The sequence below is a fragment of the Onychostruthus taczanowskii genome, unplaced genomic scaffold, assembly GCF_017590055.1.
Source record: "Onychostruthus taczanowskii isolate IOZ18803 unplaced genomic scaffold, ASM1759005v1 scaffold54, whole genome shotgun sequence".
In the NCBI taxonomy this organism is placed as follows: Eukaryota; Metazoa; Chordata; class Aves; order Passeriformes; family Passeridae; genus Onychostruthus; species Onychostruthus taczanowskii.
Window position 1 is genome coordinate 1,133,049 of NW_024503013.1, and position 144,179 is coordinate 1,277,227.

Genomic DNA, 144,179 nt, shown 5'->3' on the forward strand with positions numbered 1-144,179 from the left:
AATGGTTTAGCTGTTGGAGCTGAGACCAATGAGATAAATGCAAGACCTGACACTGTTTAACATTTTCATCAATGAACTAGGATTAAATATAAAATAACTGCAGAAAAGTTTTGTAGAGCTGATGATGCAAAAAAGAGCGGAGAGAAAAATAGTACCAGAGACAGAACACTATTAAGTGCTGGCTGGTGTTGAGGAGATCATTTCATTGAAATAAGTGAAAATTCATATTCCCGGGGAAAAGAAATGCAATATTTATGCATCAAGGGATTTTATCAACAGTAAAATAAGGACTATATTGACCAGTGAGCACACACTGCAGAACTGTCAGGAAAGACTAGAAAAAGATGACAAAAGATTATTTTTCAGTGAGAGAATGGAGTTTAATTCGTTTTCAAAGATAATCAATTATGTCATTCAAATGCTGGAATGTTTTATGGGAGAAAACACGGTGCCCTATGTCTTGAATGGGGCTCTAATCTGGTGGGGAATAAAACCAAAAATCCAACAAGATGTCTGGAAGCAAAAAGGAATCTAAAATAGAAACTACAAACAAAATTCTAGCAGTGAGGGAGACTAAACTCCTGAGCAAAACACCAGAGCAAATGTTGGATTTTCAGCCTCTTGATGTTGTTGCATAATGACCTGATGACTTTTTGTGTCAGGGCTGAGATTTTGGATGTAAAGTAACCATCTGTAATGCATTTGGCTCAGGTTTGGTGATCTCCCCATGCCCTTTTTCATTTCTAAGCTCTACGAATATATATTAATATTACCTTTACATTTCCACAGCTGTTCCTTTTTTTGTTTCAGTTTCTAGCCAAATTGAGAAGGAATATAAAATATTTTGCCTAGCCTAATTAGAATCAGTCCATGTTTTATTCATACATATCCATTTCTGTTCCAACAGCTGGAGGAGGAGAGGAAGCTGAAGAAGGCCTTAGTCCCAGACTTATATTCCTGGGCTATATATGTTTTCATATTTTTTTCCAAATGCCAGTTAAGCACTGTGAAGTATAAAATGAGACCAGCAATGCAGAAGTATATTTTTTGTGTATTTACACAGCATTTTGCAAAATATGTTCTGCTAGTTTCTTCTTCTGTTGCCTGTGAGGCTTTTCAGCAGCATGTCATTATCCCAAACTGCATGATTTCTTGTAGGCATTTATTTTGTCTCTCTATATATTATAGGTCCAATAAAAATCGATTTAATAGGAAAAAAAATTTAAATTCTCAGATTTGTGAGCTATAGGCAATGCAGTTATTACAGGAAAGTTGGAACTCATTTACCTTTATCAGGGTCCAATTAAAAACACCATTTTAAAAGGCACTTGATAACTGCAGTGTTCAGCGAGGCTGCAGGAGATTTACAAGATGAGAAGGGGCAAAGAAAGTTCAGCTCGAAAGAGAAATATATTCCCAATGAACAATTAACCACCCTTAATCAGGATCTGCTGACAGAAAGAGGTACTGGACTGGGGAACAGCTTCCAAGCCTGGAAAAGAGAAGGCTCCAGGGAGACCTCATAGCACCTTCCAGTACCTAAAGGGGACTTATAGGATGGGGACAAACTTTTTTTAGCAGGGTGTCTAGTGATAGAACAAGGGAGGGGGGGTGGCTTTAACAGAAACAGGGCACTGTTCACTGTGAGGGTGGTGAGGCACTGGTAGCACAGGCTGTCCAGAGAGGCTGTGGGAGTATCTCAGGAGCAGAGCTGTGCAGATCTTGTTGGAGGCATTTGATGATGTCGGGGAAAATGTAAAGGTGTTTGCTGCTTGCCAGGAGCAACCTCATGGAAAGTCAGCATTTGAGAACCTGGTGAATGCATTTACACAGGTATCACTCATAGATAACTGCAAAACAAATGAAAATTAAACTCACCCTGAGGTAATAAATTTACCTTTCTCAAAATTAATAGCCAAGAAGACCATAAATATTTATGAGAAAGGAGGAAGAAAATAGAAAAAAAGTCAGGTATAAGTCATAATTTGTTCCTTTGTGTGTTGAATATACACTACAACTGACTGTGGAAATTTAGTCTTTTCTATCATTATATCTCACTTTTCAGTTTCAGATTCTTATTCCCATGTCTCTCCAGAACAGAAAGACCAAGAAATGAGACATTACAAAGTCTACATTTTAAAGTGTTTCAGCATTTGGCCAGTACATCAGGGTCTGGAGTGTCCTGCAATGTGAGAAAGGAGAAATTCTTTAAATTAAAATGTTTTGAAGCCTGTATCATATAAAGTTGGTAGCTACTTATTCGTCTACCCATAGCTAGAAACAGATATCTTCTTCTATTGCCTCCATCCAGTGCAATAAAACAAGAATGAAAATTCTGAGACTCATAGCTGGGTTATAAAAAGCAAGAGCCATTGGAATGGGATGTCTGAGACAAGCAAGGAGGTGATGGCTCCTTGAGATGCTCTGGCAGAAAGATTGGTTTCCTAATGCATGTATGTGTGCCTGCCATGCTCTTTTGGCAAGCAAGAAAGAGGAAATGACAGGACAAGAGCTGCAGGTGTTTGTCCAATAGAGCTGAGGGCTGTGCATGGAGCCTTTTTTGTTGCATGGCACTGGTTTTGCTGCACAAGTTGAGGTGCTCTTAGAAATCTCAACTCAGCTAATCCCAGAGCTCCTCACATGGCTGCAGGAGCAGGGATTAATCATGAATTAAGCAAAGGAAGAGTGAAGCTACACTTGTAGATGATATAGACAAAGAGACATAGAGGTTTGAGATGCACACTGTTCTTTGCTAGTTATAAATCTTTCAGACTCCTAATGGCAGAGTGACCCCATATCAGTAACAGAGTTTAGGAAAAAATTAGGAGAGTCTTACCAAAAGTTTCTATGATGTTGTAATTTTCTATTAAAAGAACCAAACCAAACCAAACAAACAAACCAAAATAACAACAACAAAGAACCAAACCAAACCAAACCTAACCAACAAAAATAAACCAAAAACCAAAACCCAAACCAATAAATCCTAAACACTAAAGAGGAAGATAAAAATAAATGCTAGGGGGAGGTGTTTAATAATGCAGAGAAATAACATTTGCTCATGACATGGATCGATCAAAAAGAAAATCCTGTTTTGTGCCAAACTTTGATGGAGGTAATTGAACATGAGATGACAATACCCTATAACTTATTATAAGCTATTCTATAGGGGAGCATGTGTTGCATGGGTAAGGCAGCAGCTAATAAATACCTGTAACTTTCAGCAAACATTGCCCAAAGTGAGCCACCCATATCCATGATCTGTGCAGAGCACTGAACATCTGCCATAACTCCCTGATGGATGGTGCCTTCCTAAGTATGAATTATATAAGCCATGATTCTCCAGAGTAGCTATCAGGCATGGGAATCTCACCTGCATGCCTGACTTGAGATATTGCAAAAAAATAACTTGTATTGCAGACAGTTCTGGGTAAATGTCCCTCCAGTTCTGATCTTTTGATAGGAATGCATTGTATTATTGCTCTTGAAGTTTCATTCTTCAGCAGCAAAGAAGAAAGAAAACAGAAAAACAGGCACATTTGCTTTTTCTCACCTGCTTAACTACCATGGTGAGCTAAACCCTTGCCGATGCTGATACAAATCTGAATGGTTTCCTCAAAGCTCAGCACACTGGAGATTATTTTACAGAGATGCTCCCAAGGAAATTCACAGTGAGCTAGAGCTGTCTCTAAGTGAGAACACTGCAGACTTCATGGCAGGTACATTCTTGAGGGAAATAGATTTATTTGCTATGTTTGCTTGTCGAGCCCAGCACCTTGTCTTCAGCGCTAGTAAGAACTTTCTCTTTGATTTCAGAATACTGTGATGGCTTTATGCATTTCTTTCTTTTGATTCATACTTTTTTTATTGATCACTACTGCTCTTGCCATATCACTTGAGCTAACTCTAAAATAACATGGAAAGGGAGAGATAAACCATACAGTCCCAACAAAAAAATTTTAAACCCCCCCAATTTCTCTCACAAATACAGAGATGTGAGAGTAAGGGCTGAAAAATGGCAGTCAACAACCACTGCAAAGCCAGAAGTTACACAGTTTGAAGTCTCCAGGCAAGCCAGAGACTTGTTTGCTGCCACAGGGTAGCTGACCTCACTGCAGGACAAACCGTACATTTCTTCCCCTAAGCCCCAAAAGAAACAAACCGCACTGGGAAAATAACGTTGTTGCAGCAAATTTTGCTGGCATTGCAGTGTCTGTAAGGGATCATTTGTCATCTAATTGAACAACATGACTGTTGCAGAAGAGTTGTGATGCCAGCCTGGCCTCTGGCAGTCACAAGATCCATAGCCCTGTTCTATATAAAAAGAGAGCATTATAATATAGGACATTGAAAAGGGTCACTCTGCTCCATTTTAATTAAGAAATGTAGCACTTTTGATTTAACAAAGGAAAAAAGCTCTGTTACAAAATGTTTGACAAGCTTCTTTCGAACTATAGCTTTCCCTCCAGAAGAAGATGCCAACATTTACAGGACAAAACCATAGAAGCTGATAACAACTGGCACTGCATGTGACAGTGCCAGGCAAGGCATCTTACTGAAATAAAATGTAACATGGCAGAAATGTGATTGCAAAGAGGAAAGATGATCAGCTGAGCTGGCTGAATCTGATAGAAACTGTTTGCTGCACAGAGGGGGAAGGAAATATCTGGAAGAACAAAGCTTGACTGGTGCAGATTTTTGTGAACAAAGCACACTTTCAGTGTGTAGTCTGAGGCTGTGGAAAATAGGCAGGACTGATATTGAGTCCCAAAGTAGCTTATAAAGGCCTGAGGAAAGAGCTGAGGCCACTGCTTGTTCCTGGTGATTTTCTCAACAGCAGATCAGGTCTTTAGCTACAATCTCCCCATGCACATGGACTGTGTCCAGAAAGGTGCCCCAGCTTCCAGCATGGATCTTCATCTCAGCTTTTTTTCAGCTGCATTTCTGCTCAGACATGGTCCACACCAGGGCTGCTCCCATCCCACCACCCCAGCACAAACGGTGTGCTTTCCAGAGGAGAGCCAAGTCCCACCCTGGCCAGGTCTTTGAACTGAGTGATTGGAGACTGGAGGGCACCTCCAGATATTTGAGATACAGCCTGAGTGCCCTCGTGAACAACCTTTGGAGGCTTACCTGAGGCTCTGGCTGCACTCACAACACCATGGCTATTTTAAGGAGATTTTATCAAGGGCAGACCTGAGAGGCTTCTTTCATGGAGTTGAGTTCTTGGGTAATTCCACTGGACACAGGCACATTTGTTTATTAGAATCATTGCCAAGTGAATCCTTGAACTTCCCCATATTTTCACCTTTTAAAATCAGCTGTGACACCTGGGTTCAATAAAACAAGCAGGAATTTGAGATTCACAATAAATATAATTCATATACGCATTGATGATATACAGGTGTTTTGAATGAACAAGGCAGAGCATAAACAACAGCTCACAGCATGATGATGAGTAGCATGGCTTTGTCTAAAACTGAGAGCCAGGGACAGAGATAAGCCTTGCATTCTGAGCCAGGAAAGATCACTGGATGCAAGGCATAGCAGTGACTTCCACGAAAATAGCTTAGGTAGGAAGAGAATGGGTAATTTTAATAAACATGTGTATGAAATGTATTTCTTTTTCTATATAAAAAGATCCTTTCAAGCAAGCTGACATGAGTTCAGCAATTAAGATAGAAATATAGAAATTTAAATGGCTGAGAATTCACTAAAAAATAGAAAAGTAAGGAATCCCCCAGTGACAGATAGGATGAAACATCAGGTTGGGAAGACACAAAATTATCCATGGACTGATCAGACTCAGGAGAGGGAGCACTCAGATGCAATAACCCTGCAGAGGTAGCATATGCACCATGGGTTCTAACAGAAACTGGAAATAACAAAGAGTTGCCAAGGAGATGAATGTGATCCAACTATCCATGCAAATAGTCTCAGCAAAGTTTTGGAGATTAAAGTAGTACCTGTGTTGTAAAAGTGTGTCCTCTTTGAAGGGTAGCTTGTAAGGCTGACGAGGTGAGAGTTAAGTTCCCATTGACAGACTTATTCCTGTATATAATTGGGTCATATTTAGTAATAATAACTTTGCTGAGCCTTAGGCTGACACCCTCTGGAGCCTACCCAGCAGTAGGAACAAATGGATTCTCTATCTTGTGGGCAAGAATTGCTCCAATAATTTATTCACTTTGAATCCATTAACAGTAACAATGTCATAGGCTTTGGAGGAGATGGTGTAGCACAAATTATGCTGAAAGACTAACAAATCCTCACAATGATTTTATTAACCTTGGAGAAGTATGAAAAAAGAGAATTGAGCTTGGTTTCCCAGGACTTTGGTCTCTCAGGGCTGGCAACTGAAACTAGCAAAAAAAAAAGTTGTGTTCTACAAAGAGATTATATTAGGTATGAAGATGGTCCAAAAAAATCAACAAACTCTGAAACTTCCAATGGCATTTATATGTCAACATTTAGAGGGCTGGATACATTAAAGATTATTTGAATTTTGGAAAGTTGCTGAAAACTAAAATATAGAACAATCAATTCTCCCTAAGTATCTAAGATACAAATGGGAATGCTCCCAAAACAAAATTTAGTTTCTGAGTGCATATGTAAGAACAAAACTGAAAGGACCTCACTGGCTTCAGCAGTTTGAGCTCACTCATTCAAAGTCAAATAAATCCATCAGGTCAAGAGAAACAGCGTACAGAGATGTCCAGAGACATCACGAAAAACACCTCACAAAATGCCACATCCACAAATTCTAAGAAGCAATTGAGCTGTTTAAGACTCACTAAAGAAACTCTTACCTACGTAAAAGGAGTGCTGGGGGGCACATGTACCTTTTACCTGCAAGATGACAGAAAGCCCAAAGCTCAGCAGTACGAGGCAATGCTGCTGAGCCCCAGAGAAACCAGTTTTCTCAGGAAATATGAGGGGGTGCTGTCGGGAATGCCAAAGCTGGTAGCAGGAAGGAAGTGAGGTTGCCACAGCTCCATGTCCAGCACACACTGAGGCTGGGCACATATTCCTGATAAGCACATGACCCTGTGTATACACACCCCAGGCAGGGTTTGAGCCAGGTAAGGAAAGAGGCCAATAAGAAGTGGATCTGTGAGGTGGGATAATGATTTTTCTCATGCCAATATTCTCCCTTACACAACTGGCTCAGGTGTGGAAACTGCCCTCCAGGGGAGGTACTGGGACATTGTCATGGATGGGAGCAGAGGCTTCAGAAGAAGTTTACTAAAGAAGTCCTACCATTGAGTCACAAGGTACAGAAAGGACCCCTTTGCTTTCTAAACTCCTCAGAGATAGGAGCCCAGGCACAGCTGGATTTAGTCCTAGTTTAGTGAGAAGGCAAGAGAGACTGCACTGGTCAGGCACAGGGCATGGACAGACTGACACCTGTATTGATCATTCCCTGCTCTCATGGGATTGACTGGACCCTTTTATCTCTACATTCACAGAATCATAAAATTCTATTTTTCCCAGTACACTTTGATTCATCACTTCTCCCACTTTTGGTTGCTACTACAAATTTCCATTACAAGTCCTGTACATGCCCAAAATGCACTTCCCATATGTCCTACAGGGTGTTCCCTTGCCCCTCTAAGCAGTAACACTCTCAGTTTATAGTTATCCTGAGAGATGCTCCCCAGTCAACCCTCTTTGATGATTTTCCCACCTGGACCATGGGCTGATTGCTGTGCTGTGAAAACCCTAGAAGAAGCCAGGTTAAGGCTCCATTTCTCTGATGAGGATATTCTGGTTCCCCCATTTCTTTGCATCGACAGATATTGGTCTTTAGCCACACCAGTGGCCCATCTTCCCTTTCTTTGCCGTGCTACAAGACAGGCTCCTAATCATTTGGTGCAACCTGTGAAACTTGCTCCTCTGAAATTAACCCTTATTCTGTAAGAACAGAAAACCAGGTGAATTTATTTGAAGTGGGGCTCATCCACTCACAGTGAGTCTCTTTTTGAGCCTCTGTGCTCCTTTATGTCTGTGGAGATGAGTGCTTTGCCACATAATCTTGCAGATTGTTTTTGGGTAATTTGAGAGGCACCTCCTTTTGCATGCAGAGAAACTTTTGCTGAACTCAAACTGAATAGAAAACTGAAGAGAACTGAAGAGAAACTCAAAACTGAAGAGAAATTTGCTGAAACTCTACTTAGATGTTGCTTTTCACACCCCACCTACTGCCTGCTTGGACTGAATCTATGGAACTATAAATTGAGATAAATTCTTAATTGTTAATAAAAGCATTTTAGGAAAAAATAAATTAAACCACGAGTAAAAAAAAATACTGCTATCAGATGCTACTCATCCAAACATTCTAGAACCTGGAGATGAAACCACTGAGCTGCTAATACTGAGTACAAACTAATATTTAGACCAGTCTCAGTATGTATGTCCAGGCATGTAGTCAGCTCACAGACCTACATTACACTAATAAGAACTATGTGGGAGTCTGGAGGATAACTCAGCTAACCGTGGGCAAGATTCAGACTTGTCATGTCATGTTCAGACGGTCCAGGATGACCAGAACATCTGTAGATAACACACAAAACCATGGAGACTTCTCCTCCCTTCCTGAAACCCCATCAAGACATTGCAGTCATTTCTCCCATGGACAGCATGTGAAAAATGAACTTCAGCTGGTGTTAGCTGTATTGCTTGTTTTCTACCAGAGAACACTTTGTCACTGGAGAAATCTCTAAGCAGCAGAAATACTGAGTAATCCATACAGACCCAAATAAATTAAAGCAGAAGAATGGGAGGTCTGACAAGGCTCATAATACATTCCAGCAATTATAGAATGGTAGTGAGTGATGTATACAGCTTCTCTAGTCCTTCATCAGGAAAGATTTTAATGCAGAATTAATAAAATAATCACTTTTCTACTATGTCTCTCTTGGCTTTTACTCTCCCTGAGATGAACTGAGTGGAATCTCTTAGGTTGTCCATCAACTAATCTCATTCCTCACTTCTAGTCAAGAGTTTTCCAAGTTACCACTTTCCTTCTCTGTCAACATGTTGAGACAGCACTCCATCCTTACAGATAAGGTCAAGTCCACAGCAAATGTATACAGGCTTGCCCAATTTTAAAATGTCTGGATTTTTCTTTGTGGTTTTCTAAATAGGAACTGGAATTTCAGTGGGAACACCTGCATCTCTTTTTACATTTATAAATTAACTTATTTACTACAGCACCTCTGTTTACTACAGCACCTCTAAAAAGATGCAGAAGCCTAAATTTAACTCTGTCCTCAGAGAAAACCCTTGAAAAGAGGGTGAAAACCCTTGGAGAGAGGGTGAGATTTTTCAGGACTGCCTACGTGACTTTAAAATGAGATTTGTTATCAATGAAAAATCAGCTCTAGATCTTGCATCTGAGTCTCATGTCAGTCACCATTCCTTGGACAACTTCAAAGATAAATTCTGCATTAGGACAGCTGTTTCTTCTAGTGATGCAGTAGTGGAGACAGGCAGGATAACACTGAGTTTGCACGGTAATTTGTAGTTTTATTGATACAGAAGATTAAAGTTTTACAGAACATCAGGCAAACCCATCCTCTTATTTGCCCAATACTTGAGGATGAACAGTTACAGACAAGAAAATTATCCAGTTACCTGCAGTGCAGCTAATGATTAAATTAGATTAAAACTGTTAACAATATTATATTGTAAAATATAAGTTTATATACAGTATATAAATACAAAGGCTTTCTGCTCCTTGTCAGGAACATAAGCTAATCATACATTTTGCAGTTTAATTTAGCTTGTGCTAAAGTACATTTCCATCTTAAATATATACCTTAATGTAAACCATACCTATGAAATCTCTCTGTTTCATTCCCCGCCTCTTAACTTGCAACTAATATTACAGCACTTTAAAAGCTGAATGAACACTCTTATTCAGAAGAGGTTTCTGTCAGAATTTCCTTTCTCTTAAATCTTTGGCAATGCTTTACAGGACACTCTCATTAGTCAGACTTAGTTTTTTACCACATGACATTTTAATCTTATCCAAAGCAGGACACTCTGATTCCTGACTCCTTCTGTCTGAAAGAGCAGGCCATGCAAATGTATGAGTGTTAAAATTATAAAAATCCTACACTGTAGGAGAAAATTGACACTGTGCAAAATACATTAATAAACATTTTAAAGATTCAAAAGATAGAACATTGTTAGGCTTGGCTACACTGGCCAACTGCATAAAACCACTACTTCATACCTGGTCAGTCGTAGCCATTCACTGCTCTGGAAACCTGTGCCTGGACAGGCTGCACTGCAGTCAGAGCAGGAAGATGTGCACGCCTTTGTATTTGGGCCAGCCTTTCCAAGGTCTGATGGCTAAGATCAGAACCCTCAAACCTATCAAGCTTCTGAACAAGTTAGCTGACTTTCACAAGGATATGTTTCATTCACTGGGTACCTCTGTAGGCTGTAGGTATCCAGCTCAGCAAATATTCATTGACAGAACCATGGCAGTATTCACTTGCACCTGACAAAATCACCATCAAACTCTGAACCGGACCAGTCCTTCTGCACCCTGGTAGAAGCACCTTCTCAGAGCTGCTCACCAGGACACAACTGAAGCAGAACAGATATGAAAGGACTTCAAAGCCCTTTATTCTCCCAATAGACAAGTAGAAAGATGAAAAACCAAGAGGAAAAGTAACTTGCATTTAAATCCTCTCAGTCCTACTGAAGATGTTTCTTGCACAAATATTTCATGTCAAGTAAAACATGCTGCACAGAAATACATTCTATATGTGTGCAGTGTTTGGGTCAGGTAAGTAACAGATTCACTATGAAACAGATGGAAACACTGAGATCTAATGTCTTTTAAAACAGCTTAAAGACTAAAAAACGTTCAAGATGAAAAGCTGAAGTTACCTTTTTCTTCTCTGCTAACTACCCATGTTTGCTCCACTGTGGCACTTCCATAAGAAAGGCTGATCTGTGGTATCACACAGGCAGACTCATCCCTTCCAAGTGCCTGCCAAGTATTTAACTTTGTCCATGCTAAAATCAGAATTAGAGCATTACTCAGAACTATTGCTTGAACAAATACATGCAGCTTAAACTACATGCTGTAACAAAACCCTATCAGAAATGCCCTCATCCACATGGAGATAAAAGTGCTCATTACAATCACCAGATGGTAGATGAGTGGAAATATTCTTAAGAGAAAATATAAATATAGATATATTTAGCAGTATATTACTCTAGCACTGTAATGCCAAATGGTAGATTACCAAATGGTAAATTTCTGAGGAATACACTGAAGGCAGGCAAAATATTACATATATTTCCATCTTAATTTGTACGACTACAGTGGAGAGGTTTTGGCATAACATATTTCTTGGGGGAATGTTATGATTAAAAATACTCCTTAGAAAAATTTGTTTCTTCATAACAGGAATGAGTATGATAAATAGTTATGTTATTGCACAAACTATAGGGCTTTTAGAAAACAAAACCAAAAATAGTGCTTCAACATTTGGAGTGCAAGTCATCTATGAAGTGTGAGACAGAAAGTCAAATATGAACCCTGAAAATCAGGATTGTACACAGGGACTCAGTATGCAGGCTTATTAAACAAAACAAATTTCTACCCAGATACCAACTTATGAACTTACTGGTTTTTTCTTCCAAAAAAGACAAAAGAAGCAAAAACATGTAAAGAGCATGTTAGGTACTACTTAAGGCAGAACATAAGAATGCAAAAATAATTATTATATATTCCAATAGAAATACAGATATGTAGTCTACAGACTTCAAGCCACAGGCAATAAAAAATACAGCATTTCATACTTTTGTATAGTTGAAATCAAGGATAAAGAAATTGTGTAAAAAAAATGGATCAGGGTAACAGTTACCAAAATGTACAAAAATAAACTGCTTATCATGTGTGATGTTGAATGTTTTTGCATGAAAGTAATATTGCTTTGATAAACAAAACAAAATCTTGTAACTTTTCATTCAAAGTCCAGAATAGATATATAATTACTTTCTAAAAAAATAATGTATTTTCACATGTATATCCTACATCTTACAAACTGTACCTCTTTACACAGTACCAGTAGTTGAAAGCAGGTCCTGAGTTAAGAATTTCTTGTTAAGGAACAAAGTACTTCACAGTGCCTGGTTAATTACTTTAACCCAACCACCAAGTCTGTAGCATTTATATCTGCAGGAAAGCTCCCTGTTGCATTAGCAAGAACTGTGGATGCAGGATAAATGATTTCTTCAACCGTCACATATGTCCCTGTTAAAAATCCAACAAATCCAACAACAGTTATAAAAACATCTTTAAATATTGTCCATAAACTCAGGTTTTCCTTGTAGAATGTGAGGATTTCAACCAGAGGTGGCAGAATCAGTCCCAGAGTGCTGCTGCTGACGGCTCCGACGAAAGAAATCACCAGGTCAAGGCGAGGGATCAGAACTGCTACAGCACCTAAAGCACAACAGGAGAAATGGAGGCTTCAGATTCACTGTCCTCATAAGAAACAACCCTGCAGCAAACACATACCCGAGTGGTTCAGGCTTTTTACACAGCTCCATCATTCAGTATTTTTCCAGCTCCATGTGGTGTGCACTATACAGATGAGTGCACATATTTGTCAGTAACCCACATCTTCATGCTCATCTCAGAGACACAGTTTCAATTCTGAATTTCTGCATGAGCTGGCAGAGCATCAAGTTAAAGTGTTCTTGTACTTACAGGGTAAAGAGATTTGGCCTGCAAATCATAGAGAAATGAACGATATAAAATGGCAAGGAAATGTTTTACTTTTTTTGGTTATTGATAGATTTTTAGGATGAAAGAATAAAAGCTGAGGAAGAGTAGAAGGGGTTGTTGCATGCTGCTCAGGAGACAGTGGGCAAAAATATATTACTGTCTATTGATTTATATAACTAATAATCTAAAAATCACATAAAATTATTCAAAATTAACAACGCTTGTTGATGACTTGGCAGTCACACAGTCATTTAGGTGATATTTACCTACAAACTTGAACAATCTTGGTTTGTACAACTGCACTCAGTCTGTAAACTGTCCAGTTAACTAAATGAGAACTCGGCCCTGCCAAGAGGAGTCTGAACACAAGGCCCACTCAGCCTTTTAAGCTTGGCCAGTGTCACCTCCTTAAACTACAACAGTTACAGAAACAGAATCCGTCATGTTGGACCAGAAACACTCCTGGTTTTAACTGCTTTGGCTGGCAAGGTCCCCTAGTATTAACTCAGTGTCATGTTTTCAGTCCTGGATTAGAAAACAGCTTTCAAAAGCCTCTGTATGAGCCCTGTATGTGGTAGAAATGTCTTTATTCCCTTCCATGAATATACTGCCTTTTAACTATCAGGCATTAGTGTAAACATCCACAGCATCAGCCTGTTTGCACCTTTCCACCACACCTCATCAAGATGAAGAAGCAATCATAAATAAAGGGGAAGGGGAAAAGAGCTGTAAATGCCACCAGCACACACAAAAATACCATGTAATATGTTTTGGCTTTTCCGTAACTCCCTTCTTCACTCTGATGCCAAAATAAAAGCATGTTGGTTTTAGAGCAATTTCACTGACCATATGTTATTCAGTGTTTATGGTAATGAACAAATGGAACAAGCAGGAAGGAAATCTCCACAAAATATGTGAGGATGAAAACCAAAAGGTATGTATTAGCTTTATAATGCATAACCATGAAGTTGTGCTTTCTATTTGCAGAGTGCCTTTGCTGTGGGCTGAATGGCACCAGCTGCATGAAATTCTGACACACTGTGATTATGAAAGGCAGCATACTCAAATGATGTTCCTGTTCATGTTCTCCATTGAGAATAACTTTGGGAAAACTGCACTGGAAAATACACTCAAAATTCACTTACAGAACACAACAGTTGTCCACTGCTACCTGGCAACTGTTTGCTACACATCTTAATGAAACCTGTTAACTATAGAGTTCTCACATAAAAAGCTAAGACTAAAAGGAATAAACCTGCAGAGGGAGAGTGGATTCACTGGCTCATCCTATTTGAAAGGAACATATCATGCACAGATCTGCCAGAAAAAAAAATCAATTAACTTGCTCCTGCTTGAGATGACTATAGTTTATTAACGCTTTCGGATTCTACAGAGATATGAGAGGCACTGTTTAGCCAAAGAAAAACTGGGCAGAGACAGAAGTGGAAACCTTAGAAACACCCTGGCACACACGAAAAGGTAAGACAGGTTTTTTTCATCCCACTGTTAGGATGGACCTACTCAATGCCAAACAATTTCTTCTGTTACATGATGTGACATTTGAAGACTGGAAATGTCACATGTTTATGCATTATCCAGGACAAAGCTGAATGAAGTGCGAAAGGAATTATGCCAAAGTTAGTGAAAGTCACCAAATACCCACCACTGTAACTTTTGCAGACAGAAACGTTCAAGCCACAAGAGTAGGCACCACAAATGTACAAACAAAGATGAGCACTCAGACCAGATTGCTAAGGGTGATACTTAAACAGCCATACAGAGTCCAAAAGTAATTGAAAAGTGCAGCTGAAGTGTACTGCAGTGTCTGGTAAAACTCTCAGCTAATGACTATGTTGAATGTGTTGTTCTAAAGTAGAAGAGAGGGCTGCACACTTATTATCTTGCCAATTCAATAGATGTAGTGGGTGTATTCATTAAATATAGATTTTCAACTTCTGTAATAGACCTCTTTCAGTTCCACATGTGGCCAGAGTTTAGAAGGCACTCATTAATTTATAGTTCATCGTTTTGATTCCAACACTCTGCTTTATTAAAATAATGAGTCTATGTTTCATGTCTTTTAATTGGAAAAAAATCCAACTGTAGTTTGTAATTGCTTCAAGTTACAGAAAAACAAAATGCAGTGTGTTGATTTGAATCTCATCAAACGTTTGTCTGACTCATACAAATTTGTATGAATCTGGATATTGCTGTGGGAGGAGGTTTGGAAAAGTGTTTGAAGGTTTTAATTAGTGTCTTATTTATTCCCTAACAAGCCAAGAGAAATACAATGCATGTTTATTACCTACCAAAGAATGTATTCAAGACTTAAGAAAGGGCTGCTTTTTCCAGAAGCAAACAAGGGGCATTCCTACAGGTAGGAAGCCCGATTTTCCCAGCCATTTGTAGGTTTCAAAAATACAATGTAAAGAAGAAATTCTGACCCTTAATCAGCATTCATTATATCTTCTGGTTTGGAAGCTCAGCTGAAGATATAAGTTTTGTATTAGTAGTAAGACTTTTTTTTTGGTCAACAGTTAAATTGTCTTTAGGCTTGAATAAAAGAGTGGGGGCCATATGAACAAAGCATTCTGCAGAGATAACAAGAGGTATAATCATATTGCTTCTACCTTAAACTCTGCAACCTAATCTCAAAAACTACAACTCATGGTTTCTCCAGCCTCTGTCAGCTATGTAGTTCCACATTTGGGTCAGCTGAGACTTTTTGAGGGGAGGAATGCTATAATACAATGTTTAGATTTTCTTAAGGGACATAACACCCCAGTGGAAAGATACTCCTAATTTTATTCTCTTTATTTTGTAGTGCTGCTTCTTTTACAACTTTTTCTCTTTGTTACAGAATCAGCATATTACTCTCTAGACTTGCTTGTTGGGAGGCAATTCCAGTGAGATTGCTGGGGAGAAACAAAGTTTTGCCATCTCCACTCAACCAAAATGCATTATACATGCTGATGAAGGTATAATGAAGTAAAATAGGTGATTGCCATATCCCAATACTTCCTTCCTTCAGTAATCAAATATTGAGCTACCTTATTTTTATCAGAAAGTAATGCATATGCCATGCTAAATCCTTGAGCAGGATGGACACAGCTGTAATCAGGATCTAAGTAAAGATTGAACACAACTTTGGACCTATCCATAGATACTTCAAAAGCAAAGCATATTTATGACTTCATCAAGACACTTTAATCACAGAGCTCACTTAAAAAAACCTTTATTCCCATATTTCTAGAAGGAACTAATTAAATTATAAGCATATTTAGGAAGCCAGAAACCAATTCTGAAATTTAAAATGCTAATAATAATTTCTGCTATATTTTCCTTTCGTTCAATAATAAAGCTGTTTAATATTTCCTTATTAAAATAAATTATTTTTCTGATAGTACCACATTTTAGATTTTATTTAGGTATTCAAACATAATTCTGACCAAAAAAAACCCAAACAGGTCAGTGGTATTCAAATGTTGCATCTGAAAAAAAGAAGTAGTACATACACTACCAGATCAGTAGCATGGACCAAACAAATTGTCCTAACAGCAGGTTTTATAAATAGGCATAGTCAAAAAGATTGTGTGCTTCTCAAGTACAAAAAATGTTGGATATTACCAGGGAGTGGTAACTTCACATAGCTGAAAAGCAAAATAATTCTCTTAAGTGACATACAACCAGTTCTCTTCAAAGGCAGTGACAGTGCTGAGGAGGCCCCTGTCCTGCAGGAAGCCAGCATACACCAAACTTTCTATTTGTACCACTTTTCCAGGACCAGAGAGCAGGCTATAACATTGATGTGTTAAAGATGGGTGTCTGACATCCATATGACCTTGCAAAAACAAAACAAAATTGTATTCTTAGCACACAGATGTCTATGATATGGCAAGGAAGGAGTCCCTTCTGGGAGTTAAAATTGCCAAGAATTCTGCCTGTAGGTAAAATAGCAATTCAAAATATCAGCCTGAATACTCTTTCCTAATCTAATATCCCAGGCTGCCCTCTCTGTCCATCCTTCTTTACCGCAGCAGTGCTCAGCCACTCAATCTGGCATCCTTTTCTTCCCTTCCCCCTACTGCAGTGTTTCCTGGATCCCCTTCCTTAATGCAGCACCTGCATATTTTCTTCCAACTCCCTCCTCCTTTTCTGCAACACTTCCCTCCACATTGCCCAAGTTTTTTGTCTTTTATCTCCTGTGAGAATGGAAAAACATTTCTCTGATATGGACTGCCCCAGAAGGCTCAGCCAGTTTGGATGTAAGGAGCAGACACGTGCAGGCTGGACAACTGTCAAGTCAAGATAAAATCATCTTCTCAAGTCCTACATCACAATTAAAACTATTCACCTTTTAAAAATAATTGTCAAAGTCTAACAAAATCTAATGTTTCCATGAGAACTTGCTCATATAAATTAATAAAAAAGAATGCCTTCCACAGTGGAAACCAAACTGTTTTGATACATACGTACAAAGGAATATGAGACCAAGTAGAAACTGTTACCTATCTGCAGATACACCAATGCAAATAATAACTTAAGAACATTTGTGAATAATTTACGTGTTGATACATGCAGCTTAAAAAAAGGTTTTTAGTTAAAGATTCTGGTATAATTTTACTTTATATTTTGCTAAAAAATTAAAATTAACAAACAGTTTTAGGTGGTGTTTGTCTCAGCTGTTGAGACATTAAGACTACAAGATACATACAGAAGATAATTTTTAAAAAATCTATGTAGATTGGCTTCACAAAAAAATAATTTTCTTCATCCAATTTTCTAAAAAGCACACTTTTAAATTTGCTCAATCTCAAAACCAAAACTAAATGGGGAAAGGAACAAAGCAGAAGACACATTGCAGTTATCCTACCAGGTGACAAATTCTACTTGCACATTGGAGAGAAAGAGGGACAGCTTGCACACAGGACAACCACACACATCATTAGTTTGGCTTTGTTCCCTTTGGAATGAAAAACTCCTTCATCACTATCTTCCTGTAACACACAGTATGAGAGACAGAAACATAAAGTACTTCACATCACTTGCCCTCACACTACACCACCACATTTTTGATTGCTTTGTCCTGTGCTAGTAGGAAAGACCAGACTCACACAGGAGAAGATGGTTTCAATATCCTCCCTTCACAAGGAGAGGTGACACAGGACACTGCCCTGACACACAGCAGGTAATGGGCAGATCCATCCCTTCCCCAGACCCCCAACTTTTCTCAAACATGTAAATAAATTCAGTTTCTACAGCACTTTGCATCCAAGATTTCAAAACTGTTATCAGAAGGGTTTTTATTATTTTTATTCCTTAAGCAGAAAGATACATGAAGAATGACACCCAACCAAAAACCAATTTAATAGCAGCATTGAGTCCACTCTTCTTACCAGGTTAATTAAAATACGTACAGCCAGGGCAAAGGACTGGCACTTAGCACTGGTATGAGACACCTGTTTCAAGGCAGCATTCCCCCCTTGCTCCACTAATAAAATCACTCCCCTTAAGCTGTCTGTGTTCTATACAACCCCAAAATTCAGGCAGTGAAGTTAGCTCAGATTTCACCTTCCACAACCTGCACCCATTTTCAGCAAAATCCACTGTCACAACAATCCAGTGCAGGAGGAGGCTGTGTGAGCAGGTGTGGCTTTACAGGGACAAGGATGAAGCAGCAGTGACACAGCTACGATGCAATTCTTCCCCTACTCTCCTCCTTGGGACCACCCAGACTGACTTCTCTCTCTGAGCCAAATGTCCAAGTGGTAGTTAATGACAGCTTAGCCTCCTCATCCTGTTCTGGCTGTCCCCATCAGATCTTCAGAATTAATGCGTTTTTACTAAGAACCCCCTCGGATGGCGACACACCAAGAAAACCAGGCTGTGAGAGGCCAAGGAATGTCCTCACGCTGCAGTTTGTCCTGAGCTGCAGTACCAAGTGATCTTCATAAAACCAGCAAGCAGACATGCTTGGCACAGCACACACCAGATTAGGTGCAAATGTATTTGACCATTTAGTTAACTACAATCCATGTGGTCAGAAATGGCACCTGTTTCAGGCTGTCAGATCTGAAGCATTTTATTTATTAATTTGTCTCTGCAGTAAATTTATCCGAGCTTTGCTGCTAATACTTTATCATAAAAAAATCTTTTTAGACACTCCCCAGTGAAATAATGCAGCCAGCTGTCAACATGCATTTCTGGATTCAAGGAATGAATGCAAAGCATACACCAAAACTCAGTAATACTGAACTCCAAATGGATGATCCTAGACCGTAAGAGTACTGACACTTCCCACTGGCAGTCTCCTTCTGATTCTACAGGCTCGCCAGAAATGAGTCCACAATTGAACTTTTGTCTTCTTTGTCTCACTCTCTCAAAATAATTTGTGGCTCTGAGACAGCTGAAAGGTTTTGAACCACGCAAGCAAAAATTAATGTTTGCTTATCCAAGGACAAGACTGTTTTTGCTACAGAGAGTAGAGGTGAAGAAAAGAGTCAGCAGGAGTGGTTAAGCCTTGAAGAGCCAGCCATGCTGCTTCCAATGATGCTGAAGAGTGGTATTTTCCAATATTCACCATCACCACTCATACTCCCCAATCTTTCTCTTGGCTGCACTGTATATATCAAGCTATCCCACAGGAAAGTAAGCAGGGATACATGGCTGCTACTTTGTTGTTTCATAACAAAAATAATAATAAATTCAAATAATTTTGTATTAAATTTTTTATATTAAAAAGTTTGTCTTGCCATTATCCTTGAAAATAAAATTTTCATTATATACCTTTTGATTACTACATAAAGCAAGAAATAATGTGGTGAAGATTAAATTGAATATACTTAGCTTTAATCTCAAGCTAATATATTTTGCTCCATAAATACATAAATATGAAGGAGAAACATTGCAAAGACACCTTTAGGAATAGTAAAATTTACTTATCTTTATCCTTCAGGCTTCTTTTCCTGTTTCATAATAAAATTTTACATTTCTTTAATAAAGATAATTGAAGAAACAGATGATTAAGATGACAAGAAGCATCTGTTATTTTGGAATCCTTTTATAGTAACAGAATGAATCAGGGTGCCATAAATTGTAACAATCATGCCAGGTAAATTATCTTCTCTAATCACTATCTCAGGACTAAACAATATATTAAGCAACAGAATAAGTTAGCCCTCCCTCCTCTCACCAAGTATTAAAAAAACAACATAACAAGGAGATAATGCTCTAAATAGCCTTTAAGAAACTTCTGAGTCTCTAACCTATGTTTTTGGGGAGCAGGGGTTGTTTATATGTGCTACAGCTTCCACCAGCAGGAACACATTAATTTGCAGAATTTCCAAACAAGGAAGTGCACCAGACCAGTCTGCTTAATCTGAGAATTCATGACAGAGCTCGGTACTAAGAAAAACCACAAAGAGGAGATTTAAGTGAGGACATACTGTAAAAGAGGCATTTAGAAACATCACATGGAGAAGTCTGGATGGTCTCAGGAAATTCTACTAAACAGACACATTTAAGGGATGCTACAGGCAGTAAGAAAAGCTTTTACAACCACACTGACAACAAAAGGCTGTAAGGAAGAAAGTGATGCTCCTGGATGGAGTGTGGGATTTAGTGACAGCACACCCAGCAAAGGCTCAGGTATCCAGTGCTGCCTTGGCCTCAGTCAGCCCCCCAGCCCTGGTGTCAGTGAAAGCCCTCAATAAGAAGAATTTCCATTAGGAGATGAAGATTAAATCAGGGATTATTTAGACAACTCAAACCATAAGGATATATAGAACATGAAGGGTTGCATTCAAGAGTGCTGAAGAGAACTGGCCAATGTCCTTCTAACACTACTCTGTATTGTCTTTTACAAGTCATGGAACTTGGGGGAAATCCCTGGTGACAAGGGAAATTAAATGTTGTCATGAAAGGCCAAAAGAATAATAGAGGAAAATACAGGCAAGTCATATTTACTTTGGTTCTTGGAAAAATCATGGAGCAAAGTCATCGTGGAGCATATTTCAGGGCACATGAGGGAGAAAAGGGTATCTGGGAACAGAAAATTAATGGATTTATCTGGGAGAAGTCATGTCTGACCATCCTGATATCCTTCTTTGATACAATGTCTGGATTTATGGATGAGAGGAGAGCAGTAGATGTCATTTACCTCAGTTTTAGGAAGGTCTTTGACACTGTCTGCCACAATATTCTCGTGTCTGAATGGAGGGAAAACCTCAATGGACCAAACAATAGTTGTTAATGGCTTGTGCTCTACCTGGAGGCTTGTGTCTGAATGGAGGGAAAACAGATAAGTAAAAAACCTCAATGGACCAAACAATAGTTGTTAATGGCTTGTGCTCTACCTGGAGGCTGGTAAAAATCCTACAGCTAGTAGGGAAAGTAAAAGCTTCCTGTAACTGATAAAAACACTAAATGATCACTTAAGATTACATGAATTATGTTCTCTAAACCTAGAAAATTACAATGCCACCGCAACACTAATATCTAAATATGTCACTATCACAAAGTACCAGGGTTGAAAGTGAGCTGACATCACATTTAAGTAAACATTAATTTACATCATTAATTTTTAATCCTGATTCAAAACTGGATTAAACTTGATATTTTAACAGTGATATTTCACAGTACTTTTATGAAAATGGCTTAAAATATATTAATTCCTGCTTATTGATAACTTTGGATTACACATCACATTATTTAAATAACAGCAGTGCCAAGTACCTTACAAGACAAATGCTTTATTCCACAGAGAAATTTTAGACATTTTCAAATGGGAGCCGCACTCTGATTTCACACAATGTTAAAAGTTTTTCATAAAAGGCAAATACATGGATTCTCATGCTGTTTTTAAATATCTGAATTGGCCTACTTATTTTGAGCTGTGAAAAGCAGAGTTTTTGGGTATGATTAGCAGCTATAGCATACGGCATGTACTCTATTATTACTGACATAGTAATAAATAACTTGCGAGCTTGCTGCAACGCATCCAAAGTAAATTAAAAAATAATGCCCTTAAAAAGATAATATCACTAACAACCACACTGCAGTGGGATGAACAATGCATTTCCAAAACAATACTTTGCAACAGCTGGTGTCACAGGCACGGGCTAGTTAAAGCCTGCTGTGCTGATTGATGATACAGAAGCAAGAAGCTGCCAAGAGCCTTGGCTTCTTGGGGAGGATCATGTGCAGTAGCTGGTTGAGGTTCAGCTCCCTGTGTTGACAGTACTGAATTATGGCCTGCAGTCCAAATCCATCAAAAAATGCAGTCATCTGCAGATGTTCTTAGTCTTAATTTGTTGGTATTTCACCTCACAAAATGAAGTTCAAAGAGAGCGGCTTGCTTCATCACATGGGTGAACTCACCTCCGGCTCAGCACAGGGAAATCCAGGCACAGCTCCTGTCCTCTCCCAGCATCCCATCGGCCAGGCTCGCTGCAGGCTGGGGCTCCCTGCAGGGATCACACTTTGCCACGTGTCTGAGAACACTCACTGCATGCTAGGCATGCCCATGGAAGGGGCACCCTCCTAGGCATTCTTTTGTAGTTTTTTGTGACCCAAGTAAATCATTACCCAACAAAAATGTGTGATTGCGTATCAGAAGCCTGTACCAACACCTATTATCCTTTATCTGTAATTTTCAAAGAGCTCACCATCATCTTTACACCTTGGAAATGAGAAATAATAACCTAGTGCTTACAGCAGTTACACAGGAATAGGGGAACTCAGGTTGGACATGCTCCTCAAAGGACTGAGGTTTAAGTCCCAAATACTGGGTTTTCACTTACAAAATGACCTTTCAATTATTTTTTTCTAAATAAGAAACTGGGCATGTGTTGTGTGAGCAGGAACTTTTTTTCTGGCTATCCTCAAATGCTTTGCATTGTGTTTTAGGGGTGTTTTTTTTTCCCATACCAACTCTATCTTTGGTAATGCTTTTAAGTGGCCAATGAAATGATTATATGTAAATATACTTTATAAAGCAGTATGAGCTCCTGCAGAATAAAAGGCAATACTAAATATCAAGCATAAGATATTACTTTGTAATAATGTAATTTTTTAACTAGCAGACATTATAGCCACCATATCAACTAATAAAGCAAACAAAAAAAAAAAATCTTCACAAAATGTAATACTGCCTCCATACTTTGATACAATTACTGGCCTTAATTAAAATTTATTGGAACATTCTTGTGGAAATTATTATGTATATTTGCTGTCTGTGATCCTCATATTACTAAACAATTATTTGCAATTAGTTGTAAACTAGTTTAAAAAAATTACTTGTAAACTAGCAAAGAAAAAAGGTAAATTCCAGTATGTTTGAAATTCATCAAGCCCCTAACTTTTTACTGTCAAAAAAAATTCCTGTAATGATTTAATTGTTAGCTCTGGACCACACTGTTATTTATAATGTAATATTCAAATATAGAGTAATTTTGCAAAACAAAATTCACCTTGAGGGGTAAGTATCGGAAAGATCTTACATTACTTTAGTGTTCCCAAAACCCTGATCTGAATGTTGGAGCAATATTTTACTCTGAACCTAAACAGACCTAAACCTAAACCACTTTATTCCTTGCCAATAGCTTTGCAAATATTGATTTAAGGATGTGATTATAACCATGGAGTTAGAATATTGATCTACCATTTTCACTGTAAGAATCAATTTAGAAAACAAGTGAAACACAAAATTGCCACAAGTTTTTTCAATTAGAAAAGATAATACTGCTGTTTATAAATCAGATGAGCAAGAATTTAATTAGTTTCCCTCTGGAAAAAAAAGTGATGAAAGAAACGAGAAAAGGGAACCATGAAAATACTCATAGGAGAACAGTATCATCAAATGCTATCAGAATGGACTAGGAGGATTTCCACCATAAATAAAAGGACAAAAAACTATAGTAGATCTGCATTTAAGTAAAAGGGGCTTATGATAAGGTAGATTAGTATTGACTGTTGGTTTCTGGGCATAAACAAAAACTAATGGTTGGATCATCTGGAATGTAAACATGAAGTCACAGAAAGAAACCCTATTTTATACGTTAGGCACAGCTGAACACCATGGAGAATCTGAAGAACTGTTAACATGGTCAGACAACACAGCAGGTCAAAATTTTGCTCCCAGTGTCACGAAAAAATATCCATACCTCAGTGGTAATGCTCCATGTTTGTTTTAATGCAAGTTTAGTGTTTTACCTCATGGATGGAAAGACTCAGTATGTTTACTGACTAATTATACTTAATTAGCAAAATAACTTTTAGCAGTTTAATTTTATAAAATGTTGTTATGTAATTTTCATACATTATATAATATTGATTACAGTTCATGATAAAAATAGTACTTCAGATACTGTATAAAAAACCAAAAGGTAAAGGAAGAAATTCTGTATTTAACAGCACCAAGTGCTGACAGATTAGGAAGAGGTCTATGAGATCCCTTCCCAAAGACCTTGAAGGATCTATTACAAATGAAATGAAGAACAGTTTTTGTGCTAAGGAACATTCTGATTCTATCCCTTGCTTTTGTTATCACAAGGTATTTCATACACTGTCAAGAAAAGGGATTCTTTTTGGATGACACAAATCACTCAATAATTACAGTGTAAAAAAGAAAGTCCTTCAACAAGAAGAAAGAGAAAATGACAAGGTTTTATCCATCCCTCCTTTTCACGGCATGAGTTTACAAGTATATCCATACAAGCAGGTCATACAGCCATTTCTAAGCATCCTCCTCTTTGGAGTGAGTTGCAGTATTTCAGTAAGCCACGGGAAGTAAAAATACATAAAAAACCAAATTAAAGCAATAATGCCAAAACCATAACACTACAAGGATTTAATTAATTTAAATATGCTATAAATTTTTCCTTATTTTTCTCTAACACTTTAAAGCTGCCTTTATTATGACACGCAATCTTTGAAGTCCTAGCTCTGCAGTCTGGTGCAGTCATTATAATCAATCCACAGAGGACTTAATTCTCATACAGCTCCATTGGTTTCTCAAGACTCAGAGTTTGCTGCTTATTACACATGATAAGGGTGGATGATACAAAACAAAGATTAAAAAATTGCTAATTTTGACCGAATGCAGTTCAGAAAGCACAACAAGCTGCTACCACTCAGAAACCTCTCTCCAATCCTTTAAAAACAAGGCAGAAATTTGAAAACCTTTGTGAGATCAGCTTATCAAGCCACAAATCATGAGTAACGCTCAGGCATCATTAATATTCTAGCTTTTATGCTTATTTGAAACACTAGCAAAGAAAATGCCTGGAGTGACTAATTCCAGCTATGAAGTAATTTTTTAAGAGACAATTGAATGCAAAGCAATGTTTCACCCTTATTGAAAAGAAAAAGAGGCACTAGGATGCAGGTATACAAACCAGCACAAAAGTTATACTTTGATAGCCCTGAGTATTTATTTCGATTTTCAATATGCAGTGAAAACCTCTCAAACATTTTCAAGGAATACTTTTGCTACATTGCAATTTTCAAAACGCTTACTTGCAACCTGCTTATCATTTGTGGTATTTTGAAAGAACTCTGTACATTTGGCTCTCTGCACAGCAATCTATCTATGCTTGAGGAAAAATGTATTTCCTCATCAATAAATTAGGAAAGTATTTTTAAAATAAGTTGCAAGCCAACTTTGCAGCAGTGTTCTGCTGGACGTCATTTTAAGAGACTTAGAATCAATTTTTTTTTTTCACTCACTGTACATTAAATATGGTATTTAGCTATTCAAATTTTAAATGCTCTCTCATGCTAACCTAGAAATGTAGATGGGTATGACCAGTTTTCTCACTTTTTACATGAGCTCATACCTTTTGTTGCTGACTGCACTTCCCCTACCTTTCCTGAAAAAGCAGAGGTTGCTCTTCAACAAGTGCTGCTACAGAAACGTAACCAGACTTCCTATCACTCTTAAATTTACAAAAAAATCCTACCTAAATGCCCTCTGTCAGTTGAGTGATCTCCAGAGTGCCATAAATATAGCACATAGTACGTGTCAGCTCTCCAGTGTATTCTCCACATGGACAGAGTCCTTAGCAGGGAATTCACTGGACCACAGTTTGTCACTAGAGCCAGTATCTTGCTGGTCTACTTAGAGGCATTAAAAATAATTACCACCAGAAAATCAAAACAAAATGTCTGCAATGTGTAAACATAAAACGTACCTGGAGATGTTTAGCTGAATTATTTCCTTCTTGCTCAGCAGTCAAATCTTTCTGTGTGCTGCATTTGTGGCTAAAACATGAAAGTCTGCACATCATTTCTTTAAACACTTCCCTGACCAGTTAGCTGAAATAGCCAGACCATTTTCCTCTACCAGCTTATTGTGAGCACAGCATATCCAAAGAGAAATTAAATCCCATAGGCCATGCCTGAGCCAGGGTTCTCTTTTTGTCTTGTTTCGTAGTTTGACTTAGGAAATCATACTCCAAGGGAGAAATGGCTTGTGTGTTTAAGTTGCAAAGACTGGTAACAATCTGACTGGTTACAACATCTCTTAGCATTTTGCTCCATATTTTATATACGCTCCCGAAGGGAACTTGACAATAACTTTCAGCTTCCTTTTCTCATAAGATTACCTAGCTCCCCAGTCACATTCACTGCCTTGCTCAGCAGAATGCTTGATAGGTCTTAATTATATAGTGTGTATCTGAAAATTACTTGGAATTGTATCTGAATTACTTTCAAAAGTATTCTAAGTAAGATTTTAAGTCTCCCCATTAAGTACTCAGACTTCACTGACAATTAGTCAGAGGAATATCATTGAGCAAATAGTGCTTAGCTGGTTTTGCTCAACGTTTTTGTATCTATTTTTCCTCAAAGCTGCACCACTCCCTAACTAAAATATTTACTGAGCTGGCTCCTCTGGAGAGGACAGTGTTCAGCATCTCCCAACTTACTAATTAGCCTGCTTATCTTTACTGGCAACATAAATATCCTGCCTGCAAAGAGCAAAATCAATAGAGGGATTAACTGACTATCCCACTCTTCTTTTAAGCCACAGTCACAGGGAAGACCACTTGACCAAACACTCACATCACTCTGGGCTAATTGATGCCACTGAAGATATAGACAGAACTTTTAAAAAAGGGAAAACAATTTGTGCTAATTGTCATACAACTGCTAATAAAATTATATATATATAAAATTATATGTAGTGCCTTTCCTTAACCCATACTTGTAAGAAATAAAGATCAATTCAGCAACACAACCACGGGACAGAGTAAAGGTTACAAGATACAACAGCCTGAGACAGAGTTCTAATGCCTAAAATTTCCAAGATTTTATTGAGTAAATTCTTCAGACTTCATTTTTTTGCTATGCAGAGAAATATAAAGAAATAAATATAAACTTCAGAAATGTATGTTTTCTTTCATGAGATGGCTCACATAAGTAGGCTTATTTCAATGCTGCAAACTCAGTGATGCAGAGATCATCCCCTGGGTAATGGACCCATTTGTTCTTCTGCTGTAAAATGGCTTCCACAAAAAGACAGGCACATTCTGTGAAAATCTGTTTTGAGTTACAGAATCACAAAATATGTCAAGTTGGAAAGGATCCATATGGATCATCGAGTCCCAGCTCCCTGCTCTTCACAGAAGCCATCTAATCTGGTTTTCAAATGTTAGGGAGACTTCATTTCCCTAGGCCATCAGACACTGTCTGTACAATACTTTCAGAAGTTTGTTTTCTCTTCGCTGACTCACCCCTGCCCTGCAAGTAGTTCAGCTTCATTTTTACGTTACGAAATCACCATTGATTAGAGTTTATCCTGAGCTGTGTAGGCTAGGATTAAGCTAGAAAAGCAAGAGATCAGGAAGAAGAAATGATTTTTAAGAATTTCTGAAGTGCAAGCTGCAACCTATCACTGAAAGGACAATGGAATACGAATACACTGAAAATTAGTAACAATGCAATCCCAAACCCAACCTACAGGAGGGTGTTGGGCATGATAAAAGCAATCACTTCAGATGGCTGCTCCACTAAGACACCACTAAAAGACCACTATGTAAATTATACTACAACTATGATAGCTTTATCTTTAGAAAAGAATTCTTTTATTCTTTTATTGATTTTACCTCTATTGTTGTGGTCATTCTATACTTAATTCGAATTTAGTTCAATTTACATCAAAACCTCTCCATCAGAAAACTACATTTTTTTCATCTTTAACTTCCATACCAAAATCAGTTTGGCACAACTTATTCCTGAACTATGTGCTCTGCTGAACACCACAAAAAAGGTTTTGTCTCAGAATAGCTTTAATCTTTCCTACAATGTTTAAGATTTTTTTTTAATTGATGATGACATTGACAAAGGGATTGAACACATGCTCAGGAAGCCTACAGATGACACCAAGCCGAGTGGTACAGCTGACACTCCTGAAGGATGGGATGCCATCCAGAGGGACCCGGAAAAGCTCAAAAAATGGGTCCACAGAAACCTCAGGAGGTCTTTTTAAGGGTGCTGCATTTGTGTTGGGGCAATCTCTGGTACCAACAGAGGCTGGGGGATGAAGAGATCAGAACAGCCCTGCCCAGGACTTGGGAATGCTGGTGGACGAGAGGCTGGACATGACCCAGCCATGGGCACTCACAGCACAAAAAGCCACACGTGTCCTGGGCTGCATCCAGAGCAGCGTGGGCAGCAGGGACAGGGAGAGGATTCTGCCCCTCTGCTCTGGAGAGACCCACCTGCAGTGCTGCATCAGCTCTGGAACCCCCTATGTAAGAAGGCTGTGGGCCTATTTGAACAAGCCCAAGGGTGGACCACAGAGATGATCACAAGGATGGAACACCTCTCCTATGAGGAAAAGCCTAGACACTGGTGGGAGAGTTGGGGTTGCTCAGCCTAGAGAAGAGAAGGCTCTGAGGAGACCTTCTAGCACCTTCCATGCCTAAAAGGGGCTTACAAAAGAGCTGGAGAGGGACTTTTCACAATGGCATGTAGTGAACAAGGACAAGAACGAGGAGTAATGGTTTTAAATGGAATGAGAGTGGGTTTATATTAGATACTAAGAATAAATTCTTTAATGTGAGGGTGGTGAGACACTGGCACAGGTTCCACGCCTGGAAGTGTTCAAGGCCAGGCCGGATGGGGCTCTGAGCAACCTGTTCTAATGGAAAGTGTCCCTGCCCATGGCAAGGGATTGGAACGAGATGGTCTTTCAGGTCCCTTCCAACCAAACCATTCAAGTGTGTGTACCCAGATGGAGGCCATCAGGAGCACTGCATCATGTAGTCCTACTGCAGTTTAAATGGCTTCCTGAGAGAAACATAGCTCACTTTTTGATCTCAACAGACACTTTTACTACTGGCAGGCTTGTCACTTTCAATTCAATGTACTGAGTGTCAAACAGTTACAAAGCTGCATCAAGATGAGTAGTTGAAAACAGCACATCAGCTGATTCGGTTGTTGCCATACTAACGCTCTTCTGAAAGCCCTGAATTAGCTACATTAAAAGAAATGGAGATGGAAAGAGGTGAAACAAAAGGAAAATTATTCTCAAGGAAGGAAAATGCCAGAGTGACGATAAATGTAATAAGGTAAGATACTGTGATGATAAATATTTGGACATCTAAAATATAGTTGTGGAAAGAGTTCATTGTGATAAATGCAAAAAAAAAAAAACATTTCAATTTTATTTCACACAGGTCTATTTCCTTACAGAAAATTTCTCATGTCTTCAGTGAACAAAAATCTCATTTCTGACTTCAGGCAGTTTTAGTATAAATAGGTATCAACAGAGAAACATGGAAATACTATGAGAAAGACATAATTTTATTTTTAATTCTACATACAATAAAATTGATGCAGAATTGTGCTTTTGCACAGGTTCCTTTATACCAGAAGTCTCTGCCATGCAGAATTTATAATCAAACAAAAAGCTACATATAAGAGGCAGTATTTGCACATCAGGACAAAAAATGGCTGCCTACTTCAACACAAACTGTTTTTATAGTATAAGTCTGACAAAATATAGTGTCAGAAATAAAAAGGCAGCCTACTCTACATTATTGTTCAACTGCCTATAAAATTGTACACTAAAAGTGAAGCCTTTTAGAAATGATATCGAAAATGATCCAAAATCATTTCACTTCTCCATTCAAGAAAACAAAATTCAATTTAAAGAAAGGCTTTTCCTGTATAATAATACAGTTTAAAATTGTATAAAATAGAAACTTCTGAAATCTAGTGGTGTTGCAGGAAACCCCTACATTTAGAAAATATCTACTTCAATAAGTACAGAGGAGCATCCTGCAATATTTGACAAGCTGCAATCAACTTTGCAGCAGTGCTTAGTTGAGGCTTGACTATGCAATGTGTGATGTAGCAGCTGCAGAATGCTCCCAGTCAAACATGCTCCAAATAAGCACGCTTAATAACAACAACCTAAGTGCTGACACAGTAACTCTTTGTAAAGAGAGTGGAATAGAACTTGGAAGTTCTGGTCATCTTTCAAGCTTTTAATATGTTAAAGACAGAAAAAAACGTAAAGCTCAATGAGCTTGTTTGATTTTCTTCAAAATCCAATTTAATATTTAGTTATCAGCTTGAGAATAATATTAAGGATGAGACACATCCTGCTTCTTCTGTTCCCTCATAGATCACACTGAATTTCAACTCAAGTTGAAATTTCAGCTATCTAGTCTGTACCTTAAAAGAAGTCTGCCTAAGCACAACTGCCAATATCCCTAACACTGTCACACATATCCAACAGAGAAATCTTTCTGAATATTAAGAGACACAATCTGTTTGTTTTCTCAACAGATTCATATTCAAAAGTCATAAAAGCTTTGTAGCTGTTTTTATCAAATACTTTCATCTATATCAAATAAACAAAAAAAATTCAAATAAACTTAGAGGCTGTGGCCCTTCATAATCATGTGTATTCATTACGTTCTCTTGATGCTCTGTAATTAACCAAATACTTTATGGTACTGGATATTAAATAGTCTAAACTTTACCTAGTTTCATGTTACCACATTATCCTGCAGATTGGAATACTTATGGTTGACCTTACTCAGTTTTGCTAACAACAAACCCCAAAGTGTGGGACAAAATCAACAGCATTATAGTATGACCTTAGAACATAGCAGTTTGCACTGATAATTGTTTTAATGGATCATTTAAATTAAAAAAAAAAAATAAATACTAGGAACTTTCAAAGAAATTGGATTAAAGCTACTTCACAGCTGGTTCAGATGTATACTCAACTGCAGAAAGACTGAAATCAGTGCAACAGAATTTTATCCAACTGATTTGCTGCGGCCAAATTTTCCAACACAGGTCTTCAAAAATAGTCAGCATCAAACCTCCTCAGTATTGTATCTGTGTGGTATTGTATTGTATCTGTTATGGCATCTAAATAATCTGACTGCTTTCCTCAGAGCCTGACCACCTGCAGTTGTGTAAGACAAACTAATGAGATAAACCTCGTTGGCATGCTGCACCAAAGTATCAGGCTGTGTAAATGTGAATCGCTATGTTTTCATACAGTCAAAGCTAAACACCCCTTAGGCACCTCATCAAGCCTTAAATTGCTTCCTATGCATAAACTGCAATTAAAGATGACTTACATGTATCAGCACAAGGATAATTCATGACAAGTGTCTGAATGACAGCATTTAACATAAGTGTCAGACACAGAGCAGCATGACTTGAAGAACAAAAGTAAATCATCCAAGATCTGCAATATCCAAGGACAGCAAGAGAAAAGCACTACAAAAAAACCTGTCTCATACACATCTAAACTTTCTCAATTGTATGTTTAATATTTGAAATTTTTATATTTGGCCTACTTATGGAGATCGAATTGGAAGCTATATTTTCCCAATTCTAGAATGTTGAATCTTTGGCTGAGTAGACAATTGCAGGAACTGGAATGCTTCATTCAGCAGTAATGAAGTCAAACCTTGAAATGCTGAGTAGAGATAGTGAACATTTAAACAACAGTTAATTAACATGCAGAGCAGACAGGTGATGAGAACATTATGAAAAGTAATTAGTCTGCACTAGGAGAAAAGAAAATGTAGAAATACAGTTAGATTTTCTGGAGGATGATGTTTCAAAAATTCAATGACTAAAATCCTGACAGACTCGGGCAGGAAATGAAAAATAAAGCTTGATAAGCCTATTTATTTTGGCTCATAAGCATTTGCTTAAAATGAAAGAATATTGCTTCTTACTCCAACAGACTTTTGTGATTTTGACTTGGGTTAAGGTATTAGTCCCATTCCATCCAAGGTATTTCAATAAATGTGCAATATTTTTATAGGAAGACAAACCTCCCTTCCTATGTTAGCTGCACCAGGGACAGATGAGAGCACTCCAAACAGCAGAAGTTCAAAATAAACCAAGGAATGCATTCTGTATCCTTATTGCATAGATGAATGTTTAAGGGCCTGGTCTTGAAATCATAATATGGACAAACTCATGCCTTAGTGGTCCATTTGTGAGAGTGGGAACTCTTACATTCAATCATTAACATAAGTGCTTGTTGCAGTCCTCAAGTGCTTTTCACAAATCTTTGACAACCAAGTGTATGTAGGCAATATACATATTTGTATATATAGAATATAATTTGCTCTTTTAATAACAGGAAGGATCAAGACTGTACAGACAATCTTGATTTCTTGATTTCATAATGTCAAAGCTTCATAGCAAAATTACAGAATACAAAATAACACAATTTGAGACCAGACTTGAATACAAAACTGCATGCTGCACATTGAATGTGCTTGACTGTTTTCAAATAATACCAAATTTTCCAGGTCAAAATCCATGCAATTTTTCAGCATTCACACTAACATACTGACAAAAATGTATTTAATCAGCAGGAAAAAAAGGCTGGAAGAAACACTAAGAAAAATCATGATTCCTAAGTTTTATTTGAGAGCAATTTGGTAAATGCTCATTTTCTAGCTGCAGGATTTGATTAAAATATAAAACACTGAAGTGTAGCATATTTATCACTTTCCTTCCCATTTGCTTCAATTAAAAAAAACTAAAATCCCATGCCCCATTTCCAACTTAAGGAAGCATCTATACTGACAGCTCCCATCACCACACTACTCACACTAGCTTTAAATACTTCCTTATCAACCTTAGAAAGTTTAGTCCTCCACAGGTATTTGCACTAAGTTCTGCCTTCCATGGGTACCTTGAAAAGCCAGTATAAGGGCAATCACAGCTTTCCTTCCCATCTGAGTACAAGAAGAATAAGTTTCCACCACATTTTCCAATGTAAATGAGAGCCTCTCAAATAACTCAATTTAAATCAATGAAGTGATAATTAATACACAAATTATACACACCTGTTCCCTCAGGATGCCATAGTTCTGGGGTCTTCTCTCAACAGGAATGTGATGGATAGAAAGCATACTAAATCTATTTATGTTTATCACTATGTTTTTTTACAAAAGCACCTCAAGAAATGTCTCTGCTTTCAGAAGCATTATAGTTAGTAAGGACTGGGGTAGATACATATCACCTGTTTCTCTCTCATCCTTTTATTTGCTTATTTCATCTACCAAGACACAGAACTTCACAAAATGAGTTTTTTAGCTCCCCTGTAATAGGATAAGGTAGGAAAATTATTTAGTTTCAATTATATTTTATTTCTTTTTGTGCAGGAAAGATCTGCCCATCTGTCCATGATTATTTCAATGTTCCAAAGTATCCTTTATCAGCTAAAGTAGATATGCTTAGAAATCATGATTGATTATGAGTAAGAAATCCCTGGGAAGATTTTCAGTTTCATTTATTTGCTTAAGAAGCTGAATTAAAACATGCAGCAATGATGCCATAGATCTCAGTACATCATATGTTTCTTGCAGAATAGTAATTCCTAACTTGAGAGCAATGAAAGATCTCACAAATATTCTGTCATAAATGTCTTTTCTAACTTGTGTATGGCGTAAGTGATGCCAATGAAGACTTTCACGTCATTAAAAAAAATCACAGTATGAGATAGTACAAAACCATTTGGAGAACAAGGGTTTGAAATGAACAGTTTCACAGAATTGCTGAAAATCTCTCCCCAGAGAACTTCTATTGATAATTCATTCTGCTCCTAAAACTCACACTACAGCTCTGCTTCAGCACACTATGGGACACCTCGCTTCTGTGGCTTCTCCTCTGTGTGTTCCTACAAATTGAGCAATCAGATGTAAATCATCACCATACTTAAATTTTTCCATTATGTTTGTTCACCTAACTACTAAACAATGTACTGTAAATTATTTTGGGTTAAAAAAATTTGTTGCTGCTATTTTCTGAGAGCAGGCTAATTTGCAAACCCAATAGTATTTTACAAATCTTTCATCTATTGTAAAAGTGATGTTTATCTAACTCATGTTTGCAAGGTGCTCTACAATCATGACGCATGTGAAGCTCCAGCATCAATTTTTCACACTGGAATTGCCTTTGGAAAATTGTAATTGTAATGTAATTTCATCACAGTATTGCAAAAGTGGAGAAAACTCAGTAATCTGTGACTGAGGCACTTCAACCCTCACCATTTTAACAAGACCAACTATCCTCTTGTTGTTTGTCATGGCCATCTGACAAAACGCAGTAACTGTTAAAAGAATTAAAATCCAGACACTTTACCAGAAAAGCGAAGAAAATAGCAGAATTGGCTCTTCATGTAATGAAAAGCAGACCACATTAAGATCTAGCTACACCACTAGAAAATTAAAGGAGTTTTCATATGCCTGAGAGTACACTCCTGTACCAAGTTTAAGTGGGCTGAATTTGGAAGACTGATTCACTCACAAGAAGCACCTCTACATACCATTTGCGTCATCATCAAGATATTTCATGAAATATGCTTATGTAAACAAAACAACCTTGAGAATGTTTTAGGTGTATTTTTAAAATGAAATGTTTGTGTACTTTTCTATTTGCAGTCATGTATTTCACTTTAGTAATTATTATCTTGTTTCTCCAACATTCTGCTGCAATGACTGCTTTGCCTGTGTGAGAGGTCACATCCCTCAAAGCAGAGTTGAGCTCCTCTATGATTTGAAATTGCATTTGTCCCCTCCAAAGGATGCTGATGGCAGAGATGCTCCTTATTTTAGCACAACAGGGAAGTATCTAATGTTGAACTGAATGAGTCTGCTCTTGTGATTTAAGCTACATAGGGTACATCTGTGTGACTCAGAAAAAATTAAGCTAAAATGTTGTGGAGTTCTAACATATACCAAAACAGCAGATTTTAAAAGTTTTTATGTATGCAATTTTGAATCTTTTCTGAGAGATAACAAGCAACTAATCAGGAAGCTGTAACATTTTCTGGTAGCAAAATATTCCTAGTTTCCTCTTGCAACAGCATCTCCACTGTCTACATAAATAGGAACGAATGGATTCAGCTCCAGAACTCATTTTTGCCTATGGAGGTCTCAAGGCAACAGGAACCAGCAGTTAAAGGAAAAATATGCTATGGAAAGGGAAAAGCATTATCCTCTTTAAGAGGCCGGGAGAAAGAGCAGCCTGGAGCAGACCAGTGCTATGGAGCTCCAGATCTAATGGCACAGGAATGTGTACCTACTCTTCACTAGCAGGAACCACTCAGAAACTACAAGCACTTGTAAAGCATGACAGACATGAGTCCAACACCTGCAAGCACTCTGTGAGAGCTAAATCCTTTTATTACCTCTGCTGTTCAGTGCATGTATTGATTTTGAAAACACTTCCAAATTACTGCAAAGCTGAAGGATCAAATCTGTCTTGTTAACTATGGCTGGATGCTTCAAATTTGCTGAATAACCTCAGAGTAGTAATGTTCCTCACTGACAGGTATCAGGAACTAAACTGTGAAAACAATATTCAAATATCTACTGGATGTCAGAAATGTCAATCACCAAGCAATCACCACTTTTCTTCAGTTACATTTGTTGTGTGGCTCAGCACTTCAGAAAATGAGATAATTGTCTAGATCTAGGCTATATTAATTGCAGGCTTTCATTCCTTAAAATGCTGTCATCTTACAAACCTGGCCAATAAATAAAGAGAATTTATAATTTAGCCACATTCTACCATATATACCTTACTATTTGACTGGCCATAAACTCCCCTTATGTTTTTATGAGGAGTTTTAAGGAACTGGCTATCTTGTGTCCTACACCTCGTTCACTAATAAAGATGTCTTAAGGGCTTCTATGTTGCTCTATCTAACAAATGTTCCACTGAGTTGTGACTCATAATCTCATATAGGAAATACTGGGATTTTAAAATGTACTGCTTTTTCAACTAAATCTCATATTTACTCTTCTGAACCCATCCTCTTCTTTATTTCAAAAGTCTCCAAGAGTTAGGCTGAATTTTCAAAGTATTGCATTAGCTTTAAGAACAAGGAGAACTGAGATCTAAAGAAAGTTTGCTCTTAAAATGCTTAAATGCATTTTAAAATTGTATTTTTAGACTCAAAGGATGTACACCTGCATAGCTCACAAACATACTGGTTGATGCATGTTTGACTAAGAGCCACAAAGAGGATGACTCAAGGATTGAGTATTATTGAGAGAGCTGAGAGACACTGCTCAGAGTGGAGATGTCTCAGGATGACCTTGTCATTGTGCACACTTACCTCATGGGAGCAAGCAAAGCATACAGAGCCAGAAGTGTCACAGTCAGAGGACAAGAGGCAGCAGGCACAACTGAAATACAAGAATCTCTTCCTGAACATGAGAAACAACATCTTCACTGTGACAGTGGTCAACACCAGAGTTAGTCACCCAAAGGGGCTGTGTAGTCTCCATCCTTGGAGGTACACAAAAACCCCTGAGCACGACAACAGGGCTCACAAGCTCCTCCGGGGTGCCCTCCTTCCTACCTCCACTGTCCTATGACTCTAGATTTGCTTTCATGTCTTCATGAAAAGACTGTTTTGGTTTTTATTTGTATAATGGAAGTGCTTATATACAGGTGTTATTTATCTAATTTTTTCCAGGTTTTGTTGTTGTTGTTATTGGAAGTAATGCCTGGAAAGTGAATAAAGTAACACACATACAGTATACGCAGATGTATGAACAACTCAAAAGTTCAGTATTTTTCAAAAGTAAAAGAAACCAGTATCAGCTTCAAATAAAAACATAAATCTGTTTTTAAGTGTTTTTATTTTAAGCTGATAAACGGTATAAATAAACAAAATTTGACCACATTAAGGACATAGAGTTGCATGGAAGATTAAAAGAACATGACTAATTTAAGTGGCAATACTGAGCATAAAGTAAGACAGAATAAAGATTGTCTTCATCAAGTCTAAACTGAGTAAGTACTTGCATGAAATTGGTAATAAAAAAGTTATCTTTTTGAGTGTGACATTATAGCTAATGAAGGTTTAAGGGACTGCATATTTTCACTAATCTGATTTTTAATATAAAATAAACAGAGTGATCCAATTTAATCCATTAATGTCATGGATTTTACACCACACAAGAAGAACTAGAAGACTTTCCAAGCTTGTATGATTGTAAATTATGTGCAATTCTCAAAGACAGGCACTGTGAATACCAGCATTTTTAACAACACAGAGGTCTGTATTTTATACTGTCCTAGATACCCTGTGTCTAATTATCTTGAAACTGAGACTCTTTGTAAATGATCAAAGAGTGTTTCTTTTCCTCTAGAGCCTGAACCTTCCAAGGTCATTAACTGCATTGTGAGAACACCACACAAAACCAAAGTATTTGCAATGAGTCACATATGTGCTAAATGGCACCGATTCTCCAGAACTCAGAAGTACCCAATGATTAGGACATCTCTTGAGAGCACTTGGACAAGCAAGTAGGCGGCAAGAACATAAGATGGTAACAAAAGAACATCTAATTATCCTAGTATGTGTATGCATCACAAGCTCAGTGGCCATCCTCTACAGAGAAGACAAGGCACCATGCAGACAGTGTAAGTACCATGTTTTACAGTTCCACAAGACAAAACATACACACTAGCATTGCTAATTCAGGGAGAAAAGATGCTGTCAAACACTAAAACTCTCTTATCCCTAACTTTTTCTAGCTTAGTTCTGAGACTACAGTACATGTTATCAATCTATTAAGTTCACGTACCCACTGAGCAACCTTCCATTTTGTACAGCAAATTCACATTGCATATAGCTTTTCTACCATAATTAACTTGGGCTATGAGTGTTAGTGTAATTGTAACTGGACTACTAACAACTGCATTGTACTTGAATTATTCTCACATAGTATTAGGTTTTATTAACAAAACTTTGCATCTGTGTAATGTGTTCTGTCTTAGCCCATAGCAAAATTCTGCATTAAAAAAAACCCCAAACAACAAACTTAGGAAAAAGTTGTAATTGAGATTTTAGCCAAACATATGTATTCTTATGTGCTCTCTTCTTGTATCACAATGAAGATGATGTTGATCATAAAACTTCAGTCTTAATACATTGTATGTTTCTTTAACAAAGTTACAATACTGCCAATTTCAGAAGAAACCATCAGATTATTTGATTTTCATCAACAGTATTTTGTCATTTGTACTAATCCACTTCCACACCTCCTCTCGTAGCTGTTAAACATTTTTCTTCCTGACAGACCATCCCACATACACTATGTCTCTTCTCCCTTCATAACCATGAATGTCTTTCACTTCTCAAAAACAAGGATTCATCATTTCCCATTCATTTTCAGGAAAGTGCTACAGATCCCAGATTTGTTCACGCATCTTATCCTTCAGGATCTACAAAAACCACACATTTGAAAGCTCAGTCCCAAACACTTAGTTCACAGGCTTGGGATCGGGTCAGTGGCTAGGAAAATTTTTCTTTTTTTTTTTTTTTTACTAAACATCTAATTAAAATTTTCAGTTATTTAACGGGTTTTTTTACTATATATTGATTGATAAGCATCAGCATTTATAGAACAGAAATATTCCTACAATTACAATTTTCAGCTTTCTCACACGAAGGTCACTGGAAGAAAATGGAAATTGAGAAATAATTGCAATTTGATCCATAAGACAGAATTACTACCTGATAATATAGCAGGGAGACTTAATTACTACCTGATTATATAGCAGGGAGACTTAATTGAGATGCTGCAGCATGTCTGCCACTCCCAGCAATGTGCAGTGTTAGCCTGGTCTTGACTAGGGTCTCTGCCTTCTTTCTGTGCTGTGAAGGCACTCTCTTTAACAGGACTCCGCATTTCATACTGCAATATACTTTTTACAAAAAAATTATCTCCTTATCATTAAAAAAAAAATTCTCCCATGTCCTGGATTGTAGAGTACCACACCACTTACAGACAAACTTCAGGAGAGAGCAAATCCACCCATGAAAAAGATGGAGATGCGAACAATACTGCGGAGGACCATAATGGCTGGGAGTCATTCCCTAGAAATACACGGAGTGCCTTTAGTACAACACTGCAGCAGTGCCTGATATTTCAAAATCCAGGTTGAAAATCACCACACATACCCCATGAAAATCCTGGAATGGATGGGACTTGATGACTCTGATAGCAGAAAGCCTCTGCTTTAAATGCTTTGGAAAAGACATCTAATCACATTCCCAACATGAACAATTGAAAAATCAATTCAAATGCCTGTTAAAGGGAAAAGCTTTGCTTGGTTTTGAATTCTCTGCTGCCTCTTGGAAGGATGAGAAGCTATTGCCTGTATCTGTAAAACAAGTTATAGGAAGAGATCACAGAAGTTTACTCACTATTCACACTGCTGTAAAATATTTGTTTCCTACTTATGGAAATGTCAGATCCTGACTGCTACACTTCTCAATGAGATATACAGTTGCAAAACTAAAGATCTGAATTTGTTTGTTCCCAAAAGCATAAGCGCAACATTGAAACATGTTGTGCAATTTGTCTCTTAATTTCCAAATAAACATAGGAGACAATGCAATTAAAATTTGGACTGTAGAAGCACACACAAAAATCAATTTTTGTTTAGAACAACAAAATATTTGAACCTGTAAAGAAAGAAGCTAAATCCATCTGAGATAGTAAGTGCATGCATTGACCAGCTTAGCACACAAACTGCTAACAGCTATATCAAGCTGCTCTAGTCTCTCCATCTGTGTGAATGCTGTTGATTGGAACTTCCTTGGGATCAGAAAGAAACATTTCCAGCACCATCAGCACACTCTCACTCCAGGAGGCAATGGGTCTCCAGGAAAAAATGACGGTATGATCTTTCTCCTACCATTCAGCTGTTTGGCCCTACTTTGTGCAACATTTCCCTTTGTGCAAAACATGCCTTTCCTGCATGAGCTCCAGGAACTCCCAGATCCCCAGTGGATTTTTTCAAGCTTTGACACCATCCCTCCTTACAGAGTTAGAGGACAGGCAGACACATCACGTACTCTGCAGCTCTCTGCAGTAGTGCTGAAGCCAACACCAGCACCCATCACTGGAGAGCAAATAATACCTCGCTCCTTTACGTCATAGTTTGCACCATTACAGTGCTACACTGATTAAAAAAGCTGTGATGAAAACCAAATTGCAAACTTCTGAAAAGACTATGGGATTATGAAATTAAGGGAACTACAATTATATACTCAATTACCCAATACTGTTATTTTAAAAAGCTGCCATTTAAGAAATTCAATTCTAAATCATGAGCTGTAGTAAATTACTTCATTGTACATACCAGATCAATTTAAGGTCAAACTAAATTACATTTTCAATAACTCACTGGTCTTTGAACAAGTCTCAAGATTCTAGTGCAGCTCTGGGGTTCAAAAAGTAACTAACTAGATAATGAAATCTTCAACCTCAAAAAGTTCACATTCACAGAAATAAAAGCTTAAACACTCTAAATTCCTTTGCTCCAAAATTTAAACACTACACCATGCTCAAAAGTACTCCAATGCAGGAGTAAATCAGCACAGAAAAACTTCTATCAAAATGGAGAAAAGCAAAAAAGAGTTAAGTTTTGTTTTATAAACCTACTGGTACTGAGGTAGGAAGAATTGTTCAGCTTAAAAAAGCTTAAAATTGTGTCCGGTTTTACAAATTCTTATGCTCTCAAAATGTGTTATTATTACCAATAATTCAGTTAATATTTCTGCAAGTGAAATCCTTATAAATATTAAAAGTCTCCTTCAAAATTACTTTCTCCTATGCTTTATTTTAACAGTATTTATGACAGAGTATTTTCAAAAACTCTGATTTTTTATATTAGGAAACTGAAATTTTACCTTAGGAAACTATTTCATTTCTGTGAAACTCCAATTTTCCATGGTTCTATGCACATGAAAGAATTTAAATATTTAATACGGCTGCACAGTGTAGGGATTCCAAACAAATTAACTTTGTGATGAGAAAATTGCAAAATATACTGGGAAATTAGTAATAAAAAGAGACTTTGAAAGAACATACAAGCACAATCTCTCTCAGGCCCTCTCAACACATACAAGTAGTCAGTTGAAATTTTAAATAGCCCAGGCAATACTGAAGATCACAGCATGAGTTCCAAACACAAGACAATGAAAGTATAAAAGCTTTTTTTTTAAAAAAAAGCAAGTGTTTTCATGCAGAAGAAGAACAGCAATAGATAATTATTATATTTTCATTTCCTGTGGTCCAGTGAATTGCATCAAAACCCAGGTAATATTTTCCTAATGTTCAGTATCCCTTGCAGGATTTATGCTTTCACAAACCAAGAAGAGTGAAGTGATTCTTGAAGCAGTTATTGACACCTTGTGCACTATCCAACTCTCCAAAACATGCATATCCCTCTTTGGTAATACCGTCACCCACTGGCTTCTATAAAGTCTCTTCAAGGTCCTCTAATTTTGTACTTACCTGAAGTGTATCAGTGAGAAACAAGGTATCATGACTTTCCTAACTGAGCTAAGGAATTGACACTAGCAAGGAATGTATGTTATGGACTCTGTCCATAAACAAAAGTATCAGGACTCTGTCACTTGCAGATTTTTTCAAGTCAATTTTAGAATTTCACTTTAACTTCATACATTACCTTTGCAGAAGCTCTGTCACCTGCCACTGGCTTGCAGCAGAGCTGCACTCTGAATTGTGAAGACTAAAGAAGCAGAACATAAACTTCTGAGCCAATTTTCCACAAAATATTTCCTGCATCATCTACATGCCCAATAACTAGGAATTTCTCAATGAACTGACTAAGCTACAAGCCCTGTAGTAAGTATAAGTAAGTATTAACTTATTTGAGCCAGTATTTTGCTATTTACAATTTTTCCTTTAACTTATCCAGTCCAGTACCCACTGCCCAATATCCATTCATGCTGTACCATTTTCAAGTACAAGAAAGTTGTGGAAGGACAGAGGTATGCCAAACAGCCTTCAGTTGAAAAAAAGAAAAGCTATGGGTCATTCCTTCAAGATGACAGTGACAAAACTGAAATTACATGGGGTTTTGTTCATGACTTCAAATATGTTTGATGTCTTTACTCCCTACTATCTAACTTCACATTTTTCTCTTACATACATAGATAATATTAGTACAGACACCATCCAAATTCTCCAGTGTCAGATAAAAATATTGTTAGAGGCATCTAGCAAGTGGTTTTCTTGAAATGTATTGATATAAATACAATAGATACTTCAAACAGGTCACAGGAAAGTGGTCTGCAGGTAGGAGAAATACATTTACTGGAAGAGAAATGCAGAAAGTGCCTCAGTGCTTTAGTGCCTGAAAAGCTGCTATGCAACTCATCACCACTCAGGGAAAAAGGCTAACTAGGATTTTAGCTATTATGAATGTTTTTTGATCCCAGCTATTATTTCAGTGATTTCTAGTCTTCTTCCATACATTATAGCCTATAGTATAAAGAATGCTCACCTACCCTCTACTGCTGTGTGAGACTCAATGAACCTGACTTTATACCAAGAGGTTACGGTCTGCCTCATAAATTTTCTGATGTTTTGTGGTCTGCATTAAGAAATACAAAAGCATATATCTGAATATACATAATAGTCCATTTTGTTGCAAAATGCATTTTGCAATGTTTTTTCTGTAATATTACTAGATAAAATTATTTTGATTCTCAGCTTGTGGGAAAACTTTATAGCTGTACATAAACCAGCAGGCAGCTTTATGGAAATGCTAAGCCTTTCCAAAACACAGAACAGCAAATATTAATGATATTCTACATCAAAACTCTTTCTCCAGTCTTCTCTAAAGCTTTAAAGGAGGTTCAGCACATCTAGTGTTTCCAAAATAACACACAGAAAACCAGCTTTAGATGAACTATTCTGAAAATAACCATACCAGTTTTTCTAGGATCTTCATTTGCAAAGTGTAGCTCTTCCAAGTGACAGAGCTGAATAAATAAGTTACAAAAAAGCTAGCCATAACTTCTCTTTGTTCCCTTTTATCTAAGAAAGAACCTTCAATAACAAGTAGAAATGAAACCTTGACTGCCTAAGGATGTAACTTGTTTCTATGTTCCATGTGCTGGCAAGTGACAGAGGCAATATTCAGCACTGAGAATTGATTTTGAACTTGCTCCATGAACTTGCTCTACGTTCATGGCTTTTAGATTTAAGTTGGAAAATCAAGAACCACAGGACCCAAGATCCTTTTGAGAAAACTTCTCATGTTTTTTATTATAAACAGTCCTTTGCTGCAAACTAGTTAAAGACTGATTATCCCTGGTGAATTTAAAATGTTACCCTGCACTTTGGTAACTGAATCAGTAATACTGTATTCTTGCCTTATATTTTGCTATCAAGCACTTTTTTTTGTATTTAATCATAGCCATTATTTCTATTGTGCTTATCCCCTGTAATTTCATGTTATATAGAATGACAGTTATTTGAGCTAAAACAATTGCTCACAACAATATGTGTGTTCATTTTTATTGTGATTATTGTCATTCCAGCTCCTTCATGGCAAGAGTAGAGCACTCTACATTATGCATATGCACCATTTAATAACTAAGCTGTTCTTTTCCATGGGGTTCAACCAACTACTGATGAAAAAACAAAACACAACAACTATGCATAGAATGAAAAAGTAAATGAAAATAATAAGTTATCTTCTTACTCCTCTGATAATTGCCAATAAAAATTTTAAGAGTAACAGGCGAAAATAGCTACTGTATGATTTATTTTTGCATTGAACTATCAGATTTTTTTTCTTTTGGAATGGCTTTTAAAGACATACATATTTACCAGCATGTGTTAATAAGAAACTGACTCCCCCAGAGCAGAATGGCTGCATGTGGGCTGAAGTCAAAGAACACTTCTTTTTCTCAATATACTTTCTCTTACCCCAGTACGTCCTTGTCAAAATAGAGTCCAGAACTGCACTGACACTTAAACCATAGAAAGCCAAGTTTTACATGGCAGCAAAACTATGCCTTTACCTTGTTTTCTGACAATTTCACTGTCCTTTTAGTTGCCAGTGGATACTGAGTTCATGGCTTCAGAAATCTCTGGTCAATGACACCAAGATACCTTTCCTAATTTTAATGCGTACTTCTGAGCCCAGCTCTATTGTAAGCACAATTTAAATTACTTTCCCCTTGATAGATAAGAGAAGAGAGACATAGCACCTTCCAGTACCTAAAAGGGACTTACAAGAAATCTGGACAGGGACTTTTCTGAAGTGTCTGGAGTGACAGAACAAGTGGTAATGGTTTTCAACTAAAACAAGCTAGATTTATACTAGATATTAGGAAGAAATTCTTCAAGAGCATAATGAAGCACTACAAGTTGCCCAGATAAGTTGTAAATGCCCCGTCTCTGGAAGTGCTCAAGGTCAGGCAGGACATGGCTTTCAGAAACCTGGTCTAGTGTAAGGTATCCCCTGCTCATTGCAGGGAGGTTGGAACTGAATGATCCTTAAGGTCCCTTCCAACCTAAACAGATGTGAAAGAGATTGTATGAATGTTAACATTCTTTTATACCGGGTATAAAAAGATTACCTTAAACATGAAGTAATGGAAAATACTTCCAATGCCTCCTAAAATCAGTCTTTCTAGTTTATGAAAGAGTATAATAACTGCAAGTTTATTATGGCCTGCTTGTATTAACAGGTGGAACAAAATATGCGTAGGAAAGGATCCTTAAAACTAGCAGACTAAAGAACGGCACCTAAAAGCTCCAGCTTGATAAATGCAACACAGAAAAAGGCAAATTTTAAATATACATATAAAAGAGGAAGGACAGTGACTTACTGGATTCATCTTTACAATCAAGATGGATATGCCCAACACTTCAGGTACTCTTCTCTGCTTTGAAGTAGACACCACCAGAGCTACATGGCACAGTAGTTCCTTTCAGCAATTAAAAAAAGATATAAAGTCGTTTCTAAAACAGTGACTCATGGAAATGTACCTGGGATAACCCAAAACATAAAGGATTCTGGTTACTTTTCTCCTACTGAATAAATGTTAACACCGCCAAATAATTAAGTTTCTTCTAATTCCACAACAGACTCTCATATCCTCGAAAGGCAGGTTAATTTATCACTACACCACAGTTTATTTGGCACAAAGATGAATAAGAATTATATCTTTGATATCCAGCTCAACAGAGCCACAAAAATGAATAATTTTAGTTTTCATTCATGATTTTCATGATACTTTAACCTTTCCTTAACCTCAGCTAGCTGCCTTGCAATTTCTTTCTAGCTCATTAAACATTATTTTGACTTGAATTTGTTAAAAATTAGGTAACTGAACAGACAGGACTTTAATTAACACAGTGAAGTCCAAAATTACTACCTCTTTTTTCTAAAAGTAATAAATTTAGAATCTGTGCTTCTGTAATCGAAAGTCATTCATGTCTCTGAGCTGCATCCTAATTCCACTGGACGCTTCCACAAAGTAAGTAACTTCTAGATGGCCACCTTGAAACAGGATCAAAATGTTAAATCACACTCCACATACACTCAGAATGTACATTTAACAGAACAGTAAATTATTCTAGCCTAGTCTATATGCTTAAGTACCAGGTCTTAAAATTAAACTCCTGCCATATTCTCAGTGGTGCACTTTGCAGCAAGCATTTGCAATAATTCTGCCTTCCAGAAAGAAATATAGTGTGTAGCTATGAAATAGGGATAATTAAAGTAAACATAAACCACATAATTGCATAAACCACATAAAAGCTTCCTTCACCATTAAGACTTTAGATCTGGAATACATCGTGTCAAGTTGCTTGTCACATGATAGTAATGGCTCATTTGATGCATTTATACTAATAATTCTCTGGCTTCTTGTCTGATATCACAGATGAATTATGTCCAACAATTAAAACACAAAATAAAGGGAAAGGCATAGAAATAAAAGTAGAAAAATAAATGCAGCAAGGTTACAAAATATAAAGTTTATGGTTACTGAATAAGTAGTGGATAAACACAGAACACGACAGTGAGAGGCTTTACAAAAAGAGAATAGAAGTTGAAATCTGAAAGGTGATGTACCAGTGAGAGGAATAAAAACGCAGTAAGAACAAAAATATGGCATCTGATCATATTCCAGCAAAGACAAAGCCACTTGTGGGGGGAAATGTTGATGGACTAACTGTATACACCTAAGTCCTTTGAAGATCTGACTTTGAACAAAGGAGTCTTCAGTAAGGAGGTTCACACCAGTTTAGCAGGACAGCAACATGATTCAAGGTATCTTTTACTGAAGGAAGAACTACAGCTGAGATAACCTTACCACAACACCACATATTAAATAAGAACATCATTCAACCTCAAAGAACAAGACATAGAATTTTTGACGTCAAAGCAACATCATTGTGACAACAGAAGAGTTTTATCAGTGAGCATTACTGCAAGTCAAAACACAGTATGTTCCATTGCTCGCTGAAGGAAAAAATACACAAAATAATTAAACAGAGAACAGGGGGATTGTGCTGATCAGTGAAGCCAATCTGCTCTTTTCTGACTGAATGCTAGAGCTAGCATAATGAAGAATATGGAATTATGTGCTGTGGTGGGATAAAAAAACCCAAAGACAAGAGAGAAGACATTCTATATTTGTAAGCAGTAAGATGTTAATTTGACTCACATATCATAAAAATATATTGTAAAGTATTCTTCTTTCTCCCCCCATGTCCTAAACTCTTTTTTGTTTGTGCCAGGACAAAGGTCTGGGGCCACACTGCAAGTCAGCTCTAAGAAAACTTCCAGGTTTAAAAAAAAATCTAGATAGAATAAGATTTGCAGGGTACAACAGGAAGGAAAAAACTACTGAATCTTTTGAACATGATGTTGAAAACAAAAGGATTAAAAAGTCAATGGGATGTCATTTGTGCTAGAGGCTCCTTAGACTTTCTGCAGCAGTAAATTAATATTGCTAATTATCACAACATCTACACTGAGGGACCTTATCAAGTGAAAATGTACAGATTAATATTCAACACTACTCAACTCAGATTAACCAACTAAGCAAAGCACGACATGCTACTACTTTTGGTTTGTCCATGAACCCAATATACTTTTCAATTCTGTGTTGGAAGGAAGACATACGCCAATGTCCTGGAAAAAAATGGTGAGATTTTTAAAATGCCAAGCACTGTTATCTATTTCCTCTTAACTGTGCGCTAAGAAACTGATGTTTTTCCACCTGCTGAATCCTTTACCTTCCCCCTTAGGAAACTCTGGATCTTAAAGGAAATTTCAAGTCTATGAAGCAATGAGTAGACATAAAATGCATAAGGGGTACTTACAAAAATAGCTGCTCCACTCAATAAACATGACAGAAAATCACTGGCTCATGTATGACATTTAAGAAGAAACCTGATAAATGACCTTCTCTTCTAAGTCAGTTCATGCATAGAAATATAATGGGCTAAAATAATGGAGAAACACAAATTCATGAATTATTGAAATATTACAAATAAAGTTCACTTTCTATGAGCTAGAGAATATTTTTATTTTGTTTTTGTTATTTGGGCAAAGAATTTTCACATCACCACTTCAGTGTATTTGTAAGCACACAGATGGAAAATAGAAAGTGGAACTAAAAAATAAAAGCAGGCTTGATTAGTTTTAAAATTATTGTTGGAACAGGAAAATGGGATTTAACTGCTGGCAACTGAGCATGATATTCAGCATCACTTCTCACTCCTCCTGAGAAGAATTCATCATACCAAATGCTGGATATATTTCCTACCTATATTCCTTCAAACATGCCAAAGAAGGGAATAAGCACTTCTGTGGTCCAGTTCAACTTGTCCAGAAGCAAGTATGTAAACCAGACCAGACAAAATTGGGCCATTCCAAGCACCTGCTTCTCTCTCTTGCTTCCAAGGAGTCTAGCCTGGATAACCACTGCAGCTGTAGAGCTGCACACAACAGACTTCTCCATGCTGAATTAGAAAAGTCTAAATGCATGGAGCATTTTGCAATTCATGCCAGGCGTGACCTCAAATCTCCAGAGCAGCGACTGACAGGTTGGTTTACACTGCAAATAGTATTAGGAATCTTCTACTTGCACTTCACCATAAGTGAATACAATTTACAAAGGAGTCTTCAAAAAGGCATCATAAATTGTTTTTAAAAATATTAGTAATTAAAAGCTAATGCAAATAATTTAAGAATTCAAATAATTATTGCTCCAGAATATGATCAACTGCTTCAGAATACATTAATGAGTTGCTAAACTATTTGTTCTTCCTTTGTTTTGTGAATTATGGAACAAATGTCACAGAACAAATAGCAAGGAAATTTCACGACAAGCCCTAAATTACATTTTAATTTTCTTATTATAAATCTTTCCAAATTTTCCATTTTTCACCTCAATCACATATCACAGAATCAGAGAGTCACAGAATGAGTAAGGTTGGAAAGGATCACAGTGGGTCATCTGGTCAAACCTCCCTGCTCAAACAGGGCCATCCCAGAGCGCATGGCACAGGATTGTGTCCAGTCAGTTCTTGAAAATATTGATTGCCCAATATTCAAGCTCATACTTTTCTTTATTTCCCATAAAATATTGTTGGAAAAGAACTGTGCTCCAAAATCTGAAGTACAAAATCAAAATTCATTCAGAATCCTAACTAATGCCTGAACAGAAGAAGTCCAACATACACCAAAGTAATTTAAAAAAAACCCAAACAGATAAAGCAGGACTTGTTTCAGCTTTTCAGGAATTTACTTTACAGCCTGAACTTTCTATATATGACTTTTAAAATATAAAATTTTGCAATGATGAATACTAACATTAGACCATCCTGCTAGTCCCTATGGCTTTATTTAGAAAATGTACTCACACATTAATGTCTGTACAACAATGAGCAGTTAAGAAACACTTCTGTGGTTCATTCAAATAAACCATAACATTTAACTGTTAATCATAAACCACATGTGTCTGGTATCCATATATTAAAGTTGGGTAAAGATTTTCGTGTTTGCACTTTTAAAAAACATGTATGTTACTATATGTCCATAAATTGATGCCTATACCAATGGCAACTCATAAGACAATTCGTAATGGCACATCAATAGAAAGGACTCATAATCAGGCTATATTAACCTTGAAATGAAGAGCTTTATTCTTCTTGCAAAGATACTCAAAAAGGTTGAAAAAATCTGATTTCATATATCTATTTCTCATGCCTAAGCATATGTCAAAAAACCATCCAATGATCATCTTTCAACTTAAAACCACAGTACAGGATCTTCTACTTTGAAGCAAGAATTATGCTCACAGCTCCCCATATCCAAAAAAAGCTTCAGATAAAACCCCCCAACAGTGGGGAAAAATTAACTGAATTAATCAAATATTTGATTTTATTCCTTTGACAATTCATAAACCATTATTCTGTGTTCAAGCCCACTTTGATGGACCTGTTAGTAGTCCAGATATAAATATTTCATATCTCATCTGGAATTTTCCTAAATCACTAATTTAATTATTGCACTTTTCTGTCATTAATATTACTCTCTGAAATTAACAAACTCTTACTAAAAAAAAATCTAATAACTGATACATAAGCCTCTTCTATATAAATTATTATTACTTTATCCTAAGAGTATGTATTATTAGATCTTAAAACTCCTTCATGTTACCTCTCCTGCAGATACTATAAGCAAGTATTTTATTGGCACAATGTCAATAAACAGCGTAAGACATGTGGCAAACATAATTTTATCTTGTGTCTAATTGTTAAGCATGAAGAACTGTTCTTTCCTAAAACCAGATACAGTTCAAATAGGGAAATATTTAGAAAATGTAACTGATAAGCTCAACAGAATAATGCATTTATTCTCCTCTTGGTAAAATTACACACTAAGCTCAGACTTAATGGCAAGCAGCTCAGTAACAGCTCTGTTCATGCTCAGCTGGATCAGCCCTTCAATTAAATTTCTTTCATTTCAAGGTAATAATCAAAACAGCTGACAATTCAAGTGATATCTCCACATCCTCATGCAAATGCAGTATTTCTTAATTTACCTTTCAACAGGAAAACCATGGCTACAGGAACACAGCCCTAAATTAAGCTATTAAAAGAATAATATTCTAAACTTCTTGTGTGGATGAAAGATACTATTAATGCTCAACTCCAGTTTTCTCCACTATATCTGCAGATATTCTTCAGCAGCTTTTACCAATTCACAGAAAAAAAAATTCTTTCACTACTATCTTTAATAAATCAAACACAACTTATTCTTTAAAAATGAAAGTAATGCTAGAATTGTTCCTTTCTATTTTACTCCCTTACTTCATGGATTTGCTGCCACCTTTTCAGATAAAATATTTTCTCAATACTACTTTTTTTTTTTTCCCATACTTCTTCCAACACATTCAGCAAGCAGATTTAATTTCAGTGTCCTTCAGTCTGAAGGCATGAGGAGGCCTTTGCTAGACAGTGAGATATTTACATTTTCATTCTAGTGGAAACATAGTCTTGCCCCATCCTAAATTTTTTACCTTATTTTTTTACCTTATTCAATTCTGATGCCTTACTGTAAGGCATCAGAATTGAATATGTCTGATGCCATTTCACGTCAACACTGACTAAAGCTTAGCAGATCATCACTCAATCTCCAAGTTCTCAGCATATTTTGAAGATTTTAATACAGGAAGAATTAATTGCCTATGCTGAACAAAACCTCTCCAAATTTTCCCCTCCAGAATCACCACGATCTTAGTGCCAAGTAAGCAAGAGAGAGTAAACACTCATGATGTAACAGCAGTTTGTTTAAGCAATGGGCATAACAGAACTGATTTGAGTAAAAAGGGTTTTTTCCCTTCTCTCTGAGACAAGCTGACTGACCTCTGGAAAGATAAATCTTAGTGCTTTCTACATAAAAATATTAAATGATTTAAACATTCATCCAGGATGGTCCAGTTCCTTCAGAAGCAAACTAAAAAAGCTTCACACTGTAACAGTTAATCCCAATGTGCTGGACATACGATCCTACCATGTAACAGGCTTGGCTAAGAGCTGAACCTTGGGCATGATGCCCAACCTTCACCCAAGCAGATGCCGCAAACACAGATCCTAACTATATCTGTTGACAGGTGTTTTAAATATGTAAAATCCGGGTAAATACTTTCAACTTTATAAAAATTTCACCCTGGCAAATATTTCAAAGCACTGAGGTTATCTGACATTCAAATACCATAAATACCAAGGCAGTACCCACGCAAAATTGCACCTGCATACCTCTTCTAGCATTTTCCAAATCCCATGGGGACTCTTGTCCTACTCCTTCCATTTTCCTGTGTTCCTAATTTCTAATTTAGCCCACCACAGTGATGCTTAATCCAATTTTCAATCCTATTTCTGCTGAGCTAGCTAGACATCCAGCTCCCACCTGCTTTCAGCATCCATCAAACCCAGGCTCCAGCTCTAGGCTGGACTTTTAGCACAAGCTTAGTTCACCCCTCCACTAAGCTCACCTAGTTTGTAAAACAATGGTTGATGTCAGGATTTATGAAGCATAGTGGGATCTTCCAACTTGCTACACCATCTATAGTGAAATCCAAGCAAAGATGAAGAGATGTTTGCAAACAAAATAGAGAAAAAAGCAGAGGAAGCAGAACATGGAAATCTAAAAATGCCTAAGATTATTGTGATCATTCTGCAATGCTAAGTGTCCAAAAGTGAGCAAGTAAGTAATGAAAAACCCTAAGCAAAACAGATGGCTTTTGGGTGTGTGTTAGATCTCAAAACAGTCAGTTGTTAAGTCGTTACTGAAAACAAACCTTATCAGACCAGAAAAAAATGACAAAAAAAAAGGCTTCTGGTCTGCTTCTTCCAAAAAATGTTTCTCATATACTCCAACAATAAAACAATGACACAATTTTTGAGTAATGCAAAAGCCCCAAGAATTAGTAATAAGTGATTTTTCATGTCTTCTCTTAAAAAGCTAATGTGCTACTAGCACCACTGAAGTTCCTCTTCTCAAAGAACGATTTTCAAGCAAGCAGATTCTTTTAATCAGTGTATGACCTCTGAATGGTCCAGACATTACAGCATACTCCGTCACTGATATCAAAACCATTTAATTTCTAAAATTCAATTTAAAAGGTTTTGGATTTTTACTTTCTATTAAAGAAACACTTTCTGAATCATTTTGGAGCCATGTTCTACAGTTAGACAAAGTGCAGCTAAGTGAAAAGTGATGCTATTTAAATTAATTCTGTTTAAAACCAGTGCTTCAATGAAAAATGAAGATGAATGTAAGCATGAGAGCTTACACGATTGTTGGTGAAAAAGTATTACAGCTACTGCATGCATACAAGTTGTAGAAACCACTTGAAAAAAAGCTGAAATTCCATTAGGTTAACAAAACACATCAGACAACAACATGGCAAATATCAAACTTTTAAGAGCAAACTTTTACTGTTACTTTTTTGTGCCTTGCAGCAAACAAGTTAATATCCTCAAATATCTCAGTAACACCCGTAACACTTCAGCAGTTCCATTTTAGAGATTCATATCACAGGTAAATTGTAATGGCATACACTAGGTACAATTTTACTATACATATTTTTTTCAAAAACATAAAGGCAGAGCATTTAACGCTACATCTTTATATATAGCTATATCTTTTGTATATATGTATCTTTACATATATATATAGCTAATTTCCTTTATTTTTCTGCCTTCTTTTCTTGGACATTGTTTCCCAGTTCTCCCTTTTCAGACTACCTAGAAACTACAAAGGTTAATGATAAAATTAAGGAAAGAACCTATGTCTGAATATTATGAAGTCATTTATAATTTTCCCAAGTCAATCAGGGAAATACGCCTTTAAGCCTGTTCACTGACTCTTCTCATCAGACACATACATGGAACTATCTTTCACCTGTAAAGCCTTGAAGCTTTTGGCTGTAAGCAACAGTTTGGATACACAATGTTTTTAGCTTTTCAAATCTATTGTGATATCATTACCAGGGCACGTGATAAAGGGGCATATAAAGGGCAACAGAGATTGAGCAGAAGTCAAGGGTGTCATGACAGCAAGGTGTAGTTAGGACTGGAGATCTAACTGATGACTTTTTAGTGTCCTGAAGAGACACTAAGAAGTGCTTTGAACCTAGAAGCATTTTGATCTAGATGTCTCTCAAGCATTACAAGAGCTACTCATATATCCTCAAACTTAAAATGTTAATGCCTTGATCACCCTGAAATAGAACATAGGCTATGTGATGCTTCAGGAGACATGTACTTCATCATTCAAGAAAAATCGGGGTTTTCTTTTTATTTTGTTAGTTTCACAAAGCAGATGCATTTTCAGAGCTGCAAGTTACTAGATTGATGGTATTTCCCTTTGCTTACTGTAGTAATTAAATTGCACTGACATTAAACTGTTTTTTTCAACAGGCTTGACCTTAAGAAGGTCTCAATGGATGTTAAAGTTTTCTTTTACAACAATCCTTAGGTGTCATCCAGTACATTAGCTACTGCATTCATCAAGGGAATGGAGACAATAGACTTAGTATCTTCTCTTTCATCAATCCTTTCCCCTAAAATACCAGGTTTAGTGCTTTATTTTTTTGCTTATTTATCAGCTTTGATCGTTTTTAAGATATTAACAGCATATTTCAATACAAATGGTCAAGTCAAGAAGCCAGCTTTGTACTAGAAACAATTATTTTAATAATGTCTTTGAGAAAAGGTTGCTATGTTATTGAACATTTTGGCTGGGAGCTGTAAAGGCAAAGCTGAACTTCCCCCACAGTTCATTATCTTCAGGAGTATTGATTCCGGGATGAGACCACGCTCACCATTCAATGTCAGCTCTGCTGACTCCTACTAGCACATCTCAAGCAGCTGTGAGAAAGCAGGGACACAGTAGGAGGGAAGATTAGGGGACAAGCAAGAAAAACAACAGGAGTAACAGGCAGTGAAGGTAGAGATGCAAAACTACTTTGGAGCATTATCCTAAAATAAGTGTCACTTCATGAACTCCGTGACCAGGCATCCAAGTTTGCCAATGCTACTTTACCCAGCACACCTTTAGGCTTAATCCTCAGATCAACAAAACAGAAATGATTTCTCCATGACAAGCATGTACTGAAGATCACATAGATAAATGCTGACAAATCTCAGCAATGTGTATCTCACTTAAAAAATTTTGAGAAAGGTTTATTTTCCAGTTGGCAGATTTAGGGTATTACCAGAAAAATATATTGTTGTCAAATAATTGGTCATACCTACTAAAACAAATGTGGTTAAAATACAAATACTACATTAGTTTCGTTTTTGTTCGTAAAAGTCAAAATGTAGTGAAGTATTGAAACAAAATGTCAGGTTTTCTAGCCTCCAGAAAAATAAACAACAAAACATGTATTTAAATAAGCAGGTCCCAAAAAAATGTAATAGCAAGTTTTTTAATGGATGTTCTGCACATACTTACAGGTTGAGCAGACTAATAGTGCTCTTGCCACAAGCTCACTGAGTAGCTTCCACTTCTGTCTCACTCTGGAGGTGACAACTGGAATGAGAATCTCTGCAGGGACGTAGAACTGAATCGAGTATGTCACAAAAATCCCAAAGGAGTACAAAATTTTTACAGACTGATACAACCTGTTGAAAACATTTACAGTCATGTAAGTATGTAAGTTGCAAATTCTTCATAAAACATTCACTTGATAATGGCCCTAAGGAGATACATATATATGTATATATGAATTTTTTTTTCCCCAGCAAACATAAATATATTTTAGCTGCCTAAGAAATTGCAGAAGATAAGCCAACTAGAGTAAATCTTCCAATAAAGGGCAGACATCTTTACCACTGTTACTTGTGGCTGAGTAAACAAATTACAAAGAGCTATCCATGCCTCCAACAGGTTAAAATTTAGATATATTTTTAATTTATGCTGCATAAACTACAAGCATTTGTCATTACTTGCAGCAAACTGACAGAAATTGAGTCTTTGTATGATTTTCTTTCTATGGACATTATAAAAATCTTGGTTCAATGGATGAGGGCTTGATTCAATTCTTCAGTCCTTAAAAACATGTTCAACTGAAGCAAAGCCAACATGCATAAGTAAGAAAATAAAAAACAGCAGTGAGAGTAGGGAAAGAACAAATAGGACCTTGATCTCTCTATCTCTCAAAGCCTGGTAGGGGTCACTTAAAGCATTCTCTCTTTGAGTACCACAGTCTGTATCTGCATTAGTAAATAAAATCCAGCCAGTACTGCTTTTGACCCTTTATCCTGTAGCCAAATGGCACGGCATGGCAAAACTTTTATCTGTACAGTTCAGCTCTTTTCCACCATACTTTCTATGATTCTAGGATATGAGGAAGAAAAGAAAAATAAGATTCAACTAAAAATACACTTTGACTAATAAGTCTGATATTATCTGTATCAAAGGTCTGGCCATCACTGTACACAACTCAGGGAATCACCAAAGGCACATTCAAATGGACAAAAAAGCTACTGCATCAATTAATATGCTGACATAATGGTGTAGCTAGTTTAGAAGCTGCTGCTTTTGTGGCACACGTCTCTTTGATTGCTGAGCAGCTTTCAGAAATTTAGAGGGAACAAGAGTTCTGCAGGACTGTCCTTATTCCAGAAGTTTAGATATATTTTAGCTGGTTAAATTTTAGCTGACCAGATACCCAGAATTCACCTCTATTCCTCAGGCTTCAGACTACCCCAAGCCTTTACAAAAGTAATTTCTAAAATATATTCAAAAACAGGATTAGTAAGCATCTCCACTACACTATTTTTCTACAGCTCTATGAAGATTAAAACTTTCCAAATTAAAAAAATAATTTTATATGACTGAGGTGATTTTACTAGTAATTTAATATTATATTCCAATCAGAAAAAGATGACTCCTTAGGCTACCTTTTAATAAAAATCTAAATAATTCATATGTGCTAAACCTCTTTTCAATTCATCATTTTAGATTTCATTATATCCATCGGAAGGGTAGAAATATTGGCAAGCAGTGCAACGAAACTTGCAGAACAGCACAGCCAGACCAAACAGAGCAATAATTATGTGAAGCCTTCACTTGAACTAGTCCCATGTGAAGTCTTGTTGAACTTCAATACACCAATGTTTGTATGGTCAGCAACCTTTGGGATTCACAGTAAGGGAACTGTTGCACACACTCACTTATGTCTTAACAAAGAACAGATGATGGAAAGAACCTTCATATTCAGCCTCAAGAAGACAAGCACCCAAACGAGAACTAAGAAGAAATTTTTGACAATGAGGATACTGAAGCTGCGGATGCCCCATCCCTGGAAGTGTTCATGGCCAGGCTGGATGGAGCTTGCAGCAACCTGGTCTTATGAAAGATTTCTCTGCTCATGGCACAGGGATCAGAACAGATGATCTTTAAAGGTCCTCTCCAACTGAAACCATTTTATGAATCTACGAGACCCAAACCAAGGGTACTAACAAGTACTAATGCAGAATTTTCTATAATTTACATCTGCAAATACTGAAATCTACTCTTTAAGTTAATTTTCAACATATTCTAAGTAATATATTATGCTGAGTGACAATTTGTACTTGCAAACACCATCTAAAATAGAACAGCACCAAGTCATTTATCTAAAAGCACCAATCTAGCAGGATTTTTTTAATACAAGTAGTCCTCTATTTAAATTAAACTTAAGAACTTAACTAGTCTAGGGCCTGTGTATGCCTTCCGGTCAATTCATCTGTGGTAACATCAAATAAAACTCAGAAAGTGGCAGAATTTTAATTTAATTTTCTTTATCAGAAAAAGCTTATTTTTAAACAAGGGTTGTTCAGCTGGAATTAAGCACATAAGCCAAGTCTCACTGCTTAGATACATTCCAGCTCTTTCGCCTGTCTGTCTTGTTATGAAAAAATTCCTCTGCTCCTTGCAATTTCTCTGATTCAGACTGGCAACTTACTGGCTTTTTATGTGACCACCAAATAGCAAAATACTGTCCTGCAGTTCACTGGAAATTTGTTTTGCTAGCCCAGTTAATTGCAACCATTTGTCCCTCAGTACTGCATCAGGTAGACCAACAGTCCTCCACAGCAGCAGCATCGTACATCACAATCCCTGAGCACACCACTGGCTGCTTCTCCTAATTTTGTTTGGTGCTCTGGGGTACTCTCCAGGGTAGGACAAAAACAGATGACTTTGTTAACTGTGGATATGTGCCCTGAGTAGCTTTGGAGTTATTACACTTATAATGCCAATTTCCAACCCTATAGAGCACCAGTTTCCATCTCTTTTATTATCTGTTTCCTTGCATTAGGCCTGCAAAGCCATCAGCACAAATATCATCATCATCACATCTGCACTATAGCCAAGAGCTATTTGAAAACTCCTATGTGAACAGCTCTGTTAGACAGCAGGGATGCAGAATAAAGTTCATTCTGCTGCTTGCATGAGCACAATAAAAAGTAACAGTGAGTAGCAACCTTAGCTTATTCCACATTCCTCTCACTCCCTGTTTTTCAAAAACACTTCTCTTAAGGCACAAATAAACCCAAAGCTACCATTTATAACAAGCTTTTCACTAATCTTATAAACAACAAGAACTGCCATGTTACATTAGAAATAGAAGCATTTTTTCTTTCAGCTGCATTACACAGAATAGATACAGTAAACATTTGCAGATTTCTGGTTTTTATTTTTTTTAAAGTCAGACAATCCCAGAATGGTTTGGGTTGAAAGGAACCTCAAAGATCATCCAGTTCATACTCTCCTGCCATGGGAAGTACCTTTCACTAGATCAGGTTACTCAGAACCCCATTCAGCTTGGTTTTTAACACTTCCAGGGACGGGGAGTCCACAACCTCTCTGGGCAACCTGTTCCAGCGCCTCACCACTCTCACACTATGGAATTTTTTTCTAATTTGTAACCGAAACCTGCCCTCCTTTAACTTACAGGCATTCCCTCTTGTCCTATCACTAAATGCCCTTGTAAAAAGTCCCTCTCCAGCTTTCTTGTAAGCCTCCTTTAGGTACTGGAAGGTGCTGTAAGGTCTTCCCAATGCCTTCGCTTCTCCAGGCTGAAAATCCCCTAGCTTTCTCAGCCTGACATAGGAGAGGTGCTCCAGCCCTCTGATCATCTCAGGTTGTCCTCTAGACATGTTCCAACAGGTCAAAATCTTTCTTGTGTTGGGGGTTCCAGAGCTGATGCAGCACTGCAGGTAGGGTGTCTCCAGAGCAGAACAGAGGGGCAAAATCCCCACCCTGGCCCTGCTGCCCACGCTGCTCTGGATGCAGCTCAGGACACGTGTGGATTTCTGGGCTGTGAGTGCTCATTGCCAGGTCATGATGAGCTTTTCATCCACCCACACTCCCAAGACTTTTTCCCCAGAGCTGCTCTCAATCCACTCTCTGCCCAACCTGTACCTGTGCTTGGGATTGCCCTCCCTTGCTAAACTTCTTGTGTGTGTGTATGTACATGAAAGGATATAAATATATATCATGAGCAATATCCCCAAATATCAGAATGGGAGGGAAGGCAGGCAGGCAGGCAGGCAGGAAGGAGGGGGCCCAAATCTCAGTTGTTACAATAGCAGTATAAAAACAAAGCAAGCAAACAACCAGTAAGAAATAGATGAAAGTTCTAGCAATGAAAAATCATTCATCCTTCAAGACACATTTTTTATACTCTCATGTATTAAACATTGGAATCAGTCTGGCAATTAAATAAAACTTCTTAAGAATATTAAAAATGCATAGTTCACATTGACTCTAAGGAATGAAAAGGAAGAAAAGAAAGTGAAAAAGTAACACTTAAAAACTGAGAACATTCTTTACATGTGTTCTCCTCTTTTTCAAATAAAAAGTCAGCATTCAGATCATCTAAGCAGGGGGTTTTTTTCCCAGTAATTTGAGATTTCACTACTTTAATAAGCTACTACAACAGACACTGAAGAAGTAGATGCAAGTATATAACCTGTAAAACATTACTTGATCAGAATGAAAACATTAAAATAGTTTTCAGTTTTAGCACTTTTGCACTGTTGATGTAGCTAATTTTAAGCCTATTAGACAAAAGTATTTAAAAACTAATTATATTGGAGAATAGTTAGAGTATAGATCTCCACAAACAGATACAAAACTATACAGCAGTTGAAATCATCTTCAGTGCATCTTCAGCATGGGCCATATGCAGCCCTCATAACATTAAAAAAACCAGCTAAATAAAAAACTGTAGTATCCTCGAGACACTGGCAAATGTAAGCTTCATTCTCCTGATAGGAGCTCATCATATACACTATCCATGGACTTGCACTTGAACTACAAGCCTATTCATCTTTGATGTCTTCTATTCCATTTGGCCACCTGCTAAACTCAGTGATTACACTAAAAAGGGGCTCTATATTACCAGGATATCCATGGTAAAAGTAGCTGGTTTCAGAACTGCAGGACAGTTTCTTGCAAACTGCATACTTCCTCCTTCAACAGTCCTGGAACTAGCTCCATCTAGAGATGGAATTATTTATAATATAACTGATCAGCATTTATAACAACATTGATCACCCTCCATATGCAAGTCCTTTTAATATGGAAGAAATGACTGGCTAAGACCACAGCTCTTTTGTGGATACATTAAAAGTCTGAGCATCCTGATGGCACTGAGGCATGGGACAACCTTTCCAACATTTCTGCCTTCTAGATTAATGCTTTTCCATCACAGAGGCACTTACCACTTATCCTGGGGCAGGTTTAAAGTTATGCTGCCTTTGACTTCATCCCCAAAGCGCATATAGCCTAGGGTGGCCAGTGAGATGTACAGTGCCATGACTACTGCCATCCCAACGTTCAGCGCCTGAGGGAAACGTGTGCTGTCCTTCATTCTGTTTTCCAATGGCAGTACCTGGAAATACAGGGAGACTCAATCACATTTACATTCTCAGAGTAAAACTACTTGTATCCCCTCTTCCAGTGCCAACTTCCAAAATTCAGATTATTTTATAAATAAGTAAGATCATTCTACAATAATGTTTTACTGCCTGGATGGTCACAATGTTCCCTGTACCCAACAGAAAAACTCAGTTATTGAAAAGCACATATTTTAGCTGGAAAAAAGCTTCAATGTGGAATCATAAAACAATATTTATAGGTCAGAAAAACTGCCAAGAGAAACTTATGGTGTCCAGATGAAAATACATAATAGGAGTAACATGAATTTTTTTTGGCAACAAAACTTTTCAGAATCCAAGGATATTTCTCCTGTTCCTCTCAGGTATGCCTGCACTGTCAGTCCCCATCACAGACAAACCTACTGACACACAAGCTCAGCTTCAGCACACAGCCTCAGTCCTCCCAGCAAGGAATCTGGAGTCCATGACTACCAGAACGCATGCTCTTCCTCATCTCTCTGACAGAAGCAGGACCAAGCAGACTAAGCCCTGCTTTCCCTAAACGTAGTGCTTTGAGCCCCACATAGTCAAGCCACCCCACTGGACCTGCCATTACTTCAAAGTGAAGACACAGGCATTCCAACCATTACTGCATGAAGTTTGCTGGGGATTGCCTTCTACTTCTACTCTACAGCATTCAGCAAAATACACTCAGTAAGCTCCAACTGAAGTTTTTAAACACCCAGACAAAATTGCCAGGCAAGGCAGTAAAACCAAGTGACAAGCTCACATATTGCTCTCCCCACCTTCAATTTCACCAGCAAAACAGATCCTTAAAACATCAGCTGAAGGTACAGCCGAAGGTACATGGATACTCCTAGACAAGCACACTTCCCCCACCTCTTTCAGGAGAACCACACAGTCATCTCAAATACTGAATATGGGATACAGTCCAAGATTAAGATACATAATACTGTAAGTCTGCATCTAAGTGAAACATCCAAGCTTCTAGTGATGCCTTAGGATTTTAGCTTTCCTATTTTTCATACATTTGTAATCCTGCAATTCTTTAGTGTATACTCTAAACTCCATATACAGTGTTAGCTACTGTTTTCCCATTTTGGTCAAACAAAACAATTCCTCTTTAGCCCTGGGAAGCAAGGACTTACCACCTCAGCCCCGAGAGATGTAAACAAAAGTGAGTTGGGGGGCAGCAAACTTGGAGTAAAATTACTTCATTACCTGAAGCTGTAATTGGAAGATTAATCCCCAATATGCAAATGGATCAAACTTATAAAAGTATGGAAACCCATGACACATCATCCATTTTTGGGTGTAGTTCCTTGGGGCTTCATCTGCCATAAATGTACCTGAAGGCCCTTTAATAAATATAACCACTTTTAATTCTCTTCATTTTGTCTGGCCTTTGTTTTTAGCTAGTCCCAAAAAGGCATCACTGTGATGAAATTAGCTAATGAAGATCTAGGCAATACAGACAGTGGAATAAAGTTCGCAGTTCAGCTTATCTTTCAGTAGACTTGCCGGTTATATTTGATGATGCACAGTTAATTAAAAAAGCTTGTCATCCCTGGTTAGCACTTATGTCATAGCTAATACAGACAAACAGTCTCAGTGCAATAGGGTTGCCCTGTAAAAGCTAGTGTTCATCATACAAAATTGCTTTTTAATTGACTGAATATTTACTATTTAAGCAATACGAGTTATGAAAAAATCAGATTTCATCCACTAATTAACTAACAAATTGATATCTCTGAATTGTTGGCATATTATTTTCTATGCAGCAATTGCTCCTTTCCTCCTAGTCACCCACTGACATTTACTTCCTGACTTGCAGTAGCATATCACCACTGCCAGTCTATACCACATGGCCCTATTTCTCCTATATTTCAAATCCCAAAAAGTAATTTTACACTTGGGAACCAAGAGGTCCCATGAAGGTGCACAATTAGAGGCAATTTTCATTCCTATTCAATTAAAATGCATTATACAAGTTAATTTCTTTATATATTTCAGAGCCTCTACTGCTGATGTTGTTTCTCCAGAAAAGAGCCTGAGTTTGGACTGTAACTTGACCTGGTGGGGAATGCAAAATTTAAACAAAGAAGAGTTTCAAAAATTAAATCCATTTTTAAATGAGTGTTGAGCAGCAGGAAGAATACAGAAAGAGACGTGGTCTGTAACAGACTCTGACCAGGATATCTGCTTTTTAAATCTTTTTATATTTTAAGAAAGTTCTTTTCACAGGCTGACAAGATTATCATAGAATTGTCTATCTGAAAATCATAAATGAAGTAAAGGACTAGTGGCACACACTGTGTTCAATGTTCTTGAGTCCAAAGGAAGCACTGAAATTTTCTTTTTAAATTTCTAACTATACAGAATTTTTTTTATCTTTAGCATTTAAGCCCAACCAGTTTAGCATTTAAACCCAGAACACCCATGTTTCTGAAGAAAACAAAAACTTTAAAAAATTTTAAAGCAATTTAAAACCATTATAGGACAATGCTCTTAAGCATACACACTCTGGCTTTTTAACTATCCACAAAACCAAGTTTACTCATTAAATGCAATGATGTCATTTCCTGTATATTTATGAGTAAATTAGAATAAAACATACCCATTTAAACTCATGTTCTCATATCATCATCCTCTCTTTAACGTTACAACTTTCATTTTTGCTGAGTTAAAGAAAATGTGACACTAAAAGAAATACAGGATAATAAGACTGGAGGTGAGAGACATATTAACATATGTAGACCTTGAAATTTTATTTAAAAATGCTAATTCCTCCCAGCTTATCCTTGAGTTAGTATCAGTGCCTCCAGGCTGAACAGATGAGAATGTTAATGCAGCCTTTTGTGCATCACTCAGTCCAGGTGAGAGTGTCCCTGCCCAGCTCAGCACCAGCCTTCCCAGGTTCAAGCACCCTCTCATTGTTGTCATTGCAGGAGACGGTTCCCTCAGTAAAACTGATCCCCAAAGAAATTATGCAAAGAACTTGAGCCAGGTTTTATAGAGTATTCAGTATCACCCACTCCAGACAAGCTACGAAGTTCTGTAACTCACAGGATTAGCATGACCGAGTAACAACCAATTACACGTATATTACCAAAATCACCCAGCTCCTTAAGCTGCTGAAACTCATCAGGATCCAAAAGATCAGTGGAGTGTTCACAAGGAGACAGAGGCTGCCAGGAGATAGGATGTGAGCCAGTGCTTGGTCTGACACTGAGTCACTGGTGGGCAGCTACTGGATAGATCTTCACTGTAAAATTTCTTTCCACTCCCTGCACAGCTCCTCTTGCAATGACTTCAGAAAACCTAACATTTCATCTGAATGCAAGAGACAAGGTTCTTTTCACAAATGCTTTTTAGTACTGGTTTTACTGCCTCCTTTCTGGAACCAGGAGGTGAGATGAGTCAAGATTCCGTTTCAAAGATACATTTTTTTTTACTTTTTTATTTAATGACTCTCTTTTGTGCTTCTGATTTCCATGCTGTGCTTCCTTCAAGCTCTTTCCCCTTCACTTCATGCTAGTCCCTGTCACAGCCCTAAACACCTATGCAATCAGATATTTTAGACTAAGCTTATTCTTTTCATAATTTCTCAATTTCCATGCTTTTTTTTTCTTCTCCTCACTGAGTAAACTATCATTTTTCTCTGGCAGCTGCTTCACAGAGTTTTTCCTGAGACATTTTTTGAGACATTTGCACACATCACTACTATTATACTCCTTGAAACTTAATACTAGGTTCTTTTAGTTACAATCAACCTTTGGTTTCTTAAAATTGCAAAACAAGCACAGTACATCTTGCTTTCATCCACCAAGTAAATTCAAAACTACCCATAATTAACTGGCAAAGAATCATAACTGAATGTTTGAAATAACCTGGCTAATCTGATATCATCCATTATACAAAGTGCTTTCCCCTTCATTTCAAGCTGCTTGAAGTAGGTATAAACATCCCCAGTAATACCATTGCCTCCTCATCCTTTGCCTTGAATATCCTGCTATATTCACAGTCTTCCTGCAAATAAGCTGCAGGGGACTGCCTAATTTTAATCAGAAATCTCTACTGTACTTTGCATATAACTGCACCCAAAAAAAACCCACAAGAGAATTCGACCTGCAGACAATCAGATAAACTTTTATTTCATTTTCATAGCCACTGAAAGCTAATCTTGAAATGGATAGCTTAAGAGCAGACATGCTTAATGTTGAGATACATACAGTCACCTTTCCATTTCTCAGGAAATCCCACTAAAATGGCCATCCTTTATCCCCTGCACTTCTAAAGTAAGTATACCAAGTAGACAGCTATATAGAAGTTTTGACTGGCTTAAGCTAGAGACAAGCTCAAGAATTTTGGAAAATTAAAACCAATATATTTATCAATTTACTCATGGGAAAAAAAATCTCTAAACATGCCCTAAAGCAGCAAAATAAAGCCCTGTTCAGTCAAAGCAAAAAAGATGACATCAAAGGTATTCAAGATATGCAAAACCTAAATTCTACTACCTAACCTCCAAAGACAAAATATTAAATCCTCAGCAGATAAATGCAGTGCAAGCCTGGCCCATTCCTTCTTGTCTGCAGAAGGTACCAATGAATTCATCTGCTCACTGAAAGGTGGATTTACAACCACACAGCCTATGAGGGAACTGTCTGCCGAAAAAGTACAGTTACCTCAAATAAAATAATAATAACAACATACGTCATTATTATATTAGCATGTTTGCTTGCCTGTCCTAGTGCATCTCCTCTTCCACTGCACAGAAAAAGGTCATGCAATATTTTGAGCAACAGGCTTCTATTCCATCACTTTTAGATACATTTTTGAAGCTCACTCTCTTTACTAAGCTACAGAACATCACTATTTAGAACACGTACAATAAACAATCCAATTTTCCTTAACAGATCCCTCATGACTGCAAACAAAAGGGCAGCTACTATTACCCAAAGAAAAATGCAAGCCAAATGGTGACTGTACATCAATTTTTATAGTGAAAGTTTTACATGAAATAAATAAATCCAGAAGACAAGTTCTCACTACAGAACACAGTACCTTCTGAAATCTGCTGAGCAATTCCAATCACTCCAAAAACCAATATCCTCAGACTCCAGTAAAGCCCCTTTCCACTTGTTTCACCAGGAAAAAGAATTACTCACCTACACAAAAAAAAACAAACCCAATCTACCACCCTGTTCTGACGGCCTTGATTTTACAATGCTTGAAGGAATTGTGTAAATCTTACCTAGCTTGCTGTCCAAACTTTGCACTCTCCAGGGGGTTTTTCTTTTATTATGTTCAAGAATTTATTTATCACTTTATTATTACATTTATTTAATCTTTAGCTTGCTCTGAAACTTAACAGAAGTTCTGCAAGTTTGTGTATTATCGCATCCTATGTGACTTTGTGAACCAAATCCAAGAAATTTCTCTCCAATGAAAACTGAAAATGATAAAGCAGCATTTTTGTTCAGTCATCAATATTTTAAAATATTTTTAAATATCTGTCCTGTCAAAATCACTGAAGTGTTATATTCTTTGCTGGTCTTTACAATAGTATGTAGTTTTATTGAGCAAAAGATAAATGCTAATAGAAAATTACATTTCTAATTTATCAGACAGTTCCAGCCCCCATGCAGCCTACAGACAACACAGTACTATGGTCCAATATGTTCCGTATAAGTTATGCTAGACTCCAAATTTCCACAAGGTAAGTGATAAAAGAAAAAACTACTTAGAAATGCAAGTGTTGCTGGTATATTTCGATCTACTGCAACAATACATAAAGATGTAGAATATGATTGTGTATTTCTGGACTCTTTCTGGCTCAGGAGATAAAAATAAAACTTCCCAAAGCTGCAACGGCACTTAAATTTTTATGCCAGCCAATGATCAAACTCACATCAAATTTAAGTCCCCTCAAAATAAGTTATAATGATTACTAAGTTCTCACCTATCCCTACCTGCTTTTTGGTAGGCAAGAGAGAAAAAATTTACAACCTTCAATCTGTTTCAATGCAAATGGTTTAAAATAAAATGTCTTCCCAAAAGGTCTTTTATCTTTTACCTGAAATGCTCCTCCACCCACATGTTGCTTTAGTTTCTAAGAGGACACAGAACAAAGTATACATATATTGCAAGGTCCTGCATGGGGCTGTACAAATTTCATTACTGCAGAAGTGAAAAAATAAATTACAATGATTTCCACTGAGGATTAATGAGTATGACAGGAAAAAAATGGGATTAAGGACCTACAAAATTTTACAACTCAATACAGAAATTTCTCTGCCCTGGGATAAGGAGCCTTGAAAATACAAACATATACGCTGCTGGATCAACAGTTAAAAAACAACAGGACGCCAACACAGGAAGTGTTTTGCATGTCACATCTTACATTTTACACATCCATCATTGAAAGAAATAACCATCCAATTCTGAAAAGAAACCCCAATCAATCCAAACAGAAGGAAGAGAAGACAGTGATGATTTCACTTTCCTTAGAACAGTTCCTTACAATTCAGCTTGCCCTGAGAGCAGCCACCTTCACAGCTGCACTACTCATCACCTTAGCCATGACACACCCACACAGCTCAAGCACAACACAAGGCAAAGAATACACAAAGACAAGCTGAAGAACACACACCACATCACTTCCTGCTCTAACCTTCTCACTCCAAATACCTTCACCATTACAACATTTTCCCTTCCCACCTCTCCCATTTCTTTTAGGATTCTTTCTTCTGCTTCTCCTGAGAAATCAGTATAATTTTTCAACCACAACGTTTATTAGGGAGCCATTACTGATGCCTGCAGAAGTGTTCAGTTGTACATTATTAGGGCTCTCAACTCTGGGAGAACATGTATTAATAAAAAATTTTAGGTTTAGGAAAGGTATTCCTCAGTGAACATTCAAGAACATTACTGGGTTAAAAATTCCTTTGACAAAATGATCAGTTTATTAATACTTAGTATTTTCAGCCATATAATAAAATAACCTTTTTTTCCAGCTGTTGTCTCCATCATCCTGTATTCAATAAATGTAAATTATTAATGGTTTACATCAGATTTAACTCAAAAATAAATATGTTGGCAAAATATTTAAGATGCAAACGAGACCTTAAACTTTATTCATTGTTACATATAGACACCAGCATGTGCACACACTGCAATGCTACTTTCATCAATGAAAAGCCTGCACAAAGCCTATTATAGATGGTAAAGTTAAGATGCTTCTGATTAAATCACAGACATTAAAGTCTAAAACCAAGGATGCAAGTATTTATTTTAGCTAGCTGGTCTCTCCAGGAAAAGTCATTAACATTTCTCCATCTTCAGTGTTATATTCAAAACCTTTCTCACATCATGAAGACTTACATTTTAAATACTACTTGGAGAATTCCATACACAGCAGGTAAGTGCTCACTCAGAACATAACAGAAAGAAAAGGAAAGGAAAATCCTATTCAACCATCACAACTAAGTTCAAAAAAGCTGCAGTTTAGAAGACTTACAGAATGATGGGCCAGGGAAACAAAAAATCTGGCTCCAAAAAAGCAAAATAAACTGGATAAGTAATTCCTACCTGAAATTATTTAACTATGCCTCTTAATTATACGTAACATCAGCATAAGTAGTGTGTGCATCACTCTGCCTCTACTGCATGTATAATTAAGGCAGGCAAGCCTTCCATCTAAGACAGTGTCAGATCTAAAAGGAAAATGAGCTTCTGTACCTCACTGACACTGTGTCTCAGACCCCAAAACCCACCTGCCATAAGCTGGCAAGGCAGAGCACGACAGCTTGGCACTCTGACACTTGCTCTTTGCCCCCTTCTTCAAAGTCACCAAGCACATAATGATTAAGAAAAGTTTCAGGGAAGTAAGCAGTAAACTTAAAATGCCTTTGTTCTGCGATTGTGTAAATGCATGTGTATCTTAGGTTTTCTAAAGAAAAAGAAACATTTGAATGTTGCAAGCATGTGTGTGGGATGCTGCCTGAAAGAATGTTATCCTAGGGGCCTTCTGTTTGTGTTATTAAGAATTGCCTTTAAAATAAGAAGTAATAAAAGTACAATATGTAAAAAAACAATGCTTCTCCAGGTTCTCCATATGTAAAAAAGCAAGTTTCTCCATTCTCAGGAAGTGCAGATTACTGGTAAGGAATATTTAACTTGGTAAAGAGATGATATCAAGTTGTCTGATACTTTATCAACATTCATCTGAACTGGGCAGATGTATATTTTTAACAGTTTCTGATACAACATCTTTCTATCTGCTGTATCTAACAACATTCTCTGTTTGTAACACATGTGCTTGTAATCATTTCCTGATTTTGCACAGTAGCTATAACACACTTCTTGCTGACAAAACATCTCAAGTCCACATTTATCATGTACATTTAGTAGTAGGTCATGTCCACAGTCATCAAATCTAGTGCAAATACATAAACATGCTTGTCCAAATACAAAAACATCCTCAGAGAACTCCCACCTTTCACATTTTGAGGATACAAGCCTTTGCATCATTTGCATCATCAAAAAGAACACCTCTGGAATTGATAAATCTTGATCCAAAGAGCTGATGCCACAAGTAGATTTAGATGATGTCAAACTACCTGTTAAATGTCTGCTTCTGAAAAATACAGTCTGGTCTTAAGGACAAGGGAAGCATGCCATTGGGTTTCTTTTTTTTTTTTTTTTTTTTTTTTTTTTTTTAAGGACAATACTAATCTGTCAAAAGAGTTTTTGACAATGAGAGGCTTTTATCTCAAAGCCACAGGCCTAACAAGCTCATCTGCATTACTTTCAAAATCCAAATAATGACATTTTTAAATGATAATCCACTTAGTTTTCTCTTTCTAAATCTTCTGGAATTGGTTAGCTGCTGCCTAATGTGATTCCAGAGCCTGTCTTCTGGTATACAAATACCACTCTATCTTCAGCTGCAAAGCTGTGATATCCAAGTTCAAAAGCAGTTTGAATAGACATCTTCAAGTAATAGGCCAAAATATAAGAAGTCTTATTTTCCAAACCTGAAATTAATGTTGGAAAGTAATGTTTTTCTCTTCACTAAACTAATCCATCTGCAGCACCCAACAGGAGGGAAAAAATCATACTCAACTGTAAAAACTGCAGTTAATTTAGCATATTTATATGTAATGGAGAAGGAAAATTATATTTCTTGTTTAAATATTATGATACTATTGCATCCTTCTTCCTCCTGAAGCTTATTATAAAATATCACTTTCACTTTTTTTTTTTTATATCTAGAACGAGAAACCCAAGCAGACTTTTGATGCAAAATATTCATTAAGTGTAACAGGTATTACATAAACACAACATTATGCAAAGCCATTACCTGCACATGGCAATGCTACAGACAGAGCCAAGCCTGAAGGCGTTGGTTTACACCCTTCTAAAAAGGGCATTCAAGACTCTTAATTTCATTTTGGACAAACTTAGTCTGAAGTTACTTTTAATTCAGTAACAAAATCTATTAATTTTAAAATCAGGTCTACTCACCTGTGGAATACGAGAGGCACTCTAACATGGTTCTTACAAAATACTGTTCCATGTTCTGTGAAAGACACCTTCACTCTACTACATCACCCACAGCTCCTGTTTTCAAGGAGTAGCATTGATACTCTCTTCTGTTCTGTGGCTTGAAGAACAACCCCGTGCTTTGCAGGCAGCATCATTTGTCACAGGGAACCCACAGCCAGAGAGAACCAAACCACAGAGGGAAAGCAGCAGCTGCCAAATCTCCCAGCCCCAGCACGGTCCTGTACTCAATAATGTTTACTGAGGGCTGAAGATACATTTTCTCCACTTCAAAATCAACATTCTGCCCCTTGAACCAAAAGCTTCACCTGAAGGCTTAAAACGGAGCATCTTATGTGGTTTGTTGCATCCACGTAAGAGCATTGCATTTCTGCTGCCACTGCTGCTCCACAGGCTGAACCGATGTCACCAGTCAGTAGGATTTTCATAAGGTCACCCTAATTTTTTTTAAAATCTAAACATAAAAGTGACGAAATCCCAAAGCAACTCTCAGCACTATGAATGGTAATGCCAAGACTGACAGTACTGAGCTCTCGGTTGCCGTTTGCTAGCTCGGGGTCACTAGGTGTCCCTGCTGCCACCTTCTCCTGTTCCCACACAGTAATGATCCCCACCCAGCTGTCAAGACAGCCACCATTTGCAGCAGCAACCTTACACCAATCTGGAGCAACCCCGTTTTTACAGACATCTCTAAGTGGCAGCAACTAAATGAACAGCACAAGCAACTGACTGCAGCACTTCTTAATCCTGTTACAAGCATCACTCAGAGTGTAGCATGAATTAACATTAATCAGCTCTTCAACAGCACTAACCTTATTCCTGCTACAGCAATTGTAGCAACAAAAAAAACAACTTGCCTAGACCTTAGCAAATTGCCAAAATTGCTCAAACCTGCCATAAAGTAAGAGTTTAGACGGATCTCACAGGCAGATATGAACAGCTCAATTCATCACATTAGCATCATCAATTCATCATATTAATTGCTTTTATTTTAATGAAATATATCTCACAATAGTTTTATAATACTGGCTGATGAAATGTTTAAACTAGCTCTTAATACCACCCAAGTGTTACTTCCTAGGCACTATATTGAGATCCTATATTTCAGTTACAAATAGCCCACGTTTAAGTTATTACAGACTCAAGTCAGTAAAATTGAGGTTCTTCAAGAATATTTATTTAGGGATTGACTATAGCCAAAGCAACAATATTCCAAAATCCATACTGCTAATTTTCTTACAACGCTATGACAGCTAATCAGTCCTAAACAATGCCAGATTTTAACTAAAACCCACGTTCATACACTCATCATCTGCAAGACAAATATGGTCTCTCAAGATCAAGAAGAAAATTCTAGTAGGAATCTGCTGAATCATTGCAGCTCTCTGAAACGTCTTCCACTTAGTGACCAGGTCCTCTGTTTTATTAGTGTCATTAATTTTTATTAGTTACTAATGAACTACAGTCATATTTTAAGTCATGACAAGTGCTAAACCAAAAGAAAAAAAAATTAAGAAATATGTATTTTGGAACAAGGGGATGAAAAAAAACCCAAACAAACACACTGAGAGCAGTTTTCCTCTCTTGTCAGATTCTGCTTAAGATGACTGCACCAGCCCAAAATCCCAAAATTTCATTGTTCTTTTTCATAACACCCAGTAATCTGTCAGCTCTCAAGATGAGAACTAGCATAACACATTCAGATTCAAGGAAAAGTTAAAATGAGACCTTACAACTGTTATGCAAACTTACTGTATAAAATTAAGCGATCAAAATCAACTTTTCTGAAAATTAAGACCTTAAGGCTTCTGTTTATAATGCCATGTTCAGACAGCCTCACAGTAATATGAGATATTTGCAAGACATTCCAGAACAAAACCTAAAATCAAGTCTCTAAAAACAAGACCAAGATTACGTAAATCCATTTTATGTGCCTGCAGTCAGACAAGAGTAGACTAAGGAGCCAATCTAATTAAATGGAGCTTTTTTCTTCCTTACCAGAACAACTCAACCACATGGATATAGGAAGGACAGTAAGACAGGGGGTAACAAAGTTACCACTTACTACACAACAGGTTTATGATGGTTACTTCCTGAGCTGTAATAACTAGTTATCAATTAAATCATTCACCAAGAATTACATGAAATTCTAATTATATAAAGAAGAAATGTCTTGTCTTGCTTTGCTTCACTTATCTTTTTTTTATTTCATGCTTCAACAACTTTGTTTAGTTCTGATTATTCAAATATATGAAAAAAATTTTTCTTCAGATCTTCTCTATAGTGAATGCAAATACAGCATAAGAACGCACAGCAAACATTCTTCATGCCCAAAATATCCCCAAGAGGCAGGGACATCTTAGTATCATTCTGCATATGATGAACAGACATTAAGCTATAGATTTTCACTTTCATTTCCGTTTGTGAAGGTAGCCATGTTATATTAATGGTTTTGTGTAATGTAAGCACACACACAAAGTACACAAATAAACATTTAATTAGTTTGTAAACACTAATAACAAGGTGAAAACTTAAGCATGCTTCCCATTTGCTTTGAAGAGGGAGTAAATTATGACCAAGTAAAAAATAGAGACAGCCTGTGCAGAAATACATGCAATACATACATAGCACTAATATCTTATAATATAAAGTAGCATTTTTACATTTTAAAAGTACAAATAGAATAAACCCTATATCATTAAGCTCTTTAACAAAAGAGAGAAAAAAAATTGGGTGTTCTTAAAGATATCCTTAGTAACAACCAGGAAGTCAAACAAGCAAATGCTCTGGGCAGTTCTTTAAGAGGTTTACACCAGAAGCCAATGCTGCCACTACTGATGTAAATTTAAGAGCTGTCTAATTTGGGATGTAATGTGCCAGAAAATAATTACCATAAACCAATTCCCTACCTATAATTCAATAAACTACTGTTACCGAGTGATAAGCCTTCACCACCTTCCCAAAGCTTACAGAGCTCTCACTTGGGATTCCCTGTGCGCTATGCAGTACGTGAGCAAACCTGATAAAACTGGGACATGCACCAGATCTACTGGGCATGACACACACAGCAAGTCTAGTCTGTCCCAGGCACACTATATAACCTAAAAGTAACAAGCTTAGTGTAGTCCAGTCTATTCTCTGAGCCTGGGGAGGTTTTTTTGCCCAAGACCTGCAGGCATCAAATAATCTCAGACAAACAGCTGATTTCCTATAATGAAACTTCCAGATGACAAAAGAAGTTCAGATAAACTCAGATATATGGTAGCTAAACCTCTGGATCAATCAGTTCATAAGTGAGAAACAGTGGAAAATAGTTTGAAAACATTCTTTTGTAACATAAATTAAAAGGTTTTCCTATTCAGCTCTTCTGCCACTGCTAACACAGCAGCAAGGTAAAATAATCTGGTTTAAGTCAGAGCTGACAAATCCAAAAAAGAAAACAGACTTGAAAATCTTCTGTGTTATATGAGTGACAGACAATCATTTCAGATTAACTGCATGCTGCTTTGGAGTTGGTTTAGTTTGGGTTTCTTTGGGGTTTTTTTGAGCGATGGTGTGGGGACAGAAGGAGGGGTTGGTTGACTGTTTTTGAATTTTAAGCATACACTTTAACCATATCACTTGCTTAAATATGTAAATATATAACAAAGTATATACAGTAATTTCCCCAACAATTTATGACCTAACCATTCCCAGAAGCCTCTTTAGCTACCTTTTAAAATATATCACGCGGAACAAAAGTGGTTAACTAATAAGAGGAAAGCCAATGTCTTTGCAAATCATTTGATGGGTGAAAGTATGGGTGTTAACATCTTTGAAATGGTCTTAATGCCTCTACTGACTGTGGGCAGCAGGTTCATTACAGAGCCCCGGCAGCTTGGCTCCTGAAACAACAAAGTGGGACTGCACAAGCCTGAACTTCTAAACTTTGGGGTAAAATGGTAGGTTCAAGGGGGTAATATGGGGTAGGCAGTTCAGGAAGGCTGTACCCTCCAAGTACCTCAGCAATGGGGAAAGGAAGAGGGCAACATGCAGCAGGGAGTTTGTGATAAAAGGAGGCTGCGGCCTCCAAAACCTCGAGAGAGAAAAGCCCGCAGGTGTGTGCGCCAGGGGACTCTCCCTTTATTTAAGTGAAGTTACAGGACTCTGTCTCGTTTTTGGAAACAAACCACGAGTGTTTGTGGATTTTCTTGTCAGTAACTATTTGGGACTAAAGACATTTTTGCAGTTTGGGACAGGGTTAAGCATCCATGCCATGGGGATGTTGTGTCCTCAACTTTCACCTTATTTGACCAGACAAACTAATCCTCTTCATACCAACACAGGAGATTAGTGCTTCAACAAAACCAACAAAATACCAACAGGAGTAAAACTGCCTGTATCCCCAGCACAAAACCAGTGATTTTGAAGAGTCAGTGAAAAGCACTTACCACACCAATTCCTTCAAAAGCAAATACTGCAGTCCCAAAAAACAGTGGGTATTTCTTCCAGCCAACCACAGGTGGCAGTTTCCGAGGATCCGCTAGATCCTGAAAAAAAAAAAGCAAAACATTGCATTAGCTCTTCCTACAATTTTGACTGATGCATTATGTTATTCGAAAGAAAACTCACTACATGTTGACAGTGGTGTATATGTTGCTATTTACAATTCCTAGTTTTCCTGCCAAACCTAGTCCTTTATACACATTTATAGCCACCTTCCCACACAGAAACTTGCAGATGTATTTATTCTAGGTTCTATCACTGTCATCACATTTAAAGTATCACACTGGTGTGTATCAGGGAGTATGAATTAAAACAGAAGGGAAAATGCACATCTCAAATTTTATCTTCCGCAAACTTCTTAGTGTACTGCTCTTTCTAACCTGCTTTCATACTGCACAGATATTCTTCATAACCAAAAGGGACACTAAAAAAAACATCTCTTTAATACAAGCCAAAGTTCTGCAGAACAGTTAATTACTATCTTAACCAGGTTTTTTTCATAATTTCTCCTGCTTCCTTGCCCAGTCTATACTCTTATTGCCTTTCTCCCCAAGCTCCACTTCCCATTCATCAAAATATATATTTTCATTATCTTAAATTAAGATGCCTCAAATATGAGATAAGGCTGCCTTTCAGAAATTGTCAGTCAGTATCTATCTATCAGAAACCAACTGCCACATTCAACAAACATTACTTGCCACACTGAAAAAAAAAACAGATAATAAACTTTTTTTATACTCACTCTAACAATATACTGGTAAATAATCACCAGGCTGACAGCCATGGACAGATTGGCAAGCAGTGAAAGCAAGGACAGGCTCTTAAGGTCACGAATGAAGACCAGGAGGACCAGGAATGGCAGGAAGCACAGCATGTATATTCGTAAATCAGTATTCCTTTTCTCAGAGGAGCTGCTAGTGACACTAACGTTCATGGGAGCAATTTTACTTTCCAAGAACCCTTCATGGACCTTTATTAAAACAAACAAACGAAACAAACATGTTAAACAGTGGTAGCAGTGAGGAAAGGGTCACATTGCTTTTTCCTACAGGGAAGTTTGTCTCTCTGCTCCACCTGGTGAGTGACAGGAATTTTGAGATCACGGTACTCAGTGCAGAGGGGAAGACAAGACACTTCCAACAAGTGTTTCATACTTAAGGCAAATGATGAGATGAGGGCTTGAAAGCACCATTACCTCACCACTGACTAAAGAGGAAATTCACACACGCAGTTTAGATCAGAGTCCTTTCAGAAAGGAAAGGACTCTGATCTTAGGAGTTTGAATTTTCCTAGGGAGAGTAAGTGGGTTAGATGATAAAATGCTATTGCACCTGAGTTCAGTGCCTAACAACCTTATGCCTTCACCATGCACATCAGAGCAGCATACATAAAAAATAATGTTAGCATATGAACATGCCTGTCTTCCATTTAATTCAAATGAATTTTTTTCACTCTTCACTTTTTTATTAATGAACATTAACTCAACTTTAAAAACCATGAGCTCAGAGAGAATTCTGAGTCCTCTATCTAATAAACTGATACAAATTAATGCCTATAAATTAAAAGTAGTACACAATGTGAAGGTGCATTAGGTTTTTTTGTACATAACATTACAACAGCTGCATGTAGTGCAAATCAGAAGACTGAGTTTGGAACTATTCATGACTATCACTGCTTCTTTTGGGAAAAAGTCAGTGTGGCTGCAATTGCCAAAAATTTGTTTTGTGGAAATTTACACAGCCATCTGTGCACACCACAATCAAAACACACAGAGCTGGTGGTTATTCTGCTTGCTGCAAAACAAGAACAGTTCAATTTGTTTTAGATCTCATCATGCTTAGGTTTCCCTTAGGTATCCTTTTCTTCTCTACCATTACATTCACCGTCTTACAAATTAGCCTATGACTGTATTTAATCTGCTCATCCTGCATAAAGCCTTTGGCTTGATGGCTACAAAAATATACCTAGACAGTGAAAAAAAATCTTATAGCACAGAGAGAAACAAAAATGCTAAACTGATGTATAACTGAAATAACTTGCTTGATTTTCATTGTTTCAAACAATCCACAAATTCAGAGAGGATTAACTTAAAACTATTCTGTATGTAACCAAAAGCACTGTACTTTTTTTTTTCTCCTGCAGTAAAAAAGGAAAAGCTGAACGATACAATTCTGCAAATGCACTTCTAAGAACCACAAAGTGATTTGAGCACATAAACCCTCTGGTACAATAAATATTTAGCCCAGCATGTCTTCAATTTTTACAAATATCTGTAGCCTGATGAGCTATTAGAAAAAATTAATAAAACATTTATTCCTCAAAAAACCCAAACCAAACAAAAAACTAGCAGGCAAGATACAGTTCAGGTTCTAAAATACATTTTTACAATACCACAGTATAAATCAGCTTCTACTCAAACAATTCCAAGCATTCAAACACTTCAGTCTTCTCTTAAAGACAGAGGCATTCCCTCAGTACACATAAACCCCATTAGAAAGTGCCTGAAGTCAGAAATATTTTTTTCTTATTACCACCACAAATTCCAACTAAACATTCAACTGGATTTTACTGGCTCGTACAGTTGGAAAATGCAGTATACAATACTCTATAAAATTATATTCAAATTTTGGCCTACTATGATAAGCCACCCTGATGATGTGTGTGATGAGATCACATCTCTACATTGTGTTAGGTAACTGTGGTCATACAAAATAGCCTTTGTGTAATTATCTGCCTTTTACTTTCACAAGAGTACTGAGGGAAGCACAGAGAAAGAACATACTACAGCTACACACAAACTCTCCACAACCTCCATCAGGTGAATGGATACTGATGCACAATCAGCAAAACAGAGATGACTAAAATTCTCAGACTGTGCCTCCCTGGTCCTACATTCCAACCTCCCATTTGCACCTTTCAGAATGAGTTATACTCCTGCAATAAATCACAACACTATAACCTGCTTTACAGTACAGTAAGTGTGGTAACCCTTCTCCCTACATTGTTCCCTGCTCCAGAATTCTCTGGAAAAGGAAATGGAGGCCAAACAGATTCTCAAAAACTTCATGACTTGCAGGAGCCTGTAGCAGGTCCTGTTTCTTGAAATGCAGTTTAAAGAAAGAAGTCAGGGTATCCCACAGTCTAGGTGGGAGAGGACAAAATTAAAAAGATACAAATGATGAAATTCTGAACCTGCTCATTACAGATTACTATTCTGCATTAACCAGATTTGCAGTCACAGCTGTCTTTAGTCTGAGACAGGAACGGCACCTACTTCTTCTATGTTTTTTTACAACTTTCTCTTGTCCTCCCATTTGATCTCACCAAGTACAGAACTGACTTCATTTTCTAGACAAACCTTCTGTAGTCCTGGCTGCTCCCAAGACCTCCAAAAGCCATTTCTTTTCCAAGGTGAACAAGCCCAGTTTCCCCAGCTCTCCCAGGATAACTGCCTCAGCCCCAATCATTTCAGCATGGCTCTCCTAAACTCACTTCAGTCTGTCAACAGCATTCCAGTATTGAGGATACCAAAACTCAGCAGATATGGTCTAACAAATGGGTAGTAAGGGATGACAATCACTTCTCTCCATCTACCAGCAATTCTTCTGTTCATACAACCCAGGATGCTGTTGCTTTCAGGGCACATTGCTGGCTCTTCATCATGACCACTACCCCCTGAATCTGACCACACAAACAGCTTTATTTCCCCCACTGCAGCTAGTTGTCCGTTCATCCATCCGTCCATCCCATAACAACCTTACTTGGATACAAGGATATTGTCAGAGACAGCCTGGAAAAACTTGCTAAATTCAAAGTGGCATCTAGTGCTTTTGCATCATGTACAAATTGAGACTCATGGACAGTTATACTGATAAAAATGCACAGGAGGACACAGTTTATTCCCTTTTGTGGACATATATACCTTTAAATCAACTTTGTATCAAGAGAGCAGCTTTAACACCACCAGTCAGAGCAGTACCACTTACGGGTTTAGGCAACACCAGAGAAAATATCCTGCAAAGGTGGATTTTGAGATGTGACAAAATAGGGAAATAGGGATCCTATACATTAACTCAGAAGAGACACACATCAGATAAGATCCAGCAAGGGTTAATCTTATGGAAGCACTAAACAAACAGGCAAAAGGTACTGACAGGTAGAAGAAAGTTGAGTTGGAAAGCAAAATGCAAAGCTACAGAAAGTAAGGATCACTACTCTCTCTCTTAAAATGGAGCAATGGCTGTGGGAGATCTGACAGCAGAGTAGCAAAGGAAAACTCTAATGAACATGAGATTATACTGGCTTTTTTAGGCTAACATCATCATGACTTTGAAAGTACTTTCCTAAATTTTGCTTTGAAAAATTGATCAGGCAACACTTAAAACTGTTCCAAAAGTACCAAAATACAAAACAGCAGGAAGAATTTTTGATTTTTAAACTTTTTCATGTGCTGTTTAGATCCATGCAAATCTACTGCTGATTGTGTTAGGATGGACTATGACACAGTTCCTATCTAACCTAGTCTCCTAAATATTAGAATCAGTATTACCTCAGATTCCTATTCTGGACAATAATCACTTTCAATCCTCTGCTGCTCTCTGCTAGTGCATTACTGCATATGGCAGTCATGCTGAGCCAAGAACAGCCAACACTCCATGTAACTGTCTTTGTCCTGAACAAAGCAACGTGATCTGGTGTCAAACATTTCCCCAAACCACATGAGGAAATATCATTATGGTTTTAGAAAGGAAGCACACAGACACTGAAGTCACTAAGCATAGCGATGCCCCCAGACAAAAGATTTCATCAGGAGTTACTTCAGTTACTCAAGCATTAATTTACCATGCTGGTGTGATGTCCAAAAAAGTTTTTTTCACTCATTTACACAGCCCAAGCACAGCATTCACCAACTTCAGCTGAATACAAGATCAAACATTGTGCAAATATAGATATCAAGTTCCTTCTCCACTCAGAAAACTAATGCACAATTAGAGGCTGCAAAAAATTCAGCTGAAACAATGAAATGTTTCCTTCTGACAGGAACTATCTCAGAAGCAAGAAATAATTCCACGTCCTTAGTCTCTTCAACTGAGACCAGTGCTTCCTTGCCTGTATCCCAAACCACACTCTGTCATGCAATTTTATGGACTTCTCAACATCTAGTGACCTCAAAACAGCAGTCCTTGAACTCACTGGTTCCTCCTAATTTCTTCCTTACTTAGCTCAGAGCAACAGCCAGCGCAACACACAAGGCCAGATCTGGGACAAAATCAACACGTTATCACAGAGATAAAGATTGTATTATAATCCTGTAATTTTGCATGAACAGGCCAGACAAATGTTGCACAGCTAATTGAGTTCTGGCACTTCCCTGCAACTTAATACCATACTTTTCAGCATTTTTAACACATCCAGTTTTATGACTAAGCACAATTTTCAAAGTTTTGTGAGGTTTTTCCCTAAAAAAATGGAAAAACCCCAGCATTCCATCAGTAGCATTGTATGCTTCTTCAGGGTTATCTTCAGGGTGCTAAAGATCTAAAAAAATGGTCACAAAAAGCAATAATGTGTTTTCATTTCTTAGCTTTATCAGCAAACAATGAAAGAGGACACTTCTGCAGAGAACTCAGCAAACATTCATGAGAAAGCTGATAAATTCTCTTTCACTAAAAAGGGTGGGTGGTCAGGCATAGGAAGAAGTTCTCCAGGAAAGTCTTGGAACCACCACCCTTTTAAGTGTTCAAGAAATGTGTAGATGTGGCAATTGGGAACATGGTTTATTGATGAACATGGTAGTATTGGTTGATCTTGATAAAAATCTTTGCAAAACCAACCCACATATTTCCATGACTTTATGAAATGTCAAGACTCTTGACACAGGGTCTTCTGCTGTCCAAGCAGGAAATGCAAAGCAACTATGGCATGAAAGAGGACCATGTTTTTTTGAGCACAGGTTCTTTTTTCTATTCCTGTGTGTTCCTTCCCTAGCCTTCCTGCAGTCAGTCATCAAGATTTTTTTTCCAGCTTTACTGTTCTCCAGTCTGAAACACTTTCACCCAAAAGCCTCTTATTACATCCTGACAGTTAACCAGAACTTTTGTTACCAGTCTGAATTTCTTTGGTGCTCCTGAAAAATATTTTTCCTTAGGGAAATCTTGATTTGCTATTCAATATAACTGAAAATAGGATGTTGCAGCACAGTGTCTGGGAAATGCTAATGTAAAATCTCAGTATAAGTTTCCACCAGTTTCAATGGGCTTAATTTGCACACATCAGCTTGCAAATATGATCAGCAAAGTACAGATTATAATGCAGATGTATTGGTCAAGGTGTCCTATTAGTACTATTTTTACTACGCTTTTCCTTTATCTCCGTTCTCCCCTTTCTGCTCCCCTACTCCCCCACCTTCCCCATCCTTTCCCTACCCCAAATCATTAGAGATTTAGGCTGTACCAATTTTTGTTCTTTGGTGCCCTCTACGGGACTGATTTCTGCAATAGAACATTGCCAGGAAGAAACAAACCAGAGTTCTCCCTCACAGAGGAGCAAGCACAGGGCAGTCCAAATCAAGTACATTTGGAAGTGGAACTTCAGAATTGCTACTGACTTTAATTCACCCATCCATCGGGTCCATGTTATAGGTCTCTGCAGCTGCTGCTTTTGCAGCAGATGCTGTCCTGTAAGAGCTTTCAAATTTTTCCTTAGGAAAGCAAAAAGTTTCCTGAAAAACATTTCACGGGTTTTTTTTCCAAATCTACAAAAGCCAAGGTCAGCAAGTATTCTGTCTCATCTTTTGCCTAAGGCCACAGCATATACATAACCAGCTGATCAGGTAAGTATTTGATAAGAAAGGCTTTAATTTAAACTTACATTACAAAGCATGCATTAAAGATCTCATTTCAGAAGGCCAGCAAAATGACATCAGATAATATTTTTAGCTTTAGAGACAGATTCTGAAGGTAGGAGTGTAGTTTTAAAGGCTGTTGGTTTTTTCCTCTCACAACACACAAATTACAGAGTACCCAACTTCCAAATACACAAATTTGCCTAATTCTGATAGATCTTCATCCACAGTACTTGGAACACTTCTTAAACACTATATAAATACTCATGCACAAGGGGATGAAAAACCCAAACTATCTTTTATGTGCTAACTGCCAAAGGGGACACCCTTCTTCCCAATTAAATTAAGGTAAGCTATGCCAAGACACCTGTTGCCTACCTCAGGGTAGAGTAAGAATCCATATGGACAATTAATGCTCAGAAACCTACCACACCTTATTCTTCACTTCACTACTCACAGGAGCATACATAGAATCAGAGAGTTACAGAAAAGTTTGGGTTGGAAAAGACTCCCCAAGATCACTGAGTCCAACCTTTGACCAATCATCACCTTGTCAACTACACCATGGCACTGTGTGCCTCGTCCAGTTGTTTCTTGAGAACACCTCCAGGACTTCACCACCACCCCACCTAGTCTGATCTAATGCTTAACAAACTGCTGCATGAAGAAATTCTTCCTGATTTCCAGCCTGAACATTCCCTGGCACAACTTCAGGCTATGTCCTTTCATTCTGTCACTGGCTGACTGAGAGAAAACGACAACCCCCACCTGGCTACACCCACCTGTCAAGCAGTTGCAGTGAGTGATGAGGTCATTCCTGAGCCTCCTTCTCTGCACGTGTAACACCCCCAGCTCCCTCAGTCGCTCCTCATATGACTTACTCTCTAGTCTCTTCCCCAGCTTCACTGCTCTTGCCTGGACTCACTCCAGCATCTCAATGTCTTTCTTGAAGTGAGGGGCCCAGACCTGGACACAGAACTCAAGGTGCTGCCTCACAAGTGCTTTTATGGATACAGGCCCAGATTCAGACTCATTAAGCTTTATGACAACTGACTAACCACAGTTTCCTGAGCAGGAAACACAGCAGAGCACATTGGTAGTGTCCTGGAAGTGTAAAAAGAAGAGAGAGCACCACAAGCTCAACATGCTTGTGTTTGAGCATCCATCCTGTGCTGGCTGACCCTCCATGGACCATGAGCTCAGACACACAAACTGCTGACTGCAACTGCCAAGTGTGCCCCGAGGAAGGACCAACACCCAGCAGGACCCCATCAACAGAATTCCCCTATGAGAAAGAGCTTGGAAGGACTGGAGGGCAAGAGACAAGGTAAATGAAAGCAGGAGCAGTGTCACAAAAGCGCCAGGCACGGTTTTGTTTTTGTTTGTCAGTGGATGGCAGTCGGGAAGAAAAGGGGTAGCTGGGTTTTATTAAAAGGTTTGGGGTTCTTACAATGTGTAAAGGTGTTTATGGTTGTGGGGATCCATTTGCAATGTTTAGTTGACTTCAGCAACTTCAGGCATAAAACTTGAAAGAAAGAGATGTGATCAAATGCAAAGCATTCACAGAAGAGCAAAAACAATTTCAAGATTACATCATGTCTCCCCTCTGTTAGATAGAGGGGAGAGAGGATAAAAATATTTAAAAATATAAAAGGTGTCCACAAATAGACAAGAATAAATTACATATAGCTAGAACACGAAAAAAAAGAACTTACAATATCAGTAAGAAATCTGAAGCTTCTATAAAGAAGCAGCTGTCTAACAGATAAAGAAAGCATTGGAAGTGACTACTGAGGAAGCTGTAGAAATGTCAATGTCAGGCATTTTTTGGAACAAAAATCAGGATTCATTTAGATACAGTGGATTCTGTGAATAGAAGGGACTAAACAAGAACCAAAAAAAAAATTTCCAGTTATGCGAAAAGGATAAAATATGCCCAGGAGTTTGGAGAGAAAAAAAAAGGAAGTCAGCAGAAAGCCTAGCAAAAAAAATATTTCTGGGACAACTGGCTCCTATACCATTTTATGCCTTATTTTCCATCATTTCCACAATTAATTTTTAAACTCAACAAGTCAGAAGGAACTTTCACAAGAGCTGAATTTAGTTCACCTTGCTCACTGCCCCTTTTAACCAAAAGCTTTATAGGAAATAAAAGTGAGGGAAAATTAATCTAAACCCATAACTGCTTTCATATGGCAGCATTACTCACTTGTTTCACGTTTTCTGCCAAGAACACAACATAAACGCCACAAAATCCCAGCTGTGTTATCACTAGGAAAAAGTCCACAATATACCTGAGGAAGAAAAAGCAAAACATACATTATATTTAAGATCCAAACAATTATCCCATTGCTACCTAATATTACTGCTCCTTTTTAGAGTAGTCAAATGCTAGACTCAAATGCCACATCAATCTCACAAGCAGTGCAGTGCAGGTTCCTCCTCTGTCAAAACAGGGTGGTGATCACTGAAAGAACACTGTGGCTCAGACTGTTTTTGGAAAAAGTGATACACAATGGTGGCCTGAAGACAGACTGTAATGAAATTCTGCTAGAGTCAAGAACAGAGCAGAGATCTGTCCCAGAGAATGGATTTGTGGCAGCACAGAGTCTCTGGAGACCCCATTTGAGGCTTGTAACTCTTTGGTGCAATAAAAAATTATATATCGGAATATTAAAAAGATCTATCAGAATTATATATAATCATATATCAGAACAAACCAATTTTCCCTCTAACTGAGCTCTGCTCCATCCCTGTGAAGTCATCACAATACATCCTAAAACACCAGCCCACTAGCAAGATGCTGTATCCTTGAAAGTAACAGGAATATAAAAAATTCTTCCACAAGTGAGGTAAAAACCATTTTAAATTAAGGCTGAGCAACATGTGTGTTTCAGATTCACAATTTCACTACTGTGCAGTCACACCATAAACTCTACAAACAGCAACAGATGGCAAAGAAAAAAAATGTGCTTTTTTTGTAAAAGAGGGATAAAATATTTAACAGACACAACAAGCCATTTATATCGTCATCTCATTCTTGCAAAAACAGTAAATATTTCTTCATTATTTGTATGTTGTATTTAAACAGGAACCAAAGAATTGTTTTGCTACCTCTCAGAATACATACATTAAAGTAATTATCACTTGCAGTGTCAACCTGCAATGCAGAGAAATGTTGGGAAAAGAGTATGAAAACTTAAACTACTTCACTGCATTAGACAACACAGAATGCATTTCTGGTTATAACACATTTCTTCATATATTACTAAACAGAATTCATTTTCTTCAGAGCTCTTGTAAAACTGAAAATTGATATACCTAATAAAGTCAGACATCCTCCCATCTCACTATTACCAGCTGGCAGGAGGAAATAACAAATAACACTGCATAAGAGCATTTTTAAGAAAGGTAAAATCTTAGTAAAATAGACATCTCCTAATCATTCCAAGTGTAGCCATTAACTTTTAAAAATTAATTTACTCAATTAAATTCTAGTTGAAACTTACCGGCCCCAAGAAGCTCGTTTCTGAAGAGCAGTCAGGGGCCCCACTTCCATTGCACAGCTGACTGTATCACTATATCCCAGGGAGGACTTCTTCATCCTGAAAGAAAAAAGTGAAGAAATAACAGAGTTACCAGAAACTATGATGACCCAGAACCCTACTTTGACAATACTGTCGGTCTTCCATGATTATAACAGGTTGTCACCTGTGGTACCACACTGCTGCTGAATTTCAGAGGTATGGTTTGGGCTCCTTTACTGCAGGAAGGGCTATTTGACACTCTGCAACAGGAGAAACGCAGTGTTGCTTCCCCCCAGTTCAACAGTATTAAATGTGTTTCTTAAAAAACAGGGGTCTTTTCTGATAAGCTACTCCAAAATCATATTCTTATTATACGAGCTTAAGAAATTAATTTCAAATCTAAAAGTCACAAAGAACTTAAACAGAATTCAAGTCTTGTTGCATAAACAGTTAATCACAATTGATTCAATGATGCCATTTCAGTCATCAACTTTAAAGACCATTCAAAACTACACAGGAAAAATTCAGGAATGACAGGGCCCGTTCATAGTACAATATCATATTAATCTGGTAAAATAGATTTTCCAGCTACAGGGACATGAATAGTTTTGTGATTCTACTCAGTTCAAAAGTTCATTGCATTCTGAAACATGAGACCCTCCCACTGTTTCTCTTTAACACTTGACAGTACAATAAAAATGTTTAATGAAAGTCACTATTAATCAAAATACTGTGTCAGTCAAATCTGAGTAACTGCTTGCCCACAGTACTGCACGTTTCACTTGGAGGAATATTTATCTGCTCAACAGCATCATTTTAACACATTCCTTCAGCACTACAAATTCAAAGAATCAAGCTGCCCCAATTCAGAGCATAGCTATCATTACTAGGCACACACTAAAAATTTGAGAAGATTCTAAACTGACAGAAGAAACTGCTACAGCACCAGAGTATTTTTTAGACCAAAAATCACAAAAAAAAGAGGAATTAAAAAAAATTACTTCAAACTCAGCAACTGAATAAGTAGTTCCACATTTACCTCTGACAGAGAGAGTGGCTGCAACGTACCAAGATGTGCATACAGTGAACAGATATAACTCCTATCAACACAAGGCTGATTGGTCCAACCTGGTATGGAAAAAAAAAGGGATGACACAGCAGATACAAAAATTTTGGCAATGACAAATAAGAAGCATTGAGTTTTTCAGGACATATATCTGTAAATTATTCTAGATTATTTTTCTAGTCTATGACAAAAGAATTCTTACCACAATGCCAGCATTTTTTATTGCAAGAGGAAGACCAAGAAGCCCAGTTCCAATGTTCCCCTTGAGGAGGTGAGTCAGTGTTTGCACAAACCTGAGGATAAAATGTCACATTAGAAGTACACATGGATGGGGTAGAGGGCAAAAACAAAACCTCACCTTTTCTCTATAATAAAATGGTAAGTTTCAAGTTAAAATTTACATTGGTCCAGCTATTTTAAAGGAAGTGCAACACATTCAAATAATGTTTTTATTCATCCTTACACATGAGCACCCTCCAACAGAACACACAAGTCTGATCTTCAGTTCTTTACTCCAGCTTGTGAGATGTTAATTTCGCAGCAGTTTCATAGTTTTTTTGCCTCAGAGTCAAAATTACTAAGTTTTATCAATGTTATTTTAAAACCTATAACATTCAAAACAATCATCAGCTGCAAATCACAATTCTGTCAGCCAAAGCTTTATCCAAAGGGAAAAAGCCCCAAAACATTTACAAGCTTTTCTAATTAAACTTTTAAAACAGATATATCTCCAAAGTCTCTTAAAATCTTTTTTAAACAGTGCATGGACTTTGAGCAGCCGAATCACTTTACAAATAGGAACCTTGAAATATTTTACAGCCAGTACATTGTCAGCTTCAAAAGAAGTGAAAACCTACACAAAATGGGCTGCTTTTTGAGAGAATTATGCAAAGTCCTTATGTATAACCCCAAAATTGCTCTGCACGTGCAAGGAGACCCTTTCAGAGTTCAGAGAACTGCTCATAAGAAACAAGCCATAGGCAAGAAATCTGAACAAGCTGGTGCTTAAGATTAACACATACGTAATGCCTTCTTCATTATCAAGTTGGTAGTGCGCCTTAACTGGCAGGAAAGTATTTTCATGCTCTTCATCTGAGATGCCATCTGAGTCTTCTTCATCAATTAAAGGCTTCATTACTTCCATGCCTGTACAACAGAGTTAACAGTACATTAGCATTATAAAGAAGCTTACAGTTCTGAAGTAAGACATTATTCAAACTTCCCATACGACCAGGTTTTAACATGTTCCTAAATACAAAGATTATTTTCGCACAGGATATTTTCTCTCTTTAAAGTGGCACACCATCTGATTATTATTATTATTATGGCCAAACATTACTGTTTTTCATTAAGAAAAGCAAATTTCTATTATGAAAATGTCACTGGTTTGAATCACTTTGCAAGTTAAGGCAACATAAAGCAAAACAGAAAAGTCACCCATCATTAGAAAAGGGTGAGATTTGTCTTAACCACTGGTAGCTACCTCAGAATTAAACACTAAGTCTGCACTCAGAGAGGCAAGACAGATACCACAGAAAGTATCTCCAATCATTGAAGAAAAAAACAAAATACAGGAATCAGGTCACATGCTTTGAAAGCTGCAATTTCATGAACCTTTTAAACGAGCATAAAATTCCAGCTAAGTAACAGCACCAAGTAACAGCAAGCAGTCAGTAGTGAACAAAATTGCCTTTCAGGCAAAACTAACATCTTATACCAGTTTAATGTTGAGGAAATTATAACCATTTTAAATTACTATAGTTAAGCAAAGCAAATCCTGCCAAGAGCAAAAAGATTATTTACCCTACACTTGCCTACCACAGTATCCATTCATAAAACATGTTGAGTAAGTTTCCCCCTCAGCTCTTGAGTCCCCTGCTGGGAACATCTGATGCTCACAAAGACCTGCATACTCTAGTTCTGGAGTAAAAGTTTGCCTCCTCAGTGATGAGAGGAAGCAGGAAGTCTCACCCAGTGAGCAATTGATTAGGGTGATTTTTATTCTTTGTATTGATTTTCATTCTTTGTAGTATTGATTGTAAACTAACAATCTGAAGGAACAAGGCAAACTACAAGCATGCAAGTCTGTGACCACATGAAAATCAACAACATATAAAAGAAATAATACTTAAGTTAATTTTCCAGTTTTGTCTCTATCACATTTTGTAGGATGCTTTCCATAATGCTAAACAATAATGACAACATGCAGGAAGTCAGGCTCTTATTTAGCAGTAGCAGAGGACCAGCATGACCCACAGGCCCAACAGCTTTGGTGCGTATCAGCCACTGCTCAGTCAACGGAGGAAAATAAAATTTTCTTATTTCATTGCAACCTGAGACTGGAACATTTGGTATACATATAGATCTACACTGTTTACCATGCAGCCAGATGACCCACAGAAAACTCTGAACTTTATTTAGACATCCCATTTTACTTTCTCTCCCAACTTCCTGACCCATCTTCAGATCACCAAGTTAGTCCTTTAAGAATAGATTCAGATATACTGAAGCATTCCCCTCATCTTTCAAGTAATTAATTTTTTCCCAACACAAGCTATTTTTCTTCTGAAAAGTCATGTCTCCATGCTTAAAGCCATCTAGTCATCTCATCTAGGAATACTGCTATCACTGTCCCACTGCCCCATTCACCCACTTTCTACGAAATGGCTTAAATTAGACTCAAGAATATCCATTTCCAATATGCACAGTAAGGCTGGGAGTTTACTGTTCCTATTCTAATGTAATAATGCATTTGAGAATAAATTCCATTAGAAATTTTAAAACACAGGCTACAGCAACATCATCAATTCACATAATATAACTATACAGGTTCCTCTGAAATACTGCATTATATAAAACATTCCAAGAATGCTATCTGGTCTCTATCCTAGCCATAAAAATGCTACTGAATTGCTTCTTTTCCTCACCATTCCTCCTTCATCCCATGACTGCTGTACAGTTTTGGCCTAAATACGTGAACCCATTAACAGTAGTGGTACTGAGATATGGGAGGTTCGGATCACTCGACTTTCTAAGCATGAGTTTTCATTTGATAATCGATCTCTACTGTTGGAATACTGCAGCTGTGTCCCACAGTCCATACCCACAGCGACATCCAGGTTTGTGTAACACCCACATTTAATGGGTCCAAACTTGTAGTCTACAGCACATGAGATGAAAAAGCTTGAGTTTTTCATACTTGGATCTAGCTTGAAATTAATTATTCTGGAACATCCACAGTCACTGCCAGAAAACTGACACTGAATACCCCCACATTTACTTTGATTCCTTCCTACAAAGGTCCAGTATGTGCAATTTAAATAAAATCTCAAACTGCAGCACCAGAACAGCACATGCATGTCATACCTGAAGACAGAGATGAAGTTGTCTTACTGCTCTCACAAAGCACATGGTACAGAGCACACCTCAGCCAACATAAGGTCCATGCTCTACCAAACTGTCCTGGCTGCACCCAAACACACTATGAATAATCCAACCCACTGCACAGACATGGAACTCCCTGAAAATTTTGCATTATCATCATTCAGCACAACTAAAAATAAGGAAATTCATTTCTGCACACCCTTTTGTTTTCACTTAGACAAAGCACCAGCCAATTTTCAGCCCTGTCCTTCCATCACCCAATATGAATTTCTTTTTTCCTTGTTCCACCACTAAAATCTTTTCAGCTCAAATGCTGTCTTCTGATTGTCTTTAACAGTTAATTAAACTGGCATTGTTTCTACTTTCTTCTGTGAACACCCATGCAAGCAGGGTGCCAAAAAGCTCTGCAGGTACTGCTACTATCAACCAAGGCAACACAGATTCCATTTCATCTTCTCCCAGCATTATCACTGCAATGGTGAAACTAATTCCTTAAGCCACTGGAGAGATTCATTACAGCCACGCATCACACTATAATCATGCATAAATGTCAACACTGTATCCTCAAAGACTCAAATTTCAATCATTAACTGGCCCCGAGCAACACACAGAGATTAAAACCCTAGTGTTAAAATTGTTACAACTACTATTCCCAATTTTGTGTCTTTACATGTACTTCTCTATCCCCTAGAATTTGCCAGCATCTTGCCAACACTTATGGACATACTGCCAAGAAAGCTATGAACTGTTACTAAATTTACTTAATTCTCAAGCTTTTCGAGTACACTGAAGAAATCCTCTGGTTCAAAAGTCCACCAAATAAATTAATTTTCACCAAGAACTTTCGTTAATTTTTCTATTTCAAGCAATTAACTCTTCCAAATTTAACTGAACCACTCAGCACCACAGGGGATAAAACTGATCTCCATCATTTTCATTTTATGGAAGAAACAGTGACAAAAGCAGTTTGCCAGGCAGGCATAGCAAGCTAAAAGAGATATTAAAAATAAAAGCCAAGTACAATCATCTAATGTTCCTTTGGAGAAGGTCACGCCCCAGACAAATTCATGTCTAAAACCCCTTTTCCAAATCCAGTTTTAGTACTATGGTCTGGTTTTCATTTGCTTGGGGTTTTTTTTTCCCTTCAGGTTTTTGAAGTCAGTATCAGCAAATGGAATGAACTGGATTTGACATGCAAGCATATAAAGATTTGGGGGACAGGACATAGCATACCATTTTTACATCAGCTGGTTTTACTCATTTACTCAACACACAGGTCTTGTTGGAGCAACACTTCACACGTATATTAAGTGCTCAGCAAAAAGCAGTAGGCAGAGGAGGTCTTGCACATACTTCACTGCTCAGTCAGCCTCTACACAAGAACATGCCCACAGGGCCAGAAACACTGCCCAAGATTCACAAACTGTGAACTGTATTTATTAAACTGAGTGGGTGATCCAATGCCACTGTAATTGGGATAAAGATTCAATTTAGCAAGCAGCTGTTTTGACTGCTCCATAAAAGAGAAAATCAGCACCGCATCATCTTTACACTAGCCTAAAATGCAGGTTTATGCTAATATTTTCCCACAGGGTATGAAAAGTCATATTCATGATCCTGGGGCATACCCAGAGCTTCTGTCACCAGGGCTAGCTGCTCTTATGGGACAAAGTTAGTGACTGAATTATGAACAAGCAGACACATTCAAGGAGTCTTCAGTGCACTGTTAACACAGAAGAAACATTTATATCTGGCAGCAGGCACACCTGTGACAACAGGAGAGGCTCAGTGTTCCCAGCAACTGCATTCAGTTGCCAGATGATCCATGCATTACCTCTGCGCTGAGGAGAAGGCTTTCAATTCAGCATTCAGAACCAGGGCACTCAAGATAAATTTAATTACAAAGAAAACATTGTGACTAATTATTTTCAAAGTAATGCTCAGTTACTCCCTCAACCACAGAAGGAAATAGCTGTTCAGATATTTAGGTACTTTAGCCTACAAATAACCCTCCCAACACTTTTCCAGAAGAAATCTAACTGTACAGTACAGCTTTGTCCACAAAGCACACGTGATCAGATAAGTCACATGCTCCCACCACCTCCAAAGAAATTACAGAGCAAGACAAAGTGACTATGAATGGCACTACCAGAGGCACGCTAGCCCAGATGGATAAACCTTTGTAAATTTTCCTAGCTCAAAGGGGAAGTAACATAACCCCATTAAACCATACACAAGCCAGCTCCTTTTTTACTTTCCACTACAGCTACTCCTGTTGAATATGAGACATAAAAACAAACAAAGAAAACGCTCAAAAGAAAATATATTATTCAGTTTGAAAATTGAAAAGGAAAATCTCATCTGGTTTAAAAATTATTACTAAATACTAATAATTACATTTTCTAAAATAGTAAAAGTGAGCATCAGCTTTTGTTGTGTTTGTCAAGAACTCCAAGCTATGTTTCGTGCACTTATTTGCATCCCTTTTTATTTCTCTTTGGAAAATAAATCTCGGATCATTTATTTGTCTCCATTACAGACTGCAACTTAATAAAGTAGATTTATTCAGATTTGTGGTAGACTGTATTAATCTTGAGAATGGTTATTTTTAAGCAAATGTTGAAAGTCAACAACACCTCACAATAAGCAGGAGGAACTGTTTGCTTTTGCGTCATAACTGTCGGATCCAGAAGGCTCATAAAATGGGCACACTTGCAGTGATTAAACCAAATGCACACAGGTCTGCATAGCTATTGCACACTTACAGAGGAGCAATTTTACCCCAAACCACAATGGGTCATTTCTCTGGACAGACACTGGTCTTAAATAATGCACTATCCTATCTAGACCAAGCCACGCATATCTACAATTAATATGCTCTTAAATGACAATGCATTGGCAAGACTTCAGCTTTATTAAGTATTCAATAGCACTGAACCATGCAAAAGATTTTGGAATTCATATTAGGTGTGGAACTGCACTTATAAACAGTTAATACCACAGAAAATCCAGTTTCTATGGGTTCTGACAGGAAAAACTGTCCAAGGTGTGAACTTCTGGGGGAAAGAAAAGCTCTAAAATTTCTTTCAGTAACGTTTACTCCAAAGTAACAATCTCTTGATGCAAAGATGGATCAGCCTTGGGGACAACAAAATTTTAAGCACGTCTTCCAAGACCTATCATTGCCACTGGACAGGATAAAATCTGCAGATTACAGTGGAACTGTAATCCTCAGATTCCCTCAGCACTGGGAACAACGATGACTGGGGGACTGAAGCATCTTTCTTCTGAAGAAAGGCTGAGGGAGCTGGGCTTGTCCAGCCCCAAGAAGAGGCAGCATAGAGGAGACCCCACCAATACAGGTAAGTATTTAAAGAGGATGGAGGCTCAGTGGTGCCAACCACCAGCACACGAGTCAATGGGCAGAAACTGATGCACAGGAAGATCCCGCTGAACACAAGGAAGAGTTTCTTTATAGCGTGGGTGACTGTGTCCCAGAGAGTCTGTGGATTGTTCCTCTCTAGAAACACTCAAAAACCATTCAGATGTAGTCCTGTGCCAGGAGCTGTAGAACAGCCCTGCTTGAGCAGGGAGGCTGGACCACATGAACCCACTGTGGTCCCTTCCACCCTGACCCACCCTGTGATTCTGGAAACACAGTTCTGGGATGAGATTTTCCATGTGTCCAGCCCAGCCACAACTGCACTTTATAACTAAACCTACTACGTGCTAACTCGTCCACCCATGGGCAGAAAAACTAAGAGATGAACATCTACGTAGAAAGACTAATATGCTGTAAACGCGATAAATACAATACCGCTAACATAGGAACACACATACACCCCGGGAAAGCCCAACCCAGTCTTCCATGGCAGATAAATGCATCTCCTAGCGATGCAAAGAGAACCTATTTCCTCCTACGGAGCTCGTGACTTCACCAAGAAACCGAGCGCCAGCCAGGTGCGACTGAAGCCCCGGGGGAGGGGCCCCTGCCGCCCCGCAGAGCCCCCGGCTGCGCTGCCCTCAGCCCGCCCGGCCCCGCTGCCCCGGCCACCCAGCCCCCGCCGCCGCCTCCGCGGCCCCGGCGAGGCGGAGACACCGCAGCACAGCGCCCACCCCCACTCCAGGTGGGATGGTTCATCCCGCTCGCCTTGGTGCGCCGAGCGCCGCAGCGCATCCCCGCTGGGCCGAACCATCTCTCCTGAAGCGGAGGGGGGGTAGAGACCGGCCGGCCGGTCCCGGTGCTCACGCCCCCTCCTCCCCGCCCCGCAGCCAGCCGCCATCCCGCCGCCGCCGAGCAGCACGGCTCGGGTCGCCTCACCCAGCTCCTCCCTGCCCGCGCCGGCCATCGCCACACCGGGCTCCGCTCGCCCTTCCGCCGATGTGGAGCCGGCCGGCGCGGCGCATGCGCCCGGCGGGCGCGAACCATGGAGGGCGGCGGGCAGGCGGGCCCTGCGCGGGCTTCGGGAGGCGGTGCCGGCTCCTGCTGCGGGCCCGCCGCCTTCCTCGACGTCCTGCCCCGGCAGCGGCCCCGCGGGAGCTCCCGCCCATAGAATCCTGGAGTATGTCAACTTGGAAGGGACCCATAAGGATCTTCAACGCCCTGCTGCACGTAGGAGCACGCAAAGCTAAAGCGCGTGACTCAGAGCACTGTGCAGACGCTCCTTAACCATGACATCGTTGTCATCCTTAGGGATGCTCCAGACTTTGCTGCGGCCCCAGCTGTGGTGGCCCCATAAAGCCGTGCCCCTCGGCAGGGCTGGGGAGCCCGGCTTTGGATGGGGCACTGCAAGCCCTGAGCCGTAACTAATCGGCAAAGACTGCAAACAGGGATGGGTGTGAAGAGTTCTGCAGAGCTGGACAGCTGGAACGCTTGGAGATTAACCATTAACCTCCCCACCTTAACCTGTTACGCTAGTTGCTTTCCAGTATTTTTTCTTTCCTGCCAGTATTTCTTCGGCAGAACTACCTATATCTATGGCTGATTTGACTTAAGTAATAAAGTTTCCAGCTGCTGCTCTCCTACAACAACTTTTTTTTTTTTTTTTAATGGAGAATATGGGATAAAGTCATTGGATTTTTTTTTTCTACTCAAGAGAAATGCAGTCTTCTGAAGCTTCTAGTAAACTTCAGTCATCTTCAGACATACATCATTAATTAATTTATCTGCGATGAAGAATTTCCAGTGGGGAAAGCATCCATTTTCAATTGTTACATTTATGTGTATTCCAAATACTCCTCCAAACTTTCATTAAAAAAATAAGCCATATGAGTGAGTTACTATCATCAAATTTATTTTATAAAAGCATTCCCAGTAGGCTATCTGCAGGTTATTGATTTAAGGAACTGACACACTAATTACAATATTTGTGTCAAGTATTTGTGCAATATTCTACTTTGTTTCTAACAATGCCAAACTTTGTTCAGGAAAATCTATAATTGACAGATCTTAAAAAGGTGTATTGAGTTGAGTGTTCATTCCTTCTACCTTGTGATTGCATCTCAGGACTTGACTCACTAATTCCTGTGTAGACATTAAAGAAATGTTAAGGACATGGTACATCTTTATTTCACGTCCTACCCAATGGAAAATTCTTTGTTTCTACTACTTGCTATTACTTGCATAAAAATTCTTTCTTCTGGGAGCAGGTTTGTTATGTGCTTAGAGAGATTTTTCTAATATGCTCCAAAAGTTATATCTAGCATGTGAGTAACCAGTGGTGACCAATGAATATTCAAAACACATGGGAGATACTGTAATTTGATAGAAATTAGTGATTTTGTCATCTGCATTTTGTTTCTCTTTGGTAAGAATAAAAGGATTTGCTTTAATGCGCGCATCTGGTTAAATTCTAGACATCCATCCATCAAAGCAAAATTACTTTATGATGAGAATATTGCAGACACCAAACATTTGTTTACCACAGGCTTCATTTTCTGAATAGCATATACAGCATCTCTTAGAAATCATGAATTCAACTCATGTTGTTTCTGTTTGTTCAGAACAAGGCCAGATGGAGTACAATACCTAGCTTCTCACATTTTTCATTTTTTAAATTAAAAGCTAACCCTGAAGTCTTTAAGGGCCATTTTCAGTAATTTTTTTTTGGTCTGCTTAAATCCCCCTTGTTAGAAGAGATGCTCTGCTAGGTCTATCTGAACACTAATTGTACTCTGGCTACATTTCCACACTTTTTTAGGGAAAAAAATAAAAGAAGGAATTAAATATTCAGAAATAGTGCTTCAATATACAGTCCATCTGCACAGATGCCAACTGGCTTTAGCTTTGGGGCTGCTCAACTCTTGAGGGACTTCCATTTCTTCATGAAATCTTCTTTTTGTGATGCTATTTGGCTTCCAGACCCTCCTTTGGCAGTGAGTCCCATAATTTGCCTATGCATTGTACAAAAAAATGTTCCTTTTGAACCTGCTACGTGATAATCTCTAGTCTTGCAACATAAAAATAATTATTGCATTTACCTTGTCTAAATCATTCTTGACAGATCACTGCCATACTCTCTCCTGTATCTTTTCCAGGCTGAAGAGTCCTAATTTATTTAAATCTCCCTCTACAGAGATGCCATTTCATCTTTCCTTAATTTCTGTTCCCTTCTTCTATGAGTTCTGGATCTCCCATGTTCAGCTGCAGTTGAGGATGCCAGAACTGCATACAAAGCCACTAAAACCCTTCTGCCTACATCTGAGGGGTTTTCACTCCTGCTTTTTGTAATAATTTGTATTTTTAGTTTTACTCAGGTACTACTTTGCAAGGTAATTACTTTTTATGATGTTTTAATAAGCCATTGGTAGGCCTCAATTATGTTGCCATCCATCTGTCTGTAGACTGTAATTCTATCTGATTGGCAAATGATTGACATTCCTCTAAGACTTATATCACTGCTTTATATCTAAGAGCACATTTTGAAATCACCTTGAATATGGCATCTACTTTTCATGAGATCCTGGATAGCAAATTGCTCATCTGTGTATCAAAAAGCAATATCTCCTGTTAATTAACACTGAACATCATGGGATCAAACTGAAAGAGGGATGTTCAGGCTAGATATACAGAAGAAATTCTTTACTGGCAGGGTGATAAGGCACTGGAACAGACTGCCCAGAGAAACTATGGATGCCCCATCCTTGGAAATGTTCAGGGAGAGTTGGGATGGGGTTTTTGAGCAATCTGGTCCAAGGATTGACTTCCTGCACATGGCAGGAGGATTCACAGAATCACAGAATATTCTGTGATGGAAAGGACCCATCAGGATCATCAAGTCCAGCTCCTGGCTCTGCAGAGGACGTCCCAAGAGTCACACCATGTGTCTGGGAGCATTATCCAGATGCTCCTTGAATTCTGTCTAGCTGATGCTGTGACCACTTTTCTGCAGAACCTGTTTCAGTGCCCAACCACCATCTGGGTGAAGAACCTTTTCCAAATACCCAGCCTAAACCTCCCCTGACTCAGCGTCATGCCAGGTTGGAACTTTGAGGTCCCTTACAACACAAACCATTCTAGGACTCTATGATTATGCAGTCTGAAAACATGCATATATCTCTTTATCTCTTTTCATAAGGAACAGCAGTTCCTTATGATCCATGTACTGATCTGTAACAGCCCATTTCAAAGGGTTCTTATTTTCCTTCTTTCTCTCGGTACAAAAATTGAGCACTGAACATCTTAAACTGTGGTTAAAAACTCAGTGTCGTAATGCTGCTTTAAAAAATTGCAGTTGATAGAAGGAGACTCCTAAGCTTTTAGAAGGGCTTGGTTTGATGTATATAGAATGGGGAACTGTTTTGTAATATCTTGATTTGAAGTTTCATGCAATGCTCACCTTTCTTTGCCGTGAAAAAAATTTGGAAGGAGGTCCAGATGTTGATCTCCATTGTATTTCCTAGAATCACAGAATGGCTGAAATTAGAAGGGATCTTCGAAAATTATCTGGTCCCACCATACTGGCAAAGCATGGCCACGTGTATCTATCCAGGCAGCTTTTAAATATTTTCACAAAGGGAGTCTCCACAGTGTCTCTGGAGAGCCTGTGCCAGTGCCTGGTGACCCTCACATCAGAAAAGTGTTTCCTGATATTCAGAGAAAATATTAGAGATATTCAAATAAAATATTCAGAGAATATATGTGTTTCAGTTTGCACCCATTGCCTCTGGTCCTGGTGTTGAATGCCACTTAAAAGAGCCTGTCTCCATCCTCTTTGTAACTTCCCTTCAATTATTTGTAGACACTGATGGGATCTGTCTGAGCCTTCTCTTCTACCAGCTGAACAGTCCCAGCTCTTTCAGTCTTTTCTCATGGAAGAGATGCTCCACTCCCTTCATTCTTGTGGCCCTTGGCTGGACTCCCTCCAGTCTGTTTACATCTCTCTTGCTCTGAGGAGCCCAGCACTGAACACAGAGCTGCAGGTGAGGCCACACTGGTGCTGAGCAGAGGGGAATGACTGGTCATCCCCCTTGTCATGGTGCCAGGACTTTGCCCAGTACAGCCCAGGATGCCACCAGCCACCTTTGCATCGAGAATTCCCTGCTGGCTCCCATTCAGCTTGGTGTCCACCAGGGTCCCCGCTCCTCTCTTGCCAAGATGCTTTCCAGCTGGGTGGCCCCCAGCATCCACTTGTGCCTGTAGTTGTTCATGAGGTGTCTGGCTGAAGATGGCAGGTATGTTGTCAATGTCACCAGTTAAGAACACAGATCATAAAAGGCCCATTGTGTTCAACAAATATGCTTCAAACTCCAAAACTGCTGCTCAGAAGTTTGATTGCTACAGCTGTAACACAGAAATGTTGGATGGCCCCCACTGGAATCCATAAAACACAACTGTTTAGAAACAAAATGTTAAAAGCTTGGGGTGTGTTGACTCTCCCTAAGCTTTGATGAAGAATAAATATGATTATAGAAGATACTGCAGCTGTCAAAAGTGCTGGTGGTAGTTCATATTTCAAATAGAAATTATCAGCACATTTAAAATACCAGAAACATTTGAGAAAGCCGCCAGGATTTTTCCCAACATGAATCGTTATCATGTCAGTAAAGTAAAATATTTTATCTGTCACTTAATGAAAATAAAATATCTTTATTTTCATATAGATCTGCATGTGCTGGGACTTATCATTCAAGCATTGCCAACATCAAGGTTTGCTTTTGTTGTTTAATTTGGTAGGCTGCCAGTGTCAACTTTCTTTCAGTACACTTCAAAGTCAAAGTACAGCATCCCTTCAATAAGTAGGTCACTTGGGAAAATGTCACAAATGTTCAGATACTTGTGAATCTTTGTCAGCTCTTATTTATCTTTAAATTTAAAAAAAAAGGTACTGCATGGTAAACATACCAAGTTGCACTAAAGGAGATCATATGATAATTTTGGGCAGTGCCTCAGATTCACAACACTTTTCCATAATATCCTGCTAACTTCACAAGTCCTACAATCTGAAAAATAGTGCTTGAATTCTGAGGGTGTCCAAGAAATACGACTCTCCATATACTCTTAAGCATCTGCATAGACCTACCTTGATGCTTGTGAAATTAGGTAGATGTCTGTTGTTCTGCTCATGACCAGAGACACTATGAAATCCTGACATCTGCCTCCAACTTATGGTCAGTTGTGTCTTGTCCTGGAGTATTTAAAAATGAAAGGATCAGAGAGGACTTAGTCATGGCCCTCTTCTGGACTTCTAACCAGATCTCTCCAAGACTATGTCGCAGGACTGTGAAGGAACAGGCCTCTTCAATCAGCTCCCAGAAAGCACTGTGGACAAGAATGTACAAAATCTGTCTTCCTCCATTTCCACAGTTCCCCCACAGTATTCCAGCAGACTTTGCACCTTCAAACAGCTCATGTGTCCTCATGTAATGTTTCTAGGGCATTTAGTATACCCACAAGTGAAAACAGATGACAGGAGAGGGGAGAAGAACTGTGATGGTGTAAGAAAAACCATTCCTGCTTTAAAAATTCTACCATTCATAGTTTTTCACAGCTGGATATAATCCATTGGTGTAGGTCTCTTGGTGCCCATAGATGTGATATTGCAAAAAGTCATGGCCCACCAGCAGAGCCCTAAGGTAGCTGTCAGCCACCCTCCCACTCCTATGATTCACATCAGCTTTGGAAACTAGTACAGCCCATGGCACAAAGCATTACTCCCAAGTCTGCTCTAATTTATGAGAAAACTCCAGAGAACTACAGAGCAACTGAGAATCCACATCGCAGCATGCACTGCAGGGACTTCTTTCATTTGTCTTGGGAGGATTCTTCCTCCACCAGCTGCAAGGCTTGTACAGCCCTTGTATTCCTGTGAAGCGGTGTTCAAAGAGGAGTGTGAAGAGGATGATCATCTGCCTGCTTGAGCTTCCTGAGGTAAAAGTAGTTGTAGAACACTGTAAAACCATAGCCAGTTAGTGATTAAAAAGTGATACTGCAAATACTTTTTAAAGCTGCAGGAAATATTAACCGTAGTAATTTAAAAATAGCTGCATAGATAATTTCAATTTGCTTCACAGGATGAATCACATCCAATTAAAAAAAAAAAAAACAAAGCCTGCTGGAAAGGGTTAGAAAGCACAAGGAAAATCTGTGGTCATTCAGACAATTGAGCACTGGAGTAAGGACATCTGTAGGATTATCCTAGGATCAGTTTCCTACTCTGAAATTTGCAACTGCTGTATACATACAAGTACCTACATTGGTAATGATTTCTTTAGTAAACATGGTAATGAAGATCTTTCTCATCTACTCTGAGCTTTATTTAATGTCTGTGAAAACAAAAGTGTACCATTAGGCATTTATCTTAAAAACTCAGGTCAGCCACTCATATTCAGGAAGCATTTAGGAGCTGTCCTTTCATTCACAGGAGCCACCCTGTTGAGCAGCATAAAATCAATGACACACACTATGTTTATAGCAGACCCAATGTGAGCAGTTTAGAAAATAATTGATGGCCTGTTTCTATCTGTATAATGTATTCAATGTGCAAGCGAGCAATCGTCTGTCTGGACAGCTGCACTTTGGCTGTTGTGCTTGAGAGCAGCCACCATTTCCCCCTGCTCCGTGCAGCCTCCTGCCCACTGGAGCTGCATAAGCATGGTTTCAGGTTCTGCCCCTCTTCTGAGCTGCTCCGCTTCACACATTGGAGGTAAGGCTGAGCCCACTGTGGTGGGTTGACCTTTGCTGTCCACCAGATGCCCACCAAAGCCACTTTATCACTACCCTCCTTATCTGGACGGGGGAGAGAAAATAAGATGAAAGGTCTGTGAGTTAAGGACAGGAAGAGATCACTCAACTTTTACCATCACCGACTCAAACTTGGGGAAATTAATTTAATTTATTGCCAATGAAACAGAGCAGGTCACTGTGAAATAAGAAAAAAAATCTAAAACCACCTTTCTCCTAGCCTTCCTTTCTTCCTGCACTCAATTCCCAGGATGAGGGTAAAGGAGAGTAGTAAAAAATTCACTTACTTCATTCATGGAGTGTCAGTGTCACAAATTATCAGCCATTGTTTCATCTTTCTGTTTAAACACAATAAAATGGTGTCTTCCATTAATGGAGAAGTTCTGCTACACTGTAATTAGAAGCCAATCTTAGTACAACCTGACAAAAAACATTTTTCTTCTTAAAGATCTAACTCTTTGTTGACTGCCATGTTTACTTTTGAATTGTCAGTTGCATAAAACTCCATCCCAAACCCCATAAATAAAGCATTTACCAGAACAAAAGGATGCACTGACAACATTGTCTTTTTCTGGAGTATTGTCTTTGAATTGTATTTATCAATACAGTGAACACCTCCCCTTCTATACAGAAGTTCATTCTGCTCTTTATTTCACAAAGACATTTTCAAAATAATATGCATATCCATCTTTTACAAGTGCTGCACATTTAAACTGAGGTAAATAATAATTCATATTAATTTAATGTTGAGTATTATACTTAGCTTTGAACTTCTAACAATAGAATGGGTACTGGTACCCATTTACAGCTACAGTTCTGTATGTAGCATAAAAAGAAATGACACCATTAACTTTTTCCCTTTTTTCCTTTTTGCTAACCCTTTTCATTATTCCTTCCTCCTCCTTTCTCCGCTGAAAAGCCTGAGATAAGCATGATGTCAGCAGTAAAAATAGCAAAGCATGTAACAGTTAAATAAAGGTGTGACTACAAAGAGGGATTGGGGTGACAAAGAGCTGCTTCATGGAAGCCATGGCTGCTCCTAGTAAGATCTCTGCTTCTGGTAAGAGTGTAGAGACACTGCACTCTGCATCAAAGGATTACATACAGTCTGGAAATAATTAATATATGTATATATGTGTGTGTGTGTGTATATGTTTATATATATGTATATATATATATGTTTGGAAATCCACCAATTTGCATCACCAAATTATATTCTAAATAGGAAAATTTTGGTGGAGACTGCTATTGATTAGCAAGGGGCAATCACGACTTCGAAATTCAAAATGTAATATCCTGGTGCATGTGTGTCAGTCCTGGTTTGTGGGTAAACTGCATATCCTAAAAAATAAGCATATAGACTGACTAAACCAGCAAGCTTGTTAGATGGTGAGTAAAATCAGTGTTCTGTGATAATCTGTATTAAATTATAATCCAAAACCTGGCATGATTCAGAGCTGATTTTGCACTTTCCCAGGCACAACTGGCACACGTAATATTCCCAACAAGGGTGGATGTGGCAATCTCATTTTGGAGGGTGGTAGACCTTAAGTATATGGGATCCTACCTCATGCTCAAAAAAAAAGGATCATGCCCTGTTTTGGTTACAAGTACAGAATTTGTTCTATGGTGTAGACGCATTGAAGAGGGGGTCAACAAGCACGTGGTTCCTGATGGAGCCAAGAAGTTGCCGAATCTCCGTTGTCTGTAGCTGGAACAAGAGCAGAGCATGGGCAAGGGGGAGAGAGAAATCAGATGTTTGCATCTTTGCAAGGTACTTCTTTCCTGTGTAAAGGAATGTTGTGAATCAAATATGTCTGGTGTAGCCAATGGACACAGAAATGAATGCCAGAATCTTCTGAGTCCAGTTCTCCCTGCCACTCGGAGTAAAAATGCCTGCAATGTCCTTTTTCAGTCACAACTTGCTCCACAGCACCAGACCCAGCGATGAAAATGGAATATAGTTATTTTTTCCTTGGCTTATTCAGATAAATTAAGACAGTATGAAAACAGAAATATTAGCTGCTGACATTTACCAGCTGGTTCTGGTGGCACTGCAGTGGGAGGCTTGAAGGAAAGTATGGATATGATTTCTGCTCAGTTCACTCAGTCTGAGTCAACTTCCCCTCTGTACACTACAGGACTATAATTAGTAGCAGTTCAGTTGCGTTTCACAAATTAAAGTGTTGTGTAAATTGTTCCCCCATTCAGAACAACACTTGTGCTATTAAGGGATAATCCAGATCAAGGAAGTATCCTGAGACGCCATGGAGAAAGACTATCACTTGCAGAGCAGACGGGAGACAAGCAAATGAGCAATGTCTATTTATAGTGTCTGTACTCTAGGTATGTGGTAATTTGTCAAATTTTAGTCAGAAGTAGGATTGAAACTAGATGATCTTTAAAGTCTCTTTCAGCCCAAACCACTCTATGATTCTAACATTTTGCTAATGAAAGTCTGTTAATGTAGGAAAGAGGAGACAGAAGCAGAGGAGACCAAATATTGCTGGGATAGGAAACTATCCTAGACAAATCCTCCCTTCACTGTATAATAAAGCTGATTTAAGAACCTGGGAGCAAAGAGGAAAGGATATCTGAATGCCTAGTCAAAGAGTACATGGGCTTTAAATGCTATTTAGTCCTCTATGAAGATTTTAAAACTCTGCACTGAGGACACACAACGCTTTTTAATGTAGGCTAATGCTCCTGTGTTAGCAGCAGAGTGGATCTTGTAACAGAAGTGGCTGCCTCATCCAGGTACAACAGGGGACAGCAGCTCCTTTGGGACATCTCCATAGATCCTTAATCAGGCTTAACCTCTACAGCATTATTTGAGGTTGGAGCTCCAGGGTCAGACAAGGCACTTGCTCCTTTTCAGGGTGCATACACACCTGTCTGAATTAGGGCAGCAGCATATAATGAACAGCACTGAACAGCAGCGTTGCAGGGGTGAGCTCAGGCATGCCAACCCTTACTCTTTATATGGACTGCACCTGGGCAACTGTTAAAATATATGGACTGGAGGACTAGACTGTACATGCCAGGGAATTAAATTTTGGAAGCTCAAATTTATGTCTGCCAGAATATGCTCCTACTTCTCAAAAGCAAAAGCCAGCTTTCCATGCAGCATATTTAAAGCACAATTTCAGCAACAGGTATGCAAGATCTTTACCAATCTTTTCAGTGTGAGAAAGTTAAAATACCTTCTCAGACAGGGAGAAGTGCTTAGTGCTTGGGGTTTTTTTGATAAATAATCAGTTTTATGGTATTTTTGGTGGACCAAATGGGTACAGAAGTTAAAAGCATTGGTAAGACTCAGCCTGAGGCTAATATTAGAATATTAAATGATAGGAAGATCTGAGTCAAGATTTGAGATTTGGGCTTGCTTCATGTCATGGTAAACCTTATTAAAACCTCTTAAAGGAGAAATAGTGACAATATTGACTAAGTTTTAATTTTAACAACATGAGTTAATGTCTTTCTCTTTTGTAAGAGAGGGGGTTTTTAAGGGAAACTTTCTACATTTGACCATCATTTAGATTGTCCTTTGTAGGGAGAAGATAAAAGACAATTTCATTGGGAGATGGTCTGAAGTTGTTAGTGCTGCTGTCCTGTTTTCTTGAGGATAAAACAAGACAAATTGTCAAAAGAAAAAAGAAATAGCAAAGGAAGCAGCAAGAATGGAAAATACAGTGTCAGGGAGAAGCAGAAGCAAGTGAGACATAAGGTACAGGTGACAGTGAGGGACAGGACAGTGCCCCCGACATGGCCCCATCTCACAGCACCCAGCTAGAAGAGCTGAGCAGGGCCAGCAAGTCAGCAGGGCAGGATCCACAAAAAACCAAGGGCAAGACCCTGAGCGCGAAGAGGCCACGTCAGAGCTGCCCTTGAGCACAGGCAGCCAGACTCTAACAAGGACTTGGTGTATAGTTCTGCTTTTGGTGTTCTTATTTGTTCTTTCTTTGAAGAATGCTAGTATGATTCAGTCAGCTGCTCTGTGCACAGGCCAACTCTGTCAGCAGCATTACTACACACACTTTCTTGGCTAAAGGAGGAAAAAAAAGTAAGAGAAGAATAAAAGATACAGAACAGGTACAAGATGGGGGGAAAAGGCAAAAGGAGCTCCAGATCTAATATTAAGACATTGCCAAAACTGGTAAAGGTGGAGATGAGGGATCTTTTGGGTTCCTCTGTCTGTCTCAGGAAAGTTACTCTAACTCCCAAGATGGGACATGCCAGCACACTCATACTGGATTGCACTTCCAGGTCCTACCAGGTTGTTACAGAAGTAATTTGTCACAGGTCCAAATTTTACTGTCTGTGTCGCTACATTAAAAGCTTCAGCAAAGGGCACAGGGTTAAACTGGGTTTTTTCCTACTTTCTTGATCTCATGCTCTTAGTTTCTTACATTACCAGCTTAGTCCTCTGGTTACTCAAACCACACCCTTTTTGTATAATATCGGTATGTCTCTTTGTTCCAAATTATTGAATTTCTGAATATTTTAATTTGTCAAAATATTTTAGCTTCTACAAATAGTTGTAGGTAGCTGGCTGGATCAGATTTCTGTTATCCTGGTTAAATATAAGAAGCCAAACAAAGCTTTGAAAAATTGCGACTTTTTCTTATTAAAAAATATATCCACAAATTGCTCAAAGACACTTCTGTATTATGTAGTATTATGATGGCACAGTCTTATTATTAACACAGTATTAATCTCCCCTGGGAAAGACATGAAATTCCATTATATGCCATTTCAATAGGAGATAAAAAAAAAAGAGAAGCTGAGGAAGAACTGAAATACAGAGGAAAAAATCAGCTTGCCTAAAGCTACACAGAAATTCTGCAATATTGGAAGAATTTGAATTCCATCTTCCTAACACATAGGCTAATACCACTCCTGCCCCATAAAAGCCTTTTTGGCAGTTTTATTTGTTACGGACCTCATGTAGATCAGTTAATGTGAACAGTGTTCATTTCCATCAGCACTGCAGATGAAAGACGAGAATTTCCTATGGCAAAGCCATTTATAGGCAAAGAATTAACACAGTTATTTTAAAAATATCCCACTCCTTCAACAGTTCATCACCACCACTATCAAATAATTTTAAAAATTGCAGTTCAGTGAATAACCTTCCTGTGTACACTGGTAAAAGTGGTCCCAGATGTGTTAGTGTGCAGCTCCAGGGTGGCATGTCACAGCTGGCAGTGGCAGCTGATAGGAGCTCCCTAAGTGCAGACCCAAATCATGCTCTCAGTTCCTAACCAGCTCTTGCCTCCCATCTAGTGGCTGCATCCATGCACCAGTTTATTCAGATTTTTTTTTTTTCATTAAGGTACTGAACAAGTAAGAATCTTGTCTGCAGTAGAATAATGTAAGAAATTAACCCACATTCTCAGAATTTTCCAAATAACTTTGCATAACTTTTCAGAGAAACTTGAGTAAACTCAGTTACTCAAATACTGTTGGTTCCTTCAAAAGTCGCTACAGGATCTTCAGAGCTGAGATTGAAAAGATAAATCTGAATGTGGAATTCTTCTATTACCTCCATGAGTTTGAGCCCTGTAAGGAAGCTGTGTTCACAAACCTTTCACTGCCGATGTTAAAACAGTAAGCTTACTTCTCATCTCCAACATCAAGGTTAAAATCTTGTGTGGAAAGCTCCAGAACAGCAGCCTGTAAGGAAATAAATGAGGGGGCTGAAAGAAAAATAATAAAATCCCAAAAATGAGCACAAAGTCTTGACTTTACATCCTGAAACAACCACAGAACCTGGAAGGGTCCTCCAAAGATCATGTGGTCAAGCCGTTCATGGGACAGGGAACCTCCATGAGATTAGGACCCTGTCCAGTCATGTCTTGAAAACCTCTGGTGAACAAGGAATTCCCTCCCTCCAACAACGAGCCAAACATCTCCTGTTTTGCACAAGCCATCTCTAGATGGCAGAGTCTGTAGCTACATCACCTGAACAAAAAGCAGCACCGGCTGAAGTCACACCTGGGTGTGGCTCACACAAACAGAGCTGCAGCAGGGAAGTGGCAGGGAAGATGCCAAACAGCAGAACCTGGCTCCTCACTGCTCCCAAAAAGCAAATGTGTGTCCTCAAGGAAGGCAGCAGCTAAAAATGCCACTCAGCATCTGTAGTGTAGAGTGCTGTGTGGGGGGAAGGGAGGGCAAAGCAGAGGTGTTGCTAGGGGATAACAGCACCCAGGACCAGCCTTGGTGCAGCTGGCTTCTCATCCATTTGGGATTGCTACTTTTATAGGACATGAATCATCCGTCTTGCTGGCGAATATAGCAGGCAAAATACAAAGCAGAGAGTTATCCCATGTGAGAATATGCTGGCATGTATTGCTAGTCAATAGGTATCCAGAGTACTTTAGTGGGAAATGTCTCCTTTTGAGTTTATTTCAATATAGGACCTGTCTGTTTCTGGATTGTATTCAGCATATAAGCACAGCTCAGAATTGATAAAACCTGAGATACTTTATATTACCAGCATGTACTTCTACTAGCAATAACAGTTAATTAAACAAAGCCTGGGCACAGTCTTTAGACACAGCAAGTGATTGTTTAAAGTGTTTAGTTGTTAGGATAGAGCCTGGGGTATTTTTATGCTCAAAGTTTCCTAAACAACTCCCAGGCATAATTAGGGATTTGGCATATGCCATGCATCATTCTCAATTAAATTGTCTCCCTATTTTGAAGGCGAAAAGGCCTTGAAAGTTGGCCCCTGTGCAAAAGAACTCATTTAATGTGGTACTAGAGGCATTGCCTTTGGCTACATACATGCTGCTGGGAAATAAAAGCAGCAGACTAAAAGTTTAAATAATGTTCCCCTAAATATGTCAGCTCTAGAGTTTCAGGAGCTTCTATAAACAGCTTCCCCTCATCATGGGCTGCATGATGATTTTTTGTTTCTTTCTTTCTTTTTTTTCAGGAAGAAGATCACAGAATTCAAAAGATCTACCAGTACTTGGAGGAGTTGTTTATAAAAAACCTCCGCTCTCCTAAGAATGCAAAGAAATACTGAAATTTAGATGTAGAATTAATTTCTTACTTGTCTTGCTGTTCTTTAAATAAAAGACAAAAATTCCTTGGCAGTGTCTATTCTTGAGTAAAGAATTGTGCTCTGGATCTTTATGGAATAGTGGTATAGGGAAGCATTTCCTTGATCAAGTCAACAAATTAGAGAACCACAGAATGGTTTGGGTTGAAAGGGACCTTAAAGATCACCCAGTTCCAATCCCCCTCTCATGGTCAGGGTCACCTTCCAATCAATAGACCAGGTTGCTCAAAGCCCAGTCCAACCTGGGCATTAATTAGATCAAATAGTTAATTAGATAATTAACTAATCTCCACAATGTTTAAACAAATATTAACTAATAAACTCAATTTAGTTAAATTCAGTTCCAAAGAGCTCTAACTAATAACTCTGAGAATGTGTCCAGCATGTTTAACAGTCCTAATTAGGCTGCATACATCATGAAGACCATGCAGAAAGAAAAAAAATGTGTTTTATCTAGAGAATTACAGGAGTTACCAGTGTGCCATTGGTATGTAAAGAATTAATAGTGAGTGATTATAAGTGAATGCACAAAAGGTTGGAAATTTGCAGAGTCATCTAACTACTGGCCCTTAAATGCACCAGGTATCCTGATTTAAAAAGTACTATCTGAAGCACAAGCAGCCTGAAAGAAACAAAAGTACTGCCTGAAAATGATGTGCTAAAATTTCTAAAACTCCCCAAGGAATTACCCAATTAAATTTAATTCCAAAAATCAGCCCTTTTTTCACTTTTCAAATCTCACTTGAGCTATTTCTGCTTTACAAGTTAAATAGCAGCTTTGCAAATTGATTGGACTGACTCTCAGTCTCTTTTACAACTCTTATTCTCTTCTACATTCAATATGATATAAAGAGGCTTCACCATAGGCAGTCTTATCCAAAGTCTGACAAAGATAACGGTAACCTTCCCATAACTTAGATAATTTTAATGTGAGGCCCTAAATAGTGACAGATCTCAAAGCCTGTAGTACTAATATGGATGGATGTATCAATTAATAAAGAATCCTATACTTATTTAAACACAACCATTTTTATAAATACATGCAGAAACAATACTTTGAGCCAGTTAATTTAGCAATGTTTTCCTGCATTGAAACTAATGAGATCCCATTGGAATCAATATTATCATTGCTGATCCAAGGCAGCAGAGTAATCAAGCAAGATTAGGGAAATAACACACTATCATCATAAATGCTAGCCATATTTGTTTTAGAAATGATGCTTCAGGCAGATACCCCAAGCAAAATATCCTTAAAACTCAAAGATTCTTGAACCCTGTTTCCACTGCTGAATGCTGGATGTGCAAATCTGTAAATCTGTAGTAGGCAACAGCAAGGACTAGGTCACAGAAGATGTTGTTAAAACAAAATTAAAAGTGTGCTAAAAATCATCATAATATACTTTCCCTTTTCTACTGAAATAAGCTGTTTTTCTAGAAACAGCATTCTTCTAGACATCATACTACAGTGATGGCTGTGGTGTGACCAGTGCTGTGCTGAGACAGAGTTTGAAATCTCCCTGGCAACAAAGTCACAGCTGTGTCTTTGTCTCAGGTAGTCGTTTTGTGTTGAGATCAATTGCAAAATAAGAGATACTTGCAGATTTCAGCCAGTGAAGGTCTTTAGTGTGATGTATGCCCAGATATCATACAGTTATTAAGCTGTTTTGCACATGTCAAGCCCATTGAGTTTGTATCCAAAGCATATAACTTGCTACATTTTGAGGCCTGTCTAAATGGTACCCAACTTTCTAGTGATGAGGATGGTTTTGTGTTAATGTGTACAGTAGTGCAAATATAGATAAGCAATGCTAATTTCGCAGAGGAGAAAATATATCACTATGTTACACTCTAACAACCTTGATAACTGCCTCTAAAGAAGTAGTGCCAAAGTCGTTTTTAGCTCCTTTTATTACTATTAAGATATTATGACCTTAGTCTTTATCTTGTTTACATACTTAATTAATTCACATCACACTCTTGGGAATCACTGGTGGTATTGACACGTGAGACCATTTTATTTTTCTGGTGCAAACAGTGAAATGCTCATAGAGGGTAGTTTGGGAAGCAGACAGAGATGGGCTGTTTGTATCAAAACACAGTTCTCATCTGTGCTGCTTGCAATAGTGTTGTGGCCAACATAATGTTGATGAGGGGTGTGTGAAGAGCTGTGTACATGCCCCTCTCAATGCCTTTCTTCTGCTTGAAAAAGTTGATAACTACTTCAGTTATGCACAGATTCTGCAAAGAATGTCTCTGTTCAGGAACTACATCTCTAAGTCTTGAGCTGCTCCTTTTCAAACTCAGGACAGTTTGAGCAGGAGAAATGGGTAGGTAAGTAACAGCACCAATTAGTGTAACCCTTCTAAGTATTCTGCACCATCATAAAGATCCCTTTGCAACACCCACACATAACCATCCAGATAATTTTAAGCAATTCTGAAAAAACCAAAGTTTTCAGGCCTTGCATGAACTTAAAACTAGTTTCCATTCAGCAATGAGTTGTCAATAATAAATATACCAATAGTTGTATCCATTCTGGGTTTGAAAGACTTGGTTGGTTTACCATTTCATAATCAACACAAATGTATTTATCTACTCCAGTTGGTCTCATAAGAGGGGAAAATTTCTAAAAAGGGAGAAAAAAGCCTAAATATTCCTAGATAAAGAGCACACATCTAAAAGCTATTTAGATACAGCAGGACAGGATGGTAACAGAACATGTTTTAATGTAAGCCAATAGAATTTCCAAAGCATGTATTTGAATACTTTTCTGGAAGAAAATTAGTTAGATGTTCCAGTGGCATTTGCATGAGTGATGCTTGCTTAAATAAATGTTTGCCTTTATTTAAAGAGTGGGTGGTTTTTTTTTTGTTTTCAATTGCTTGTATTAATGTTCAGCCATAGCTAGGTCAGTTTCTTTGATACTATTTCAATGGATTTAATGCCTACAGGATGAAGACATAACTAAACAATAAATTAGACTGTTCACGCTTAGCTGCTATGGCTACTTATTAACGTTGTGTTCCTTGAGGAGTTCCTGATTAAGGAACAGTCCTAATGAAATACTGGCATGGCTCCCATTATAGTAATTAAACTCTGAAAATTACACCAAAATGGCAAATGTCTAATGTGGAAGGAAACAGCTGGTAACAATATTGCTCTGTGGTGCCATTTGGTGACAGCAGTGAGGGCCCTATTCTGTCATCAGTGATCTGATGTGATCACAATGGGATCATAAGCATCAAGGGGAGTTTATCCCAAAGCACTAATGTGGTGCAGGTGAACAAAACTCTTGCCAAGTAAACAAATAATGTTGGTTTTTTCCTTCCCCTGATTCTTTTATATATTTTTTTTTACAAGGACAAGGGATCAGCCAGTCATTTGGGCCACCTGCAGCCATGAAATTGAAATGCCATTTGCAAACTTATTGAGCTCAGTCATAATTTAGTGAGATTTCTTCCCCTGCTACTTCCTCCTGGAGGATTGTCCCATTCTGCTGAGTGGGAAGAATCAAACCCAAATGCAAGTCTGTATTTCTTTGGTCAGCATTTTCCTGAATGCAGAGTGCAGGTAAGTCAGCATCACCGCTCCTGAAACACAGAACTCAGGAAGAAGCAGGCAGGTAGGTAACACTCAGCAACAGCCCAACGCCATTCACACATGCTTCTTATTTTTAAAAAAGTGCTTTAAAAAACTTCATCAACCAAGATAATCTTGCTCCATGTGGGAGGGCATGGGAACATTGCACAACAATGAAAGGATCTTCAGGTCCTTCAGGAATCGAAGAGGATCTTCACCTTTTTCAAGGATATGATCTCTTAAGTAGATAAATGAAAGGAACTGATCCCTTAAATCAATAAAACCAGTGGAAATAGACAAAGTAACATTATCCACAGTAACAGAACAGCACCACTTCAATTTCACAATCAGGGGTGCTGAAAAAAATGCCTTGTTTTTCATTAAGAAAAAATGGGGAATTATAAACAACAAAAAAAGGTTGAGGAATCTACTTTTAAATTAAAATATCTTCTCTACAAATACAAAGACAGTGTGTTTAGTATGCAGTTTGAAAAATCTGGAGAATATTTCCCTGGTGTATCTACTACACCCTTCCTAGAGAGGAATGACAAAATGACCAGTTCTACTCTAAACAGTGAGAACTGTCATTCCAAATTAAGTGAGCCAAATAAATCCTATATTTATGACAGGTTGTGTTATTTAATGCTTAGTGAATTGGTCTTTTACCAACAGAAGGTCTGCAGTAGATAGGTCACAACAGCCTAGGCTGTTGTTCTTGCATTGTGACTTAGTCTGGTGCTGAAGGGCACACGGGACAAGCTGTAGAGCACTGATGACAGAGGAGTCATGCTGTGGCCATGCTATATCAGACCTCCATATTATGTTCTAAAACGCCTTGTAAGTTAGATATAGTCCAAATATTCATTGAAAATTGGGTGACAAGCTTTTTGGACAGAAATTATTTTTAAAATATAGTCTTCCAGGCTAACATGGAATGCGAACCAAGTTCTTATACAGCTTTTGCATTTTAGCTCTGTTTGGTTCTAGCTTCCTTTTTGGAAGCACATTTCTTACAACACTGGCCACAGAACCATTTGTCTCTTTGTGCCCGGGGACAATGCAGTTTTCACTATTTTTTAATTTCTGTTTATTTGCACAAAATGTTTCCCCCCATGTGATAAGCCATGTTATTTTGCTGGACAGTCCTAAACCTGAAACATTTTCAATGGAGTTCCCTTGGGGACACAGGAATGGGGCCTTAGGATCACTAATTGTGTTTCTAAATATGTCTCACAGTAGCCTAGCAGGCTGTAAAGAATTCCAATATCTATAAGGAAGAACTGGACAAAAATAAAATCCTATTGACAAAAGCCAACACATGGCTAATACGGATGAATGGTGGAAATCTGCCAATAATGGCAATGTCATTTCCTTCTCAGCTGTTCTTGGGGGCAATGCTCAAATTATTTTTCTCATTGACTCCTTTAAAAAAAAAAAAATCCTTTCCTGCCCACTATTTATTGACCATATTTAGAATGGGACAGAATGAAATTATATTGACATAGGTTAGCCTGTAGGGTTTAATTAGCACTGCTGAGAAGTCTGATGCCCAGAAGGCACTGCTGCTTTCATATGGCATGAGCTGGTAGAGCCAGAGCCAGGAAGAGAGCCCAAGTGCCTGTGATGAATCCTGCATCTGTGAGAGCAGAGCTGCTGGAGGCCTCCAGGAGTTAATCTGTAGGGTTATCATGTGCTCCTTGCCAGAGCATACCACATGGCCCACAGCCTTGTGGAGTAATACCTGGAGTTAGAATCAAAGTGAAAAGAGCCAGGCAGGTAATGTTGGTGAATGGGTCTTTTGTGTTCTACAGGGAACAAGGTGAGAGCTCCAGCCTGCTTCACTGTACATCAGGTATGCACATGCACATGAAAATCATCTGTTCTCATCCTTCCTACTGCTTTGTAGGAACCCTGACTACAGTTCAAGTAACCTATCCAACTCAAGGGTTTGATTGCCAGCAAAAGATGCATGAACTGATAACTCTGTGATACAGAGAGGTGTGTAGTAGGTTATACTGCTCCCTTCTGAAGAATCCTGGTAGTCAGATCTTAATTTGAAGAGCTTTTCAGAAGAAGCCCAATGAGGGCTGAGAAGTGCTTTTGGATAGCAAAAAGAAGAGATGCTTGCTCCCTGCCTTCCAGAGATACCTTTTTACCCTTATGTGTTCTTTTGTCACTTTCTTTGTTCTCATTCTAGAGAGTATGAGACAGATGTAACAGGGCAGCCTTCCTCTAGAGAGGAGGTACTGGAATCAAGTAATACAGCCAGGTGAAATTGCTCAAACCCATCCCATGGAGTTCACTGGTTTAGTCTCAAAAACAAAATTCAGTGGTGTGAGAGGTACCTGAGCCAGTTCTGAACAAGGCAACTGAGGTACCAAAAACTGCTTAACGGCCCTGTTTGAGCCTGCAGCAGCCAAAGAAAGTGGAGCGGACTGAGTAGGGACAGCAGTGTGGAAAGGTAAACAGAAAAAGACTGGAGAAGCCTGGCCAGCAATCAGGATCCCTTGTAAGGTATCCATGAAGTGTCTTCACGCACAAGCTAAATTGTTTGTCCAGAGTTTCATTTATGCATGTGTACTATTGTGCTACTGTGGGTGAAGCTTTGTGGGTATTAATGCCCTTTCTGAAAGAGTAATATGCCACTAAAAGGAAATTACAAACTAATCACAGAAAAGAACTGTAAAAGTGGCCTTTAAGCAAACTGCAAAAGCTGTATAATGTTCACACACACAGCTGGCCTGTGCTGCTGCATCACCACCACAGCACACACGAAATCCATCACTCCTGACACTGCATAAGAAACATCCCCTCCCTATCATAACTGACAACAGAAGATGGTCCTACGTGACCAATTCTCCTTCTGTAGGAAGGGTTCATACTATTTGCAGGTATTTTCTCTACGTAGAGATTGTCAATTTTGCAGTAGCAACTCCCTGAAGGAGTTTCTGGGCTGGCCAGATTCTGCACCCAGGATATTAGTCAACTCACATTTTCATTTCTTGGTAGCCATGACTGAACTTCAGCTATTTTATATATAATATATGCTATATAGCACCTAATATGTACTGTGTACCTTATATCTACTTATCTTAGCTTGCTCTTTGAAATTATAATGGCAATAAAAAGATACGAGGCATACTAGAGCAGATGAAGATCCAAATAGTTATTTATTTTTTCAGGCCTGTAAGAAACCTTTAAAATATGGGTTTAGATTTGAGCTTCATAACAAGTGAAGTCTATTTGAACCTGGAACAGTGAAGCTCTGCTTGGCATAAAAAGTGAAGGAAATTTGGATATAGTTTATTTTTTGACTGGGACTAGGCTAGATTGAGTCTTCTGCTGCTGCTTCAGCATCAGATCACCAGGAGTGGAGAGGCAGAAGCAGACAGGAGTGATTTGACAGTGCTTAATGAAAGGACATTTCTCACTCAGCCACTGGATTTTGACAGCTTATTTTGAAATCTTGCAGTGTTTGCATAAGACAAACAACAAAGAGTATTCACAAGTTAAGCTGACACTATCTATCCAAGTTTTTACATGTGAAGAACTTCAGTACTGGGGAAAGATTTTATTCTTTAGATCTTTTTACTTTAAAATTGTTGAGCCTGTTTATTCTCCTAATTATCCTGGCAAATAGTCTGGGGTTTATAGTTCCATTTCTGTTAAAAATCTTCTGATACTAGTTCTGAAACAGAACTTTCCACATATGTGGGGAAAGGCATTGCCTGTCTGATGAACTGTGGAATTGGCAATGTGAAAGGAAACAGATGAAGTAATATTTTTCTGTGCAAATTTGCCTGAACCGGACTAAACTCACTGGCCTAAGTAATTAGTAGAAGATAAATGCAACAAAGATAGCTGCAGTATTTCCAGATTAACATCTTATCAAGTTAGTGCTTGGCTTGATAAGACCCATCTGATATACAGTGATTATGTCTTTTTTCATTATCACAGTTCTCTTTTCCTCCTTTATTGTTCTAACAAAACTGTTGAAAGAACTTCATTTTAAGTCTGGAACCCATAGAATTAGAAATATCCATTTCAATCTTAAATGAAGTTAACATAATTAATGGCAATTTTAAAAGTTTCCTTTAAAATATGGTGGGACCTGACTCTCACAGGATCAATAACTTTTGGTTTTCAGTAACTATTGTCTGGAATAAAAAAATGTAAAGGAAGTCAATAGATGTGATTTGAGGACTGGAGGTTCAGAGTTCCCATAAAGCATGTGTCAGGTTGTCAGAGTGGTGACACTGGGTACATACACACAACTGGTGTTCTTGAAGATTTGTACTTGCGTGTCATCTTACCCAAGAAAAGACTTCCAAAATAGCTTAGCTTCCATTTAGGCCCAAAAAATACACAGTCAAGTGGTTTTTGGTCCATTTCAAGTACTGAGGTGGTTTTGAAGCCTTATTTCCACAGCTTTCCTGAAGCCTGAAGTGTACAAGAGTGTGGCTCTGATTATGGCAATGATTCTGGCCTGCCAAAGATATTTGGAAAAATCCCAGCTAGTTCTCTGTCAGGCAATACTCAAGTGGATCTGAGAAAGATCCCCCAGAACAGCTCCCAGAACAAAGAGTGGGTGAGACTGCACCAGTTTTTGCCTTGCTCCTTCAGCGGAGAAGAGCTGACAACTCCCAAGTGCCCTCAAGCCATGTGTCCAGCTGGCAGCATGTAACTGCAGTTTCATGTGCTGAGGACACCACACCAGTTGGCTCAGAATCAGCTCTTACACCATTACAGACACCCCAAAATGTGAATATGCAGAAGAGTAACCTCATTGCAGGGCTACAGGTGTGCCAAACATCATCCACAGGAGACCCATGTCCCAGTCTAAGGCACTGTGGATGCTGATGGACAACTTGCCTTCAGTTGGGGGGACTTGGCCAAGGGTGCCAAGACCCACACTCATTGAATTGTGTGAATGTGCCCTCAGCACATTCAGCCTGGATGCTAATGAGCTGTAGCTCTCAGAACTGCAGCCTGAGGACACATTTAAGTGCACTTTCAAGTTACTGCCAAAACTTGTAGACCACATGCAGGAGATCCACAGCAGATGAATCAGAAAACATGATAAAACTGCTTAGTTAAGGTTGCATCTTCAGTTTTGGAGTTTTGTACAGTTTAACTACTTTTATTTTCAAACTTATTCCTCATTTAGATGGTGAAGCTTTCAACAGCAAAGAGGATTGTTCTAGTTGTTTGGAAAACAACTGCCCTTCCAGGCTGTAAGCCTAGTAGAACTACATAACATAAGCCATTTCTAGTAGCACCTTGACACCTTGTTTAAAGGACAAGATTCTGCACCAATGCTACATTCGTTCTGCTGAAGTAACCAGACCTGTACTGACTTACACCAGCTGCTGCTTTGGTCTCTTTGTAAAAGTACATCAACTATTTAGACATATCCATGCTTGATGGTATGGGTCTTTTATGAGTTAGACCAACTGGTATTATTTTTTGCTTGAGATTTCTTATTTTTAGATCTATACATTAAGTACCATTAAGCAGTCTTTAAAATTAAACTTTTATGTCCCATTATATTACTTTTAAATTGTCAGCCAGATGATATAACAGGTAACATGATGGACACATCTGGCATCAATTAAGACTTAAAAGCTAATAATAGTCTAAAAATATAGATGATTGGAATTACATGAGAACAATTTTGTCAGACCATCTTTAGACGTGTGTAGGTCTATTATTCTAATGGTCAATGATCTTATCCTATGGCTGTCTTGCTCTACCCAAGTACACCTGAAGGTCAGACAGATATTCCAGCCTTGAAAGTAGAAGAGACCAGCAGAGGGATTCTTGTTCTCTAACTAAAAGTAGAACAAATGTTCCTTCTCATTTATGTTTGTTGCGCATTGGTTGGATGCACTTTACACCACTCCTGCATGAAAGGCATGGAGTAGTTAGAGCAGGTAGAAAGGAGACTGAAAGATGCACATTAAGACTTATAGCTTTTACATCTAGCAGAGTTCTACATGGGAATGGGAGAAAACAGAAGATTTTTCTTTTTTTTATCATCTTTCTACCTTTTTTCTTTTTGTCTTCTCTAACTTTACCTTCTCTGTACTCAGAAGAGTTTAGTTTCCCTCTTGCCAAACTGCTTTGTTATTTTTTAATTTTAAAAATGCAAAAAATAAGCCTGAAAATGGTTAGGATTGTTCATTCTATTGCATTTAATGTCAGAAGAGGAAAAGAGGAGAAATAAAATACTATCAAAACTATGAAAACTTCTAAGATATTTTATTTCTAAAAGTTGAAGGAACAAGAATATTTTGTTTAATTTTTGAGATCAATAGATGTCTAAATGAGGAGAGATAACCCACCTTCAGTTGAAAGAATCCATCTGAATCCATAGGAAATTAGGCTGATACAGAGATTCTTTGCAGTATTTCTTCAGTCTGACCAGAATAATTTCTATAATTTCTGTTCCCCCTGTTGCTCTATTCAGGACTTTCCATGAGCATAAGGTAGTCTCTGTTTTGTTTAATTGAAACTTTCTTACCTAATCTACACAGAAATAATTGAAAGTGTTGGACATAAAAGCCCTATCATGGCTGAATAAAGAAATTTAGTCTCCAAAACTTTCTAGCTGTAACTTAGGTGTTTCTTGTATCTCTGTCACTATACAGCAACTTCAAAAACATTTCACCCCTAAATACTGGAATCAGTAGATAATTAATACCTCCTGCATAGGAGTATTAATAAGTGCTTAGAGTGCTTAGGCTATTTAGGCTATTCCTGAAAAGAAAATAAAAGTAATTATTTTCAGAAGAAAAAAAAATGTTTACAAGAAGGGATTTTTATGTGTGTATGTGTGCATGCATGTGTATGAGGAAGATTCAACTCTGACAGGAAAATTACATACTTGGCAAAGAAAAGCTTCCAAATACAGGGCTTGCCTTTCTGTGTGAATCTGAATGGCTGATTGTCCTGTGTAATGTTTTAAAAAGGTTTGAAATCTGTAATTTTGTAAGACAGCAGGACCCAGATCCTGCCCATCTCTGAGAAAATGGCCTAACAAAGCCCTGGGAAATAACTAGCAGTTGCCATTATTTGGAATAACACTCAATTTGCCTTGTTCTATTGCAGCAGTCACCCCCTGAGATACCAGGGATCCAGAGTCTGGAAACCATTATGCATTAAGCAGTGGTGTTTCTATTACTGTCTTTACCAGGTCACACTGAGCAACCAAGGAGGTAAAAAGTCTACCTAGTCTTGACATTTTATTCAAGAGCTGTTCCAGCAGCAAATCTCAGAGCCCACATCTGACTGATAGTCAAAGATTGCACCTTTTCATCCACTATTAAGTACTTCTAACTCCCCATGCACAGCACCTTCAAACCTTTCGCAATTAAGTGGCCAAACCACACCAAGCCCTAGATTACACACTTTTATTTTGTTTCATACAGATGTTAGGTAGCGTGTGGAGCAATAAACATTAAGGTATACCACGGTTTGTAGGAGTAGTAGCACTGAGCTCAGCTTACTCACCAACGTGTACCTGGAAAGTCTTAATTTCTGCATGTGCACAAGGAGACAAGAGAAGCTGTGTCAAAGTACTGTTATTTCCCAATTCCACTCAGCCTCACACTTCTCCATGGGCAAGGCTGTGTTATTCTCTGAGGAGTACTTGGGACACCCCCTACCAAAACAGAGTTAAAGCAAAATGCAGGTGGCCCAGTCTCCATAGCACACTTCAAAATAAGCTTCCCATTAGTATCTGAAACTCATTTCCCAGGTGAAATGTCTCAATCATGGTACTCAACAATATTTACTTCAGAAAACAAGGTGAAAAATCTATCCCCAAAAGATGACTTAACAGTAGGAAAGGTCTCTGTGAGCAGAATTAGTCTTCTGTCCAGTGGAGGCACCCAAATCCATCTCACATGGATTCATTAAGAAGCTCCTGTCAAGATTCCTTGCCTTTGATTGTCACAGGCAAACACAGCGTGTCAGGTTTTGTTCTCCCAGTATCATACAACTTGAGTATTAGGTGAATCAGGCAGCAAGGAAAAAAAGGTGGTAATGGCTCTGCAGAAATCACACTGAACTGTCACCTAAACCCCTGTGTACAACAGGCCAAGAAGGATAAATTCAGCAGAAACAGGTGCTTTGAAGGATGGTCATTTCAGTCAGAGGAGGAGAAAATCTGAGGGGAAAGTTCAGAGATGGGCTTGTTTAGTCGAACAAAACAAGAGCTGAGACATAGCTGGCTGAGAAAATAAACATGAGCAGAAAATATATGTAAGGTAAAGCAAGAACTTGTAGCTATAACAGGTTATGAATAAGTTTTAATCTTCAAATTGGTGGAATGTCCTTGAACTCTGCCTGAATTAAAACTACTTTTCAATTTTCTGGTTAAAAATGAGGATGATGCATGAGGGCTTTCTGTACCATGAGAACCTGGACCCACTGATCCAGCAAAGCTTTTTGCAGTTGCCGAACCTCTATTTCTGTGCTGAATTTAAAAAAAAAACTTTCCAGATGTCTTGACAAATTTTCACAAATATCAAAAACATGAAGAACTATAAAGGGTTCAAAAGACCTGAACATTTGTGGAAAAAAAGCTTTTCATTTTGATTTTTATTATTAGATTTCCATATCTATTTGAAAAGCGACATCTAACATAAATGCCTTTGCAAATCACTTTCTAATTCATGTCACAATTTCAAAACTTTGTGAATAAGCGTAATTTAAATCTGTTCATATCACTAACTGTTACCTTCTAAATAATATCAAAGATCAAATAGATGCATCAATGAACATGTAGGTTTAATTAAATTAAGTATTACAATGTTATAAAAGGAGCATTAATTATGTTTAAAGCAGATTATACTACATGGAAAAGGAAATTTTTATTATATCATTATTTTGATTTAAACGAGAATCAAATGGTACCCATGAAAATGCTGAATGCCTTAATGAATAGTCAAATGCACAACAATAGCTGGATATTCACCAAGAAGCAGTAACTATTCAGGTGGGAATATAGCCAAATATAGCCAGAAGCATTAAGCAATTATTTATAGGTAACAAATTAATCTGTCAATAGAGCAAAGGAGAAAAAAAGGTCTTTTCCAGTTGTTACTGTTTGGAATCTGTCACCAGCTTTCCCTTTGATCTAACTCTGTGTCACTGGCAATAGTGTGGAGTGTTTGCTCAAAAGCTCAGTTGCTGTAGAAGCAGTGCAGCTGCTGACCACTCCATCCTGGGGTCTAGTGCTAACACTGGAGATTGCTTCAGAAGAAATTTCACAGAAATTGTCACCAAGCAAGTTCAAATGTTTCAGAAAAATAAATCTAAATCAAAGTTGCCTGCAAGAGAGGGCTGCAAACATTACTGCATGTGTAATAAATGTCTTAATAAATTATTATTTTAAGAAATGTAGCATTCTTTTGTGACTCCAGTAGGTGAATGCTTATCCACGACCACAGGTCAGAAACACTTTTGACGTGCTTGTGCTTGACTTAAAACTGCAGTGTATTTGTAATGATTAATAATGTATTAATTCTTTAATAAACTTTCAAGGAACAGAATCTAAATACCTAAACCAGTTTAAAATTTTGGCATTCCTAGTACTGATGGTTGTGTCAGAGGCTTGTAACACTTTTCCCACATTCCCCAAAGATTATAATAAATTGTGATTCTTGGAATTTTAAAAATGTGTCATGGACTGCAGCCACAGATTAATTTTGGTCAAAAAACAGTGCCTATCAATGTAGATGATGGAAACATTTTCTCACACAGTCCAATTTCAAAGTAGTGAACTAGCAAATCAGAGTTAATATTTACTAGTGGGACAGATACCTGTAATGTACAGAAGTTTCTAAACCAGAAACATATGCTTCATTAAATTAAAAATAATAAAATAGGGAAACACATTTGGAAGCAGTAATTTTTAAAAGGTTCAGAATAAGAAAGTGAGTGTCATTCTCTGTGTCTCTGTGTCTCTGGCAGCTCCCTTTATCATCAACCCACCTCACATGCCATAACCTCTCACAGTTTCTTTAATGTTAGTCCTGTGGGGTACTTGAAGCAGGGAACAAAAAAGGAAAGCAGAAGCTGTCTGCTCTATAAGGTCTTACTTTATTTCTCTGAGCCTTCCTCATGATAAGCAGAGGAAGAACTTGAAATTAAGTCAGTCTTGAATCACTGCTATTCCTCTTAACTCCTTCTACAGCCCCTACAGTATGTGAAACACCAGAATTCCAGTTGAAAGATAAATAGATGTAAGATGAGACAGAGCATTATAAACCCACCTGTTTACCTCTTCGATTTTTATAACAAAGTGCTTTTTATCATGGCTTTGGTTTTTTAGGGTTTATATTATTTTGAAGGGACACAAGGTGGTGGGGTGGTATATTGTATTTAGTTGCAAAAAGAACAAACATTGTCAGGAATGGACTTGTCAGGGAAAACTGTAGATGGGTTTTCTGTGAACTTTTGATTTCCTCCATTAAGTTTTTCTGCCCTGCTTTCCAAGCAGCAGAAATAACATGGCACTTTGATTTCCACCAGAATCTAAGAAAAGAGATGTCCAATGGAGTTGACATTTTGGCTCTTTCCTTCAGTTTACAGAGTATATAACGTCACCATGAGAAACTAAGTCTCTTAAAAACTATTCTTTATCCTTGCAGGAAAATGGAGAGCCATTAAATAGCAATGACAAACATTTCCAAGATTATGAGAATAATATTTAATTCATTTTTATACTGGTGTCTGATATGATTTGAAAAATACATATACTGTTTCTGTTAATGTAACCTCGGAACAAAGACAAGAATGAAAAAAGCAGCCTCTGTTTCAGACCTTGCAGTATGCCGAAAGTGTTTAAAAACACAGTAAATTATGCAGCTGTCAGGTGGCATGCGGGAGATAGGGCTCAGAAAAGTTCAAGCTCCTCTAGTTTACTCCAAATGATGTTTTCCTCCAAAGATGATTAGGCTCTTAGGAAACACCTGCAAATGTAGACCTAATTAAAACCCTGACTTGCCTACAGAGCAGCTGACTACCTTGCAAAAAATGCTCTTTCTGTTAATCTGTGTCCTTGTTGCACTTCTCTGTTTATTCTCTGAAATTCTTATCATTTCGCTTCTTCTATGGACACTTCCCTGAAAAGAAGTGTAAAGTCGATGCCAAAAAATGGCTCAGCCTCATAAATGATAAACTTCTGGTTGCCTTCTAATTGTACAGCACACCAAAATTCAGAACAAACCTTTTATACTGAAAGCAGACAAAAACTAACCTGAATTATGAAATATTTTGACTGAATTTTCTAAGAAATTTTGATGACACCTCACACATAGTTACAGTGGGGGAGATTTCACCTCTTGCAAAAGACCCTGTATTTGTGCCTCCCAGTTTGGGAAACAGGCAGTTCTTGTCAGAGCTGGTCTCACTGACATTCTACATTCACAATCCGTATTATTATCTATATATTCAAATGATCCAAATCCATATTATGCAAATATGCTGAATATTCTTCTCAGCCTTTTTGCTGTGAGGGCTCATAGTCTGCCATTCGCCATCAGTAATAACCAGACCTGCTCTCAGATCTGCCCGCTGCCGTTGCTGTGGGCTCTGCTGCCATCAAGTGGAAGCCAGCATGAACTCTAAGGACCTCACCTCAAAACCTGGGGGGTGCTGGTGTGTAAATGCCTCAGGAGTCGCCCTGAGGCTGCAGGGATGGATGGATGGATGGATGGATGGATGGATGGATGGATGGATGGATGGATGGATGGATGGATGGATGGATGGATGGATGGATGGATGGATGGATCCTCACAGCAGAGCGTGGCTGATAGCAAAGCTGCCTCCTCCAAAATGTTCTACTGGAGATTGTGCCATAGGGCAACCAGTGACTAGTCATGCAAGTCTGCTCTGTGACAAAGGAGCAGCTACTGATCCTTGTTGAAGTGTTCAAGTCAGCAGGGCAATTTCTAATGCACCGACATAGACCCAAAACCCTGCATAAGCTATGTCACTCAGAGTGTCAGGCAGGGGTGCAGCAAGGGCAGGAGAGATGGGGTTTCAGAGTGAGAGTGAGGGTAAGGGCAGTGCCATTCCTGACCACAGAAACACAGAATCACAGAATGGTTTGAGCTTGAATGGACCTTAAAGATCACCTCATTCCAAAACCCCACTGAGGACAGGGATACCTTCCACTAGACCAGTGTGCCCAACCTGGCCTTGAAGACTTCCAGGGATGGGACAACCACAACTTCTCATGTCTCACAGCACCCAGTCAGAAAAGCATAGGAAGTAAAGGGACAGGGACTGGTGTAAGCCAGGGATGGCCAGCCCAGCCAACGGCGACAGGCAGGTCTCAGTCTGTCAAGTCTGCCCCAGCCTGAGCAAACAGCACAAGTATAGGCTGGTCCCAGTGATGCCTTCCCATCACTGCTGCTGAAGATGAGCTGCTTTGCAGCATATGCATTCAGACCAGCACCACGATCCCCTTTGCTTTCCCTCCCTCTGGGCATGCATATACCTCACAATCACCTTCTTTGTGCAGAGGGTGACTTCTCTGTCTGTACCACTGACAGTGCCTGCAAACTTACCTGGCTGGCTTCTATGTGCTACAACATCATTTAGAGTCATATTCAACCCTCAGATATAAGAAAACATGCTAAGAAAGAAAATAGCAAAATCATTTCTGCCTTATAGATTTTTATGCTAGTATGTACTGCATACTGCAAATGGTGCAGAAGTCTTTTCTAGGCATCAGTCAGTGAGTGATGAGTGCAAAGAGAGCAGCATCAGCAACCATTTAACTCTTCACACTAGAGCAACCCCATTTCCCTTCCAGCACCAGGCACAAGGTTGGCCAGCTCTCCAGCTCAAATCACATCACCATCCACAGTAGCCATCCAAGCACCCTATAATGTTAAATCAATGTTCAGCTGTTACCTCTCACAATGATAATTTCTGAGGATAGCCAATCTCTGACAGCAGGTTTCACCTGGAAGCCAAAGACACTTTCTGTAAGCCAACTTAACCACATCTGCAGACCAAACCACAATTCCAAATGTTTAGAATCAATGTTGCTCACTGAGAGGTAGTTTGTTTTCAGTTTAGTTTTTCTGGTTCATGTTTGCCGAGGACTCAAGAATTCAAGAATTCAGTTCATAATACAGATATATTTTAGCAAAATATTAATCCATGTCAGTATTTATGTGGTGTATGGGGCAGTAGTGCTGTGATTGCTTGACACATTTAAAGCTGGATTTGCAGCTAATGAGAGAACTTCTATATACTTCTTATACTTTTTATAAACTGATCAGGTTTCATCCTAAACATACTCTTCTATTCCCTTTAGTCTCCTTAAATTTGCTTTCCAGGGAGTTAAAAAGTTTCCTAACTTAATTCTTTTGCCAGGTTGGTTGAGCGTTTTCACCAATGTTGCATTTTAAATCATATTCACACAGTGAATATTTTCTCCTTTCCCTGACATGTCAATTCTGATGTATTTATATGGAGCAGCCGTATTACTTGCTAACTTTGGTTTAGAAGGATAAACAAGCTGAAGTCTTGCCAGATTTTTCTGCATTATTAATATCAAATAGGCTTCTACTTGCCTTCCATTGCACAAATGTTCATGACCAAGTAAAAGAATGGCAATTGAAAGTAAGAACCAAAAATACTCGGGAAAGGGGAAGGCCACTTAAAACCCTGTATCATGTGGGAACATGGTAGATGTCTCTGTTCTACAGCCATACTGAAAAACGACAGCAGGGATTTGGTCTAAATGGAAATATGAAAGCATTTATGTTCAAATGTTCTACAAAGAAAACTGAGACAAATAGTTTTGGTTTACATGGAAGTCTCTTATTCAGTCCTAAATGAAGTGTTTAATTTAGTTGTCTTTTTAATTATTTGGTCTTTTTGTAAGCCTTGCACTCCACTTTCGTTTTTAGAAAAGAACTTTGTAGGTTTCAGGTAGACAATGTCAAAACAAACAATTTAGCAATACCAAATATTTCATTCTGAAAATGTTAAAATGAAATGTTTTGACATTTCCCCAATTTATCCTCCTCTTTTTCAGTCTTAGCTATTTATCAGATTTGATATGACCTCACAGTTTGCTTAACTAAAATGTCAATTTTTGGCAAAGTTATTGATCCTCAGAACAGAAAATGGTCCATATCTACATACTGGATCTGCCTCATTTTACTCTTCATCCTGTCAAAAAAAAAAGGTGATTTATAGCCGTATCAGCAAAATGACAGGTGAAATGTAGAGCGTGAACAGATTTCAGTTATTATCTGCTTCTCTGAATAGAAAAGCTAAGAAATACCAAATGTAGTGGCAGATGGCAGGTTTAAAAAAAAAAAAAAGTATTTTTACCACAGAGTTCCTTTGTACAGAATATTATGAAGACTAAGAAGTTTACACGGAGGAGAGGGATAAATTTATGGAAAAGAACGCTTAAGAGGATGGCTGAAAACATAAACATCACCTGTGGCTCAGAAAGATGCCAAGCTGCAAGCTGTTGAAGGCTGGAATAACATTTTGGCAAATGATTGTTGCATGCTTCCCCTGTTCCCTGTGGATGTACCTCTGGACATTTTCTGAGGAAGGATACTGAGCTAGACAAACCCTTGATCTGACCCACTCATCTGGGCTGAAGTGCATTTGTGCAAATAACGCAAAGGAACAGAATTAATGAAAGAACCAAGCTCGGCCGCTCTGCCCGTTGAGCACAGCTCTGTTTCAATGGTACAAACCTTATTAAAAATGTCACATTTGATGTCTGCAATGCTCTTCTGAGTTCCTACTGAAAAGTGAGCAGCTGCTCATCTGGGAAGCTTTAACAACCCGGATATTATCTGTTTTATTTCCCTATTGGTAAGCTTATGATAGCTTGACCTATCAAACTTTTTACTCTGCCATAGCAGTCTACTTTATTTCTTTTTGTCTTATGAAGAGATTCAGATATATTGAAAACAGCAGTGTCGATAAATAAGCAGAAGGCATCCGCTAATGTCTTCTGCCAAGAAAAGGAGAGTGGGGAAACCAACATAATTTAATTTAGACACTTACTCATTAGCTTTAAGCCCATCAAACACCAATACTTTATAGTTCCCTTCACTTTGCATAAACATTTAGCACAGCATGGGGGTGAAGCTGCTCCTCAAACCCAGCTCTCTCCACTCAATGCTGAGTTCATTGCATCCTTTAAAGAAAGGGCTGGCAGCATAACTCTGCTTTCTCTTCTGAAATGAGCAGAGAGAAAATTAAACTGATTAAGTTTTTGGGTTTTTTTAAGCCTCAGTCCATTAGCTGGGTTCTTAAGCATCATGGTGACAGCTGTTGGTCTCACTTGAATATGTAGCCTTGAAAAACTACTTGAAAATCTGCTCTGTGATTCATAAATAGCATGTTGAAATCACTGTCAGTGGAGTTGAAGAGCCAATGTGTGGATCACTGCAAGAAAAGTCAGGCTACAGAGAGGAAATTCCTGGTTTTGTAACACCTGTAATAATTTGTCCATTAATTACAACTCAAAAGAGTAATTGTTTTTGCCACTTTTAGAGACACAGGAAGTATCTTCTCAAAGAAAAAGATGGTAATGCCACACTATGTTTAAAAGTTAAATAAGTTGTCAAAGCCTTGTTTCATGTATCACATGTTAGAAGTTTGTACACATTAAAAAATACAGTTAGCATCTTCTGATTCACAGCTGCATTAAAAAATACAAATACTCAATATTGTCAAAATAGTATTTTGTCTGTCAACGGCTCCTGATTCCATTACTGGAATGGTGCAATTCTGTAACTGGGAGTTTATTATCCATGATGATGAAAGGGGTGACAAATGTCACAAAGGGCTACATGAATCACACACCAAAAACAAGGCTAAGGTTGCAAGAGAAACATTATGCAATGACTCACTGCTTAAGGACTATGTTAATTAATTATCAGTCAGGGCCTGAAGTGTCACATTGAAAGCTCACTTCAATTTGTGGCCCCAGTTACAGCTACAAACAGTTGGAAATGAGCCCAGTGAGACACAAAACACACTGCTGAAGTACTTGGGCACAGCTCTTCAAGTTGTGCATGCTATTGCATGAAGAGAGACAAAATGAGGAAGAAAAATAAGGGTGGAGAAAAACAGCAGAGCCAGAAGCATTTGTACCACAGACAGATGCTACTGAAAGAGGAATAGTGAGAGGCAGCTAGGTGTGGAGAAAGAAGAGAGGAGGCCACTGTTATTAGGGAAGGTCCCAAGAGATATGGTATGCTCAGAATGAAGGAAGCCCACCCCTGCCCTGCACTGCAGTAGTCTGCCCTTGCCTCTACCCCAGTACTCCCAGTGCAGTGCCAGCCACTCAGACTGGACATCCCCCAGTGAGGCTGGGATTCACTTTCAGCCTAAAGAAGAGTTCTAAACTAAGTCAGCTGTTGGAGTTGCAACTGGGAAGCTGATCCTGAGGGTTTTCTCTGAAGTGGGGCGTTGTACTGATGCAGCAGTGGCTGCTAGGTGGGTGTTCAGGAGGGCCCACCTGAGTTCCTTATTTCACCAGGGAAATGTTTCATTTCTGTTTCTCAATTCTCATTCTGTAAAATGAGATTAACTCCCCTCCACCCTAAAGGATTTTGTGACAGTAAATACATGCCTGGATATTCTGGTTATAAAAAAACACATGGAAAGTTGCAAAAGGAAATTAATATATTTTTGTTTTCAGGGGAGGCTTTAAAGTTTTAAAGCAACAAAGAATATTGGTCATTCACTGGATGAGGGAGAAGTTGATGATAAAAGCATGCAGATAAATTATTTGATAACGCATGTGATAATTAAAAACCATGTGATAATGCAGCTGGACAAGAAGTCTGACGTAGATTGTGCAGTGATTATCTTACAATTTTAATAACATTAATTTACTCCTGACTGGGTAGCACACATCAGAGATATCTCAGACCACCAAATGATAGAGTATTCACTCCTTAATTGCTCTAAAATATGCAGTAGGTCTTTGCATGTAGTAAGATGCGCTTTTTTGAAAGTATCTTTTTTCCAAGGTGCTATCAAATCCTTCAGAGATTAGAATCTCAGAAAGCACATAAGGAACTGAAATTACTAGTTGCTTCATTGTAGCTTTGTGTACCATCTTGCTCACAATCACAATGGTAGGATTGATGAATCCATATAAACTTTTCTGATATGCATACATAAATCTACAAATAGACACACACATGCACACCCCTGCCTCTCTCATTATAACTTTCCCTTTGTCCAAGTCTCTCTCATTGAGGGTATTTTAGAGTTTCAAAACAACCTCAGTTTTGTTCTCTTGCACTGTATTTTTCTTTAAAAATGTTTTCCAGTGTTTGTCCTTTCCTCCTGTTTTGGTGGCCTCTGCAAATCTGACAAGAGGGCACATTCTCCAGACTGTTGGTAAAGATCTAAATGGGACAGGTCCCAGGACAGACCCATGCAGTATGCCATGTGTTAATGGTCTCGAAGGTAGAGTGTGACCCATTAAGTGTGACCCATTAAATGTGATCCTTTAAGCCAAATCACGCCACCAGGTTTTCTGATTTTGTTTTACCAACCTGCAGCTCACAGTGCCCTAACTCAAATAATGCTTTTTTTGTCCATTTTCCTGTCCACATCTCCTGGTGGTATGAACATTGATAAGGTGTATAATTTGTGTTCTCCTGGAAAGGAGAAGTTGCATCCTAATGAACATCCTTACAATAACACTAACCAGTCTTATTAATGCAATGATTGCGAAAATGCTGCAAGACAGACAAAAATCCAGGTTCAGATGGTGCAGGAACACAAGAAGACAAGAGTCATTAGTAGAGACATTGGAAAAAAAAAAAGATGCCTTAGGAAAAAGGCACTGCATGCTAATTCTCTGCTGCTTGTCATTATTTCAGGGAAACTGGACTCTTTCCAAAGTCAGGCACTTTGTGCACTGCTGTGCAACAATGAAAGAGCCATTTGGGATCAGCAGTAACTGTAAAATGAATGGTCAGCAAAGGAGTGCCTCATTACTCAGCTTGACTGAAGACAGAAGAATATTTGATGATCACTTTTATATTCTGTCTCTGAAGCTAACCACAATTAAGCCGAGCCAAAATGTTGATGGCCACTGGGATGCCACTGAGATTCAAACGTTATGTAGAATCCCTTGGTATGTGAAGACCCAGTAACATATTTCTGTGGTCTAATTAAAAACAATTACAGAAATGTAATGAACACTGTGTTAGTGCAAAACATTGTCCTAACAAGAGAAGATGGAATACTTGTGAGAGCTGAAAAAATGCCCAGCTGGCCGAAGGATCAAAAGGTCAAACATATTTCACCATTGTTTGTAGTCTCCTGCAGGAATTATAAACAGAAGGATCTTTGAGAAACTTAAGCAAGAAAAATAGCTACAGCAGCACCTGAAACTACAGTGGGCAGAGGAATTTCAATGCCATTCATTGTAGCCTGAAAAAAGAAATTGCTCACTTCACTGGGTGAAATGTATTAACCTCTAAAAGGCAGTGAGTCAATAGAAATTATTTAAGCCTTCTTTCTGGCCTGAAATTCCATGAATTTATGAATACCAGATGATACCTGTGCAAAGCCAACTGCTTATCATTCACACCATGATCTGCTTTGTTTCCTCAAGTATTAAAAGGACAATGCTCTTCTTCTCTGTCTGCCTACTTGCACATCTTAAAAGAGTTTGTAATCATACACCAGAGACTCTGACTTGTTGCTGCCCTCCGTGTGACCTCCTTGGAAGCTGTGAACTTGGGATACATGCACAGAATCACAGCTATGGTGCTACCAGCATGTGATAAAAGTGAGAATACAACTAGTTCCTGGTTCTTTTATTTTTACCAAATTCTTCATTCCAAACTATGGATTTCTCATAAATCCCATAGCTCTCACTACACTGCCAGGACATAAATGGCAACAGTGACTTCAGATTGTGACCCCTGGTCTAGTCCTAGCACAAGATACAGAAGAAGACAAGAGCATCTTTGAGTGGAACAATTCCTGAGCCATAAAGTTTTGAAAAGATCTTCCATGAGCCAGGGGAGAAAATATAAGTGCCTCTTAGGGACTTAAGGAGAATGAATGGTTTTCCAAAAGTCGGATGGGAAGGGTGACAGGCAGAAAGGGGGTTGTTTGGGAGTCCTCTCTTGGTGCTCAAGCTTTGGTTTTATGGAAAGCACTCCATGTCTCTCCCTGGCTGCAGCAATCAGCTGCTTCCCTGGAAGGTCAGAGGGGATCCTATCACCCAAGCTTTATTGGGCCCACAGCCTGATCAGAGGAGTCAATCTGCAACTTGTGAAATGCCAAGAGTTTTCTGTTTTCATCTCTGCTGCTTTTCCCTCACTTTTTCCACTGCAATCTGATAGTCACCTTCCTGTGCAAACTGGGGCAGAGTTTTGTACCCCTCTAACCAACATTCTGTCATCCTCCTAGCTTTGCGCTCTGTACCCTGGACCACAGCCATGGCCATTGCATTGGATTTCTTATGAGAAGCAATTGCTACCACTGTGTGAACCACTCTTTTTGTCTTTCTCTTCCTCTTCACCCCTTATTTTGTAGCTTGTGATATATAACATTATGTTAGGGAACATGAATTGCCTAGTAGCTGCCGATAGGAGATAGCAGTGAGCCAACCAGCATTATCCAGTGATACATTTGCAAAAGCTGAGGAGACCATTGGCATGGGCAATGTGTGTGTAATCAAACCATACTCTGAGCAGTATGATTAGCACAAGAAAAAAGGATGATTAATAAAGAGGTGGAGTGCATCAGGGTGAAACCACATAGTTACTGTAGAAAGAATATCTGAGAGACAAAACCAGACAGAGCACCAGAGACAAAGACTCACAGGGAGTGCCACCACTACCACCCGTACCAGAACTACCACTTCACTTCCCAGCTAGCTGCCATGGAAGATTCCCTTTTCTGTATCCTTTTCTCTATTTTCTTTCTCATATTCTATTTCTCCTTTCATTTTTTTCCTTTCCCATTTCCTTTTCCCTTTCTTAAATTGTGGATCTTTTAATCTTTCCTTGAAAATGGCCCTTCCTGCCAGAGCTGATGTCCCTCAGCTTTTTTTAATCATCAGTCATATACAGACACACTCTCTGTAAAACATCTACGTGGATGTTGTTGGATAAAACAGCTGGGTAATGAGTCACTTCAGTGATTTATTGCTGCTACCTGGGGTGCATAGGGTTTCCACTTAGAAGTTTTGTAATGATTTCCTATTGATTAATACAAATTAATATCTAACAAGCCTAAAATATCTTGATTATTCTTATCTGTTCTTTCTGCATATAAAAACTCTTGTCCACAAAGTTATGTATCTTTGTCTCCCAGCAAAACACTTCTTCCAAATAACTGTGCTCTCTGCCTCTCTCACTTTCCTCTAACAGCCTGGAATAATGCCTGCTGGATAGTTACTGTCTCAGGAGTACTCAGGTCATCTCTGAAAACTGTTTAGTTACCCATTTGTGGGAGGCAGCAGGCACCAGTAGACAAGGCAGCATACAGAGACTCAAGTCTGCTGGGATCTGTTCCTGTGCATGACTACCTTTTCTGTGTTTTTTGGCAAGCTATGCCACCTTTGGGCCCTAGTTTCTTTATCTGTGGTAAACAGAGCATTGATAGTAGGTTCTGACAGTTATCTGCAAGTTATCTTGACTACAAAGATGAGAAGGGACTTACATAATATAGGTGTTTTTGCTAGATTGAGCTTGTTGGCAATTTAATCTTTATGAACAAATAGGTCCTAAAATTAGACCATTGTGAGGTCAGCTTATTAAATTTCACAAATTTAGGAACTTGGTGATAAAGGAGAAAGAAAGCTCCAGGAAAATGCATGGAGAGGTCTCTGGTTGGGTTCTTCTGTTCTTTTATACAATCTGTGCAAATGAAAAATCCCTCATTCACAGCTAATTAATAGAAGTGTGACTTATTTCACTTGATTTATCTGTACAGAAAGTAGGAATCCAATTCAGACATCTAATTTTCCACTATAGTTGAGAGGGAGACATTCCTGGATGAGCAGTCCCTCCAGCTGTGAGGATACTACCCTGCACAACGGCTTCTTAATCTGGCATCTGTTTTTCTACTAAACCTACTGTAACTACAATGTCCTGACATTATTTGTACAGTTTTGTAGTTGCATTTCTTTGGTTGCCCATAATCTTTTTGTGAAAAAGCAGTCTGCTGAAATCTCCCTTCTCTTTTTCATTTTTCAAGAAATGTCTTATTCAGTGACTCCAGAAGTTCTTTTTACTATTAATTAAATTAATGATTTGACATATTTTCCACATATGTGGATTTTTTTCCCATTTCACGTACTTTGAATCTGAAGATCACCTATTTATTGTTTGTGTGATAGCCTGAAATTCTTCTATATTAATCATGCCCCATAACACAATGTCATAAGCAATTTTTGTCAGCATGTTTTCATTTAATCCTAAAAGAGTGAAAACAGTTAAGACATCAGTCACCGGACTACTCCTTAAGGAACTCCACTCCTGACTTTCCTCTGCATAGTGCCTTCCTTTCAAAGGCACCTATTGCTGTCTCTCCTCCATCTAATTCCTATTCACCTGAAATTTCTTCCACTAATTTGCATGTTTTCCAATTTCCCATACGGCTGGTAGGCCAGACAGATGACATCAATGCCATTTCTTTTGTCTAGAAAATAAGTTAGCAAGGAAGGATGTCAGGCTATTCAAATGCGATTCACATTCAGTAAACTCAAGCTGCAATTTATCTCATTCTCCATTTTTTCATTGTCTTTGGCTTCTTTTTCCATGGAAATATGTGTCAGGGCCCTGAGGGCACTCACAGTACTTAATTGCCTGATCAGCCTTGCCTGATGCCTCCACCCACCCCTGCCAGCTCCTCCACAACTGCCAGCCCTGCTTGCTTCCTGACAGTATTTTCTTAAATTTCGCATTCCTTTGGGATCAGAATAATGGGCCTGCAGCTACACAAAGAACCATCCCTAAATAACATCACCAGGTTTTCATGCTTTCCCTGACTTGAGGTCTGTGTGGACGCACTGCTATTAGACCAACAGCTTTGTGTATTCTCAGGTTTCTTTATAGAGGAATCTGTAAAGATCACACTCTGTCCTTGACCTGAACTTACCAATTTCACTGACATTTTTGTGTTTGCCTCAGTTCTGGTAACTTTTACTTGTACATTCTTAATCACAGAGCTATCCTGCCTTTGCCCATATGTTGAGCATGACCATCTTTACTAACAAGTGAGAAGCTGTTAGTAAACAACAACAATTAATATTTCATCAGAAAACTTCCTGTAGACCCTCCCTCAGTCAGGTTGTTAGGTATATGCCAAACCTACAGGCCATTAAGAAAATTTGAATGTTTAAAAACTTCACTCTACTGGAAACCTGCACCCAGTTGCCAAGGTTGCTGTCACAAGATTAGTGACATTTTGCACTTCAGCTCACATAATTTAGTCTTCAGGCATCTCAAGGAGCTGACACAGGTGTCAAGAGACAATTTCCAAGGCTAAATATTGGAGCCTGCATTTTAATACAGTACATTATTACCAGCAAATATTCTCATCTAGCAGCCATGCACCATATGTTTATCTAGTTTCAAGCAGATTGGTAGCCCCAGACTGCCTTAATTCAAATAAATCATGGCATTCTCTTAATATATTGGAGACTGCATCTGTTATCCTGCACCTGTCACTCCTGCAGCAATAGAATGATTTATGGTTCTCAACTTCAGGGTGTTATGAAGTGGCAAATGGATAGATGCACGTGCCACCATCAGTTTGGGGACAGATGGAAGTGTAGCAGTGTCATAAACTTCAGACTTTTCCTGATAATACCAAAGCTCTCTTTCCTTTTGGGAAACACACCTAGAAACCGGTTACTCACCAAAATTTCCATGATTGTTTGATAACTGGAACTGTGCTTAACATGTGGTTTAACTCGTCATGTATGAAGTTTGCCTAAAAACTGGAAGAACACTGGAGAAATGAGGATCAGTACATAGCTTTGAAGTACAAACAAGAAAAAACCCTCTCTAATTATTTGTTGTTTGTAACTCAATTTAAAGGTGATTTTGGTGGAATTGAGTGTGTTTGTGTGTGTGTGTGTGTGTCTGTGTGTGTGTGTGTATGTATGTACACCTTAGAGAAAACAGGCCTCCTAATTATTCAAAAACCAGCAATGAAAAGTACTCATAGCTTGGCAAATAAAAACAGCAGCAATCTTATTTTTAAGCTGCTCTTTCTTAGAGATAGGATTAATTTCACCTAGCCTTAAAAATCTAATAAAAACATGTGTGTGTCTTATGGCCCTATGGACAATGAAGGGCAGCTCCACTCAGGTTAAAAATACATGCTAAAGAGAACTACCTTTTAAGTAAATGCAGAATACTTTTTTTTTTTAATTCTATGCCAAAATTTCATTGCTTAAAAGAAGATCAACCCCAAGACTTTTCCAAACATTAAGATTAGGAATATATTAAGGTTAGGACATAGCATGACTTGCTCCGTTTAAATTACTAATTCATCTGTTTGCCCTATTTTTTTTTTCACAAGGTCCTTGCCCTAGCTTTCATCTACCAGTTGATTGAATAATCATATATTACCAAGAATCTCTTGTTGACATCTGCTCTTTTCAAGGTATATAAATATAGCTGTTAATATTTTCGATTACAGACTGTTTGAACACCATGAAAATAACTCATGTAGCTTAAAGACATCTTGAAGACATTTACTTTGAAGAGTCTTGTTGTTTTAACTTTATGATTTCAGTTTTCATAATTATCCCATTGTATGCTTGGAGAGCAGCAGAACATGCTTTTCTCCGTTATCACATAAGCATAATACCTTAGACAACAAGGTGAGACAGATCAGAAATACATTTCTGTATAGTCTTTCTTCTTTTTCATGACCAAATTGGAGCAACTGAATTTCACAGAATCACATAATCACTAGGCTGGAAGAAGCCTTCAAGATCATCGAGTCCAACCCATGCCCTAACACCTCAGCTAAGCCATGCCACTGAGTGCCTCATCCAGTCTGTTATTAAACACATCCAGGGATGGTGACTCCACCACCTCCCTGGGCAAACCATTCCAATACTTTATCACTCTTTCTGTAAAAAACTTTTTCTTAATATCCAACCTATATTTCCCTTGGTGAAGCTTAAGATGTGCTTAAGATTAATTTCTAATGCCACGTAATGTTACACATTAGTACAGGCAGATTATTTTTGATTGCACTTTTCAATCATACCAGGAATCTGTAAATGACACCTGAGCAGGTCTGAAATTTTCTGTAACAAATGGTTATATGAGAGTCTTTCATTCACTTTACTTTTTTGATAGTTGCATACCTGGTTCCATGCCAACTTGCTTGCTTTCTCAGCAGCTGCCAAGTGACCTAGAAAAATTTCAGATTCCTCAGCTTTTGAGCTCTGTGAGTGTGTGAGGATTAAACATGACAGCTAAATTAATTGATTCTAATCGACTAATGAAAGAGCACTTGATTAGTTACCTCTACATTTTGGTTCTTAAGAGCTTCATAGTGTCCCAAACAAAAAACCCTGTTAGAGCTCCAACTGCAAAACTCCCACTCTTCTACAGGCCACCAGGCAGGATATTGTAAAACAGGAGGCCTCTAGATCCCTGGAGTATATCTTCAGCTAAATATTTAGGAATTTTGACTCCATTAAAAGTTCTGGAGTATTACTTACTCATCCCTGTTCTCAAAACTACTTTTTAAGATGCAGAATTTGATTTTTCAGCAAGCTATGAACTAGACACCATGCACTAACAGATGTTACTGAACATCTCAGTAGACATCTCACAGCTCACTAGAGTTTTCAGATTTGTTTGATGCCATGCTGCAAGATCTTCAAGGTTTTTACATATGCAAATTTTCAGCTAGAGTACTTTAAAGGCTTTACAGAACAGCCTATAGACATTTCGTTCCACTGATTTCAAATGTGCTTTTGCATTTTGTGTAATGAAAACAAACACTTCTGAAGTTATCATTATTGCCTCTGTGGCAAATACTCTGCAACAGGAGACTATGTTCTGCAAAGTAGAAATTTCTCTATATATTACGAGAATTACTGATGTTCTACCATTGGGCTTTAGAGCCCAGAAGGTATTCAAAATGCAAAATTATTGTCAAACTAGCAAGTGCAAATTAGCACTATTTTCTGAAAATTGCATGTATGGATTTCCATTTCTGAATGGAAACTGGTCTTCAATATAACACAAATAAACTTTAGGACAGCCAGACAAATTCTACCTTGACAGAAACACAGTAAATTCTCTGTATTTTCCTGACAATTAATAGATTGCAAATCAAGACAGATTTTCACCAGTACTGAGCAATGGAAAAATACCAGTCTTGGAGGAGATATAAGTTAATTTTTCTATTAAGATTGAGCTGGCACAGACAAACCACAATTCTCAGTCAACAGCTTTATCCATATGAGAAACAAAATATTATGCCAACCTTATGCTTTCAAGTGAAAATACATACTCAATGTTATTAGTTATTTAAGGATGGATCCAAAACTTGTGGAAGACTGCCATGTATTTTAATAGACGTTGGAAAAAGCCTTTCAGAATCATAAACAGATTAATAGTAAATAGAAAATACTACAGAAAGCAATCTCAATGATTGTTCATTATTTTAGAATGCCTGCTATTGGAAAACTACCTATAGAATGGAACTACCTATAGAAGTTATAAATATATTTCTGATTTATGAAACTACATATGCAAAGAAACCTGCACACAGAAATAAACATTCTTCCTGTTTTATCTTTTGTTTTCTGCATTGTATGCATAGGTTATTTCAGCCTGAAATTCAGCAGCCCGAAGAAAGCTGTACAGTTGGTAAAAATTCTGAAAAAAATAGAAAAGGCAAAGAAATCATATGTTTGAAATTCTGAAAGCTTTGTTGAGTTTAAAATGCTTCTGTAGATTACCAACAATTATATACAAATGGACTTATTTAAGAAATCAATGGTTGTCAGATTGATATTCTTGAATGAAATTACTAATGTCACCAATTTTCTAAAATTTCATAATTTTTTTATATTTACTGCTAGTCTAATAGTTCTGAATTCTTTGAATACAGTAATATTGCAGTAGTTCCAGGCTTCATGAGAAGATAAATTAAGTTTCTAATCCCTAGAGCTAAAGAGCAAGCAGCATGCCACGGCACAAAACCAAATACCTAACAAAAGGATCAATTAAATCTACAGGGGGGTTTTATCCCAAATCATACTTTTTAGAACCACTAGGATTTAGCAGCTGTTAGGAACTACTGTTAAGAATACAAAAAATTCTAATCTTGCATAACTTGGGGTCTTATATTCTCATTATGTGATTATATCCTCATTTAGGCTTTGTTAATCAATGTGATTTTGGAGCTGGAAGTAGGATTTTGTTGGTGAGCCAGTTTTTCTTATGTTACTGGCAGTCCCTTTATTTTTCTCCTGAGATCTATACCTGTCTCAAAAGAAGACTGGAATCCCAGGCAGTGCCCCCAACGGAGTCATTTCAGCAGAGTCAGTGAAAGAGAGAGTAGTAGCAAATGTTAATACTTTTTTCAGAAAATATTACTTGCTGGGGGAAGTTGAAAGAATCAGGATTGTTTAGACTAAATGAAGGAAAGGACACCATGTTTGTATGTTCTTACATAAAATATTGCCAAAAAGCAGAAAAGACTAAGTCATTCTGCATTCCTCTGATGGACAGGATGAGTCACAGCATTAAGCTGCAAGAAGGCTCACTTAGGTTAGATATTTAGAAAATTTAATTTGACATGGTTTTACAATAGCCCTTTAGCGTGTCCCTCACAAACCCTATCACTGAACATGTGTTAGGGAAAAAGCGGACATACAGAGGATATTCCTTATACTACTGGTAACAGAAAAAAAAAAAAAAGCATTCAGTTTTGATTATGAGTAGCTTCCTAGGTTCTTTAAAATGTGGAAAGAAAAAAAGACCAAGAAGGCTGAAGAGTAGAAATTAAGAGGTGACTTACAGATGCTTTTTCTGTACCCTTCAAGTGTACATTTTATCATAACGAATTCATAATTATAATTATAATAATGCAGGATTCCCCACATGCTAGAATTGTCCCATCATTCCCATCCAATTAACAAAAATTAATCATTCTTTTCTTGAACCACACTAATCCTGTCCCTTTTAAGACATTAAGATCTAATATATACACTCAGTCACAAGTTTCATGTAGCAAGAGGGCTCATTACACCAACCACTGAAATTATAAATTAACTTCTGCCAATTGCAACTTCTTTTTTTAATCCACTAGAAAAATTATGTAGTTACATATATTTAATCTTTTTACCTGGAGATATCAAAATACTTGGGAAATTTTAATTATCCTCACAACAATCCAACAAGACAGCAAAGTTTTAGTGTGACCTACTTAAATCATAAGAAAATTGAATGACAAAGACTAAGTCACTTTTCTCAGATCATGCAGAAAATAAGTGGCTATCATTAGAGCATATTAAATAATTCTTCTTTTCTATTTACTAGATAGTGCTTCCTCTCTAACCACGATAATGTCATGATTGCTTATTTATGGCAGAATCATGCAGAAGTAATTCCACTACCTTGCAGTAACTGATGGAAATAAAATGAGAATCTGGTCCATCAGGTGTGACATTTCTACTTCTGCTGTCATTTGGTCTTTCTCTCAATTTTAACATAGAAATTTGGTGTTCCATAACAGCATCTGAACAGATTGAGCTTTCAGAACATCCAATTCACTGAAGCTGAAAGTGCAATACTTCACTAGGGAGAAAAGACTCAATGCAAGTGGTTAAAGGTCAGCAAGGTATTCTGCTTTCTAAACTGCATGTGGAAATCGTATTACTTATGCAGTACCATAATAGAATTGCTGTCCATTAGACAAAAAGTAGCAGTGCAGAAACCTCATTGTGATAACACTGTCTTTCAATAATGTAATTACTTCATTTACTTTACAGCTTCATTTAGGTTGGAAAAGATAAAGTCCACCCATTAACCCAACACTGTAAGTTCACCACTAACCATGTCCCTAAACTCCCCATCTACACATTTTACATACCTCCAGCAATGGTAATTCTGCTACTTCCCTGGGCAACCTTTTCCAGTGCTTGGCAACCCTTTCAGTGAAGGCATTTTTCCTAACATTAATCTGAAAGTCCCCTACTACGAGGCCATTTCTTGTCATCCTGTTATTTGTCACCTGGTAGAAGAGACTAACCCAACCTCTCTACAACCTCCTTTCAGGCAGTTGTAGAGAGCAATAAAGTCTCCCCCGAGCCCTCTTTTCTCCAGGTTAAGCACCCCCCACTCCTCATTGAACTTGTGCTCCAGACCCTTCCCCATTGCCCTTCTCTGGATATGCTCTGAATAGTCCATCCATTAAATCCATATTTCTCTAGTTCTGACAGAAGGATGTTGTGGGTGGCCATGTCAAAGGCTTAGCAGAAGTCCAGGTAGATTACACCAGCAGCTCTTCCCTTGTCCAATGATACACTCACCCCATTGTAGAAGGCCACTAGTTTACTCAGGCTCCTCCCTGTCCTCCATGTGCCCCTATGTGTCTTGCTGACACTTGAACCTTTGTGCTTCATCCTATTAAGCCATTCACTCTGCATTGCTTCTTCTGAATTACTGTGCAAAGTAGTTGTATAACGTTATATTAATAGCCCAATGGCTTTCATTGAGTGCTCACTTAGCCATCTCTGCACTACTTCTCAGAGGCCCACTTAATCTGGTTAAGCAAATAATTCTCAAATGTCTTAAACTTCCTTCAGTGAAAAGCTTTCAACAGAAAACCATTATTATAAACTGGATCCATAAATTCCTTTGAGAAAAAGTACAACAAATCAAACAAAAGAAGCGAGTTCATTCTGTGATATTTTTCAAATAAAACTATATCTTTAACAACACAAAGATATTTGTTATTTTATTTCTGAGCTCTTCACAATGACTTTTTGATATTGAGGTGTCCATAACTGTTCTTTGTTGTGACAGCCTCTAATATCTAATAGCCCTTTAGCACCTCTGTGCGCTCCAGTCTCCCACATCTTTTCACAGTAGGTTCTATATATTCTCACTGCCCCAAGGGCACTAACAAGTCTATACTTCTCTTTTTCTCTTATTTTGCTTACTTTTTCTAGGAAAACAGTATGATTAATGTCTCCCTGGAAAATGTCAGGCAGCATTCACTCGACTCTAAGTCAGCCAAACCAGCTCCCTTCTAGATTTATTAAACGAATCAGTCCTTCTATTACTACCAGCATTATTATTACTCATTAGTTGTACTGCAGGAGCACTGCGGCACCTCAGTTCATCTTGTTAAGGCACTTCAGCAAAATATAGCAAATAACTGAACTTGTTCTCATTTAAAAAAAAAAAAAGGAGAAACAATGGATATGACTAATACACGAGAGGAAATGCAAACTAATCATAGGAAATATTTTATAGCAAATTGATTACAGAGGGAAAAACTGAGCCAATAATGTAATTTTGGTAACAGGTAGGCAAGCTACCTGTAATTATATGTAATTACAAACAAATGCTGTCTTCTCCAAAATATGAGCATGCCAGTCTGGAAAATGCAGTGCATCCTGGAGCAAAGGGAGAATCCTGTTTTTCTTCTCCAGGCAGGAAGGCTTATAGCAAAGCAGACACAGAACCTACAACACATTTGTAAATTCCTTCCATCCTACATTGTGATTTTAATTACCAGATGTCCATGCTCTCCCAGCTCTTGATAACCATCTTGGTATTTTGATACTGTGGTTTCCTTAAGGGGAAAAACAGACCCTTGAATCCTTAAAAGTCCCTGTTGAAAGAGAACTTCACTGACACTACTTCTTTTCAGGAGTTCTCTTTTTTATCATATCCAATATCATCTGCCCTCTGGCGCATTCACATCCTGAACAGTGAGTATGGTCATAGTGCTCAAAGGGCAGTAATATTCTGAAAAATAATATTCAGAAAATAAACCTCAAATGGCACTGCATGGATGCAGCTTTCACTTTCTCCTTGGTGCCTCTAATGCAAGCTGTTTACTTTGGCATATTTGAAAGACCATGCTGTTATTTGTCCTAAAACTTACTACAGATTGATTTGATAATCATGCCAAGTTCTTTCTGTTTCTTTCTGTCTTCAGTCCTAATAATTCAACTCATTTATCAATGGCAGTGAAGGAATGCAATGCCTCTTGCTGTGCAGCACTTGCATAAGTATGAGTCAAAGAACTTTATCAATTTACGTGTCCAGAAAATGCTATGAAATGCACAGCGTGATTCCTATATGTTGTGTTTCTGAATTCACACAACTGTAACTACTCTATTTTGCCCACTTTTCTGACTTTCTATATTTTTCAGAGCAGTCCTTGACACAGATGCATTCAGCCTGCTGAGGATACCCTGCCCTAATATCTGCACTGAAAAGCAGATTACTGGATACAGAAAAGTTAGCTTCAATCCTTTGTCAGTTATAAACTTATATTCTGTTGTTAAGAAATTAAGTTTGAGGAACACTCAGGACCATGTGATGTAGATCTACCTGCACCTATTTCCTGCAACATTTAACTGAATTTTCAGGTGCAATCACAAGTAAATAAAAAGTATCAGAGTTCATCTGGAAAAACTCTGCTCATGGTTGCCATCTGCATGCACTTTCAAACCCCACAGCTCCTTGAATAATGACTCTTTATATTGCATTGGACACAATCTGAACCAGTGTTGACTCACTTGCCTGTGCTGGAGATCTTGACATATCACAACACAAGCGCTCCTAATCTCAATATACAGTTAAATTGGAATAGGAAATCAGTTTGCCATGCAACAAATTTAATAGGAGGTGTGGATAAATTCTGAAGTGTCTGAAAGACCCATAGAAAATAGCACTTGATCAACAAGGGCAGGTGATCAGAAAGAAGGTGTGCAAAAATGAGCCACTAACACTGGAGTTTGTATTCATGGAATTTGATGTCACAAGGACATCATTATTGTTTAAGTTAATGATAATAGAATAGTTGGTTTAACACATGATAAAATAATGCAGTTAGCAAGGCAGTAAATGCAGTTCTATAATTTGGCTGATTTTATATAGGTACTGCATCTTACAAACCTGTGTAGCAACATAAATTCTGCTCTGCAGCTGTGGTAAAACCTACAGCAAATACTTTTTTATTTTCTTTGCAGCTTCAACAAAACTAAAAAAACTGAGATAAAGATTGTAAATAATGCATAATTGTATTTCTTTTGTATCTTATAAATACTTTACCTTATTTATCAAATAGGAGTAATGGATTTTTTTCTCTATTCCCTGTTTAAGTATGTTCATAAAATTGCAGACTGGATACAAGTTTTATAATCCTCTTATTTTTACAGTGATTAGTATGCATTTCATCATAAGTATTTGTTCATCTTTTCCTTCCAGTCCTATTTCAGTGCTGAAGAATCTCATATACTGATATACAGTTGGGTCCACTATAAACCAGTAAACAGGGCACTCACATATTTTATCCTTTCAGTCTCAGTAAAGCCAAAATATAAATGCATACTAAAGTTATGAGCTTGAGTTTAGATGTTTCAAAGGAAAGGGAAGAAAAGAGGCACTATCTTAGGCAGCAAGACAGCTGTTGTGTTAAAGTACAATGCCCCATAGGATAAGGATTGCCACAGCCCCTGGGTCCTTTGAGGAAATTCTATCTCTTTACAAGTTCAGACTGTGCCTATTAATGCTCCAAATGCCCTGTTTTCATCCTTCCTGTTGCAGTCTGTTTATACTTTCTCTTGCAAATAAAGCATACCCTGTTTTTAAAGCATAATCTGTTTTTCGAGCAGAAGCAAAAGCAATATATTCCAACTCTGTAACATCCTAGTTTCTTTGATCACAGCTGGGTGGCAATATAGACTAGAAAGACTAATGACTTAGAATGAAAAAATATTCCCCACACATTCAAACATATTTACCTACCATTTGTACAACTTCCTCAAGTAACATGAAGAAATTCAGACAGTCTTTTTGGATAAAACAGAACTTAAAAGCAGTGGGCACCAGATAATCGTGATGCTAATTAGCTGTGATTTTCTTTCAAGCCTTTGTCTACCTCAGCTATTTAGATTGCACTTTATCATTAGACTGCCTTTTCAAGGGTATACTTACATTGCGGGCTCTGTAAACCAATTATAACAATGTTTTTGAAAGTCATTTAGTCTTTAAGTCTATGATGCAACAAGGACCAGGATGCAAGACTCTTTTCCTGTCATCAAAGCATGTCCTCTTCTTACCAGTCTGTAGAATTAATCTCTCGTTACTTTTTCCCTCTGGCTTCGAATTCTTGTACACACAGTGGCTTGATCTAGCTCAAATAAAAGTGATAGAAAGTACACCCCAACAGAGACCCTCCGGACTTTGGAGGGGTCAGTTTACCACAACTATGTTTTCTAAAGTATTCTAACCTCAAGGTTATGATGCAAGAAATATCTCACAGCATTAGCACCAAAGTCCAACATCTGGCCTTCTGAATTCTGAAAGACACAGAAATCAGACATAAAAAAGATACCCACACTGTTAAACCCAGGTTACAGTTCAAATATAGCTCTGCATCTTGTGTTTCCTGTTGCTTTCTCCACCTGTACCCTTCAATGTGATATGAAAAGTCAGAACACTGTCAATGTAGTGTAAAGGGACAGTGTAAGAGAATTTTCATGTTAATACCTCTGGCAATGAACACAGAAAAGCAATAGCAACATAATGTAAACTGTGATAATTGCTAAACACTTATAAAATCCTTTAGTTATTATAGCAGCCAGTCTTTTGTACATACAATTTGTTAATCAGAAAGAAGAGAGAATAAACTGAATCAAAAGCTTCAAAATGTACTAAAAATGTAGCAGATATTGAATACAACAAATGTGAGACAATGGGAGAGGAAGAGGGGTCCAGCAAAGCTGGTTGCTATTCAAGGATCATTTCCTCCAGGCTCAAGAAAGATCCACCCCAACAACTCAAAAATCAAGCAAAGGTGGCAGGTGGCCAGTACAGGTGAGAAAGGAACTCCTGAGTGAACTCAGACATAAAAAGAAGCATACAAGAGGTGAAACCAGAAAGATCCACCCCAACTACTTAGAAATCAAGCAAAGGTGGCAGGTGGCCAGTACAGGTGAGAAAAGAACTCAGACATAAAAAGAAGCATACAAGAGGTGGAAGCAGGGGTGGGTTAGGAATGCCAAGGCCAAACCAGTGTTGAATCTCGTGAGGAATATGCAGGGCAACAAGAAAGGTTTCTACAAGTACATTTGCAGCACAAGAAAAACTAGGAAAAACATGGTTCCACTGAATGGGGCAGAGGAACGGATGACAAATTACATGAGAAAGGATGAAGTTCTCAGTCTGCCT

At 38.2% G+C, this 144,179-nt stretch overlaps 1 protein-coding gene across 1 annotated transcript; it reads right to left on the reverse strand.

Annotated features, from left to right (window-relative positions):
- Positions 1 to 9,518: 9,518 nt before the first annotated feature.
- Positions 9,519 to 93,329, reverse strand: SLC36A4 (solute carrier family 36 member 4). Its single transcript, XM_041417052.1, is given in 12 exon segments — positions 9,519 to 12,469; positions 54,587 to 54,756; positions 59,848 to 60,017; positions 74,025 to 74,123; positions 74,822 to 75,049; positions 83,133 to 83,217; positions 84,433 to 84,528; positions 85,490 to 85,578; positions 85,719 to 85,809; positions 86,539 to 86,662; positions 93,222 to 93,305; positions 93,308 to 93,329. Coding segments are annotated over 12 exon segments (1,566 nt in total). The 3' UTR covers positions 9,519 to 12,161.
- Between the last annotated feature and the right edge of the window lie 50,850 nt (positions 93,330 to 144,179).